Source organism: Pleurodeles waltl, chromosome 4_2 (genome assembly GCF_031143425.1).
Source record: "Pleurodeles waltl isolate 20211129_DDA chromosome 4_2, aPleWal1.hap1.20221129, whole genome shotgun sequence".
NCBI lineage: Eukaryota > Metazoa > Chordata > Amphibia > Caudata > Salamandridae > Pleurodeles > Pleurodeles waltl.
In genome coordinates this window covers 27985625-28129803 of record NC_090443.1, presented here as the reverse complement: position 1 = coordinate 28129803, position 144179 = coordinate 27985625, and the positions used below count along the sequence as shown (strand labels likewise).

General features: G+C 45.1%; 2 protein-coding genes across 4 annotated transcripts; one reads left to right on the top strand and one right to left on the bottom strand.

The window, feature by feature from the left end:
* Positions 1–36861: 36861 nt before the first annotated feature.
* Positions 36862–42242, top strand: CLPP (caseinolytic mitochondrial matrix peptidase proteolytic subunit). Its single transcript, XM_069230473.1, has 7 exons — positions 36862–36972; positions 37598–37699; positions 39522–39593; positions 39998–40094; positions 40234–40421; positions 40890–40995; positions 41680–42242. The coding sequence occupies exons 1-7, from the start codon at positions 36946–36948 to the stop codon at positions 41838–41840; spliced, it is 753 nt and encodes a 250-aa protein (XP_069086574.1). The 5' UTR covers positions 36862–36945; the 3' UTR covers positions 41841–42242.
* On the bottom strand, positions 42239–110548 carry LOC138292094 (afadin- and alpha-actinin-binding protein-like). Of its 3 annotated transcripts, none has more exons than XM_069230470.1 (10): positions 110368–110548; positions 72228–72435; positions 71853–71988; positions 61211–61680; positions 51871–52044; positions 50887–51007; positions 49772–49961; positions 49428–49540; positions 43934–44120; positions 42239–42973 (listed from the first exon to the last, which is right to left on the bottom strand). In XM_069230470.1, exons 1-10 carry the CDS (start codon positions 110430–110432, stop codon positions 42745–42747), a joined length of 1893 nt encoding a protein of 630 aa, XP_069086571.1. In that variant the 5' UTR covers positions 110433–110548; the 3' UTR covers positions 42239–42744. The 3 variants fall into 3 exon arrangements, with proteins under 3 accessions (XP_069086571.1, XP_069086572.1, XP_069086573.1); XM_069230471.1 differs by having other exon boundaries at positions 42626–42973; positions 50887–51004; XM_069230472.1 differs by lacking the exon at positions 43934–44120 and having other exon boundaries at positions 42836–42973.
* Positions 110549–144179: the final 33631 nt, after the last annotated feature.

The following is a 144179-nucleotide window of genomic DNA, read 5'->3' as shown; positions in this document are numbered from 1 at the left end:
TACTTCTTGGGGACATTATGAAAGCTTCCAAGGGAATGCATTCCGCCTATTGCTTACCATTGTCTCTGTGTTTTTTAACTCACATTCTCTTGCTTTCTGTTTGCTAGCTTTATTTGTTTTAGGCTGCTCAGCTTGAATTTGTTCCTCCCATGGAGCATAGCCTATTTACTGTACTCTTCCACGAACGCTCGCTTTCTGTAAGCAGGCCTTTAAATATTGTTCTTATCTTGTCACATTTGCTGTGCATTCAAAGACAGAGTTCAAATGGCAGGCTCTGTATTCCAGGGAGCTTGGTGTTTACTTTTGTTTCTCTTACTTCAAAGTGAGAGAATGTATATGACAATCCTGCTTAGTAGCCATGTTAGAGGAGAGGATGTAGGATGTAATGTTTTTCTAGCACACATCAAAAATGAATTGTGATGATATTTTAGGAGATATCAGAATTAGGAAAGTACAAATGACGCACTTCCTTGTAATTCTGAAGTGTGATGGAAACAATTATTTGAATACAATCAAAATGCATCAATAGATTAGGTGATGACATTTCTACACTATCATTTGTGTGCAGTAAAACTCTCTCTCTCTGCAAATGTAATGGTCATTTCAATTGAAAATGTGTTGTTTGTAATGACAGTGCACTACCATGCCATGCATACTCCACACTAAGCTACTCCACTATACAGCACTCCACTTTACAACATTCAACTTCACTCTGCCCTTCCTCTCTACAATACTCTACTCTGACATGGCACTCCACGACACAGCATGCCATGCCTCCCTACTCTACGCTACTCTATACCCCTCCACCACACACCACTTACCCCACTCTGCCTCAATCCACGCTACCCCAATCCACTCCACTCTACCTCACTCCACTTTACTAGATTCCAGCCCAGTCTACTCCACTACAATCTACCCCACTCCACTCAATATGCCCCACTGCAATCTACCACACTCCACTCAACTCTACTCAATCTACCCCACTCCATTTCAATCTAGTCTAAACCAATCTACCCTAATCCACCCACTCCAATCTAGCCCTTTCCAATGTACCCCACTCAAATCTACCCTCAATCTACCAAACTCCATTCTACCCCACTCCCATCCACACCACTACGATCCAGTCTACTCCACTCCAGTCTCCCAAATCCGATCTACGCGTGTCCACTCCACTCTAAACTACCCCACTCCTCTCCTCTCAAATCTACCCCATCCACTCAATCAATCCCAATCAATCCCACCAGACTCCAATCTAACCTGCTCTACCCCAGTCTACCACACTCCACTCAAATATACCCCCCTACTCCAATCTACCCCATCCCACTCCATACCGAGTCTACTCCAATTCACTCAAACCCATTCCAATCTACCCTACTCCATTCCAGTCTACCCCAATCCAACTCACTGCACCTTTACTCTACCACACTCTATCCAGTCCAATTAACCCCATTCCAATCTACCCCGTCCAATCCACCCACACCATTCCAATTTACACCAATCCAATCTCCACTCCAATCTATCCAACTCCATGTCAATCTACTCCACTCTACACCACTCCAATCTACTTTAGACTACCCCATTCCACTCTATCCCACTCCATCCTAATCTACCACTCTCCAATCAAATCTATTCCACTCCGATCTACCCCAATCTATCCTACCCCACTCCAGGCTACCCCACACTATTCCAGTCTACTCCACTCCAACCTACCCCAGTTCAGTCTATCCCAGTCAATTCCAATGTACCCCTCTCCAATCTCCCTCCACTACAATCTACTCCACTCTACTTCAGTCTACCCCACTCCAATCCTACACAATCTACCCTACTCCACTCCAATTCACCTTACTCAACTCTAACCCAGTGCAGTCTACCACTATCCACCCCACTCCAATCCACCCACTCTACTTTACCCAACTCCAATCAACCCAATCCAACCCACCCAATCTAACCCACCCAATCCAACCCACTCCACCCTACCCTAATCTACCCCACTCCAGCCTAAACTACTGCACCCCAGTCCACCCCAATCCATTCCACCCACTCTAGTCTGCCCCACCCTACACCACTCCACCCCAATCAACCCTACTCCAATCTAACCCAGCACAATCAACCCCAATCCAGTCTTCCTCATTCTTCCCCACTCCAATCCACCCAATCTACCCCACTCCACTACAATCTACCACACTCCACTCAAATCTATACACACCCATGCCAATCTACTCAATGCCATTCCACCCTACGCCTATCTTCCCCTCTCCCAATTTACCCCACCCTACTTCATTCCTATCTACCCTACTCTAATCTACCCCACTCCACTCTTCTCCAATCAACCCGGTCCCAGCTCCTTTCTACCCCCAATCTACCCCACTCCACTCTACCACATTCCACTCCAATATACCCCACCCCAATCTACCCCACTCCAGTCTAGCCAACTCTTTTCCCATCTACCCGCTTCACTCCACTCTCCACTTCAATCTATCCAACTCTCTCTGCCCCAGTCTACTCCAATCCAATCTCCCACAATCTACCCCACTCCAATCCACCACAGTCTACCCCACTCCAATGTGCCCCACTCTAATTCACCCAATCAATTCCACTCCAGTCTACCCCACTTCACTCTACCCCGCTCCACTCCAATTTACCCCACTCAAATCTACCCCACCCAACTGGAGCCCAGGCCAATCTTCCTCACCCTTATTTACCCACCCCAATCTATCCCACTCCACCTTAATCTACAGCTCTCCACTCGAATCTACTCCACTCTGCTCCAGTCTACCCCAATCTATCCTACCCCACTCCAATCTACCCCACTCTATCCCACTCCGCCCCAGTCTCCCTACTCCACCCCAGTCTACCCCACTACAATCTACTCCAGTCTACCCAACTCCAATCTACTCCACTCCATTCTACCCTATTCCAGTGTGCCCCACTCCAGTCTCCCTTGACTACAATCGATCCTACTCATGCCAATCTTCTCCACTCTGCTTCAGTGTAACCCACTCCAATCACCACAATTTGCCCCACTCCACAACTTCCTTACTCAACTCCACTCTACCACACTTCAGTCTACCACAATCGACCCCACTCCAATCTACCCCACTCCACCCCACTCCAATCCACCCAATCTAACCCACTCCACCCCATCTACTACACTCCTCTCTACCCCAGCCTACCCTACTCCAATCCAGTCTACCCCATTCCAATGTGCCCCACTCCAGTCTCCCGCGACTACAATATATCCCACTCATGCCAATCTACTCCACTCTATTTCAGTCTACCCCACTCCAATCCACCACAATTTGTCCCACTCAACTCTTCCTTATTCAACTCCATTCTACCCCACTCGACCCCATTCCAATCTACTCCAATCCAATCTACTCCAATCCATCCAATCTAACCCACTCCACTCTACCCCAATCTAACCCACTCAAATAAAATCTACCCCACCGGACTCTAACTTACTGCACCCCAATCCAGTGTACCCCACCCTTCTCCACTCCACCCCAATCTACCCTACTTCAATCTACCCCAGCACAATCTACCCATTCCAATCTACCTCAGCCAACCCTACGCCACTCATTCAAACCCACTCCATTCCACCAAACCTACCCCACTCCACCCCAACCTAGCACACTCCATGCAAATCTACCCTGCCCATGCCAGTCTACTCCACTCCATTCCATTCTACACCACACCAATCTACCCCACTCCACCCCACTTCATTCCAATCTACCCTACTCTAATCCACCCCACTCTTCTCCAATCAATCCTGTTCCACTCCTCTCTACCCCAGTCTACCATACTCCACTACAAACTACCCCACTCCAATCTACCACATTTCACTTTAATCTACCACATTCTTCTCCCATCTACCCCACTCCCCTCCAATCTACCACATTCCACTCCAATCTACCCCACCCCATTCTACCCCAATTCACTCTACCCCACTCTTCTCGCATCTACACCACTTCACTCCAACCTACACTTCAAACTATCCAACTTCACTCCACTTCAATCTGTCCCACTCACTCTACCCCAGTCTAAACTAATCCAATCTCTCACGGCCTACCCCACTCCAAACCACCACAGTCTACCTCTCTCCACTCCAATCAACCCCACTCCAATCCACCCAATTGATCCCACTCAACTCTGGTTTACCCCACTTCACTCTACACTAATCTACCCCACTCCTCCCCAATCTACCACACTCCAATCTACCACACTCCACTCAAATCTACCCCACTACCCTAGGCCAATCTTCCTCACCCCAATCTACCCCACTCCAGTCCAATCTATCCCCCTCTACTTCATTTCAAATACGCTACTCTAATCCACTCAATCCACCCCACCTCACTCCACTCTTCTCCAATCAACCCCGCTCCACTCAAACCAATCTACCCCAGTCCACTTCACATTAATCTACCCCACTCCAATCTACCCCATCCCTCTCTACCCAACTCCACTCCAATCTATCATCTCCGCTCCACTTCAATCTATATTACTCCCTCTACCCCATTGTACCCCATTCCAATCTACCACAACCTACCCCACTCCAATCCACCAGTCTACCCCACTCCAAACTACCACACTCCACTCAAATCTACCCCACCCCTATTTATTCCAATCTGCTCCACTCTACCCCACTCCAATGTACCCTACACCACTGTACCTCACACCACTCAAATCTACCCCACTCCAATCCAACCTACATTTGAAATGACCCTACTCTAATCCACCCAATACACCCCACCCTTCACCAAACTACCTCACTTTACTCCACTCTACCCAGTTTACCACACTCCACCTCAATCTATCCCACTCTACCCTAATCTACCCCACTCCAATCTACCCCACACCACCCCAATTTATCCAATTCCACTGCACTCCAAACTATCCCACTCCAAACTACCCCACACCAATCTACCACACACTACCCCACTGCAATCCCCCAATCTACCCCAATCCACTTCACTCCACTTTTCCCCACTCCACTCAAATCTACCCCATGCCAATCTACCCCACGCCAATGTTACCCACCCCAATCTACCCTACATCATTCTATGCCCACGCCATTTTATCCTCGCCACTCTTCCCCACTCCACGCTACCCCAGTGCAGTCTACCCTACCGTAATCCACCCAATCAACTCCACTCTATCTACCCCAGTCTACCACACTCTACCCCAATCTACCCCCACTCCACTTGACTCCAGTCTACCCCACTCCAACCCACTCCACTCTACCCCAGTCTAACACACCCAACTCCACTTCAATCTCCCCTGATGTTCTTCAGTCTACCCCACTCCACTCTACCTCGCTCCATTCCAATCTACCCCTCCACTTCACTCCAATCTACCCCATCCCAATTTACCTCACTCCACTTTAGCCAAATCCACACCACTCCAAACTAACCCACTCCAGTATACCCCACACCTCTCCACTACAGTCTTCCCCACTCCAACCTCTACCCAATCCACTCTACCCTAGTCTACCTCACTCTAATCTACCCCACGCCAATAACTTTTAGCCATGCCTAACAGCAGCCCCAATGGTGTACAGCATGGCTAAAATACATTGCCAAATAGCTCGTACATATACAAGACTTATTGGTTTTGCCAATGCTTACTTTCTTTGCAATTTGCTAGTTGTTTTGTTTGGAATTTATCATGCAAAAACAGGACTACAAATACCAGAATGCAAAGTCAAAACCTATCCAGATACACTATCCCTACATGAAATTAGGGAACTTGAAAATATTGTTTATTCTTTAACACATCTGTTAGCTACAGCGTTAGCAAGAAGAGTACAGCAGTAAATATTCTTTCACCTGCCTCCTTTCTTGGGCTATAAGTATAGCACATCCAGGTCATGCAAGCTGCAAATCCATCCTTCCCTTAGGCCCTGCAGTGGTTTATAAAAAGCAAGAATTGGCAAATCCAATAGGTTGCGCCTGTGCAGAAGCTATGGTCTTTGCCAATATGTTTTAGCCATGTTGTACACCAGCGTGGCTGCTGTTCAGCATGGCTAAAAGTTAGTGGCATAGAGGAGAGTTGCATGGAGTGTCATAGACTGGAATGGCAGAGACTGTTGTATATTGGAGTGGCATAGTGTGGTATAAACTGGAGTGGCAGAGAGGACTCATGTAGAGTGCATTGGCACGGAAAGTTGCACAGTATAGTGGCACTGAGTGCAGTGGCATTGAATTCAGCGGCATACAATGCAGCGTCGTAGAATGCAGTTGCGTAGATTACAGTGTGAATAGTAAAGTGCAGTGGCACAGAGTGAAGTGGCACAGAATAGAGTGGCCTAGAGTAGAATGGTGCATAGTGGCAAAGAGTTGAGTGATTTAGAGGGCACTGGCACAGAGTAGAGTCGAGTGGCAGAGTGCAGTGGCGTAGAGTAGGATAGAGTGGTGTAGAGTGTAGTGCCGTAGAATGCAGTGGCATAGAGTGCAATGGCTTAGAGCGGAGCAGCACAGTGTGGAATAGTGCAGAGCTGGGTGGCATAGAGTGTTGCAGAGTAGAGCATCAGAGTGCAGTGGTGTAGAGTACAGTGAAAGAGTAGAGTGCAGTTGTGCAGAGTGCACTGGCGTAGAGTGCAGTGGTTAAGAGTAGAGTGGTGTAGAATGCAGTAGCTTAGAGTGCAGTTGTGTAGAGTGGCATAGAGTAGATTGTTTCAGAGTAGAGAGAAGTGGCGTACAGTGGAGTGGTGCACTGTAGAGTGCAGTTACGTAGAGTGGCACAGAGTGTAATGGCACAGTAAAGTGGTGTAGAGTGCAGTGGCATAAAGTGCAATGGTTCAGAGTAGATTAGAGTGGCGTACAGTGGACTGGAGTGTAGTGCTGGGGCATAGAGTTGAGTGTTACAGAGTAAAGTGCATTGGCATACAGTGTATTAGCATAGAGTGGAGTGGGATAGAGTGCAGAGGTGTAGACTGGAATTGTGTAGATTAGATTGGTGTGACCTAGACTGGAGTGTTGAGAAGTGCAGTTGCAAAGAGGGCAGTGATGTAGAGTGGCAAAGAGTGCATTGGCACAGATTAAAGGGGTACACGATAGAGTGAGGAGGCATAGCATCAAGTGGCATCAAGTGCATTGGCATAGAGTGGTGCAATGGCATAGAGTGGTGTAAAGTGGAGTGGTGCAGACTAGAGGGTATTGGTGTGGAGTGGTGCATAGTAGAGTGAAGTGGCGTAGAGTGAAGTACGAGTGGTATGGTAGCGCACTGCCATTAAAGACAACACAATTTCAATTGAAATGACCATCACATTTGCACAGACATCCGGTTTTACTAATAAAACTATACAGTGCACAGATGAAAATGTGTGGAAATTGCAGCACCTAGTGTAATAATTTGTTTTGATCATATTAAAGTATTTGTTTACAGCTCACTTCAGAAATAACAAAAATGCGCTTCATTTGTGTTCCTAATTCTGATATATTCTGAAATATTTACACAATTCATTTAAATGTTGTTGTGTGCTAATAAAAACCTCTAGTCTGCCCCCAGTATCCAGCACGATTGTCACATAAATCCTCTCACTTTGAAGTCAGAGAAAGAAAAGTAAACAAGTGCCCTTGGAAGACAGCGCCTGACATTTGACATCGACCTTTGAATGCACAGCAAATGTGACAAGATAAGGAGACTTAAAGTCCTGTTTACATAAAGGGGGTTCGTGGAAGGATTCGGTAAGCGCAATTTAGGCAACAAAAAGGGACAAACTGAACCTGGAGAGCCTAACACGAATAAAGCCAGCAAATAGAAAGCCAGAAAATGTGAGTTACAAACCACAAAGTCAATGGTAATCAAAGGGTGAAATGCATTCGTAGGTCAACTTTCTGAAAGTCCCCAAGATGTCTTTAGCAAACCAGACATCTCTCCTGTCTGGCAGGCTGTGACCTAATGAATATGTATTTGATGGACACAGACCATCATGCTTGCAGGCAGAGCTGAGGCAAGAAGAAAGTGAAGTCAAATGTTGCAACCCACTGTATCTTCAGTACTTCTCGAACTTTGAGATGCTGCGTAGAGTACTTTTAAAGAAGCAATTTTATTATAAGCCTTTCAAGTGCAAAGGTGAGCAAAATGTACACATTATGTTAATGCTTACAATCGTGTCTTTTGGAAAACGAGTTAAAAAAATGTCTTGCCTCGTCGAGTTTGTACTGTCTCATTTTGGCTAACTTTATTAGTTAGCAGTAATGGGTATGGCACAGAGGCACACATCTAACGGGTTACACTCAGACATACTGCATACATGCCAACATTTCAGAATAAGAAAGTGAGAGATTTTGATAAACAAGTCGGGTGTATTTTTCCCATTGGCTTTTATAGAAGAAGAGGCAATTTCAGACAGGAGATAACAAAAATAAAAGCTATTTGTTTTTGCTTAAAAAAATCTTGAGTCTCCTGCCTGACTCGTGGCTGTTAGCGTGTATGGTACTGCTGTACCCTCAGAGTAAGAGAGGACTATCTCCACAAGAAAACATAGGGGCTCTGTAGGCCTGGAACATACGAGGGCCCAAACTGTGTGGCTGTCTTCAGCCTGAAGAGTCACTGGACTACCTGATAAATGAATGTAGCAAGCAAGTGTTTATTCACCATGACAGAAGTAGGGCATGATGAGGCAAACAATTGGGAAAAAGATGTGTAGAAAATGTGGCATACCAGCCAAGAGCTATCGACATGAGAACTGGAGAAGCAGGTTCAGGTCACGGGCTTAGGCTCAACATCATGTAATGTAATCTAGTACTCGTGTAAAATTCCTGTAATGTCTGTGAGCTAGTTACTGTCTCTTTGCACTCTGCACGGTTAAATCTAGTTATATCCAATTCCTGAATTGTTTGATTTAATCAAGATATTTCTATTTTAGATCTTCCATATATAGCTTGTCTAACCTTTTTGGTAGGGAGGTTGCATTCCCTTGGTTTCTGTTCAGGATGATGCAACCCTACTGTTAGTCCTGCTAATTCAGCCCAGGTCTTCCAACCACCTAACAGATGGAACAAGTGTCCTTTCCCTCTCCAGACACCCTTTGAAGCAGCCCAATAACAGCACTGAGGGTACATAGTGGAAAAGGAGAAAGGGGGCACTATTGGAAACAAACGGTATAGGAGTAATTTGCAGCACGTTTGTTTGAGGATATTTCTAAGTGAAGCTGAGGAGATTTTCCACCTTAAACAGTTGAATGGAGCCTGGTAAAAGCAGTTCTAGTGGGGAGGAGAAAGGCAAATATTAAGGATAGTAAGTTTTTATATGAATGCTTACCACACTGGTGTGAGTATGGGTGTAATGGACATCATGGCTGACTGTCAGACAGTACTGATACAGGATGGCACAGGCCAGCTGTGTTTTAACAGGTTATAGCAGCTCTGCATATGGCTGAACAACAAAATAATAGTAGGCTGCCAACTAAGATAGCAGCTTTAAGCTTTCTAACTCAACCTACACCCGATATGAATGCCAAACAGTAAAAAGGTCAGTAAACGTAATGGATGAACGAGGAAAAAATATTCAGGGTGAAAGATTTTGTTGTTGAAGTGAATTTAATTGAGTCTAGGGGTCATGTTTATCATTTATTTTATTCTTATTCATTCTGAGTTAATGTTGCTACAACCTTGTAAATTATTCTATTTATACATATCAATGTTTACTGCATTGTGTGTACAAAATTGGTTTAAGCTGGTACAAAAGAGGTTGTGCTATAATTTAATTTTTATTACGTGGCTAGGTTTCTTGGAGCTAGTTATTCACATATACGACTACCAGAGTAGGTCATGAATTAGTTCTATATGCATTAAGTAATGGATGTGGGGATTCAATGTAAGAGTGTATTATTCATTGTTAGAAATGACTACCTTTTGTGTGGTATTCCTCCAGATGTTTTGCCTTGACGGTCTCTGTTGGCCCTAGAACTCTGTGCACTTTACCCCTGCTAACCAGTGGTAAAGTGTTTGTGCTCCCCTTGAACACGATGGCATTTGTATGCACATAAATGGCATATTTAACTTACCAAAAGTCCCTAGTATATGGCACAAAATGTAACTGGGGCTTGTACGTTAACCCGTCTGCAGCACACATTGTGGCACCCACTGCAGTAACTCAGCAAACCCAACACTAGGCCAATTCGAGTAGGCCTTAGCGGCCATATAAGCAGAATGTATGGTACTACAAGTAAATGTTTAATGTTCCACATGCCCTGAAAGTGAAAAGTCCTTAAATCTATTTCCTCTGTGGCAAGTCTGGCTTTTTGCATAGAGAAATACTGGATTACATTATTACACCTTATAATGGTCACTTCGGTTTGGTAACTGCTAGACAAAGAAAAATATTTCAAGGACTCTTTAATAGACAAAATCCAATTTAATTTTCAAGTCAAATTTGATCTAACAATTAAGGAAAAGGTATTTTATAAAAATCACATTTTGCCTGCTGAATGTCTCCAAATCCTTTCTGTAAGTATTCCAACGGTCACCTGGCATCTGATGGCTTACCAGTAGTGAGGCCTGAATTGCTCCCCCATACAGGGTCAAATGGCCTGAGGTGTACAGAGCTGTTGCCCTGCCACAGACAGGAAGGCCTGGGGCTGTACACGGGCACTTGGTGGACTTCAAAGGAGGCCTACTCTATTACAGGCAGGTGTAGCTTACACCTGGGACAGCCCCCTTTATTGTCCTCCTAGTCAGGCTGGCACCAATCCCTGCTGAAGGGAAGCTTCCCCAGAACTATCTGAGTGCCCACAAGGACGGGTGCTAATTTCCATTGCCACACCTCGGAAACAGAGGTGCTGCAAAAGTAGGTAGGCCCACCCCCTGGGAACCTTTGCCCCATTTGGTTAGAAAGTGGCCAATAGTTGCCTCCAGCCACACTATGGTACTAGGCATTATTGTAGCATCACTAGTCCCCTCCTCAGAACCCTACTGGAGCTGAGGAAGATTCAGAAGGGGTGTGCCGTGTTGTCTGAAGAACTGAGAAGACTGGGCCTGCTTTTCTTGTAACCAGGACCCCAGAAGGGACTCCAAGGGCCATAAGGATGATCTCCTGTTAGAGCTACAGGAACACACCAACCATCAAGAGGTCTTTTTCCTTCTGACCAGTTTCAACTGGACCGGACCTGGTCCCTTCTTCTGAAGTGAGTCCTGACCACACCCCTTCCCCCTCCCCGTCCCAAGTGCTGTTCCCAGGAATGTGGACCCTTGGCTGTGTGAAAGTGTACTCCTCTCTGCCTAACCCTTAAACCTGTGACGTAGCAACTTTTTGCCTTGAGAACCAACTTGGGACTGGGACCCATCTTCCAAACCAACCTGCCAAGGTTGCATTGCTGCAGCTCGATGCTACAGCAGCAGATCCATTTTAGCAGTGCCACCATCGACCCCTCTTCAGCTACAGCCTTGCCACTTTGAGGATATCTGACTTCCAGAAAAGATTTTAAGTCAGAATGTAGAAAGCTTCACCAGCGCCATCGAGTGGGATGTGATCAATGTCAAGGGCTGTCAGGGAGAGACCCTAAACCTTTTCAGCTCTAAGCTTTTCTCACGTTTGACAACAGCTTCACCAAGAACCATCATTGAGAAGCCCATCTTTGGCCAGAGTCTGCTAAACAACTTCTGCTCTTTCAGATTTTACAAACCCAAAGGTAACTTTTTCACTGTGTCGAACCTTCTGTTTGTATCCAACCCACGCTCCATTGCAGACTGTTTTAACTTTAGTAACTTCTGGGATTCACCTTGACAAGGACTGTGATTATTACTTGAGGTTGGTACTTGCCACCATCAGTTTATAGCCCAAATTCTAATATTCATTGTATGTCAGAAGGAGATGTGTTGCTGTAAGAGTGGGACTTTGACAGTGTGCTGATTATACTATTAAAAAGAAAGTCATGAAAAAAAATCTGACTTTCACAAAGCTTCAAGTGGCCACCATTCTCTTCTAAAACAGATCACTATGCTGTTGTATAAGCAGTCAAGATTTGATAAGGTATTCTGACAGCAACCGTCTTTACGGTAAACATCACTTGCAGTGACCCCCACTAGACAAGAGAAAGGCTTGGTAGCATACTCAATGATTGGTGGCTCTGTATGTGTACGAGACCAGGCCAGGATGTTAACAGGGCCCATGGTCCTGCAATTCAAGCTTAGCATATTCAGAAAACATTGGCTCTCATTTCAACCTGGGCGGGCGGCAACCGCCGCCCACCAAATTGAAACCGCCGGGCGCCAATGCGGCCGCACTCCCGCGGGGCCTATTTGGAGATCCCCGATACCTGGTTTCCACCCGCCGGCCCAGCGGGAATCTTGGCCGGCACCATGGTCTAAATTCCACAGGAAGCACCGCCAGCCTGTTGGCAGTGCTTCCATCAAAACAGCCCTGGCGGTCAAAGGGTTGTAATGACCCCCATTATCTTTTTCTCCACCGTTAATGCTGATGCACCAATATCTGAAGCCATCAAGCATGACCTTTCATTGTATAGTATGATATGGTATGGCTTTTCGTTGTATAGTATGGCATGGTCTGTCACTGTATAGTATGGTATTCTCATGTCATTGTACAGTATGGTATGGTGTGGTCTGTCATTGTATAGTATGTACATCCTATCACTGAATAGCATTGTATGGCCCGCCATTGTATGGTATAGCATGGCCCAGCACTGTATAGTACAGTGTGGTATGGTAACAGAATGAGTGGTCTAAAGCCATAGGGATGGAAGCTGGGAATGGGTCAAGGGCACATGGATAGAAGGTAGGTGGAAGGGTGCTGCTAAAAGCAGTGGGAGGGCACAGGCACATGGACAGTGGAAGGGGACAGGTATAGGCAACACAGAGGGAGAGAGAGCAACACAAAGGAATATGTCTGCAAAACTACTAAAACAACAAAAGTCAGAAAAATGTGACACACACACACACCCACACCGTATGGTATGGCCTGTCACTGTATGGTATAGCCTGTCATTATATAGTATGTCATGTTCTGTAATCGTATAATATAATATGGCATGGTCTGTAATTGTAAAGTATAGTATAGTCTGTCATGGTCTGTCAGTATAGAATGCCCTGACATCGCATAGTATGGTATGGCCTGTCATTACATGGTATGGTATACACTGTCAATGTATGTTATGGCATTGTATAGTATAATATGGTACCGTCAGCAATTGTATAGCATTGAATGTTATGGTATGGTCTGTCATTGTATGCTACGGTAAAGGATAGCAGGGTCAAAAGCCAGAGGGTAGAATAGAGAGGGAGAGGGGGGTAAAGGCACATGGTGGAATGGGATTAAGGTAACACAGTCTGCCTGAAGGACAACTCGAACAAAAGTTAGAAAAATATAAGTGGCATAAGCATTCTGAAAATAAACTTTCTCAACTAGGGTGTAAAGCAATAACAAAGACGAAGATAAGGAGGGGGGTCAAACCACACAATGAAGGAAGGTGGGGGCAAAGGCAACAAGGAAGGAAGGAAGGAGGGTGTGAGGGTGGGTGCAAATGCAACATGTTCTACAACAGAATAAAATATATATATTATGAGCATGACATGCACAGCCACAAAATAACTTTCTCTGCCACAGTAAAGCGGGAGAGGGAGATGAGCGGAAATAATACTGCATTTGTTTGCAGGCAGTCTAAGGCACGATTCCTCCAAAAGTAAAAAAAGAGCAGCTGTCAAAGCGCTAGCAGTTGAAAGTTCAGTGGGTAGAAAACAGTACTTTGGCCATGCACCACATAGGGAAACACAGGAATAAAAACAGAAATAGGAAACTAAAACAGCATGCGCAACCAAACAAAAGCACTAAAATGACAATTAAGACAACCAATGGAAAGCAATTGGTGGACTCTCAGGCCCCTATAAGCTAACAAAATGGTTCATAGGTGTCAGTGCATGTGCTGTCTATGGCAAGGCCCTAAAATCTGGCTCTTCACACAATAGTGTAGTTGTGTGGTTCAGGTTTTGTGTGATGGTTTCCTTGTTGCCAAGAAGCTCTGGAGATAATATGCTATAGATAACAATGTCCTTAAAACTAGGGTTAAATTCCACATTTGTTTCACCCTACAAAAGCTCTTGGTTGAAAAGCCAAAGTATATGGGAAATTTTGTCTGACAGATAATGAGGGCAATCACTTGAGAAGACTACACCCCCCGCCCCACCCCCCATGCCCCACCTGCAGCGGCAGCTGCAAACCTTTCCCCAAAACACGATCATAAACTGTGTTTATGATCGTGTTTTAGGAAGAGGGGTGGGGCCAAGAGGGTGACGTGCACTGAGGGGGAGTGCTCAGCACTCCCTCTCAGAGCGCATGTGTGTTTGGCTGGCCGTCTCGGGCCGGCCAAACACACATGCACACAGGGGGAGCACCCTGGCTGGCCACTCCCAGGCAATCCTGTTGCTGCTTTGAACAGTTTCAGGAGTGGGCGCAGGGAAGGCTGGGAGCCTGTGCCTGCAGCCACGAGGAGACGGAGCAGAGCGGATGGAGCGGCGCAACGGAGGAGGTAAGTTTATTTTTATTTTTATTATTTTTTATTTTATTTAATAATCTCTCCCCCCTGCGCGCGTGCCGACCTGCCCCTTCTGTTAAGTGCGAGCTGCAACTGACTACACTTTTGTCGGAATTACTCTACAGATTACAAACAGAATAACTTAGGAGCAATGACACCCTCTACCTAACAGACTAGGTCCTTAGCAGCCTGAGCTAGCAACACTTAGAAAGTTGTCTCCAATACATGTTCTGGCCATTCTGTTATAACCTAGGATAAATCAAGCACAGATATATTACATCTACATTATAAAAGTTTAAACAGAAGCATACCACTATAGAGAAGCTAAATAATTTGTCTAGCATAGGGCAAGCAGAGGGGTCAGCAAAATTGAAGTCCCTCAGGTTTATGGGTGCCATGCAAAATGAAATACTTGCATGGGTGCCACACAAAATGTCACATGATCCTGTGTTATGGGAACGTAAACCTGCCCAGACAATCCTACTACAAAATTCTTATGCTGTCAGATATGCCAGGGAGCAGTAAAAGTAACAGCAGAATGTGAATCAAACCAGTGTCACCTAACAAATGGGCTATCCTCGATCACTCAGTGCTAGAAATGCCACATGTCACTTCCTTAGACAACTACCACCCCCTATCCTACCTGTTCGGCCTGTTCCACGTATGGCACGGCCTAAGTCCGAGAAACAAGAGACAAATGGCCCTGCGCAGCTGTTGGTCTTGAAAAAACTGTGACAAGGTCCAACAAATCTGATGACCCACAAACAAAACTAGAAGAGTTTCTACAGTTCTTTGACTCCAAACGTCAAGACGCCCACTCCCCTGATATGCAAATCCAAAGACACTTGGCAAATATTTAAAATCAATTTGGAATAAGACTTACTCTAAATCATCAGGAAAACCAACCACTCAAAACTCTTTGTGGACCCAATCCCAGGTAACATTGCCAAAGACCATGTGTTATCAATTATCTCTTCTCGGTTGCTGCATTCTAAAGCAAGATCTGAAATCACTTGCTCATCAATTGGAGCTCTGCTGAATTGATTATTCTCTCTTGCCTGATCTCTCCTAAATCTTGCTTACCCCCCCATGAAATCAATCCTACACTCTGCAGCACGCCTCATCTACAGAGCCAAAAGGAATGACCATGTCACATCTAGGCTGTCCTCTCCTTGCTGGGTGCCCACTGGAGCTACAGTTGTATGCAAGTCTGCTTGTATCACCCATTGTTACCTGGCAAACTCAACCTTTCTAGAGGTTCTAGATCATCATGAAATGCATGTATGTACTACCACCTTACTGGCGACCTTCAAAACGGAACTGAAAGCACTCCTCCTTCAAAACTATTTTAACTAAGACATTACAGCTAATTTTCTGTATTGAGAATGTTTACTCCCCTCTTGTCACAGAACTTCACTACCTCCACTTCGTACAACCTTTTCACTAGTGTATATACAACTTGTTCCTTTTTTCTGTAATGATTTACCATTTTGTAGTTATGTATATTCAGTAATATTTGGTATTTTTGAACACTCTGTAATAGCAAATATCTACTGTAAAGTGTTCTAGCACTTTTGGGTAATGTCTGGACTGGTGTACAGTGTATTGGCTTAGAGTGTTGCAGAGTATAGTGGTGTAGAGTGCAGCAGCACATAATTCAGTGGCATACAATGCAGCTGTAGAATACAGTGGGGCTGGGTAATAGATGGAAAATCTGCTCCCAGGGCCGGGAGCATTTTTCCTTCTCCTCCCCACTGGGAGCAGACTTACTGTTTGCTCTCACGTGGCAGGAGACGTCAAATCTCCCGCCAAGCGAGAGCAAACAGCTGAGTCCAGAGAATGGGCACATCAGGATATAGGAAGCAGGTCCTGCGGTCCCCAATGCCATTAATGACTCCAGGAAGGGGCCCACACGATCCCCTTCCATTCCAAAGTGTACGGGCCCTGGGACATGGGGTCCCTAAGGCCGATTGTGGCCGGGGGGGGTGTATCCTACTTTCCCCATTCTGTAAACTATCCTGGCCCTGGTGAAGTTGTGGTCCCTTGGTCGAAAATGGCCTGGGATGGGTGCCTTGAGCCCCCGCCTTAATTGATTCTGCTGGGCCCCAGGGGTGGCGGTCCCCAGGGCCATATCAGCCATGGAAGGGGAGCCACTCATGTTCCCCCCCCAATAATAATAAATTCACCCCCTGGGACCTTACTTTGGGGACTGAAATACTGTGGGTCAATAATACTGATGCAGAACTTCACATACATCTATGAAGGTTTTAACTTTAGACATGGCATTTCAGCACTTTATTTATTGAAGAAATGGGTAGAAATCTGGCTGCCCTATTTAAGTTACTTATTAACTCATATATCTACCTGCACATAAAACGCGTTGGGGATTGTATATAGCTCTTATACCTAAGGGTAGATAATGATAGTGATTAAAGGGATGGCATGTTAATGGGCGATTTGCAGCAAAACCAAAAGAACTTTGTCTAGGTTGATGAGGGAAAACATCTTTCAGCCCTAGACGTGTTTTAGGTTTTCCAATATATTATATGTTGGGCCTATTTATATATTAACGCTACCTAGCACTTTAAGATCATGAGTGCAAATGATTCCGAAGACTCTTTTTGCATATACACTTTATTGGTAAAACATCACATATTAGATAAAGATGGAAGAATTTCCCCATAGAAACTGGACTACTGGATATTTGGTATTAATTTATGTGTGGTTCCTTTAGATTTGTACCTTTTAAACCATCTGCACTTTAAATACTGTAAGCAGTGGTTCCCAACCTGTGGTCCGGGGACCCCTGGGGGTCTGCGAAGTCTCCCCATGGGGTCCGCGACTACTTTGAAAATTAAATAATATTAACAGATTAGGTCCCCAACTTTCAGTAATGACTCAGTGCGGGGTCCACAGAAGTCAAAAGGTTGGGAACCACTGCTGTAGTGCAATAGTTTTGAATAGGTACCCTTATGCAGGAACTGTTCATTAGAGCACTGTGCACTTTAATAATTGTAGTGCAGTAAATTAGGTACGAGCTTGTATGATCACAGCTTATAGTGTGAGGGGAAGCACTGCACATTAGAAGGTGATGGAAGAATCCCCCAAACACACTGAAGGCATTGTGCACTTTTGGATGAGATGTCTTTTGAATCTGAAATTATCAAATAAGTGACTCTCCTATGTTAGTATTTGTTTGTTTGAGCACTTGCACTTTGAAATATTATGGTGCAGTATGATGTACGGGCTATTTTGTTTCTGTATTGTTTACTGGAGCACTTTGCACCTTAATAATTATAGTGAAGTGTAATTGTAGTAAGTGGAGTTTGAACTGATTCACATTTTATGTTGGTGGATTTTGAATGTCAGGATGTGGAGTGTAACAAAAGTTTACTACATGTCTGAAGATTTATTATGATTATGATGAGTAAAATCTCTATAGTCAAGAACTGATAAGAGAATCATCTGTTTGTAATAATTAACTTGAGGTGGACTAGCCTCTTGGGTAATGGAAATATGTTAAAATTGGTCATTATGAGCATATTTATTGTAGATATTGGATTATAAAATGGATGCCAAAAATGCCAATATGGCTCTGCAGTCAGCATTCTAGTGGTTATTAGATGTTTGAAAGCAACAAGGGGAATGGATTCCTATACAAACGAACATTTACAATGGAAAAGGTCTTGCATTTGCTTGAGTTAGAGCTATTGGCATTGTAAATACATAACTGGACTTTTCTTGCCACATAAATTGGTCAACCCTGCTGCATAATTTGGTCCTCTCTGCCACATAATTCCAGTGGCCTTGTATATAACGAAAGCTCATCCATTTACCTTTTTCCTCTATATACGTTTTTATATTATTATTTTGACCAATCCCCCCCAACCTAGTGTGGAGACCCAGAGGTGACTTAGACAGAAAGAGCACATCGTGCGGTGAGTTATGGGCAAAAATGTTTTGTAGAAGGAATGCCCCGCAAAGCATTATGGGGCGAGTTTCTGAGTGCAGCGAATATTGCAGTATCTTGATGTAATGCTCAGAACAACCCCTACAGGGCACCACAATAAAAATAACATTTGTAAGAAACATGGTCATGTAATATATAGTCAGCCCCTAGAGAGCATAACCACATTAACATAGAATGGCAGAACATATGTAGTGCATTACACATTTTCAGGCCTAGCAGGCCTACTAGAATAATATTACAAACAAGGCCCTTAAAACACAAACTACTCCCAGCTGTAAAACAAAATTTCAAGCCATGAGAGAGCTTAAAAGACATTAAATGGTGGGAGAGTTTACTATTTTGGGGTTGCCCCCATCCTAGTGTGGAGACCTAGAGATGACCTAGACAAAAAGTGATTTGTGCTAAACGATTTGGTGGTGGTCCTTTTGTCATAGGACCGCCACAGGCTGAGCTAAGGGCAAAAATGTTTTAACAAAGAAATGCCATGCAAAGCATTATGGGATGAGTTTCCAGAGTGCAGTGAATATTGTAGTATTGGCTCTCCCGCTGTGCCGGGAGAGCTGCTTTGAGGATTTCTGTAGATTTTTTCTGTGTTAAATGCTCCAACTTGTATATTTTTTAACTGCTAAATTTGTTAAGTGGGACTCATGTAAAGCGCTGCTCAGATCGAGGTCGTGTTATATGAATCTTCACACAGTCATGTAAAGCGCTTCTCCAATCTAGTTCGTGTTATATGAACCTTCACGTCCTCATGTAAAGCGCTCCTCCGATCGAGTTTCCGCTATATGAACCTTTTGAAAAGAAAAATGTTAAATAAATTAAAAAGAACCCTCCTCTAGCTTGCAGCCTTTGTGCGCAGACACCACAAAGAAACACCGGTATGCCCAAAACAAGGAAGAGGAAGAAACAACATGTGGCCACTCAGCGTGAAGCAGCGAAGCTAAAGAAAAAAATAGTGGGCCACACTAAGTTATATGGCCGATCGTGCAATAATCCATGTAACAGGGTCAGTCGTCAAGGCGGTGACAAAGTAAAGCATTTACCTACAAACTCAAGGGAATCTTGAATGGCAGGCCAAGGAACAAATGAAAGTGATGGCCTTGAAATGGGCATGTTGCAAGCCCACAGATGTAGATTATAACATGTTGAGAGACAAAGCTTCCGCGCTGTCTTGGCTAGACCTAAAAATGAGCCACTGTGAGTGAGGAATAGGCCCATTTGAAGGCGTCTTGCCGAAACGTGTTAGCCATGTTTTTGATTTTATTGTGCCCTTGTATGTTTTTGATATTTTAATAAATATTTCAATAACGTGCCGGAAGCTGACAGCAGTGGTTTTGTCAGCCTGGGATCTGTGGCACTGGAGCCACTGGGGAGAAAAACTCTGGTCTCAAGGAGAGAAATGTCATACTTGTTTCCGGCATGGACAACAGAAGGCACACATCAGGAGAAGTGCAGTAGTGCATACAGAAACTGATGCGGAAGAGGAACTGAATTGCCACTGCCCTCCGCTGACGCAACAAACAATATACGACTTGAGATGATCAGGTAAGTGTGGATCTCAACAGGAGGCATAGGGGAGCTGTCGCTCAGAGCACTGGAGAGGGCACGGGGTGTGGTTAATCCCCACCTAATGGGCCCACTACTTCTACTGTACTGTATGCGAAATTCATACCACAAGCAACACGGTGGCTACAAAGTGGCAAGTACGAGACTTGAGATGAGCAATTAAGAGCTCAATGCTGTAATCAACTTGATGTTTTCATATTAAGCTAGGATAAAGGCACATTACTGGTGATAATATATAGGATAACACGCATTTGCAATGCAATAGGTCTTGCGTTTGCTCAAGTTAGAGCTATTAGCGTTGCAAATTCCTAACTGGACTTTTCTTACCAGATAAATTGAAAATGAAAGGAAAACAGTTGACTTAAGCAAGCCAATTCAAAGCGCCACAGCTGCCATGAGCATGAGCGCGAAGGAGAGACAAAAGGAAAAATAAGTTAACTTACAGGCAAACGTGCAATTATCCATGTAACAGGACCGCTGGCCAAGGCGGTAACAAAACTGCCCCGAGGAGGGACAAACAAAGCATTTACCAATGATAATAAAGGATTTTTTTTTTTAAAGCTGGGGGTGCCGTGGGCGTGGTTAAAACCCAACAGATAGATTACAACACATCAGAGCGCTTGCGACCTAAAAAATTGAGGACACAAAGTTTTAAATTGGATTTAGAATACACAAGTGGCTTTATGCAGGGAAAAATTAAAACTAACTAGCAACAAAGACCAGGAATAAAGACAGGAGTGTTAGACTGTTGCTCCAACACTAACAAAATGAATACAGGAGGTCAGATAGAACAAATGGAGATTGGCAGTTGAGCATACTTTTCATGATAAGATGGATGCTGACAATACAATACAAATGATTTACAATAACATTTACTTAAATAATAAAGGAGTTCTAGAAAGCAAGGAGAGTAAAATCATAGCAATGATGGGAAATGACATTGCTTTCAAAATAGTTGGAATGTGGCAAAATACAGAGGGTTACACAATATGTTATTGCCCACTTATGAGGATATGGATGAAGAATTAATTAAAGAATGGTGTACCAACACAAAGGATTGTTCGATAAAATTGATGGGCACTCTTAGAAAATATGCTAAATGCAAAATGGAAAAACAAACTATAAAAGTGGAGTTTTTAATGAGGAACTGGAGAAAAAAAAGGATACTGAGGAGATTAAAGTATTGTTACTGAAAATGAAGAAAGTCTTTAAAAAAGGTGAGGAAATAATGGAGAGGAAATCCAGAAAACTAACCAGAAACAGGTTGAATTACCAACATGGGAGGATCTGCACTTTTTCTAAAAGATTGGATAGCATGAGAATGAAGGAGGAAGTAGAAAAGCCAACATCAATGGCAGAAACTCGAACTGAAATCATTTCGAAAGCAGGATCCAGTGCTGAGGAAGGCAAGCAAACAAGTTGAGAAAAATGCAATGCAGAACAAGGAAGGGGAAGAGGAAGAGTAGGAGGGAGGGGCTGAATGAGGAAATAGTGACATTAGTGAGAAAAGAGATCACTCCAGAGGAAAGAGGTTTGGTAATCAACATCTCAGCAACACAATTAACCTCAAATCAGGAAAGGCTATTGAATCTTGGATTGACATCTTGCCCCCTTTCTATCTCCCCATTTATCCTTGCAAAAATTGAGATATATAGGTTTATCAGAAAATTTAAACTGCATAAGCACTTCAAAATGAAAACAAAGAAGTTGACTGAGGAACAAATTAAGTCAAGAAAAACACTGTACTTAACAATCGTAGACACTCCAGAACTATTAGAGATTACTGAATTGGAAAAAGAGGGATCCAGTCTATTGAAAGAGGCTGGATTGGTACTCAAAATTTAAGTAAGATGGGCTTCAATACCAACATAGCGATATCCAGTGGATATAGGTTAGAGTAAATTCTGTCCACAATTACCAGCTATTAACAAGATAGACCTGTTCCATGAGATGCTGGTGCAGGATATAATGATCTGAGGAAAAGAAAGAAATGGAGAAAAAAAGAGGAAGCTTTCCATCAAAGGATTGGAATGATGTTACTGTCTTGAAGAGATATAATTCATTAATTATAATTTCGTCTGACAAAGGGGGTTACATCGTTTTGATGGATAAAACAATGTAACTGGCTGAGACATATTGAAAATTGGATAATACAGTTAATAAATCCCAAGAAACAAATTGAAAATCGGTTCCATACATTACTGGCTAAGTGGTTCAGTATGGATCTTTTAGAATTAGAAGGACATCAATGTGTCTGTACACTCCATGCAAAAAATGGCAAGCATCCATTTTCTCTCGAAAATGCATAAAAATGCAGAGGGACCACTGGTAAGACCAATTGTGAGATCCATAGGATCACTTCTGGAGAACACATCTAGATCTTTTCCTCCATCTATATGTAACGCGTGTGCCATCATATTTGAAAGATTCCAGTGATTTCCTTAAAAAAGGTGGATGGCATACCATGGAAATGAAGCTAAATTATGGTCACACTGGCTCCTGTATCATTATACACATCAATAAATCAAGAAGATAGAATAGCTGCATGTATCTACTTTTTAAAATAAAATGATTTTATTTTGCATTTTCAAGTGAAAACAAGTAAACATTATACATCGTCCATTTCGGCCAGGATTAATAATTCTTACTTGTATGTAAACAGGAAGAGCAAGTCAAGTACACACAAACATGATCAATTCCAGAGACAACTTCCACCCCGATCATTCACATAAAGATTACATTTCAGCAGATCCTTCCTCCAGTTCAGAAGAGGACATAATGTGAATGTCAGAAGCGCTCAGTGTTTTAGACATCATCATATGGAGTCCTCCTGCCCACTGTAGTCGCCTGATGTGGGTAGTGAAGGGGCCCCAAATAGCATCAAATTTGGCCACCGTATCTCAGATGATAGCAGTCAATTTTTCCATGGCATAGATGGACCAAACCTTCCCCCACCACATGGTTAAAGAAGGAGGAAGTGGTTGCTTCCATATCTGTGCCACGCATAGTCGCACCACTAGGAGTAGGTGGGAGAGTAGGCGGACCTGAGAGGTTGTTGTAAGGAAAAGATCCATTGGTCCCTAGATCGCCCAAAAGAATAGTTCGTGGATCAAGTGGAAGATGGATGTTGGTTATGCTCTGCCCTGTGTTCTGGATTGCATCCCAAAATGTCTGAATCATTGGGCATGACGATCAGGTATGTATAAAGGTGCCCCTCTCCCCACATCCCTTCCAGCACAAGCCTGAACACCCAAACATTGTGGCCAGCCTGACAGGAGTAAGATACCAACAAGTAAATATTTTATATGCATTCTCTTTTTAGCGGATGCAAATCAAAGCTTGAGACGCTTTTGTGACTAATGGCCCTCCAGGAGTCGCCAGATATTTCTGTGGCCATTTGCCTTTCCCACTGTAAGTCACAGGCATGTTTTTTAGAGGGAGTCAACTGCAGGAGGTATCGGTAGAGTCACAAAATGCCTTTATGGTGCACGTTAGTTAGATAAAGTGACTATGGGTGTGGTGTTATGCTGGCAAGCCAAACGCACAGGGGGCCTGCCTGCCCAAAGAAGTGCCTGACTCACTTTAAAGCTGCCTCAGTGACTTAGGACAAATTTAGTAACTAAGTCATCTCGTGACCAAAAATCTCCATCATCGTAAAAGTCACTCAAAGTGGAGGCACACTCCTGAACCCAGCAGAAGAAGTTAGGGTGAGTCATGCCAGGAGTGAAGCTGGGATTATGCGTCTGGGGGTGAGTCTAAAGGGGTAAGCCGGGAATGCCTTACGCTGTCGTACCTTTCTTCAGTAAGCAAGTATTAGTGGTGTCAAAGGCAGTAGCCAGGCGGATTTTGCCTCAAATGACAACCGGAGCCACAGTAGCCCCAACAGAAGAGAGAAAAAACCTGTTACACTTGGACCTAGGGGTTCCTGTCGTGGTTCCAGTCCAGGGAGGGTGGAGTTGCGCTGCTAGAATAGAAGTAAAAACATCAGGGAAGCCTAGACCATCCTTCAAGACCAGTTTGCTCAATGTTTCGCTAGCCACTCTTGGGGACTTGCTCCCCCCAAACCCAACCCCCCCCCCAATACAAAATCTAACATTGTCACACAGATGTGTTTACAGAGCGAGAAAGGACGGGCTAGCAGAAGGGTCTGGAGGAAATGTAACAGTTGAGGCATAAAGTTCTTTTTCAAGCTATTATGTCTACCCAACCACAAGATCTCAATTGCCCCCAACAATACAAATGCAGGTGTATAAGTCATTCGTTAGGGGCAGGCAGCAAATGGATCCCTAGGTAAGTAACGGCCAATGTCTCTTTGGAATTCTCCTTCTTGGCTGTTTTGGGGATCAGCAACTCCCATGCCCCGTGACTTAATAAAATTAACTTTGAAACCTGATACCTGAGAGAAGGCGTCTAATTCTTCTATCAGTGCCGGGACCGTGGTGCTAGGGATTTTTTATGAAGCAGAGTATGTCATCAGCAATATGGCAAGCTTATGTTCAACGCCATTGTCCACCATTCCATTAATCTGATGGTTAGCCTGTACCTTCGCTACAAACAGTTCCATCATGAGGGCAAATATTGAGGGAGGATAGTAGGAATCCCTGGTGGGCGCTTTGTGTAAGCCAAATTGTTTGGGAGAAGGGGCTGTTGGGTTTGAGTTTAGCGGTAGGTTTCCGAAAATTGGTAAAGATAAATGTTTTAATTTTGGGTCCTAAGTGGAGTTTATCTAGAACTTTAGTGAGGTAGCTCCAATCCACTGTATCTAACCCCTTCTCGGTATCAAGGGAGAGAAGAGTCATAGGCTGGTGTAGCTGCTTAGTTACTTCTATAAGGGCTACCACCAGCCGTGTATTACCACTTGCCTGCCATTTGCAGATGAAGCCAGAATGTGTTGGGGTGATTATAGTTGACCATACAGGGGGTCAGCGAGCATCCAGGATGGAAGCAAACAGCTTCACATCACAGTTGAGGAGTGCAATAAGCCTAAATGAAGGGCATTGTGAGGCGGATGTACCCGGTTTCAGGAGGAGGGTAATGTGAGACTCTAATATAGTATCTCACTCCAGATGTCAAATGTGAATTAAAGACCTGTGCTAAAGGCTCTAGCAAGAGGGAGGCATAAGCTTTATAAAAAGTGGCAGTATAGACATCGGACAGGGTGCCTTACGTAAAGGGATACTACCAATTGCTTCCCTGACCTTGTCTGGGGTAATGTCTTTTTCTAAGAGGCGTAATTCATCAGATCTATCCGAGAGGAGGGGTGGGCTGTAGGTGCTCAAGTAGTCATCTTGACGCTGGCCATTGAGCTGTTGGGTCTGATAGAGTGTAGAGTAATAATTGCTAAAAAAGTCTTGGATTTCCTCTGTCTTTCGACTGAGGCAACCCTCGTCATCCACCAGTACTCTAATGTCATTAAAGGTGGGGTGGATGCATAACTTATGCACTAGGAGTCGGTTTGCCCTGTCCCATTTTTCATATGTTTGGTTGAAGTAGAGTTGCTTTTTAGCCACCGATTTCATTAGGTGGTGTTCAAGCTTGCTTCTCAGCTGACTTAGATCCCTTAGAGTCCCGTGGGAACCGCCTTCCCTGTTTTGCACCTCTGCTTGTTGTATCGGAGTCTCTAATTCTTGTTGGAGAAGTTTATTTGCCTGTTCACAGGTCATCGTATGGGAGATAAGCTGTTCTCGGAAAACTGCTTTTGCTGCATCCCATAGGGTCTCAGGCGACATCTCCCTTGTCATTTTTAGGAAAGTAAAGCTCTATGGTTTCCTTGATACGATCGCGGAGGTCTGAGTCGCCAAGCGCAACATCATTAAGAATCCATGGTCAAGGGAATGGACATTGTGGGTCCACCAAGATGAGCATCATCCACATTTGGGCAAGGTCAAAGATAGCGCTAATTATAGGAAAGTACCATATTGCCGGGCATGTTACCCCCATTTTTACATGTTTGTAAGTTTGTTTTTGCCTGTCTCACTGGGATCCTGATAGCCAGGACCCCAGTGCTCATAGTTTGTGGCCTGAATGTGTATACCTGTGTAGTGACTAACTGTGCCACTAAGGCTCTGCTAACCAGAACCTCAATGCTTATGCTCTCTCTGCCTTTAAATTTGTCACTATAGGCTAGAGACCACTTTTACCAATTTCAATTGGAACACTGGAACACCCTTATAATTCCCTAGTATATGGTACCCAGGATATTGGGGTTCCAGGAGAACCCTGTGGGCTGCAGCATTTCTTTTGCCACCCATAGGGAGCTCAGGCAAACCTTTACACAGGACTACAACTGCAGCCCGAGTGAAATAACGCACACGTTACTTCACAGCCATTTTCACTGCACTTAAGTAACTTATAAGTCACCTATATTTCTGACCTTCACTTGCTGAAGGTTAGGTGCAAAGTAACTATGTGTGAGGGCACCCTTGCACTAGCAAAGGTGCCCCCACATAGTTCAGGGCCATTTCCCCAGACTTTGTGAGTGCGGGGACACCATTACACGTGCACTACATATTGGTCAATACTTACATGTAGCTTCACAATGGTAACTCTGAATATGGCCATGTAGCAAGTCTAAGATCATGGAATTGTCCCCCCCCCCCCCCCCCCCCATGCCAAATCTAGTATTGGGGAGCCAATTCCATGCATCCCCGGGGCTCCACTATGGACCCCAGGTACAGCCAAACCAGCTCTCTGGGGTTTTCTCTGCAGCTACTACTGCTGCCACCCCACAGACAGGGTTCTGCCCTCCTGGGTTCTGGGCAGCCCAGTCCCAGGAAGGCAGAACAAAGAATTTCCTCTGAGAGAGGTTGTTACACCCTATCCCTTTGGAAATAGGTGTTAAAGGCTGGGGCGGGGGTAGCCTCTCCCAGCCTCTGGAAATGCTTTGAAGGACACAGATGGTGCCCTCCTTGCATAAGCCACTGGTTTAGGGAACCCCCAGTCCCTGCTCTGGCGCACAACTGGACAAAGGGAAGGGGACTGACCACTTCCCTGTCCATCACCACCCCAGGGGCGGTGCCCAGAGCTCCTCCAGTGTAACCAAGACCTCTGCCATCTTGAATCCAGAGGTGTGAGGGCACTCTGGAGACCTCGGAGTGGCCAGTGCCAGCAGGTGGCGTCAGAGACCCCTCCTGATAGGTGCTTACCTGACTAGGTGGCCAATCTTCCTCTGAGGGCTATTTAGGGTCTCTCCTGTGGCCTGTTCCACAGATAATGACTTGCAAGAATTCACCAGAGTTCCTCTGCACCTCTCTCTTCGACTTCTGCCAAGGATCGACCGCTGACTGCTCCAGGACACCTGCAAAACTGCAACAAAGTAGCAAGAAGACTACCAGCGACATTGTAGCGCCGAATCCTGCCGGCTTTCTTGACTGTTTCCTGGTGGTGCATGCTTTGGGGGCTGCCTGCCTTCATCCTGCACTGGAAGCCACGAAGAAATCTCCTGTGGGTTGACTGAATCTTCCCCCTGCTTCAGCAGGCACCAAACTTCAGCGTCACAGGTCCTCTGGGACCCCTCTCATCAAGACAAGCGTGGCCCCTGGAACACAAGTGGTGGACCCAAGTGACCCAGACTGTCCAGTGGCCCAACTGTCCAAATTTGGAGGAGGTAAGTCCTTGCCTCCCCTCTCTAGACAGTAATCCTGTGCACCTCATGAACTGCAGCTACTAGGGCTTCTGTGCAGATTTCCACGGAATACTTCATGCACAGCAAAGCCTAGGTCCCCAGCACTCTGTCCTGCGATGCTCAGCTCCCTGAGTTGATCTCCGGCTTCGTGGGACCCTCTTTTGCAGTGTTGAGATGACCGCCATGTTCATACTTCTTGAACCCGTGTTCGAGTACTTCTGCGGGTGCTACCTTCTCGTGCATGGGCTCTACGTTGGTGAGGGCCCTCTCTGTCCCCTCTCCCAAGTGGCAACATCCTGGTCCTTCTTTGGCCCTTGCAGCACCCTTTTTCTTCAACCGCGACTCTTGCAGCTAGCAAGGCTTGTTTGCAGTATTTTGCCAAGGAAACAACTCTGCATCCTCCAACACTCCATGGGACATCTTCTGCACGAAGGAGAGGTTCCTAGCACGTTTCGTTGTTGCAGAATCTTCAGCTTCTTCCATCCGGAGGCAGCCATGTTGCACCTTCATCTGGAGTACAGTGGGCTCTTGCCCCCCCGGACACTTTTGCGACTCTTGGACTTGGTCACCTTCCTTTGCAGGTCCTCAAGTCCAGGAATCGGTCTTCAGTGCTTTGCAGTCTGTTGTGGTCTTTGCAAAATCCTCTATCACGAGTGTGTTTCTGGAGAAATAGTAGTACTTTACTCCTACTTTCCAGGATCTTGGGGTGGGGTATCTTGGACACCCTTAGTGTTTTCTTAAACTCTCAGCGACCCTCTACACACTACGCTAGCCTAGGGGTCCATTTGTGGTTCGCATTCCACTTTTAGTATATGGTTTGTGTTGCCCCTAGGCCTATTGCATCCTATTGTATTCTACAGTGTTTGCACTACTTTCTGACTGTTTTACTTACCTAATTTTGGTTTGTGTGTATATTTTGTGTATTTTACTTACCTTCTAAGGGAGTATATCCTCTGAGATATTTTTGGCACATTGTCACTAAAATAAAGTACCTTTATTTTTAGTAACTCTGAGTATTGTCTTTCTTATGATATAGTACCTATATGATATAAGTGGTATAATAGAAGCTTTGCAGGTCTCCTAGTTCAGCCTAAGCTGCTCTGCTATAGCTACCTCTATCAGCCTAAGCTGCTGGAACACTACTAATCTACTAATAAGGGATAACTGGACCTGGCACAAGGTGTAAGTACCATCAGGTACCCACTATAAGCCAGGCCAGCCTTCTACACTAATGTCAATGTTGGTGTCAATAAGACTGGGCTGTAAAAGACCGTAAAAAATAATCAATTCTTGAATTTGTCTTATGGCCATTGGAATAGAGCGTATAGTTCCGTTCTTGGGGGGTGGTGGCTGCGCTAGGCATCTGTCAAGGTCAGATCCAGTATACCCTTAATCAGGGTTGTAGGTGGGTGAGGTTTATGCCACCAGGGATGGGAATGGTCCAGACTAGGGTCCTTGGGAACATTAAAGTCACCTGAGCACTATGTCACCTACATGGAAATGGGAGATTCTCAGGGGAGAAAAAAAAAGAATCACTGTAGAAGGTGTCTCTATCTCATAGATATTTTATAAATTAAGGTTAAGGAAAGTCAGGTACAGCCAAATCTGCCCAGTATGCCTGTCGTCCCTCATGGTCCCTTTATCTGAGGTCCAAGGTAAAGGAGAGATCTTTACGAAGTAAGAAAGCCACTCCCCAGGACTTACGTGTGTAGTAAGAGTGGAATTGTGTGGGATACCAACAGGAGTGGAGGCGTGTCAGCTCTGAGGAGATATGTCTTTTGTAGAAGTGATACATCCACCTCCTTGCGGCGTTCCCAATTTATTAATGCCCTGCGTTTGAGCGGGGTGTTGAGGCCCTGAATGATAAGAGATCCTATGTGAAGGGTGGTCATATGCGGAAGTGTGTACACATTTAAGCACCTCCAGAGTAAAACAGTGTATGCTGTGTTCCCACATTCTGATGTAGCACATTATGCACGTATTTGTCAATACAATAATAAGTCAATAAAGTACATAACTGACAGTAACAAAAGTTAAGAGGGCTGGGTGGCAAAGAGCCAACGGGCCACCAGTCCACAAACAGACAGGTATTGAATCAAGAAGGCAGAGATGAACAGAAATAGAAAAATGTGTACATATTGTACACATGTTTCTATTTTTGTTAATCTCTGCCTTCTTGATTATTCTCTGTCTTCTTGAGACCAATGTAGACAGCAATAGAGAAGTGGCGAGCTCATGATCACTCCCATTGGGGGCCCCCACCATGTATATAAACAAGATGAGGAAGAAGAATCAGTTATTGGCTAGAGAAGAAGAAAATTATTCCTCCCACTGCCCTGGATCAATACCAGAGCAATGGAAAAATCCAATCATCTCCCCACCAAGGTGATCAAAGCAGCATGTTGTCACTGAATGAAAGAGGATGCTGTTCTTTGGCAGCCTGACGTTTTTGCTTCTGCGCTTTTCTCTTGGACTGTGGTGAAGGATGGAAGTGTCAGCCACACCTCCCCCAGCCCCATTTGTTAGGGCAAGATATTGTGATTAAGAAGGCTAGTCTACATCTGGTGGGGAAGATAGGCTGAGCACATCACTGGCTTCCTAGGGCGTGTGAGCGGCAATTCTGTTATCTTGATGTGTGGAATGGAGGCGGAGAAGGATGTCCCAGTGATGTGGGATCTTGTTGCTTTGCAGATGGTGAGTAACATCTTTGAAGTCTTTATGGCGAGCTAATGTGTGGACTGAGATGTCCTGTAAAAGAGATACAGAGTCACCGTTGAAGACAGATGGTTCCTGTTGTGCAACCCTCAGAATCTGTTCTTTTTGATGAAAGTAATGTACTCGAGTCAGAGTGTCCAGGGCTAAATTATTTTGCTGTTGGAAGACAGAATACACTCTGTGAGTATGGTCTAAGAGAACCGGTGAGTCATCGGGAGTTGCAAAAGACTGGCAAAAAGGGCCTAGACATGGGACTCCAAATTAGCTGGCACAGTGGAGGCAGCCAGGCCCTGAATGCGGATATTATTGTGTCTGGAGCAGATCTCCAGATCATCTACCTTGTCCTGTAATGCCAGTTGCCCCTCTCCAATTTTTCGATGTGAGCCATCCTGTCAACATTGTTAAGAATATGATCCACCACCATCGTCTCCACAGTGGTCAGGTAAGCGTCTATCTGACGTATGCATTGATCAAGGTCAGAGATGACTATTAAAATCTTGATGAATGGAAGTGAGGTCGTTATGAAATTCTGAAAGCAAAAGCTGGATGCCCCCCTTGGTCGTGGGAGTGTGCAAGTCTAAGCCCTCACTTGGAGTTGGGGCCGAGAGTCATTCACCACCAGGCAGCTGTTATCAGGCTTGTGGAACATGTTGCAAACTGAGGAAGAATGTTAAGGCTTGGATTTATGCGCCGCCATGGTAGGGCCAACACAACAAAGTTTTTGTCCACTGGTGTCCTTCAGAAAAAGGATTCCACTGTTTTTGCAGTAGCACACCTGTAGCGCCTGGGGATAAGGCACTGAACGTGTCTAAGAAACAAGTCGCAATATACTTTGCGTCAGGCTGTTAGTTGTCCCAGTCACACTCAGTACCAGGATAAATATGTCAGCAAAGTCACAAAGAAAGCGTTTGTCCCCAGCTGTTGGTGGGTATATGAGAGTGGGGCAGAGAAACTATCCACGCCGAGGAAGTCTTGTCAGCTTACCAGAGGGCCCTCCTGGCAGTTTAGGGATGTTGTATTAGGCAATACACATGCCTCAGTGTAGAGCACACCTCCCATCTCTCGCAGTCAGTCTGGTAATGGGGGATTACCATGACCATTTATTGCCAAAGATACATTAAGTTCCAGGTGCGCAGGGCAAGGTCACTCCTCCAATCAGTTCTCTCTCCACCTCCCCCACACCCCACCCACCCCACCGGCTTCTCCTCTAGACATGCAGCCAGCTGCCTCGTTGAATAGCTTGTCTGAGACCCAGGTCTGCTCTCCTGTGCAAGCCGGGGGCTTTAGAGGAGTTAGTTACGCTTACTTCTCCCTTGAGACCGCAATGTCTGATGCTGTGCTTTCTAGGCTGCCACATGGGGGGGTGAGGGGAAGAAACCAAACAAGGAGGGCTCTTTGATGCGTATGGCACGCCTAGCCTAGACTCAATCAGACCCCCGAGCTGTTGTGTGCCCGATGCAGCCCTGGCCAGAATGCACAGAGGCGATCGGGCACTGAGAGAATCTTCTGTTGTCGGGCCCCAAATCCAGGGGCTAGGGAGCCACTGGCATCCACTACCAGCACTCACCTCTGATTAGGGCATCTTGGCCTGCACGCCGCATCGGTCCAAGGGTGGTTGCTGCTGCTTCTCTCATCAGCATTTCCCTCGCCTCCGCGAAAGAGAACGGGCTGCACTTACCACAGCGTATCCACAGGGGGGGGAATCTTGAGGGGGTGGTGCGGCCTCCAATAACAGCCCATTACATGCAGTGGTCAGTGGTCCGGCACGAGGAGCTCAGGTGAGAAGCATGTTGAGTAAACTAATGAGGAGACTATTTGCAGAATATTTCTGAACTATGGTCAAGCACAATTGGACATAATGGGGATTCAAAAAAAAAAAGAATTGTCATTTTTTAATAGATGATCAGCATTTAAAAAGCATCATACGTCTGTACTGCCATTTGTTAAATTTTGTTTTGACCAATGACTTTGTGTTTCACCACTGCGCATATTAGTTGCTCAATGTTCACCAGTAGCACATGGTATGTTTTGTTCAGTTTAGCCGCCTATGGGCTTTGACATTGCATTAGTCATTACATTCTGTATTCTGCCTATTGGCTTTGACATGGCATTAGCCATTACTTTCTGTATTCAGTTGAGCCGCCTATGGGCTTTGACATTGCATTAGTCATTACCTTCTGTATTCTGCCTATTGACTTTGACATGCTATTAGATATTCTGCCTATGGGCTTTGACATGATATCATATATTACATTTTATATTCAGCTCCGCTGCCTATTGGCTTTGACATGATATTATACATTACACTTTGTATTCAGCTCCGCTGCCTATTGGCTTTGACATGATATTATACATTGCATTTTATATTCAGCTCAGCTGCCTATGGGCTTTGATATGATATAAGACATTGCATTTTGTATTCAGCTTAGATGCCTATTGGCTTTGACATGACACTAGACATTGCATTTGATATTTAGGTTAGCTGCTATTGCCTTTAACATGACATTGCATTTGATATCTAGGTTAGCTGCCTATTGCCTTTAACGTGGAGTTAGACATTGCAGTTGAGAATCCAAGCTGTATTTTTCCAAGCTGTGTTTTTGCACCAGATGAACCAAGATGTTTTTCTCACAGTAGACTAGACTTGATAAGAGAGAGTACATGGGTGTTGTTTTTTCTTCGCTTGAGCTTGGGAACAGGAGTAGTCTTGGAGACCTGGCCAGTCTCCAAAAGGCTTGCTCAGTTTTCCAGGTCTGAGAGGAGGGGGCACACCTTTGTAACGAATGTAACAGGCTGCAGAGAGTCAGATTCGAATCTGCCGGACCTCGTGCTGGAGCTTGGCGCAGGCTGCCAGCAATCCTGTGTGGGTAGATGAATCTCTCTTTCTCGCGGCTGACAGGGGTCATCAGCTTGCAGACCTTAGAAAGATGAAGCTGTAGATAGTTCCCACACGGTGAAGTATTTGTTTTGCTTTGCATTCAATATCTTATAAATATAACCTGCTGTGTATATTGCAAACTGATATATTTTGTTTGATTAACGCGGACTTGAAAGCTACTAATTCGTCATTCATAAATATTGTGGTTGGGGAAGAATTAACAACAATAAAAGTCTTCTTTGACCTCAGAAGTGCATTTCTGTTGTGTTATGTTAGTGCTTAGAAACTAGCTAAGAGGAAAGCACTACAACGTCACAACCCAAGATTACTTTTTGGGAAAACCACATTGGTAGGCAAAATCCTAACAGAGTTTCTTTGATCCTGTTGCAAAAGATAACTGGTTAATATAGAGTGAAAAAGGTTTCAGCAAATGATTTGTAAAGCTTGCCAACATTGACAAAATCGGAAAGAATACAAAACCTTTGAGGTTTTAAAAATCACCATATATGACAAGATAACTTGTAATACCGAGTTTGTAATATGGAATATGATTGTGGAAAATTGTATGTGGGAAGTATAATGAAAAGGTTAAAAGTGAGAGTTCTTCAACACAGAAGAGCAATCAAGAATGGTGATGAGTGACCCAATGGCGAGCAATTTTTTGCAATATCATTAAGGCTTACTAAAAGGATTGAAGTACTATGGCATTAAACACATAAGAGCTCATCCCCGAGGAGGAGACAGGGAAGAAGAGCTAAGGAAACTGGAATCTAAATTGATTCTTACCTTGGGGACTGAAATATCCTAGGGCCATAAAACTGATACAGAACTTCATGTACACCAATGATTTTTTAAATTTGGACATGGCATATCAGTACTTTGTGTATTGAAGAAATTGGTACATTTGGCTGCCCAATTTAAGCTACTCATTGCCTCATTTGTTTCTGTATATAAAAACGCATTTGGGATTGTATATGGGTCTCAGATGTAAGGGGAAATGATAGTGATTAACAGGATGAAATTGTAATTGGTAATTTGCACTAAAATCCAGATGCACTTTATCCGGATTGATAAGGAAAAACATATTTTCAGCTCTAGACATCCGTTTGGGATAATGTTATAGGTTTTCCAGTATATTATAGGTTGGGCCTGTTTACGTATTGAAGGTAACTAGCACTTTAGGATCATCAGTGCAAATAATAAGACAGGCACTTTATTGTTAAAACATCACAGATGGAGGAGTCCACCATATATATTGAAGACATAGTGCACTTTAAGATGAGGAGTACAGGATATTTGGAATTAATTTAAATACAGTTATTTTAGATGTGTAACTTTTCAAGCATCTGCACTTTAAACCATCTACACTTTATATACTGTAGTTCAATAATTTTGTAAAGGTACTCCTTATGCAGGCAATTAAAATTACAGCACTATGCACTTTAATTGTAGTGCAATAAATTAGGTACAAGCTTGTATGATCATCACTTTTATTGTGAGAGGAAGTATTACACATCAGAAGATGATAGAAGAATGCCCCAAACACATTGAAGGCATTGTATTGTGCCCTTTAGGATGAGAAGTATTGTGAATTTGAAATGATCAAATAAATGACTCTCCTATGTCATTATTTTTTTTACTTACGCACTTTGAAATATTATGGTGCAATATAATATATGGGCTATTTCTTTGTCTGTATTGTTTATTGGAGCACTTTGCTCCTTAAAATAGTTTGATGTAAGTGGAGTTTGAATTGATACGTCCACACTTCATGTTGGAGAATTTTAAATGTCAGTATGTGGAGTAAAACTAATTTTACTACGTCTGAAGATTATGTTTATGAAGAGTAAATCTCTCTATGTGCAAGAGTTGATAAGAGAAAACAAATTGCAGGAGTGTATTTAAATGTGATTATAATAATAAATTTGGGTTGGAGTAGCCTCTTTGGTAATGGGCATATGCTCAAAATGTACATTATGGACATATTTATTATAGATATTGGATTATAAAAGTTTCCGAAAAATTACACTATGGCTCTTCAGTCAGCATTTTAGTGGTTATTTGTTCAAGGAAAGCAAGGAATTAAATGGTTCCCTATATAAAAAATTAGCCACTCTGAATGAGAAATAACCCAGTTGAAAGTGCCATAACGAAAAGCGTTGGCCATTTTATTTTAATGTGGCCTTGTATGTTTTTGTTATTTGAATAAATATTTCAATAACATGCCTGAAGTTGAAAGGGGTTGTTTTGTCAGCTTGGGATCCGGCCTCTGAAGCCACATGGAGAATAACTCTGGGAAGGAGAAAAAAATAATATAACAGGGGTACACACGGGTGGACGGCGTCCACCCACTATTTTCACAGAGTGGACTCTGCCCACCCGGCAAATAAGTTTGGCCCCATTGTAAAATGCTGATTTGTTTTGTGGGGTAATTTTCAGACACCTGGACACATTCAGCAGTACCTGCACATTGTGTGCTTTCGATCCGAGCAACAACATGCAGGCGGTGAGGGGGTCTTTCCAATTCAAGACTCCAGGTGGGCCCATAGCAAAGGCCAAATTTAAGGGGCCATTAGGCCTCCTTTTGTGGGAGTGCCCTTGGCAGGAAGCTATCTGGAGCTTCACACCTAGATGCAAATGCAGTGAAGGGGAAACAAAGGCATACAGCTAGTCAGCACTTTACTCGTACTTGGAGGGCATGCTTTTGAATTTAAGTCCTGTGTACAAGAGATAAACATGCACTATAAGAATGTCAGATGTGTTGGTCTGTCCCAGTATTTACACAAAATAATTTACATACTGCTATTTTTTATTTCTGTTATAGTGCTAGTCAACAAAATGCAGGGTGTCCGAGCACTTTACATCGCACATACTCATTACACTGACAATAAATCATACAAGTTTGTGCATCAATGTTCAGGATATGTTACTTAAGAGAGTGAGGGTTACAAGGTGTAGGAGTCACATATCATCCTTCATAGCTCACTGTGCTATATTAGGATTACAATCTTGGAACTGCAAGTAAGGAAAAGTATCACTGTGTTAAAAGCAATAACTCACCTATATTTATAAAATTAAAATCTGTACTCTGCATCTTACGTGGCGTGCTTTGCAAAAGACACATAAACCCTTTATGCTACATTGGGTCAAAAAAGGCACTAGACAAAACACATATGTTTCCAGCGAATAAGTTAACCACTAAAGTTATTTTACCTTTATTATTATTATTCCCTCCAATCAATTAAGCAGGACAGGTGTACTGTTCCGTTTCTCCTTGTTGGGAATTTTTGTTGTGGCAGACGTTTTACAAAATAAGGCCCATATTTATGTGAAACCACTGAAAGAAACTTACGTGACATGGGCGTGCTTTGAAGGCCAAAGAGAGATTACATCACGGGACTGAGCGCTTTGCGCTCGCCCCTAAAAACAACTGCAGCGAATTTCCGCTTTCTCCACCTGCAGGAGGTGGGATATACAAAGGCACGTGCGGACACCCTAGCCAATCCGACCTTCGGGATCATGCATAAGCACTATGATTGGCTGTCGAACGCCCCGCCCCCAGCTTCAAGCATCAAAATTGCACATTAGTAGTACCTCCCTCACCGAAGCTTTACTCAGACGTCGGATTGGTTGTTTGGGGACCCGGAAGTGTTACAATGACGGACAAATGAAAGCCCTCGAGAGTTCAGGTACCGACGACCGACATGTGGCTGAATTTACGGGCGTTTGGTGTAAGTTATGGACATGTGATCATTGTTGTCTGCATGGGCCCTAGTCCTACCGGCACAACTCCGCTGCCGAGCGGGCCCATAGCATAATACAAGTTACTCTTTAATTTATAGCTCAGTAGAGAAAGCGACCCGGGGCTATAATGTGAAATACCCCCAAAGCACTGGTGACTTCTTGTGTGTGATACACGGGGGTCATGATCTTCAAGCTTGGACACAGAGGTTATCTAGGGAACACTAGATTTGGTGCGAATTCTTTACCCCTTCATAAGTCTTCAAAAGCAAGTTATTTGTTCAGCTTAAGTATGTTTTTTGAAAGTAAAAAACGGTACATCACTGCAGTGTTCGGACTATGTGAATGTGACCATCAGTTTGACATTTTCTTGGGCGATATAAACATCGTGCTAGTCCATTCTTCAATAGATTTTTGTCCTCCATCACTTATAATTCTGTTTTCATATGGCGCACTTATTTGAGGGGGGGTGAAAAAGAACACTTTTAGCTTTTTCGTTTTTTATTTCACGGTATCTGTTTTTTTTTGATAATAAAATATTTTGTCTATCTCAGAGCCCAGTTTTGCGGTGTAATTATCTATTGCGTGATCAGCCTTTGTGCTCTTTTTTTCCAGAGGAGTGTCCAGCAAGGAAGCCTCTTGCTATCAGCATGCAGGCAGTTGCATCAGTCTCCACCATGGCACAGCCCACTCATCCCTATTGTGGTGGAACAGACGGTAAGAGAAGTTCCAGATTCGTGCTTATGAAGCGGACCGTCAACCTGTGGACACCTTTTTGGGGGAATCTGCAGGTTGATATTGGGGAGCACCATGCAGGGCTATGGACTATCCAATCCCCGCTCTGCAGCCAACAGCGATTCTTACACTGTAGAAATGTAAAATCACTTTTTCTTGAATGTATTTTGTGTTTTTTTTGTTTGTTCAGATTAGTACTTGCTTTTCCCTGCAACTTGGTAAAGCCACACCTTCTTACTTGGGGTCTAACTCTTACTGTCCTCTTCCCAGCTTACTGTGTTTCTGTAATTGAAGTAGGAGTGACCTCTTGCTGTCCACTGGCGCCCTTAGATGGATCACACCCATCTCACTTGTGAATCAGTGCCCTTAATATCAGCATTACGGGTTCACGACAGAACAGGTAGCACAAGTTAACCCCTATAGGAGCATTCTTGGAGAATAATGAATTTGACTGAGGAGAAATGACAGTTATACAAAACAGGAAAGCGGCCGCAACTAAAAAAATAAAAATGAGCAGGGGGGGGGGGAGCAAAGAAAAAGGTAGGTGCTTGTAGCTTTCAGTACAGCAGAGCATGAATAGGCCAGTGTAGTTTGTTTCTACAATATAATTGCCCCAGCACAAAGTCTTTCGGAGTATAGCAACTCAGTACCAGTGCATCAATCTCTCATCCTGCAAACACTCCAACTGCCTACACATACATCCAACACAGAATATACACAGCTACATTACAGAATGCTCACACCAAGGAGGAGTTAGTGACACCTATATAAATACAAAATAAATAAAAAAATACTACAGTGCTTCAGCCAGTTATGGAAAATCATTTGGCAATAGACCAGGGGACATTGACAAGTGGCTGTTTCTGAAGCAAATGTAGATTGCCTTTAAGTGGGAGGAACTCGGGCAGTTACCATTCATCACTGCAAAAGGCATGTACGGCTTAAGTGGGGTGGGGGGGGGGGGGTCTGGAAGAGTCACTAAAGTGCATTACGTCTAGTTCAAAAAAGAAACCATCTCAACAGGCCAACGCACCAAAAGGCACCACAACGTTGCTAGGCTGAAATCCAAAAAGAACAGAAATAAAAACATACCTGTAGACCTGCCATGACTGATGTAGCCAGGTTCTGGAACAAAATCCTCTGCATGGAAGATGCACCTCATCTGCTGCTGTTCAGGACGAAGTTGAAGGCCCTGCTCAGCAATGAGTGTCTCAACTGCCATGGATTCTATTGGCTCCTCCCCACCATACAATCTCTAGATGTACATTTAGTGGTTGCCTTTTTATGGCAACATGTGTGCAGTTTGATTGCTTGACCAACTGTTCTCTAGCCCTTAAACATTGTATCCTCCTGCACTCTGAAGTAGCACTTTCCCTATTACTACCCATTGCCATTTTTTTTTTCTTTCCCATCGCAGTGTTATTTGTGTTGCGCTAGGATTTGTAACTTTTTAATTCTTGTAAATATGTTTATTCTGTGAGAGCTGTCGAGGGGTGATGTGCCCTCAATCTCCCCGCCACCTCCCCCCCCCGATATAATTTTGTTCCACGATACTTCAAGGTGGCCGCAGTTCACCAACCTTGAATACACAGGACCCTAGAAGGATCCCCACTTGTTCCATAATATTAAGACGTTTAAGCCTCTGCAAGGGATTTCTTAGTCTTTTCTGCTTTTTCTGTGAAGCTACAACAAAAAGGACTGCTTCACCATCTCACTGTCCCCTATTAAGTTCTTGAAATCAGTAGCTGTTCTGTCAGTGTATGATAGGGGTACTGATCTTGGCTTTTTTTTCCTCCCTTTGCAGGGCCGTGGAGAACGGGCATACGACATCTACTCCCGATTGCTGAGGGAGCGGATAATATGTCTGATGGGCCCTGTAAGTGTTTTCAGTCCAGCTGCACATTATAATATTTTCTGATTAAATATACCTGGACCGTGCAGTATTATCTGAGTGAATGTGTTACCCAGGAATTAGAAATGGCAGTATGAAGATGCGTGTAAACATAAAAAAATATTTGATAACAGGGAAGGAGAACTTTGTAATTTTCTAGTACCCAGTGGGTGGGAGACCATCAATTTTATATAACAAAAAAAAAGGGGGGGGGGCTGCGTTCATGAGTGCAAGGTTCAGTGATTAAACGGATTCATTCTGTTTTGTACCACACTGCCTATCTCTGAATTCTTGATCCACCTCTTCATTCTGTTTTGTACCACCTGCCTATCTCTGAATTCTTGATCCACCGCTCTGTGTGTTTTCCTTGCTTCTTCTCCCAAATTCAGATTGATGATTCTTTGGCCAGCCTGGTGATTGCACAGCTACTCTTCCTGCAGTCTGAAAGCAACAAGAAGCCCATTCATATGTACATCAACAGCCCAGGTAAGTCCCGAGTATCACTAATAATCTTTGTGTCATTCTAGGTACTCTGCCATGCATCCGGTTGTATAGGAGGAGAGCCATTCGCTGTGTGAAGATTAAGTAATGTACCAGCTTTTTAAAATGTTTTTCCAACTTTCAGGTGGCTCTGTGACGTCGGGCTTGGCGATCTATGACACCATGCAGTACATTCTGAACCCCATCTGTACTTGGTGTGTGGGGCAGGCAGCTAGCATGGGGTCCCTGCTCCTTGCCGCTGGATCTGTGGGCATGAGACACTCACTACCAAACTCTCGCATCATGATCCACCAGCCATCTGGGGGAGTACGGGTGAGCAACCTGCATGTAAAATGGTAGAATGGCAGAAATAGCAGGGAGGGAAAGGTATCACATCTTCACAGAATGTCCCAATAGAATACATGGGTGCACATATTGCGTGAATCATGTTAGGTAAAGACTTGTGGGGAGTAATGCAGCACCTGCCATTAACAATTTAAGAATGGCAAACAATCTAAGGTTGATGAAGGCATTACACCTGCACTTGCAGCATTGCAGATACAGGTGTGAAAGTGACTGAACAGAAAACTGAAGAGCAACTAATAGTGCAAGATAAACACAATACACTAAAATACACGGGGTGCTACTGGTCAGGGTCGAATACAATGAATAGTGCTACCAGGGTTGCTTCCACAAACATTAAGCATTTACTGTACAATTACAGTTGCCGCTTTTGTGCAGGCTGTGTTCAACTGCAGCCTAAACGGTTTGAGGTTTTTCCGATTTAATCCTTTCATGCAGGGCCAAGCCACAGACATCGCCATCCAGGCGGAGGAAATCCTCAAACTCAAGAAGCAAATCAATGTAATCTATGCAAAGCACACCAAGCAGCCCCTCACAGTCATTGGTGAGTGTACTCGATTGATAAGGTAGTTTTTTTTGTTTTTCCAAATAATGACTTCCATGGGTTTCTGAATCATGAAGGGGAACTGGAGCGAGTCACAGTTGTAAATTGCTGAGGGATACCGAATGAGAACTGTTACTGGGAGTGCTTAGTGTGTTTCATGGGTTTAATTAAAGGCGGGTTTTACCTGCATTAGAACGTAGAGGTGTTAGTAAGCCCAGTGTGTTTGGTTGTCTGTAATTATGCAAGTGCTGCACACTTTAAATGTCTGATTTGTGCAGAGTCATCTCTTGTTGGCATGGAGCAGATTACTGTGATTATGAGAGCAAGTGCAGGTGAGAGATGGAGTCATGAGGAGGAGCTAAGGACGTGCTGTCAGCTTCAGTGTTTGGGGGTAGAAAAGTTTATCCATAAGTCTTTACAATAGCGGTCATCTGTTATAAAGAGCTTGTGGTGGGGATGGGCAGCTGATGTGGGAATTCTTTCGTCCCGTGGGTCTAATTTGTATTAGGGTGGCGTTGTGCTGGGTCCCCTATATTGGGATTGATGTCTGAGGATGTCTTGGTCTGGAGTAATAGTGTTTGTTGGTATGTGGCCCTTCTGAGGACCATCTGGGATAGGTTCAGGAGTGATGTGAAGCAACTCTTGATTTGCCCGCAAGACATTCATGCCACTTTTGTTCCATAGAAACAATGATGGAGCGGGACCGGTATATGAGCCCAATAGAAGCCCAGGAGTTTGGGATCCTGGACAAAGTCTTGGTACATCCTCCACATGATGGTGAGGATGAACCTGAGCTGGTGCAGAAGGAGCCATTGGTGCCAGGCGAGTCCTGCAAAGAACCGTAGGCAACCATTTGCCTGGGGGTGAAAGAAGTAAAGCCTACTGTTGATTTCATGTCTTGTGGTTTTTGCTTGAAGAGGCAACCATAAATTGGATTCCGACAAGGTTGCAAGATCTAGGAGCACCAAGTAAGCTGTTCAGTTTTGAAGCAGACTGGTAATTTCTACAACGGAGATAGGACCCTCCCTCTAGGAGGGGGGCTCCCATCACATCCCTGGGACTGTTCAAGTTGTCACTGTACTCCAGTGTTACCAACACAAAAGGATCACAAGGAGGCAGAATATAATGATGTTTGATTGTTTCTTGTATAAATAAACTGCAAAGCTTGTCAAAAGGCTGTGGCAAAAGTTCTGTATTGGAACCTGAAGTGCTTAAGAGGTTTGCAAAAATAAAACCTGCAAGTGAAATGGAAATCTTTTTATTATAAATACAAAGGGATACAGCTGGTAACATTCAGATGGGAACAGGGAATTCAGACGTGGTTACTTTATACAGAGTCGGGGTGGCACAAGTTGTCCGTCAGCGTACTCTGTTGTCATTGGACTGTCCAAATCGATTGGCCAGTGATCATGGGGAAGGTGAAGGAACACATGCTCTCACTAAAAGGCTGATCACAACAATAAAACCAAGCGAAAATGTTTCAACAGTCCCGAATATTAGAGAACCCAAAGGTCACTGCGCTGTGGAGTCTTCTGTTCCTGGAATAAAGTAAACAGTTGCCATCCGTAACCTCCCCCAAAAATATAGGTACCATCCTGCCGAGGGGAGGCAGAAGTCCTTCTGTGCGCCCTCCCTTCTCATCACCCAGTACTAGTTCCTGGCCCATTGCCAGATTGTCCCATATAAAGTTTGTGTCATTCCCAGACCCCGGCGCCAAAAGCAAGCTGAAGACGGGTGTTCATCAGAATGCTAGAAGGAGGCATCTAGGAAGCGACTGAGGAGGTTACTACAGATCTCAGAGTAGTGCTCTGTCTGGGCTGGGGGCGTGCTCCCACTCATCCTGCAGCTGGGCTCGATTTTCCGCTCTGTTTGTGCTAATGCATTGCCGTGCATCCAAGGGCTCGTCTCTTCGTGGGGAATTGCTTCGAGACTGTCCCTCTCACTGCCACTTACCAAGCTTCGATGATCACTGAGCTGGCTGCATGCAGAAAGAAGAAAATTAGAGTTACGTTTTGATTATTTTCTCCCGTGGAACTCTGTTAGCTGCCTGAAACTGAATCCTACTTGTACAGCACAACAAATGAGGGATAAGGCTTGTGAGCACAGACACCTTCCAGTGAGCGTGGAACCCTTGTAAGCATTCAAACCTAAACTTGAAGACTGACCACTGTTAAGTAAGATGGCCTGTTTACCACCAGCAGTGGTGCGTGGAGGCTCAAAGTCGGCAGAGAGCATGTACTTTAGTGTTGAAGGGTAGAGCCGAATAGACCTAGAAAAGCCCAATATCGTTGGCAGCAGATGGGAGTTGTCCATTTTACCAGAAGATGAAGTAATAGTTTAGCCATCCCTGCAAAGCCAAACAGTCAATTCTAAGTTGCTCTTCACATTGTCTGGTGTTCTTTTGCTGTAAAAGAGTTTCATTTTATCATGCAGTCTAGTCACTGCCCGGCAAGGCCACGGGGTTAAAAATAAATGTAGCATTCATTTTATTATGTGCTCAATCAGCGCATTTTGAACAGGCCACAAGAGACCTGTTCTCTCCTATACCACCCCACACACCTTGTGTTTGCAATCATTTTAGGAACTGAAACTAGTTGGCTTTGTCTTGCATCAGATATTTCCCACTAGTTAGGTTACATTTTCTCCTGACTTGAGTTCTTGGGATCGGGTTGTTCTTGAAGACACACTGGTACCCTCTTACAAGGGGCTAAAAGAATGAGTTTGAGGGTCTAATGCAAGAGATTTTCAAAATACCCACCGACTAAGTAAAGGAGTTTGATTAAAATGTATTTAAAGTATCTATTACGTGGCTATCTTAATTTGGGATCCAACTCACCTGAATTTGTTGAACACTAAACACAATCTCTGCTCATATGCCAGGAGTTCGAGGAAAGGCTTATGTACCTTATGATAACCCTATCCCAACGGTGCAGATTACCTGCTGCGTGCAGTGAGGCCCAGGACTCGGTAGAGCTCAGCTGTGCTGGGTGGGCCTGTGTCCTCCAGAGATGATCTACTTTTGGAGAGAAACACTGGCGTGGTCTCCACACTGCTGCTGCCGTCTATGTGGGAAGGAGAGAAGTTTGATGTGGGGTGCAAGATATAATCAGGAAGGGCATCCGGACCTAAAGGATATAAAAACAGAAACCTGTTTTTGATTACTGAAAACAGTCTATGTTGCTCTGCATTAAAACGTCAGAACAAGAACTCTTATTTCTTGATCTCTGGTTACCTTTGGTTCAGCGCACCCACTTAGAAACAATTGTCCCTACTCCTGAAACCTGATCAAACTCTACTATGCCTTTTACACCTATCAGGATGAGCCAAGAACAAACTGATGTGTGTGATAATAGTAGATGTTTCGGATTTGGACTGGAAACCACAGTCCTTGAACTCAAAGTGGAGTGCTCTGGGTGATGTTCCAAAGCGAGCCTGGTCTCCTCTCCACTTCTATGCATTAGTCGCCTCCCTCCAGCTTCAGGAATGTCAGCAATACACTTCAGCTGTCTGGGGAAAATACCTTAACTTCATTGTAAGCACATACAGGCTAGGAGCTTTCACAGACTTCCATTACATTGGTTCACTCGTTTGTGTAATTCATGCAGGGGACGCGCTACACAGCAAAACACACATAACATGCCTTGTGATGTTAGCACTAGGACATTAATTAGCACAACTCTACAGGAGGGGGCTGGTTGGCTTCCCCACACCCGTGATAGATAAAAAGGTTTGGTCACAACTACTGATATACAAAACAGTACGCTGTCACTACTGCTCTACATGCATACTCATGACTTGGACAGTCTGTCAAAAACAAAATGATGCTACGCTTGGTGCACTCCTGAGCCCAGGACCTCACTCATGTCAAGGGGCAAGCCTAGGCTTGCGCTCTCTCTCGATTAGTATGAAGCGGAGAACAAAGCAAAAAGAGAGAAAAAAAACAGTATACCAGATACTCACAGTCAGGCACGCAGGGAATGGAAGTATAACTATGCAGGGGATAGTCCCATCTCAGCTGAAGTCTAGCAGTCCCAGGCTTACTTGGGGGTTGGCAATTTAGAACTCAAACCATCCGATATCAATGAATGGGCATCCAGTCCTGCTTTTATAAAGACTTAGCTTTTGAATGCACATAGTACATATTTATCAGGAGTCACTTCATCTGCTACACTGGTATTTCAAGTATGTATTGCTGAGATTTTGTGGAATAACCCTAGCTCTTCCATTTGGGACAGATATTCAGCAGTAAGTTTATGCAAACTGGACCTTAGCCTTCCAGTAGGAAGTTTTAGAAGAACTGTTTATGAGGAGCTCCATTTTTTTGTCCAAGAGTCATATCTTGTTAGAAATTGAGTCTCTAGTTGGCAGTCTGTTTGCACCCTGTCCTAGTAGGGACGCTCACTCTAGTCAGGATAAGGGAGATACTGGCTCAGATTACCCCTGCGCACCCCCTTGGTAGCTTGGCACGAGCAGCCAGGCTTATCTCAGAAGCAATGTGTAAAGCATTTGCACATAACACACAGTAATACAGTGAAAACACTACAAAAGGACACCATACCAGTTTTAGAAAACTAGCCAATATTTATCTATGTAAAACAAGACCAAAACAAAAATAAATTCAACATACGGTGTTAAAGATATGAAATTTACAAGATTTACTCAAAAATACAGTTGCTTGAAATCATTAGCCCCAGGTGGAGCTATCACAGCATCGTGATCAACAAAACCAACAGTTCAGGCCAGCCACGGCATCGCGGGCCAGCTACGGTGTTTGGGAGACCCGCAAACAGTACCTTTGGAATTGCAGGGCATCGTGGTCCTCGCGGTGAGCTCTGGAGAGCAGCGTCGCTGGCACCAGTGTCTGTTCCGGAGTCTGTGCGAAGAGGGCCTGCTTCTGGGTGGTGCGAGCAGTACGACCGCACCGGGTGCTGACCTCCGGGGGGGGGGGGGGGGGGGGGGATTGGGGCTTTGTTTAGCAATAACATCCGAAACTTGTGATTTAAAAGCACCTTCTGAAAAGTTCCTTGTGCGTTTAGCCTTCAATAAACAATTAAAATTTCAAGATACCTCTTGTGATTAATGTTCCTGCTGGGAGAGAGATGGGAGTTTTGTCCAGTGGCAGCTTTGATTCAACATAAAATAGCATAGAGGGTTAATATGCCTGCTGCAATATACAGAACTATGGGGCATATTTAAGAAAAGTGGCGCTGCACCTCTTAACACCCACCCCCCCCCCCCAACGCCACCATGTGTGCGTCATATTTAAAATATGGCATACCATGGCAGTAGTTGGGGGGCTAGGGTCAAATATTTTATGCTGGTCCGGCGCTTTGCAGGATTAGCATCACAAATGTTGACGCTATACCTGCAAAGCACACAGAGGCCCACTGTAACCAATGGAAGCCTCTTTTTAATGCCTGCTCTGAGCAGGCATTAAAAGTGCCAGAACAAAATGACGCAAATAAATCTGTCAGATTTCTTAGCGCCATTTGTGTGCCCCCCTAATTCAGGCATAATGTAGCGCAAAGGGTTATAAAGTGGTGCAAAGCATGCATTGCGCCACTTTGTAAATATTGCACAGCATTTTTTGCCTTCTAATGCCACATTAGCTTAAAAAAAATTACACGAATATGTTGTTAGAATGGCGCTAGGGGCTCTTAAATATGCCCCTATGGGGCATATTTGAAAAAAGTGGTGCTGCACACAGTGCTGCACCACTTTTCTTGCGCCCCTTAGCGCTCCCCTAACGCCACCATGTGTGCCCTGTATTTAAAATACAGCGCAATATGGCGGTAGTTAGAGGACTAGCATCAGAATTTTTTGTAACCAACAGAAGTCTCCTTTTAAGGCCTGCTCTGAGCAGGCATTAAAAGTGCTGGGAAAAAATGCCGCAAAGAAATCGGTCTGATTTCTTTGCGCCATTTTTTAACACCCCCCCCCCCTTCTTAATGGGGGAATGCCACCTTTGCATACATTATGCCTAGCGCAGGCATAATGTAGCGCAAAGGGATACAAAGTGGTGCAATGCATGCATTGTGCCACTTTGTAAATATGGCACGGCATTTTTGGCCTTCTAACACCACATTAGCGTGAAAAAAAAATTACACTAATGTGGCGTTAGAATGGTGCTAGAGGCTCTTAAATATGCCCCTATGTTTTAAGTGGCTAGCCGAGTGGATTAGTAAAGCCAGCCTTTCCAAGTGCTTTAAAACATAGGAATGTATGTGAAAGAGGACCGATAAAGAGATGAGGGGCACATTTGCCGGGTGGTAGTGAATGAAACTGAGGAGTTCAGGGGTGGGGGGGTGCCGCAATAAACTGTCACACAGGGCGCCACCAGTCCCAAAGCCGTCCCTGGGTGCAGGGGTCATCAGGCCCTTGAAGTCAAGTGTTGCAGATCGAACTCCAGGCTGGTGTGGATGGTGTCGGGGCTGTGGTGCACAGCGGGACAATGCAACAGGCAGTGTCACCAGGTCACAGTGCAGGCAGCGGCGGCGTCATTGCTAAAGCACTGTCGGTAGGCCCAAGCCGGTGGTGAAGGATGGGATGGTGCTTCGTGAACCTCACGAACGGTGTCCACAGGCCATGATGCAGGCAGGGATGCCTGGTGATGACACTGGAGTCAATGGTGCTAGCGTCGGTGGACCGGGGCTGTGGTGCGGGATGGGACAGTGCTTCGTGTACCTCGTGAGGGGTGTCCACAGGCCACGGTGCAGAGAAGCAGTGCCGGTGTCATCAGGGATGCCCAGGCTGCAGTCTGAGCAGGCGATGCCAGTGTGGGGGGCACACAGGCCCTAGTGCGAGCAGCGGGTCAGTGAAGTCGTCTGATGACTGAGTCGGTGAGACCAGGGTAGCAATGTGAAGTGGGACAATGCAGCTTCGTGCTGCGTCAGCAGGTCACTGTGCAGGCCGTTGACAGCATTGCGTGGTTTTTCTACTTGAACAGCACAAAACACAGTTCCAAGTGCTGGTGGAATAGGAAACCTGTTTGATATCCCTAAGACTTCAAATAGGAGGCAAGCTCTAACTCTCTCAAGCAGGACACAGCAAAGTTCACCCTTTACACTCTTTTCAGGCAGAAGCAGCAACTGCAGGCCAGTCCAGCAAAGCAACACAGCAAAAGGACAGTACTTCTCCTCCTGGGCAGAGGTTCCACTTGATTCCAGAAAGATTCTAGAAGTCTGGGCTTTTGGGTCCTCCTATTATACCCCTTTCTGCCTTTGAAGTTGGCAAACTTCAAAGCAAAGTCTCAAGTGTTTGCAAGATCCTTCCTTGTCAGGCCAGACCCCAGACACGCCAGGGGGTTGGAGACTGTATTTTGTGATGGCAGGCACAGTCCTTTCAGATGCAAGCGACCACTCCTTCCACTCTAACTCTGATGGCTCATCAAGATATGCAGGCTACCCCTTAGCTCCCTTTGTGTCACTGTCTAGAGGAAAGGTGTAAACAGCCCAACTGTCAAACTGACCCAGACGGGAAATCCACAAACAGGCAGAGGCACAGAATGCTTTAAACAAGAAAATGCCTACTTTCTAAGTCATTTTCAAAATCCCAATCTAAAAACCAACTTCACAAAAATATGTATTTTAAAATTGTGAGTTCAGAGACTCAGTTCCTGAGACCAATGGCACAGGAACAGACAGTGAAATTTCCCTATACTCAAAATAATCGAGTATCTCCTCTTCTCCACAAACTAGTGTGTCATCCACTACAAAGCAGTGTCCTGGAAAAGCCCTGCAATTTACACGGCTGTCTTGGACATAGACCTCTATTTTAGGTACCTCTTGGGTGTCAGGAAATCAAAGAGGATTTGGGAGTAGCCACAGCCATATCCAACAGACATGCGAGGGACAACATCTACACAAGAAAGTTCCACAAACAACCCCTCTCCCCCCCAAAAAAAGAATCCATGTCCCACATGGTTGGCCCAAAGAATCCATTTTGGGTGACTAGCAGAGCAACAAAAAAACAAAAAAATTAGAAGCCAGTAGGAAACAGTCTCTGTCTGGCAAGTGACCTGGAAAAAGCCCTGCACTGCCACTAGAATATGTTGCTGAAACCACTGTTAAGGCTCAGCAGCCTGGTGAGCTGAATCTTCAGCAAGAAGGTGCACATGGTGTGCCCTTCCAAACACCAGAGCCACACTTTGGGTTGCATTCCATGTTACGTGAACCCCTTAGCGCACACTCATTGTCATGGGACCGAGACAAAAAAAAAACAACAGCAAAAATAAATCTACAGAACTTGCTATTGTGAACTCAAGGCAGGGGCACAGGCTCACCAGAGACGTGCAGGAGACCTTTTCCAGTCCAAGAGAGATAAATAGGACCCATACAGAGAGTACTTCGCACCCAGACGTTAACACCACAAACTCAGAGACGACATGGGTCCCCCGGTTACCAAAGTGTTTAAATGGTAATGCTGACACTTACTGAAAATCTCTACTGGTGCTCCTCTCTTCCATGCTGGAGTGTTTTTGTACTCCATGCGTGTTGTGCGGCCACTGTACCGTTCATGCAACTCAGTCCCCACAGTGGCCAAAAGCCTGTAAATAGCAGAAATATTCAGCAGGAGACATTGCTACACAGTAATAATGTATATCTTCGTACTGGAATTAACCCCTGTGTTTCAGAACCTGTTTGACTAGGCTCTCTGGGATCTCCATCCCACATATGCCTTTGTCCTCTCGTTGCTGTAACCTCTAGAGGGACCTTCCTCCCTCCCTCCCTCCCTCTCCCATTGAATGTCTTGTGTTACTGTAAACTCCACCCTTTACCTTTGATCTAGACTCCATTTCGGCCCTCTGTAAGCCTCAGCGGTACTGGGAGTACTCATGGTACGAGCTAGTGGTCGACGTTCATACACACATTTAGGAGTGGAGGAACCAGAAGCCTTGTGCCTCGAGAAGGAGGTAGAAGACGGCTTGATCAGTACGGTAGCATCTGGACGGGTCTGTGCCTCAAGGCCTAAGGTAGAAAGCAGAGGTAACCCACTTACTACATCAATATTTGATGTATTATTCCTCATGGTACAATTACATGGATGTAGTGGTGCGCCCCCTGAGTAACAACTTTGCAATCTCACTGCCGACAGCTACCTCAAGGCAAACAGATCTACAATATAATCTTGGGTAGCAGAATTATCGGTCATGACATCAACCTTTGACTATAGCACCATCCCTTAGCATATTCAGAGCTTTCTGACTCCAGGTAGACCGCAGAGGTGCAACTGGATTTACAGTAATCATGATAGCTTAATGTAGATCGTGGTAAACCTCAAGGCACAGACTGTTTAAGCTTCCTCTGGACACAGCTATGCTTCACTAGCCTTGTGCAGCACCGACCCTCAGGATTCTTGGATCCCATAACTGACTGCAGACAGCAAAACCTCTCCGGTTATACAAGGCTCAGTAGGCAGTGTGGTAATGCTATAGATGAAGCATTTGGTTTAGCCCTACTGCTGTATTCCCCAACACTAACTTACTGAGGTCCTCAGGCACAACATTAAAACACTACCCCATGTAAGACCTCTTGACAGGCACTCTTCTCTTCAAAGTACACCCACAGAGTACCAGCGTTACCTCTTGGCAAATGCTCTTCGGTTCCTAGACTTGGGTATAAAGTGCTATGTAAATACAACTACAGTATCTATTCATAGAACCAACCATGTAAAGATACCCTCATTCTCACAGCACTGCGAGAGCACAGTATAGACAGTATGGCACTATACAAGTCTAACGTAGGTGGGTGAAGCACAAAGGGTTGTGAGGCTGCTGGTGAGCTCCCTCTTGTGCATGCCAATGACATAAGAACAATTGTCTTTCCCAAGTGTCCCAGCCCTGTGACTACTGCTTTGGGTTAACAGTCTCTGATCCCATTACAGAACACTCACTATGCGTAGCCTGTGAGGAGCCCCTGGTCCAGGGTGGGGTGTACGCTTCTACCACCGCTGAAGTGGAGTTCAGGAAGCAGTGTTTAGCCAGCAGGCCTCGCTCCTCATCAAACTTCTTCTTCTGAAACAGATGAAAGGGAAGAGTGAGAATCGGTGAGAGGAGAAAGGGAGTAATCTGCATTGAAGAAAAAAAAAAAAAACAATTATGCGGTTCAGATGGAGGAAGGGCGAGCATGGAGGTCAGGTAGGAGTGGGGAAAGGAAACCTCGTTTGATGGATGAAGAAGGGATTGAGCAGGAGCGATAGAGAAAAGGCGAGAGGGTCACAGCATTTCTGGCTGATAGGTGCATGAAAATTATTTGCCTTTAGAATTACCTGGGGATGGTGGTGGTTGATGCAACTGGGCTACCAAAATTGGTTCAGCTTCAACCCAACTAGTAACATTTTAGTTCAGTGTTTGAGGATTGAGACTGTATGATGGGCAGTGTCAAAATCATAGGACCCCCTTTCTCCCATCCCCTCGCCCATTTCCCCACACTACACAAATCAGACGAGCCTCCTTGTCATCCTGCTCAACCTCTCGCCTCACATTGTCCAGCCAGTTCCTGTAGCCAGGCCCATACCAACCTCACTCCATTCTCCACTGCAGATCAGAGCCAGTCCCTAGCCTCCAACCACAAGCTTACGCATCAGCCTCTATCCCACAGTTCCACACCTCAGCCTCCTTGTCCCAGTCCTTTCCAGCATCTGGTGCTGCAGCCTCCTTAGACACGTGCTCACCTCATGCCATCCTCACTGTCCCAAAGTTGCTTCAGTCTCTCCGTAGAATGCCCCAGCCTTCCTAGCTCACCAATCTATCTTTTCACCCAATGCTGCACCTGCTATGCCACCTCATTCACCCACCTCATGCCCAAGCATTTTGTTAACTCCTGTCCCCAAACCCCAAGCTCCAGCTTCCTTGTAACACCTTCATGTCTGCCTCACCTCACGCCCCAGACGGATGGCGGCTTCTGTGAAGTTCCTCCTCTCCACCTGGAAGATGCGCTTCTGCTCCTCGAAGGCCGCCCGGTCCTCCTGCAAGCGGAGCTGCTCCTCCAGAAAATAAGAGCCCCGGATCGGAGTGGGGAGGTCACTGCTAAGGGAGGAGGCAAGCTGCTCCTGTAAGGGATAGTCAAAAGATACAGGGAGCAGTCAATGTACCGAAAGCACAATGTGGGGGCATTTAACGCAAGGGTGAGCTGTACTTGGAGTAATAAGAGTAATGAGATACAACATATCCAAAAAACGAAAAAGGTGTTGGTTTTCCAAGATGCATGATTTGCTCCAAGATTGCCTTTTACCCACACACATTTAGCCCCATACATACTAATTCTTACTCCCTGCTTTATTTACACTAAATCACATTTTCAGTCTATCTCGGTTTCTTGTTCGTTCTTTCTACTTTCTCAGCCCCCCCTACCAATTTGACTCCTAGTCAAAGTCTCATGCTCAATTTCTGTAATTTCCTGCCCTTTTCCCATATTTCTTTCTCCATCATCTCTCAGTAATAATTGATCTCCCTCTCTTGTTTTTCCCCTCTGTCCTGCGAATCCTGGTGGTTACAAAAAAAAACTTCTAGTGGTTATACACTTTAGTGTATGTGAGTGTGTGTGTGTGTGTGTGTGTGTGTGTGTGTTGGGCGGTGGGGGGGAAGGGTTGGGGAAAAAAATACCTGGCCCTATGTCTGTGCAGGATGTTTCATGCATCCTGGGGACCTTGAGTGGCCTGAAGGTATAAATACTGCACGCATGACTGCTCAGCGTTGCTCCTGTACTGTACATGCCGTGTCCTGTATCATTTTGTGCACTGCACCTTCCGTCCTAGTCCTTCTACAGCCACATCTGCTCCAGCTGGCACAGCACCACTAGTGCTGCACATGAGAAGCAAGCAAGACCCTGCAGATATTCTTTGCTTTCTGTCCACCTGCATATGCCAATGCTAGAGTGATAACTGAGGACCAGATCAAAGAGGAGCCCACACCCTCTAAGAAACGAGGGGGAAGGAGGGCAAGCAACACAGTCTGATCCACCCTAGAAAAATATACCAGACGGCAAGTGTAGTCTGAGAAGTGGCTCTTCCAGATGCCCATTGGGAGCAGAGGCTCTGCCCATCAGAGGAGCAAGTGTGCCCTCAGGCAGGAGGGAAGAGCAGCGGTCTGCCACCTCGCTTACTCTGATCAGCATGAGGAAGTGCAAGACACCAGGTAAAAGAGGATGTGAGCCCAGTGTGGCCAAAGCTGGTCATCACACTGTACCCCAGTGAAACAGAGTTCAGAAGTACTGAAGAAAAGCACAGAGGCAAAAAGAGTAACAAGCATTTCCAATGCAATAGGCCTTCCATTTGCTTGAGTTAGAGCTATTGGTCTTGTAAATGCATAACTGGATTTTTCTTGCTACATAAATTGGTCAACCCTTCATCATAATTCGGTCCTCTGTCACAATTCTAGTGGCCCTGCATATAACTAAAGCACTATTTAGTTTCTTCCTCTATCTGCAGCAAAAAAAAAAAAAAATTGCCATTACTTATTATATTTGTTTATATTATTATTTTGCCCCCCCCCCACCTAATGTGGGGACCCAGAGATGACCTAGACAAAAAGAGCATGTCGTAGTGACCATTTGGATGGTGGCCCCATTGTCCTAGGACCACTACACAGTGAGTTATGGGCAAAAAATGTCTTCTAAATGGAATGCCCCACACAGCATTATGAGGAGAGTTTCCGAGTGCTGCGAATATTGTATCTTGACTGTAATGTTCAAAACAGCCCCTAGGACACCACAATAAAAATAGCATTCAGAAGATACATGGCCATGTAACCATATAGTCAGCCCCTAGATGGCATAACCACATGAAAAGAGAAAGGCCCTTGAAAACACAAACTACTCCTAGCCATAAAACAAACGTTGAAGCCATGAGAGCTTAAAAGGACACTGAATGGTGGGAGAGGTTACTATTTTGGGTCTTCCCTCAACCTAGTGTGGGGACCAAGAGATGACCTAGACAGAGATCGCATTGTGCTTAACGGTTTTGTGGTTTCCCATGGTCAGAACCACCACAGGCTGAGTTATGGGCCAAAATGTTTTGTAAGAGAATTGCCCCACAAAGCATTATGGGGTGAGTTTTCTGAGTGCAGTGAATATTGTAGTATCGGCTCTCCCACTGTGCCAGGAGAGCCGCCTTGAGGATTTCTGTGTTGTTTTCTGTTTAAAATGTGCCTGTTTGTATGTTTTTCAACTGCTAAACTTGTACATAGTGGTACTCATGTAAGGCGTTCCTCCAGTCAAGTTTGCCCGATATGAAACTTCAAAACAATAAATTAATAAACAACCCCCACCCCACTCCAGCTTGCAGCCTTTGGGCACAGACACCACAGAGAAACAGTGGTATGCCCAAACAAACAACATACATGTGTGAAGCAGAGGCAAAAGAAAAAAGTAGTGAGCCATACTAAGGTACATGGCCGCTTGTGCAATAATCCATGTAACAGGGTCAGTCTCCAAAGCGGTCACAAAGCAGCCTCAAGGTAGAAAACGTAATGCATTTACCTACAAAAATCAAGGGAATTTTGAAAGGCATGCCAAGGAATGAATGGAAGTATGGAAGGGAAGGGCCGCAAGATGGGTGTGGTGAAAGCCCACAGAAGTAGGGTACAACATGTATGGAGACAGTGCATGCGCACTGCCTAGGCTCAACCTAAAAAGGCAGAAGCCCATCAGGATTGAAAATAGGCCCACAGAGAGGCACTAACCAGCACAAAAAACAAAACAAAAAAGATCATCCAAGGCTGAGGTGCCTGTACCAGTCAGAGAATTAAGGGGTGAAAGTCAGTGACCCTCTCCTCCCCACCCCCCTCCCCCACCACCACCACACCATAGGCATGACAGACTAGCAGCAAGGGGTAGCAGCTATCCAGCCAGCAGCACCATGTGCATCACACCGACAAGGAGTAGTCTCCATAAGTGTAAATGATGGCACAACCACCATCCAGTGAATTGACTGAATTCAGTCATAGCATCTCCATGAATGAAGACGCGAGTCAGCCGCCTTGACAACTACTTCAGACCCATAAAAACAGACGGATATCGCAGAAGAGGTTCTCGCTGCTACACTTTGTGGAAGAAGAAAAACTCAGAATCTCCCTGGGGAAGGAGGGTACCAGGATCACAATGCTAAACGTGCATTTCAATCCACAGCTCAACCTGGATTATGAGTGATTCAAGCTGATGCAAACTTCGTAAGCAAATAGAGAGACAATAGATCATTTTTATATGCGACTAGGAGTTGGCCAGCACCTGCACCAATGACGACCAACAGAAGGAAGTCTCAGTGCAGATCATAACAGGTATGCAGATAGTCTGTGTTAAGATGGCTAACACTAAGCCAACCAGGGATTAAATTGGAGGACATACAGTTATTTGCCAGGTCTCAAACTATCCAGCAGCCAGGCAGATGAAATGGAGGTAGCCCTGACTAATGGCACAGCAACGCAACGCTATGGGAGCGCTACACCTGTCAGTGAGGAATCAGTAGATGCAATAGGAGGAAACATGATGGGGGCAAAAAATAACCGCTTCACAAAACACACTGTTGAAACTGTGGGCTAGATGATCATGTGATAAAGAAGTGGCCAGCTTAGAGGGAAGACGTTCCCCAAATATGGAATACTAGGCCACTTTTCCAGAATGTGCAGGAGCAAAGACCAGGGAAGAAGACTCCTGGGAAGGCAACGTCTGATGTCAGTGCAAAGATAAATAGCACTGGAGGAAGAAATTAATCCAGTGGACTACCTATCGAGACATCCCCTGGCACCCTGACCAATCACAGTGGATGATGTTTGCAACTACATTCACATGGTGTCACAGATCATTGACAGAATATCGGTAACAGAAATATTGTGTGTAAGTATAGACGTAATATTCTTAACTCCACATCTATGTACTTTGAAGATATATACACTATCAAGGTACATATATGTTGAGATATATAGTAAAACATTGCTTACCTCTAGAAATTTACTCACAATACTTTTGTCACAATATTTTGTCCACACAATATTTTTCCAGATATTTTGCTTGAATACTTTTGTCACAGAATGCCTGCTTGAAGGCCATGACTCTGGATGAGATGGTGGTGGCATTGATTGAGGATTATGGAATACAGAAAGCCATTGAGGGAATGCAGCAGTATAAATGGAAAATATTCCCATGAGATTCACACAAGTGGACCCAAGCTAACAAGCAGAAGCTATTGCATTTGAGAAAAAGAGAGAAATTGAGCTCTATGAAAGATGTACTTCTCCTGACTGGTAGCAGAATTGTTGTACCCTGTGTATGACAAAAAAGGTCATGGAAGTGGCATACCAGAGTATCAAGGGGTCACCAAAACAAAAGCGTGAATTAGGGAAAAGATGTGTTCCCTGGAATGGAAAAAGGTGCAAAAGAGATGTTAAAGGCATGTCAGACCTGCCAGCTGACAAGTGGATCGAGGCCACCATCCCCAGTGATGTAGGAAGAGCTATGCAAAGCCCTTATACAAAGGTCAGTCTCCCATCCAGGAAACTGCCAAACTCTATGCGGTCTTTGGTGATTGTTGATGGGCACTCAAAATATCGCAAAATAAAATGAAAGACAGAGTGTTGAAACTTTTCATGCACTCCCCTTCAGTCACAGATCTGGGTTTAATCCATCATTATTTTGCTTGCCACGTCACCACAGTTCGGACCCAGCTAAATGCAAATCAGTCTTGACCCTGCTCCCATTGCCCGAACTGCCAAGCCAGGTCCTCTCAGGACAGGATTCAAGCACTGGGCCCAGTTTCAGGGTATCACCCTTCATCAGCCAGACTAGCTTGAATCCAGTGGCGCAACAAGCAAGGGACCCACGTATGGGCATACCCGAGCCACTTAGGGTGCATAAGGCAATATCACAAAATAAAATTATCCTTTTGTATTGCTAAAGTTGCCCTAAGGGGGAAGGGTATGCCCAGATGTGGGTCTCATGCTCACTGTGCCACTGGATTGAAGCTAGCCTGGCTGATGAAGGATGATACCCTGAAACCGGTCCCAGGATGCTGGTTTTCAGTCCAGGGAGGACCTGGGTTGGCAGTTCGGGCTAGACTGTTCCCTTGAGGAATGGGGTCAAGACTGATTTGCATAAGGCTCGGTCCAAACTGGAGTGGCATGGTGAGCAAAAGAAAGATGGATTAATCCCAGATCTGTGACTAGGGGTGAGTGTTTGCATTGTTCAGCACTCCGTCCATCATCCTTTTGTGTCACTCAAAATATCGGACAGTAAAACTTCCACACAATCAGGCCATTGCTAGAGAAGGTGTTTGTCACATTTGGCCTCCCTACAGATGCCCAAACTGATAACGGGTTGCTATTCCAAGGGACAGACGGTAGTGATTACTTGAAACATCTGGGGGTCAAACGCCAGAAAATGATGCCACAGTGGCCCCATGAACATCTCCATGTCTTGACATGGAGCTCTTCCAGCACATCCCCAATAAGGCATTCGGATTAAAGTGGATTTAGGAGCAGATCTGGAGAAGAGCTTTGATCATTCTTTGAGAATATACTGTAGCACGCCACATAGCACGATAAAGTGTGCCACTTGACCCTTATATTTAAGAGAGCTGTGCAAAACAGCATTCCTGCAGGGCCAGACACAAGCGGCTCGTTTTGGAAATTGCAGATGCACTACAGAGGCAGAAAAGGAAAAACTAAACGAGCAGAGTGAAGAGAGCTCATAACTACCACAATCAGCCAGGTGATCTAGGAAGTAGCTGTAAACGGCATCTCACTTAAAAGTTCAGGACCCCGTTTGAAAAAAGGCATATGGAATCAAGGGTACTAGGTTATCAGCACATTAAATAAGTGAAACAGTAGCTGAAAGCATCTCTTGGTTCAGGGGGATTTCACCCACAACGATGAGACATTCCCCTGGACTATATCAGGGGATACTGGTAACTGTCTCAGAGGCAAAAGGTCATCCAAGAAAGGGCAGAACCAGATAATGAGAAAAACCAGAGTAGGAGCGGCCAGCAATAATTTACAGCCAACAAAATGTCCAGAGACCCAATTTATTCTCCAGCCAACGATTACGAGACTATGTATGCCTTGTCTCACCTATGTGAGAAAGACTAGGGAAGGTGGGTAGGCTGTATCCAGAATGAAGATTGTAGGCTCTTCGACTGAAGCTCAGAGGACAAACCCCTTAGCGCCTTGAGACCCTTATGGATGAGTAGTTGCGCTTTACAAACCCCGATGTATTGTATGTAGAGAGGAACCTGGTCCCTATGTCGTGCCCAGGACTTTGCTCGCACCAATATGGCGGCCGTGGCCCAACGGTTTAAAAAAAAAAAGTTCTGTGCCCATTTTTGCACGCAATCTTGCGTCCTGGTCTGCCTGCAGCCGCCGATACTACAGTTAGCACAGCAGGAAAGGCCATGGCGTGTCTGCCAGGAAGATCCCTGCAGTACTTCTTGCTGTATTAGATAAGGCCGGCCTTCCAAGTGTTGAGACGTCCGTGGCCATGAGGATCGCTTTAGGTACAGCAGAGGAGGAGCTGGCCAATGCTACAGACATTTTAAATACCCTACAAACTAAAGAAAAACAAGAAAAGAATAAACAGTTTGGCTTGCTTGTGTCCCGAGGCTCCTACCCAGAGGCCAGAGCCTGAGCCAGACTCGAGCCTTTCGAGGCTCAGCTACATCTAAATTATTTTTTGCTCCAATTTGCCTCCCGTAAGCGAAAATTACACAAAGCATCAGAAAGAAATCACGACATGGGGGAAACCCGTAATCAGGAAGTATGCTTGTGTAAAAACTGATTGGGCCCATTGAGGACTTCTTGCAACACCATAGAACATGATCACCCACATGAAGTTTAAGCAGGACTATAGCAGTACTTGTAGCCAACACAACCACAACATTGGCCTACAACACTCGCATTGAGTGAGCGCAAGACAGTCAGTGACGCAGAATTACGACAAGCAAGAAGGAAGGCTAAAGGAATATTCCGAGCCAGTGTGTGCAAGTCACAGCAGTAGGCTCACTTCCCGAAAAATCAAGGCAAGGCAGTTAAAGAAGCATTAATAGGATTTCAGTATTTGCAAGCCCTTGCATTTCCTGCATTTGTACCATCTGCAAACCGAGAACGTTTCGAGCCAGGCCAGGCAGTGGAATCAGAACATTAATTAGGTCTCCCAGCTCCAGTCACTATCATAGCATGGGACAGAAGCTTTCGGGGCTTCCTCCCCCATGATAGGAGCACGGGGTGGGAATACAAATACAAACTGCCCGTAAGATGCAGAACACACAAATAGGTCTGTTTAATAACCATGGTTTAAGTACAATTAAAACATGCATCTAAAATGTATGATAGAAAATGAGTGAGTTAGGCACTCACTGCTGGCCGCTTCATTGATCTAAAGGTTATACGTTTGGTACCGGCAAAATTAAGTCAGTCTTCATCTTTTCATTTCAGTAAATTGAGTGCCATTAAATTGTATAATTCTAACATCTGTTTAGAGTGCTTAGGAACAGCGTAGCTCTATAAAAAAAAAAAGGTTTTAAGAGCCACCCAGAGGAGGCGCTGAGGCCAGTGTTCTCTAGTACAAATATTTTTGAGGATGCATAAAAAGTTAAGTACATTTTCTACAAGCACATGGTGACAAAAATCTCAGCAATACAATCCTGAAAGAAAAGCACCAGCCTTTGCTTGGTGAGAAACAAGGTGATTTTACTGGCCCACTTGGGTAGCAACCACGTTTTAAAGTATTTTAGGTGGCCAAATACCCCTTCCTAAATCCATCCTTTGATATTGTAACCTAATCTTAGTTAAAAGGCAGCTCAGATTAGAGGCACAACTTTGGGGGCAAAGTTCTCAATCATCCCTGCAGCCAGGAAAGGCACTCCCCCCTCAATACTAAGCCACCCATCCCCTCTTGGTAAACAGTGCAGCATATTGCCCTTCGGTTACTTACCTACAGGGAAGGATGAATCGTGTCTGTATGGTGACTACCTTACTCCATGTCATCATATGGTCCAGTCCTGAGCTTTTCAACTGCAGATCATTGCTATTGGGTGTGTTACCCGAATTAGGGCAAAGGAAGCAAACCAAGACTGCAGTTTCCAAAAATGCATTAGGTTGCAATGTGAAAAACCAGGGCTAGGATCAGTGTCCACAATGACATGGATTTCGGTGTCTACTCCAAGTCCTTGCCAGTCAGGCCCAACATGTGAGAAATCGAGATGTCTAGCCATCCAGAGTAATCGATGTATGCTTCTGGAAACTCCATCTAGCGGATGTGCAAATTTGGATAATATGACTTCTGCCCTCTTTCGTTGAACGTCAGATTATTTAGCAATGTTTAAAATGTGCAAATCTTTGAGCGTTGGAAACAAATCATACTACTAATAGTGGGGAAATACTTCAGTTATTAAAAACAAAATAAGGTCTTCTAGAGAAGGACTAAATCACTTTTTATTTAGAAAGAACTGGACAAACTGGGTAGAACAGAGCAGATTACTAGTTTCTATCCCAAAGCAACTGTCATTTTGAGATGAGACTCGAGGTGGTAGGTTTTCAACATTAGGTTTTTCAGTTTGCTATGGCAGGAACACAATTGTACTGTGCATAGTTAATTTTGAACTTTGTATCTAGGCATGCTGGACTCACTGAAAGGCTAGTTCTACAGCACATATCTTATCCTACACCACATTGCCACAAGCCCCCTCAGACTGCAGTACGCGACTGAAGCTAATGAACAGCTTGGAAAGTGAACCCTGAACTACTGATAGTGCTGCAATGCCATAAAGGTAGACAGGTGCTAAACAACAACAGTAACCAGTTGTCTTTTATAAAAATAAGGATTTCAGTTGAGTTTCCACTCAAGAATGTTTGATAACGAGTTACCAAAATTAGGAGGGAATGCTAGCGAGGTGGAATGATGAGGCTGCCAACTTTGTGATGTATGCGAGGATGGCAGAACCTACACACCTAGGACCAGCAGCAACAGTGTTATCGGGACATCTCACCTGAATATACTGTTGGAGTGCTAACAAGAAGCTGTTAAGCCAAAGGTGCATCTTCACCAATCCCACAGTGGGAGATACAGGTAGGCGAAGCACCGATTGCAATTTTGGCTTGTCAACCGTAGTAGATAAATGTGGATGGGTCTCTACTGGAGAACGGCTTAGATCGAAGGTTCCTTTGAATTCTGCAGTCACTCTCCCATACATGCTGAATACCTTTCCTGCTACCACGATGGGGATCTCCACTCACCTGTAATAGCTGTTGCTGTTGGCATATGAGCTCCCGACTAGCAGCAATTTCCTGCCTCAGGTCTTCCAGCTCTGGACTCTCCACCACCTTCCTTCGGTTCTCCTCAATCTCCTGCCTCAATGCAGCCAATTCCTGGTCCCGGCTCTCTCCCGTCTGACGGTTCTTCTCCATCTCTTGCCTCAGGTCTTCCAGCTCAAGTGTCCGTTTCTTTACAATATGGCAGCTCTCTGCAACCTCTTGCCTCAGCTCCTCCAGCTCCAGGTCACAAGTCTCAGCCAGCCTCTTGCTCTCTTCAACCTCCCACCGCAGCTCCTGAAGCTCCTGGTCCTGACTCTTGCTGGTACGCCACCGGCCACCCATCTTCAGCTTCATCTCTCGCAGCTCCTCCTTGACTTTTGCAAGTTCCTTGTCATGGTCCGTGACACTGTTCACCAGGTCCCGCTCACGCTTTTGCCCTGCTGGGCGAGAACCTGTTAAAAAAAAGACAAAGGAATAAGCTTTAATAGAAAGGAGAATACGGGTGAGCGATGCGAGAACATAAGAGAAAAGGAGTCTGGCACATGACATCTACAACTAAGACCAGAGTACAACATGAGGTATTAAAAAAGTAACTAAAAAAAAAAAAAAAAAAAAAGAAGGAGTATTAACTAACCAAATGGGCAACAGAAAAAACTGGTCTTACAAATAAAATGTGAAAGGTAGAACAGAGGACATGCGAATAGAATACCGAACAGATGACATACTAAAAATCTGAGAACTAAAGAGCACACCATTGTTAAGTACTTAATGACAGGAAGTGGAGCAAAGAACACAACATATCCTAAGTTCTATGTTTTTCCCTGTGTCATTTGTTCAAGGTTTCTCTAGCAACAAAGACCATACAAAAACAAAGGAAACTAGACATAGGGAAGTGTGAGCATCAATAGCAACATACTTCTGTAACCTTAACCTCAGTAAGAAAAGGGCCGTAAACAGGAACCAGGTGAAAAAAACAATAGAAAGTGGAGCCTAGAACAGACAGACAAGAGAAGCCTAAAGCAGGACATATAAACGAAATGGGTAACACAGAACATGCCAAATCGGTTAGAGAAGGAAGCCAGAAGAGGGGACCTTGACAGTGACGGAGTCCTGCAGCAAAAAGAGAGTGAACTACCAAGGATAAGGGAACAACATGTGCAACTGAGAGCAGTAATCAACCCAGCAAGAGAAAAAAAAAAACAAAAAAAAAAACTGACTTTAATATGCAACACAGACATGCACAGAATATTTTTTGCCAGGTCTCTGGCACCTGCGCCAGGTCTCTAAGTGCTGTATGTAAAGAGTTGTATGGCTTGAGGTATAAGGAGGTCACAGACTTGGAAAGAGACAGGGGTTGGCAGCACAGAGTATGAGTCTTTCATGCCTGTGTTTACAGGCTTTAGCACATTCATGCTGGACCCATTGGCTTTGCCAGTGATTGTTTTTGTGAAATGAGAGTGCTTACAGGTAGGCTTGGGTCCAGAGATGACTGCGCTAGAGAATGGACGCTGTAGTTAGATTGTGAGGCCCAACAACTCAAACTGATTTGGGGTTGTGTTGCAATCAAAGGGGAAAGGTTATCAGTTGGACAGCACTGTTCATATTGAAGCAGGGTCAAGGCCGATTTGCATATCGTTGGTCTTTGTCTATAGTGGCACTGCAAGCAAAAAATGCATAGTAACATGGCCCAAACTAATAACCATTGGCTGACATTAATCCAAGCATTCCACTCCTCACTGTTTTTTGCAGTGGTTTTAACTACAGTCACTAGTATTGTCCCTCGCGTTCTGACAGCTGTTTTCCCTTTTAAGGTAAAATCCGTGGTCTCTGTTGCAGTCAATACAGTTGCTGTGGTTACTGCTGTCATGGCAGTGTTTGCTAAGGTGGTCGGTGGTGTGATGTTGCTCATGTGATCTTGTGATCACGTTTTTATTGCTGCCGTGATCCCTGCTGGTCGTGCTGCTTTGTGACAGCTGCAGTGGATATCACTATGCCCCCAGCAGGTAAAGCTGTGGCGAAAGTGGTTTTTATTTTAAAACTACTTCATATGCTTTTATCTTTTGTTACAGCTATTGCTGCTGTGGTTTTGGCAGTGAAACAATGTGTTGCTGCTGTAGCCGTTGCTTTGGTAGAAGTTATTGTTGTAATTGTTTGTACAATGCTCAAGGTGGGTTGAGGCCCTGGTCTCTGCAGTGGTCACTGCCATGATGCCCCTGTAAACACTCCTATAGTCCCTACTTTTATATCAGTGGTCGCTGCTGTGGTGCCCCATATACTACTGATGTGGACGCTGTGACCCACACTGTTGGTCACTGTTTTCTCTGCTATGGTTACATCTGTGGCCATGGCTGCTGTCCCTGCTGAGGTTGCTACTGTGCGGGCAGCTGTGGCAGCTGTCCCTGCCATAGCAGCAGCTACAGTTATAACTGGGCTCATTGCTGTAATGGCAGCTGTGGTCACTGTTGTGGCAGCTGCTGTTGTGTTCCTTTCTATGGTGATAGTTGGGATTGCTATTGTGATCCCTGCTGTTACAGTTGTGGCTGCTGCTGCCCTACTTTCATGGAAGCTGGGAACTTTACTTTTGTTCCTGCTGTGGTGGAAGCGGTCACCATTGCTGTGCTTGCAATGATTGTTCTATTCTTTGCTCCTACTATAGTGATCAGGATGGTAGCAGTTGTGGCCACCACCGTGCCCTCTGTGGTCCTGCAGCAGTGAATCTGTCTTCTGTGGCTGAAGTTGCAGCTGTGTTTGTTGAATTGTTGTCCTTATTGTGAAGCCAGCTGTGCCCATTGCTGTGGTTGCTACCGTTTTACTACTGTTCTGGGAGCTGTTCCACTGCTGTGGTGGCAACCATGGTCCATGCTGTTTCCTGCTGTGGTCCCTGCTGTGGTCAGTGCTGTGGTCAGTGCTGTTGTCTGAATTCCTTGCAGCGGTTGCTGCGGTTCTGGTGGAGCTAAACCCTTCCCCTTCCCTTTTGCGAATGGATTAGCACCAATTTGAGACTGGTGCTAACTGGTATTATTTTTGTGACTGCAAAACAATCATACATTGGACTGCGACTCGCAATTAGAATGGAATGCCCCTTCCTAATTGTGACTCGTAAACCCCATTTGCGATTTGGTAAATAGATTACCGAATTGCAAAATAGGGTCTGTACATACAGAAATGTTTTTTTTTCCTGTCGCAAATGGTCCGATTCTGCGAAACAGGCCATTTGCGACAGGAAAAATTGTACGTACATCTGGCCCTATATTTTATGGGGATAGCTGAGTGGATTAGTAGAGCCAGCCTTTACAAGCACTTTAAAACGAAGTAATGTATGTGAGAGAGGAGCTATGGAAAGATGTTTCGACGCCTCGTCTGGGGGTAGGAGGCGCTATATAAATACTATTACAATACAATGTGGGGTACCTTTGCCAGGTAGTAGTGAGTGAATCTGGGGTGGTAGTCATGGGGTGGGGGCGCTAAAAAAAAAAAGTCTGTCGCACAGGGCACCACCAGCGCTAAAGCCGGCCCTATTTACAACTGTGCTTGCTGCTGTTCCCGTCACAGTGGAGGCTGCATTCACAGCAGTGGTCTCCGATTACAGCAGTTATCAAGCACGTGGTCCCTGCAACTGTTGCAGCTGCTGCGGCTCCCTTTGCTGCTCTCCCTGCTGTAGTAGGATCTGCTGCAGATGTGTCTGCTATGGTGTCGTCTGTGGTTGAGTGTTCCAACTATAACAAAACGATGAAAGGTCCATATGCATCCAAATACAAGAAAAAAAATAGCTGGAAGAGATTTTATAACTTAATGTACAGAGGCCCTGTACACACAATTATGTGCCCGTGCGGGCCAGTGCGTGCCAGCAAAACTGAAAGTAACTTATTGGCTTGAACATAAATCAAATGTTAGAATGAGAAACAGCAAAGCACAATCTATACTTGGACTCGGAGCGACACGAAAATGACTACTCGCTGTGCGAAAATACGGTTTCAACACTGAAGGCAGCAGAAACTACAATGAAGATTAGAAAGACTGAATCGAAAGGAGGGGGCAGGCAGAAGGTGGATTCCGTTTCCTGGAACAAAGGTTAGTATTCATAATGGCAAAGAATACAAAATTTTCTAGTGTAGTGTTAAGAATTTTAGATTCTATTAAGGACACGAAGGCGAGGATAACACTTCTCAATTCTTTACTACTCGAAAACAGCAGCCAATGAAAAAACAATAAACATGAGAGGCTTTGAACACTGCCTCCCATAACCACCAATAGCAGACCAACAGTCTATAAACAGGGGAGGCACCAACTGACGTCCTATTTCTTTGAAAATCAAAAAACCACACAGATCAAGTCCAACAAAAGTCTCTGGGACGAAGAACAATCCACCAAATATCCAGTTTACCAAGAACAACCAAACGACGGCTCGTCCAAAGTTCATCCTTGTTTGGCATCCGTGTCTGAAAGAAAAAATCCATTATAAGACTCGAGAATAATATGATAAAAATTTCCAGGGCAGGAAACAAAAGATTCCAATACAAATCATTGAATAATATCATTCAATTCACCTTATATACTGGGTGCGATAATCCTCGCCTCCGTGTCCTTAATAGAATCTAAGATTCTTAACGCTACACTAGAATATTTTCTATTCTATGTCCGGACCGGAGGCTCAGATTATGCTGGTTCAAAGCTGATCCACCACCAAATTAGACACATGTACTATAGGTTTATAATAAAACATTTTAAACATATAACCACTAGACCAATTGGCCGCTCTAAGAACATCCTCGAATCTGGAACCCAAAAGAAAAGCTTTTGATGCCATGGGCCCTCTGGTAGAATGGGCCCCATAAAGAGACATATCAATACCCGCCTCAGACATCACTCAACAAACTCAGCGTGCCAAAGTAGCTGCTGAAATTGGTTTGAAGTGTTTCTGGGTGGAAATAAGAGGACCCATTGGATCCACTCTGTAACCTGCAGTGCGTTCCTCATAAACCTTTAAACATTTGACTACACACAAATTAGCATTATGTGGAAATGCTGGATAATCCACAGATGAAGACATACATTTGGTACGCCTAGAAATGATAAAGGAAACCCCAGACGGAGAAAATAATACTTTGCGGACAATTGTTTCTTAGATAACAAATGATTCTCTGGCCCATTAGACAAAAAGGATACAACTTTCACATCCCAAAGTTGATAATAGTGTGGTCTAGGTGGGTTGGCCACTCTGATACCTTTCAGCAATTTACAAACCAAAGGGTGTTGCCCTGCCGGTTTATTATTAATCCAAGAATGTCCAGCAGAATTAGCCAATCTAAAATTATTTACCGACCTGTAACATAGACCAGAGTCTGCACTCAGACAGGAAATTTATAATGTCCTTGACTTCGGATCCCACGGGATCCACATCTCCTCGAATGCACCAACCCACCCACTTCTTCCATGCCAGGGAATATCGTTTGTGGGTGGAAGGAGCCCAAGCTTGTTGTATAAACGAGGAAGCTGAAGCCGAAAGGCCCTGCACTTGTGAATATCTCCCGATATTTTCCAGGCCATGAGACACAGCTGACCTGATAGAAGAAGAGGATGCAGGGAACCCACCGGATCCAGAAGGAGCTGCGGAAACACCGGGAGTTGAAGAGGAAGGGCAATAGAGTTCCAGAAGGGATGGAAACCAGGGTTGACTCTTCCAAAAGGGGGTTATGAGAACTGCAGACACTGCTTTCCGTCACAAGCACGTTGCGACTCGAGGAATCATGGCAAACGGAGGAAACACATAATTCATCTGGGATGACCAATCCTGCAGAAACACATCCGTCGCCATGGCCAGAGGATCTGGCCTCCAGCTGAAAATTTTTGATATCTGGAAATTGAGGCGAGACGCAAACAGGTCCACTTGACAAGGTCCCAATAACCCCATGACCTTCTGAAGAACAGAAGGTAGAAGTTTCCAGTCACTGGAATCCCTCAGAAAATCGAGAGTTCCAATCTGCCACTAAGTTGTCTTTGCCTGGAAGGAAGTCCGCAATCACCATAATCTTCCGATCCAGACTAAGATGCCAGAACTCCCTGACAATATTCGCCAGAAGGCGAGACCTCGTTCCCCAGATGGTTGATATACCGGACTGCGGACACATTGTCCTTTTTCAGAAGAATACAACAATTGCTCCTGAGGGGAGACAGAGATCTGATGGCAAAAGAACCCGCTAAGATTTCCAGACAATTGATGTGGAGATGCAATTCCTCTGAGGAGCACCTCCCCCCTGTCGAAAAAGGACCGCATCTCGCTCCCCAGCCCCAGCGACTGGTATCCAATTCTATCACCACCTTGGGAATGTCCCCAAAAATGGCCCTGCCGTTCCATGTCTCCATGTGAGAGAGCCACCACTGAAGTTCTTCCAGGGCTTCTAGCGAGAGTGGAACAAGGTGTTCGTACGAGAAACCCCGTTGAAGGAAATGGATCTTCAACCTCTGTAATGGAGAGGGCCCGGAAAAAACGCTTGGATCGAAGAGGCAAAAAGGCCTACAATCTGTGCTAGGGACCTCAAAGAAACCATCTGTTTCGATAACGCCATCTTCAACTCTCTCTTGATCGATTTCATTTTCTGAGGGGGAAGAAGCAACTGGGCTTGTACAGAATCTACCTGGAATCCCAGGAACTCCAAACGTTGGGATGGAATCATGCAGGATTTCTTGTGATTGATCACAAACCCCAGATCCTGAAGAAGAGAGCCCACCCATAGCAGATGGGTCAACAATAGAGATTGATCCTGAGCCATGACAATCATGTCATCTAGATAGATTATCAATTGAATGCCTCTCTCGCGAAGATGTTCCACTACTGGTTTCAAGAGTTTGGTGAACACCCACGGAGCTGAAGATAGCCCGAAAGGGAGCCTCAGGTATTCGTACCAAATGTCTCTCTACTAAAATTGGAGATATAGTGGATGGGAAGGCGCTATGGGGACTGATAAGTAAGCATCCTTCAGATCTAGACTAACCATCCAATCTCCCTTTTGAAGATCTCTCAACAGAGGGATGCCCTCCATCTTGAAGTGACGGTATACCACAAATGGGTTGAAATGCCTTAAATTGAGTGCTAGTCTCTGACCTCCTCCCTTCTTTTGCACCAAGAAAACGTTTCTGCAGAAACCCCTTGGGTGACGGAAGTTATCGCAATGGCCTTTTTTGTTAACAATTCCTGAATTTCGCCATCTATAAAAGATTTTGCTAGTTGGGAAAAAAGGATAGGATGAGGTAAGTCGTGTTGAAGAGGGACCGATACCAGCTCTATGGAATACCCCTGAACAGTATCTAGAACCCATGCGTCTGAGGAAATGGAAGCCCATTTTTTAATAAAAAATTTTAGTCTGCCTCCTAAAGGGATAGAAGGAAGAGGAAGATTTTTTTTACCTGTGGGGGTGTTATCAATGGCTCTGTATCCTCTATGTGTGCCACGATTGTTGCGGTTGCGTGCTCCTCTATATCTGGAGGGGCAGAAGCCTGCTTAGGAAGGGTCCTGGGTATAACCCCTGCATCTTGGATAAGAACCTCTGGCAGGACCTTGTTGAAATTCCTGGCCGGTCGAGCGTCCTCGAAATTGACCAGCACGTCCAAAAAGTGGATTAAACATGGTTTTAAGGGAGGATTGAGATTTATCCAGAGAGGTGAAAGTATTAACAAACTTTGCAAGGTCTTTCACAAACTTGTCCCCAAAAAGTTGCCCCTCGGCTAGAGGGCCTACTTCAGCCGAAGCCAAATCTGCCAAATGAGGGCCAATACGCAGTAAGACGGACTTTCTGCGTTCGGACGCTAATGCGCAATTCGTAGTTCCAAGGAAACAGTGCACGTTGCGTCCACCCAGCCAGCACCTCCGGATGGATTGCTGCACCAGTTTCCTGACCCTGAAGAGCCAATTTGAGGATTTTTGCAAGAGTACCAGACACATCTAGCAATTTATCTTGACAAGCCTTGAGGGCCCTGTCTATTCCTTTCTTTGGGTCCTTGTTATATTTAAGAAAATTCATCTTTGTGTTGTCAATCTCAGGAGTGAGTGCAGTTTTATGAGGTAAATCTGGTCGCGGACACTCCGATCTCAATCTGGATCGGACCTCCTTCTCAAACACTTTTCAAATATGCAAATGCATATAATCTGTAACAGCAGGGGCTGGAGCCCAATCTGATGGTTTAGGGTGAATAATATCAGATGGCTCGAAAGAAAAAGGAGAGGGGGAGAAAGAAGAGTAAAGTTTACGCTTTTTCGTGCATTTCTTAGGTGGAGCAGAATCCTGAGAGGAAGCAGAGCCCGAATCAGAGACAGTGGTAGGCAAAGTAATAGGCGTGGAAGGATCAGAAGCATAAGTGTGCTCAGAGGTAGAAGGAAAAGGTATATTGGCCAATTTGCTCTTGTGAGGCCACATTTGCTCAGTAGAAGGTACAGACGGAGATGAAGTATCCCCAGAAGGAAGAGAAGGAGAAAGGCCAGCCAGGTCATCAATATTTTTGGATAAGGGTACAAGGGCTGATGAAATTGCCTTATCTAAAAGATTTCTGTATGGAAGAGTCAATAACCTGTTCAAAACAGAGGTCAAAATAGTAATCTTCGTCTTCATAAGGACCATACATCTCCAGGCCCTGACCAGGATATTCTTCATCAGACATGGTATTGCCACTTGTCAATACGTCAAAGTTTGAAGTGCTCACAATTGCTGAAAAAAGCAAGTTTTTAAATTGTTCCAACACCAGCCAGCACAGGTCAGGGTGTCAGAAAATCCCAGAATAATGAAACTAAACTGCTAGATGTGTTGCACCAGGAGACGAGTGCCTGCACAAAAAAATCTATAGCAACTGCTATTGGAGAAAAAACGAGGCACAGCAGGATAAAGATTATATATATATCACTGCCCCTGTTGAGTCAGCCCGGGGCCGGCGTCCATAGTCCGATGAGAGAGGGAAGTTGACGCACGTCACTTCCCTCCCTCGTGAGTTGTATGCACCTGAAAAGCCCAATTGGGCTGTAGACGTGCGTCTCCTGATGAGCACAACAAAACTCGTGACCTAGAAGTCAGGCAAGCTCTGCCTGACTGTCTGGTCGTTGCCAGGCCAACAAGGCGCCCCGCGCAAAGACAAAAATAGCCGCAAGGTGGGGACGCTGAAAATAACCGCCGCGAGCGGTTAAAAGGGAGAAAATAAGCAAATAAAGCCCCAGGGGCCGCTGTAACCTAACCTGCTGCGCGCAAGCGAGGCACGCCTGGGAACACGGCAAAATAAACAAAGCCGCCGGCAAAGAAGACTGAAGCACGCGAAAAGGTACGGAAGTCAACAGAAACCGAAATTAATCACGGTTGCAACACTCACTCTATCGCGCCCATAATAGCAAAGCGCAAGGACAATGCAACCATAAAATCACAGATAGCCATGATCAATTTAGGCACAAATGGGAAGGCACTTATCCGACTGCGAAGCAGCAAAGTAAGAGGACGTCAGTTGGTGCCTCCCCTGTTTATAGACTATGTTGGTCTGCTATTGGTGGTTATGGGAGGCGGGGTTCAAAGCCTCTTTAATGTTTGTTTTTTCATTGGCTGTTTGAGTAGTAAAGAATTGAGAAGCATAATCTGAGCCTCTGGTCCGGACATAGAATACCAACTACACAAGGAGAGAAATTCCACTGTCCAAAGAGACACTTGCTTATTTGTTACGATTTAACAAATGTTATGGTTTGTGTACACCACGCTATCCGTGCATTTTAAATTCATATTATAGAAAGGTGATCTACGAGATTTGACTAAACATTGTTTTAATGCATTTAGTTGTAAGCAAAGAAAGATGTGATGTTTGTCTAAAAAGCATAATGCTAGAAATTCACTCAGCATAAACTATTGGCACAGAACTATGAAGGAACGTTTTGCGACAAACATTAAAGCACAATTAGAAAACTGATTACGAAACACCTTCGGAAGTAATTTTTTTTAAATGCTTTAAATAAATAGCAGCCATGCGCTCAGGAAGTTGTGTAGGCAAAAGCATTCTCCCAATGTAAAAACAACCTGGCGCTAAACTATTACGAAATGGATGGCCTCAAATGAAAGATTATTTATATGTGGTACAGGAGACTATAAAGACGTGTGTCTGTTGAAGATTGCTGTGAAGCCACTAATAAGACTTGAAGTTGAACTTCGGTGCCCAAACAGAAAATGCTCCTGGCACTGGAAAACACGAAAAAAAAATGGCAGGCCCATCAAGAGAGGACTCACAGGCTAATGGGACAAGAGCAATTGTGAAATGCGTGTATTAGTAAACGAAATCTTCTCTTCAATCAGAAGCTATTGAACGCCTTGACAAATTCATAAGGTTTTAATCAGCTTAGATCAACTTTGGTATCAAGGACACATCTTGGAGAAGAGTCTGGGTTCTTTAATTTTCAAACAATAGTTTTGCTGGTTCCCCAGTAGTAAACCAATGCATCTACTAATAATATCGTCCATTAATCTCAGATTGGCTCTGGACCAAAATAATAGGTACTCAAAGGACACCGTCATGCTGGGACACTCCGGCCAATAGTCTGAGAAAATCCTACACCAACTGAAGGGGTAGGGATAATAAACTGGTAATGGTAAGGCCTGGATGCACCTACCTTGTCCACGTAGCTTTTCAATGTGTCTCCTCAGTTGGCGCCACTGGCTTTTGATGTTGCTTGTTGCCTGCTCCTGCACACACTCATTCGACTTGTCTTCACCTCGAAGTTTTTGACTGCTGAAGTCCAAAGAAGCCTAGTGAGATAGAAAAGGCTCTGGTTTTTAGGAAAGTGTGAGAAGATAGGAGGAGTGCAAGTAGTTATGGTGCAAGGCATGGAGCAGGAGAACAATGTAGGAGGCATAGTGACACGGAGAAGACACAGGAAACAGGGTGCCAATAACAAGTCACAGGGTGAGAAGCGGTAGTAGGTTACAAGTCACATGAAGCCAGGAGACCTAATGTGCCCTAGCGGAGGGAAGTCTACAGAACTTACTCTTCGACTGTCTTGACTCATGCTGAGGCTGTAGCACTGGGAGTCCTGGCTGGTGGTGTGACGGGTTGGACTGAGCCGGCGGTACAGGCCCTCCACCTCAATTATCATTCGATCCCGGTCCTGCCTCAGTTCCAGGTTCTCAAGCATCAGCTCCAGCATCTGTTTCTCCAGGTCCACAAGTGTGCGCAAGATATCATCCTCTTCTTTCCTGGCAACCACAATGACAGATAAGGTAATTTAGCCTGGAAGAGAAGGAATCCAAGTACCACCAGGTGATGCTTATTCTGAGGTAGACTAGTCATGCTCAAGTTGGCCTTTTTATTCAGTCTTCCCTCCTAAGACACTTGCATTTGATTTCCCCATCTCCAAATTTCTCTTTTCAGCTGCGGTGTGACACTGCATAGCACGAGGCCCAGGAGCAAATGTACAATGACAACTATCTAAATGACTTGGTGGCAGCATGGATAGATCCAACAGACCTAATTTTAGAAGAAACTTCCTGGAACGAGCACTAGGAACATACCATTGATTAGCCCAAAGCCCTCATCCCTCATGTGGTGGATCGAGGGGAACCTGTTCTTTACTGTGGTGAACAGGGCACCAAATAACAGGATCCCTATCCCTCGCTACCATTTGACTCCCAAAATGACATGAGGCAGAGACAGACAGCAACGAGTCCGCTCAGCCTGTATATTTTACAATGAGAGTTCAAAGGATGGTGTAAATTACACCATAAATTCCTGCAAAGTGCAGCAAAAAGCATCAGTGTTCTAGCATGTGATGGCAGACAGAATTATTTCTTTTGGGTGTTTTATTTTTTTCCAGAACTCCACCTGAGCAATGTGTGTCCTTAAGTACAATTTGCATCTGCTTCACCTTGCGTGGCAGATGAGTTTCTTGGTGGATCTCAGGAATCGAAGATGTCCATTCCATTTGTAACCTGAAACACTAAATGTTTAAAAGTGATTTGAAGTTTCAAAGTTGTTAGGGGAAAACATGAACATTTGATACTTAAAGTAGTTTTAGTGATTGTATTCATAGCTTGGGTACTTCTATTCGAACATATGGAATGTACAGTGAATGAGAATACACTTTCTATCCTGGTTTACAAGTTTTCCATTAGGTTCTCTCCTTTGCACTCTTGGATCCAGTATGCCTTTAGCCTTTATGCGGTTCCAAGATAGAGGTTGATGTAAATGATGTCCTCCACCTTATCGGGTGGCCACATCCAGTTGCCACGCACGAGTGAATAAACTCAAGGGTTCCCTCCAGAAGTTTAACGCCAGTTGGACACAATGTCACCTTGGAATATAGGAAGAGGGGCATTTTACCTTGTTTGATGTAGATTAGGATGGACACTTAACCAAGATGAAGGCGTTTTGGAGTCTATTTTATTTGCAGTAGAAGAGATTGTCAGAAGGTTGCTTGCATCTTTTTTAGGGTTCAAGTAGGGAAAGAATACGCACTCCCAGTAATTATCTGAGATTTCTCCAGAGGCTAGGACAGCCAGCAAGGCCCTCTCCATTTTACCCACTAAATTCAGCTCTTAATTTGAGCTGGTTTTTCCTGGTGGGGGACCATTGGCACTCACTTTTAGAGACCGGTTCTTACTTTTCTTTACAGACTGACCTAAAAGACAGAAGAACACAAAAGTAGGAAAGGATAAATAAGAGAAAGGCACAAAAACCGGGACAGCGAAAACAGGGACAAAAAAGAACCTGTAAGATTGAAATAAAGAGACAGAGAATGTTTGGTGGTGAAAGAAAAAAAAAAATAATAATCAGGTGGTGGAATCAAGACTATGCAGCTTTGTTGTTCGGCAACCTCGACATCCGGCACCAACACCTGCAGGCTTCTGAGAAATCTTTGGGTACCGGCACTTTTTTTTTTTTTTTTTTTTTACAAATTAACACTAAAATACAACAGTAGTAATGTACTGAATATTACAGTAGCGTCTTTCTAGATCACGATCTCGCCCTATCACCTCACAGCCTTTTTCCTTCCTGTGCGTTTCTTCCTTCCGTAGAACTTTGACTAGTTACTAATATGGTGTTTCTGTGGGAGAAATGCCCAATAGGGCCATGACGGCCAGTTCATTCAACTAAAGCACAGACGTGTACTTTACTCCAGCCTTCGGAGGTAACCATGAGGAGACATGTAGCGTTTTACAACACTCCTAGATAATGACAGTTCTTTTTTTTCTAGGAGGGTGTTTTGGGAAATATTTATATGTTTATAGATTAGTCTGGAGTTCGCTTCATTTGCTAAACTGGCATCCAAGCTGGCTTCTGCCTAGTTATTATGATCTTGGTAGGCCTCTTTATTCACAGTCGACTGCGATATCCAAGGTCGTGGCTCAGGTCAATCAGAAGTGACACCAAGGCCAGTGATCAGTGATCAGTGATCACTTCTTCAGTCACCAGCGCATGCTTCTTGATGGTATAGGAAAATTCCATACAATTCCCAGACGACACATGGCCTCATGACAGCGGTTTCTGTACAGGAAGCGTTGCAAGTTAACAGATAAGATACTGTAAACCAGGTATCTACATCTGTAGCATAGCAAAATAAAAAACATATATACCCGTAATAGTGTAAAGCAGGACTGTTAAACGTAGGTCAAGGAGGCTTAGGCTCATGACAGTTTTGCCAGGCACCTACATCAGAGATTTACATACACAAACATAAAAATAGAACATTTACATAATGGTTGCCCTGAAATTCTGGCATAGATTCAGAACTTCTGCACATAGTTTAGACACTACTGAACTAAACTTAAGACCATTTAGGATTGCCTGCACCCCAGCTAAGACAACGTGGCGTCAAACATGAATCATCTGTTACATAAGAAAAAGCAAAGAAAAACATCGTCACATGGAAATCACATGGCAGACATGGGCTACTGGACCACAACTGTGCTGGTTGAAGTGGTTTGTCACTGGGGTCCGTATGCCTGTGACTCCGCAAACTGGGCTAAGTACAAACCTTTCTACACTTGTCTCTCAAGGTAATGACAGTGAGGTGCCACAGGCTTTTCAGGGAGGTAGTGTTGGGTTGGAAACTCAGAAACAAGCAGGCAATAACACATTGCCCAGCCCAGTGCCTGCTTTCAGTTAGAAAGTTCTTTAATCTCACAGAAAAACAAAATATTACACATTCCAAGAATGCCCCACATACAAGGATGCAACCTCTCCCACAAATCATGCTGAAGGTCTATGCAGTCTACAGTGTTCATCTCCCCATCCCCCACCATCATGGAAGTTCCCAATGACTATGGTAACGTGGCAAAGACATATAGGCATTAACTTTGACTAGGCAAAGGTGCCTATCACAGCACATTACCCCAGTGGATAGTTCATTGGTCAGTTAAACAGTGTTTATGTCCACAGAGTTTTTACTAGGAAAGGTTTGCACTCTAGCAGCAGGTTTCCCCTGTGTGCATATTGGGCAGTCTTAATTATTGCAAGTTCAGTTTGAGTGTTACCCGGTCAATGGAGTTGTGGAACAGTGGCTGTGGATGGTGCAGTTAGCAATCTTGGTGTCTGCAGCGAAGATTGGGGGAGGAGGGCTGCAGACAGCAGTCTTCTTTGGCCAACTATATTTAACCGCACGACAGGCCTGCTTGGCAGGCACTTGTCTTCAGCAGTTGCAGCCTCTGGGCCTGCACAAGTAGCTCCTCAGATGAGCAATCCGGATAGGCAGTGGCAATACCAGTACTTTGGAGACCGCATCGGAATGCCAAATAGCAGGATGATAGTCTAATGGCTACTTCTACATGCAGCCCATGACAGAAGCCACATTGGGGGGGATTTAGAGAACCCTTACAACTCTTTGATACAGGCTTTGCTTCCTGAAGGCAGTCCGCTACATCTGGATGTTCCACATGTCAGAAAACGATGGGCTCCTCCTCATGTGTAGTCCTTCCTGCTTTAGGGCCAGGCAGTCTCCTTACTCATCTAAGCAGGCAGACTTCTAGGTCCTGCGTAGACCCTAAGCTTCTCAACAAGTTGTACACTTCAGGTGATAGCCCCTCACCTCTGGGAGACTGTCAAGAAGACACCAGCCTTGCTTACAGAGTAGACCTTAGAGTCCTCTGCAGAGCACGCCCTTCCTAGGTCAAGAAGAACTTTGAACAAGAAAAAAGTGGGCTGCCTTGCCCTCCCCGTTTTATACTAATTTTCCAGATACAGGATGCAGATTCATTGTCTAAGGTTCTGGAAGCTGTTATGGTGTGGTCCCCTTTCAAATGGGATTTTCTAGCTGTGGCTCAGACACATCCTTTGTGCAAGGTGATGGATCTCACAGCAGGTAGCAATGATGTTGTCTACAAGATGGAGAACCCAAAACAAGGGCACCCTGAAGTGTGAGATCTGAATATATTAAAGTGAAATGAAAAGTACTAGTGTAAAGTTATGAAGGATTTTTTTGTAACGGCTGTATTGCTGACATTTAAAAATGTACATACATGTAAGTTCTACAGAAAGGTTGCTTTAATAAAATCATATAAATATTCCACAGTTGGATCAGTGATTGGGTCCATGTCAGTGGATATGATGCCATTTTTAATACCTGTAGATTGATAATTTTCTGTCTTGACCATTTGCGCGGTTAGTGTAACTTTGCTATGACTATGGTGACTCCGCTGATATCTGGGGACTATGTCCCATAAGCCTGTTGGTGAAATCTGCGTGGAGTAGCCTTTGACCAGTTCCCCCATGCGGTTCACTGAAAAGCACCTACCTCGGTGCGGTATGCGAATGGGACACGCCCAGGCAATGCCCAGGCCAAGGGTGGGCCCATCTGTGCCAGTTAGACCCGAGGAGGCTTGGCTGGGCCCCTCTCTTGGCTCTGGCCAATGAACACTTGCTTTGTGTGGTCTTATTGCCCGCGTCCGGTGCTTTCTGTTTTTTGCCACTATTTTGGAAACTGGATCTTCGCTGGAGTCTGGTCGTCTCTTCTGGGATAAAGACTCAAGGCAGATTTGTCCGTTTGGAGGTATGCTTTAAACAGCTTCATGCTTGATTTGCTAATTTACAGTAGGCACTTGCAAGTGTTTTGTGACTAAGTCCAAGCAGTACGTAAATTAACCTTCCTTTAAAAGTTTCTGGGCCGTGACTTCCTTGGTTGGGGTTTTGTTGCTGTTATCCTTAGACTAGTGTTTTTTTCTCTTTCATTTTTCTTTATATCACATTTGTTGTTACTTATTCTCTGATAGGGAAACCGAAATCGCCTGCTGGTGCTTTAAAGCAGTTGGTGGAACTCCACCTTTAATCTTCTACTTCTCCGCTTTCGGATACCCCTGAAGCCTGTTCACCTGGTTCCTTAACTGTAGGCTTGGGGGCTGAAACACTGCCCTGGTGGAGGGAAGGCAAGAGGTTTCTCTGATGGTCATGCCTATTTTCGTGGCCTCTTCTCCATTGAGGCCTAGTACTACTCCTCCCATCCCTTTGGAACCAGAAGTACTGATAGCCGCCAATAAGGACATGGGGGTGGTAGAGAAAAGACAGACAAGATGCTGGCTGTAAATCAAAGTGACCTTGGGTTAATACTATTCAATCGCCCAAGTCAAAAGCCTTACCTGCCAGGGGAAAAGGACAAGTTGGAAACCTTAATGGATTCTTTTTGCAAGACTCTGATCTCTGCTTTGGATACTAGGTTGGCTCTGATTCGAGAGCAGTTGGCTGCAGTCGAGCTGGAGTTGAATAGGAAAAATCAGTTAGTGCAATCAATGGGAGATTGCTTTTCCACCATTACCTCTACCATTCTCCCTGTGGCCGACTACCCCAAGGCCTGCTCCAATTACACTGGGAGAAGGGCAAGCCGAGAGGTCTAGTACTCAGAGTGACATTTTACTTACTACATCGTGCACAGCCACATCTATGAGCGTGCAGGCCTACCCTGGTAGGCGATTTTTGGGGAATAAGTCAGTCTCTGCAGCTCAACAGGGGGCTACTGGGACTATTGGATCTAAGGGGAGGGTGCCATTTGTCCACATGGTTCCTTGCAAGGCCCGAAGGCAGTAAATCAAGATCATACTCCTAAACATGAGGTGTTAGAACTCCAGTCTACTACAGCATAGCCAAATTTACCCACAGAAGCTACTCCCTACGTTGTTGTTTTGGGCAGTGTGCCCCCACTTAACCCGGTCTCTACAGAAAGTTTGTCAGCTGAAATACAAGGTGATTCATTGGCTGGACTCACTCTCCTCTGGAGAGGCACTTTGGAAGATGGAGTATATGGTCAGAAAGGTTAAGTTGATAGGTAAAGCAAAGAAATCTCTGGTGGGTGATTGTGTGATCATAAATTTTAACATGCCGCTGATTGCAGGTAGGATCCTTTCTCTTACTAGTCATCTTGATGCTGGACTTGCCTTCTATTATGGCTCTCCCATTCTTTTTTTTTATTGTTTGTTTTTAAATAGGCCTCTGTCAGGGGACCGTATCTCAGTGTTACACCGGTGGCATACTCAACGTCATCAAGTTTCGGTTGAGCACAGCCTCTCAGCGATCCTTGGGGAGTTGTAGTTTACTAGCAGATTTTCACCCCTGGCCAACTTGGATGGTTGTGACCGACTTGAACTGGTAGCCACTGGGATGGGGGCTACTTCAAATATGTCCAACCAGCATGTCAAGGATCTACTGGTCTCGGATGAAAAGGCGATTAAAGTCACTAGTTGGAATATTGCTGTGCTTGCGGGCAAGTTGAAGGATCCCATGGGGCAAGATTTCAAAAGAGGCTTCGGAGTGATCTGTTTACAGGAGACTTGGGCAACATCTAACTTTTTTCTTAGAGGGGTACAAGACGTTTTTCACCCCAGCAATGTAATCTTGGACTGGAAGACCAAAGGGGGAGGGTTGGGGTTATCTTTGTATCATTGGTGATTAAGGGGAAGTTTAATTTATTAACTACAGGGGTCTCTTTGCAGGAATTGGTATTTAGTTCAGTTGGACCCTCCAAGTTGATATTGTTAAATGTCTTACAATGCTATGCTTAATTTGCAATACACAAGTAATATTTAGTCTCTGGGTTCATTTTTACGAAACAAGCATGGTACTAATACATCCACTGCTGATATTATGGTGGCTGGTGATTTTAATGTCCATTTGTGTGAGGATCCCAGGGTGAGGGAAGAGCAAGAGTCCGGATGTATGCTATTTCCCAGATATCACTTAGAACATTCACACCAGGGCTTCTTATTTAATGCTTTATTGAGCGAGTTTAATTTAGTTTTTTCTTTGGATAAGATTTCTCCATCTGGGTGTGTTCTAAATCCTACTTTTATTGGGAGAGGCTGCAAGACATTTATTGATTTCATTTTTGTCTCTGCATCCCTTTTCTCATCAAGACAGATACCCATGAGCCCTTTTAGTGATCATAATCACTGTGTCCTTACACTGGTCTCCTCTGGCTCACAAACATTCGGGGGTGGGTGTAGGAGTAGTTAGCAGAATTACGTTTCGGGGTAGGAGACTGAAGTGGTCGCAGTTAAAGACTGATATTTTCTATAGGACATTGTACTCCATTGCAAGAATTAGTTTAGAATTTGTCTACAGGTCAGTAGCTCACCTCGTGAAGTTCTAGGGGCCGTTGAAGTGATTTCTAATATGGCATCTAAGGCCCCAGTGTCACAGAGTATTATTGAATAGGCCCAGATGGTTTGACAAAGGCTGTTCCCTGGTTAAAAGCAGCTCATGTATGCCTTGAGCAGTAAGCCTAGAGAACCTATCCTAGTGAAGCATAGTCACACTCCGTGCAAAAAGGAGCTGACAAGGTGTAAGAATGATTTAAGGGATGCGGCCTGGGAAGACCGGCTTGAAGTACCTTGAAAAGCAGTTCTAAATTCTGGGGACTCGTTAGTAGTCCATTTCTGCCCCTGGAAACTGCTGTGTCCTTGGGGTCCCATATCACTGAGGATGATTGGGTCTCCTCCTTTGAGGAGTCCTTTAAGACTATGTACACTAATGAAGTAGGGGATGAGGGGATGGTGACCGGGACCTCGAACTTGGTATTCTGCCTGGAGGAAGTCAAGAAGGGCATATCAGGGTTAACTAGGAGTAAGGCTTCTGGATCTGACAGCATTCCTCCAGATATGTATATCTGTGATGATTAAGTATGGGCCCCAGTTTTTGCCTCACTTGTAACCATGTTGGTTAGGAAGAGACGTCCACAGACATGGGCGTTTTCTATCATTATTCCAGTCTTCAAAATAAGGGACAGGGACAACCCGGTGTGCTGTCTGCCCATTTTACTTCTCGGCTCTGTCGCGAAGGTAGTAGGGTGAGTAATTTTGGACTGATAAAGGAAGTGGGCAGATGAAAATTATAGGCTTTCATAAGTACAGTATGGCTTCCATTCAGGGAGGTCAACTGTAGATCAGGGTTTAAACCGTTATATAGTTTTAAGCCAATATACCATCGCAGTTCAGTTCACCCTGGTTTTATGGATCTTTCCTCAGCGTTTTACCGAGTTAATTGAGGTAAATTATGTCAGGTCATGTTATCTATGGGGGTGTACCATGACATTGTCCTCTTTTTAAGGGATCTGCATATAAATACTACGGCTTCAGTACGTTATTCTAGCAATCTCAAATGTTCTAGAAGTTTTCACATCAAAAAGGGGGTTCAGCAGGGCTGTATTTTGGCACAGTTTCTTTTTAATTTGTACATCAACACGTTAGAGCAGGTCTTGATTGACACCAAAGAAGACTGCCCACAGGTGGGAGCTGAGTGATTACCAGTGCTCATATATGTGCATGATGCGGTTATCATAGCCAGAACAGCTAGGGGTCTTTAGTCCTTGTTGAACTCTTTCGCTGCCTTCATGGTGGTCCTAGATTTATCAATTATTGTTCAAAAATCTTAAGTGATGGTCGTTGGCCCCCATAAGACCAAGACATGTTCCAGTGTTTTCCGAAATACAAGTGTTTTTTTCTTATTTCGGCCTGTTATTTGATTCTTCGCAGTGTTGGCGTCCTTTTGTGCGTAGGAATTTATACAGGCAAATGCAGCTGTATTTAGTTTTGCTTCAAGACTAGGGAAAAGACCGATTAAGGCAGTCCTTAAGATCTACCAGGCAAAATGCATTTCCAAGGTAGTTTACAAGCACGAGGTCTGGGGGTTTGTTAATCAAACCGATTTTCAGACCATTGAAAACTTTAAGATATCTGTTGTGTGTTCCGCAAAGCACACCTACCTTCTCTGTGCATGAGGAACTGGATGTGGGGTACATAAAGGACACTACAGCTTTTCACCTGATCTCCTTATGGATAGATATCTGGACAAGGCCTACGGCCAAGTTGAGTAAGGAGCTCCTAAAAGGCTCTATGTCCCTTGAACACTCACTTCAGATTCCTTGGCTCAAGTAATTTAAAGGATGTTTCGCAAAGCCTAGGCAGGAGCGAGTTTAGTACTCCGAAGGAATCGTTAGGACTGACCACAAATGGGCAAAAGAAATTTTTTTCCTGCTCAGGACTAGCACCCAAGAAAAGGCTGCCCTCCTGAAACCCCAAGTAAATGCCCACCTTCTGTTGAAGTCTACTTCTTTTATGGAGCCATATCTTTTACTAGTAAAAAGTATGTATTAGCGCTTTTTGTTGACCAGATTTAGGTTTGACCTTTTTCCATTTTTTCTTAGCTTTTCCTCTGGGGAGGAACAGGGATAATTTGTTGGAGTCCTGTGGTTGTTACAATTTGTCCCTGCAGGGCACTTTGCATTTTATAATGTTTTGCAAATTTTACAAGGTTTAAAGCAAGGCATTTATTATCCCGTTGCTAAAAAGAGTTAATTTTTCTCAAGTCTGATCTGCCCTTTTGTATGTACAATTGTTGTAGGAAGAAGGTATTTTCAATGTTGTATGCTTCTTAAAAGCTGCGATGAGACTGACAAAAACGTTTGACGGATTATTTAACTGGTTATGTTTTTCTATGTACTGTATGTATTATGATTTTTATATTAATGAATTTGTGTGCGTTTTTTTGTATATGTTGACATATTTTATCTATGGCTATTTTTGCTGGTTTCTGCTTTTATGATTTTTATTCTAAGGACCAAATAAAGCTTGATTTGATTTGACTTATTTCCTATTAAAACAATTGGATATTGTTTTCTGGAGGAGGATCTGTGACCTGCGTTAAATAAAGTTTTTTTAAAATATATATTTTGTCAATTTTGGGGATTTTTTAAAATGTTCTCAGTACCAGAGGTTGGCTGTGTTTGGTCGAGTTTAATATGCCTATTTCCATTTTAATTATGGACAGCAACATGGCTAATGTATACATCTCATATTTCGAAAGTTGAAATCGGTAGCCTCTCTACATATTGCAATTTTAATGCCATTGTTAGAGTCAGATTACAGTTCATTTTAGCAGTTGTTTATCCCTTAATATCTGCAGCTTTGCTCTGTTCTTTTCTAAAAAAAAAAGAAAGAAAAAAAAAAAGAAACACAGAAATAAGCAGATTGTCTACATTGTGATTTTGTTATATTTGTAGCTTAGAAAGAACTACTGAAATAATAAAGATGATTATGTATTATTGTTGCAATGTATATAGACACTATTGGAAATGATTTAAAAATTAGTAGAAGCAAATAATCTTGAAATGCTATTGTGATAACATGTACAGAGTTGTTAAATAACAATTTTAGATATTGTAAAGAGAATCTGTTTTACGTAGATTTATTAATATTGTATACATTTGGTATTACTGAAGGGGAGAATATTACTTAGTATTATTCTGAAATGTTATTGAAGAGGTATACTTTGTCAGTCCTGCTTACCTGAATTACAATTTCGGTTACAAATGTGCAGGGTTTAAAATTTGTCTGCTTTACGTTGTATTGGTGATGCTAGCAGAGCAATATCGTTCAAATATTCTTCCAGTATCATAATTGTGTTTGGATTAATGATTGATGGTACCCGGGTGAGTTTCCAAGATAATTTCAAATAAGGACACCATCATTTTCTTTAGTTTGATTATAATTTTGTTAGAGCATGTGGCTTTCTTTATTCCATTTGGTCTGCTAAAGCAAGATGATTAAGTACTTTTACTTTTTTTTGCCTTTTATATTAAATTTTGGTAGCACAGATGTTTATGAGAGTCTGGTAAGCTGTTGTTGTCTATAGTTTTGTTTATAGTGTCCACAATGGAAAATATATCTAATGGAAGAGGTTAGTAAATGTTTTCTTTTTGACCCTTTACATTTTGTCTGTCTATTAAATGGATTGCACAGTATATAGTAGGATAACCACTGACATGTATGAATAGCTATCAGTCAGGGTTTATGGTCACTGTAGTACGATTCTAAGCTTTCAGAATGTTGTAAGAAATTACTGTATGTGTTATGCCATATTGATTTGCAATTACTAATTGTGAGCAGGGAAATGTTTGAAGGATAAATGCATTTGTTTGGCAAATTTGGTCACATTGTTTTGTGACATCTCCAAGAATGATATATGTATAATTGGGATAGACATTAATAATAATTGTAAATACATCTAAAAGTGTCTGGTGGTATTCTTGGAAGCGTGTTAAATGCAATTTATAAGCATCTGCTTTTAGAGCTGTTTGATTTATCCAAACTGTCATTTTTGATGTTCATAAATTGGTAATATAAATATTTGTGTGGAATAACGTTTATGATAGATTTTGGTAATTGTCAAATTATGTGATCATAATTTGACAATGCATCATTAGGCAAATGCCTAATAGTGTTTCCTTCTGCTAGACAAATGTCTGCACTTAGACAACATTATCAAACGCCTTGGATTTGAAAAGAGTTTGAATTACTTTAATGTTGCAGAATATAGTTTTAGTGTGTGTATTGTATGTTTTCAGTTATGGAAAATACACACACACACACAAAATGGCAGGTTTCTTTTTAATTTTCTGATTTCTTCCTCTATTTTAGGATTAATTGTGATGCAACATTCATTACAATTTTGAAGCTGTATGTTATTAATGGTATTGGCTCAGCTTAATGCAGGACAGTGTAAATTAGGTATTTTGTTAGTGTTGAGATGTATGCAAGGGGTTTGTTATCTCATGTTGTGTTCTACATATAGGTATTGCTTGTTGTAAGTGAAATTGTTTATCACGGTAATGATTTTTATTGCAGTCTAGAAATTGATTGCATTTGTGTTCAGTCATTAGAGACTAGTGTATGGTAAGTGTTGGTTGAGTCATCATGTAACTCTTAGTTGATAGATCAACAAATGTGATCCACACTATAGTGGATATATTGTTAATAGTATTAACATATACCACTATTAAGGATGCTCAATTTGCCATTGTTTACTGCAATATTACGAGTAAGATCATGGAGTAATTTTTATAACACTGTGGAAGGTATGGGGGCTGGTTCGTGGAGGGGGGTGAGGGCTAAAAAGGGAAAAAGCAACACTGGAGGGCATCTGGGTGGTTGTCAGGGGAGAAACAACAGAAAAGCATCATGGGTTAGAGGAGAGAGCAATAAGGGAGACTAGGCTTCAGCAGATGAAAAAGCACAAAAAGGTTGACTGCCTTAACAAGCAAATGTCTCATGACAGTGCCCCATAGACATTAGAACAAGAAACCAATGCCACCCACGATGATCTAACATAAGGACCTAAATGTTACAAGCAGTTAACACCTTTTGGCAGGTTTTAGGATAAAGCACCCATTTGAAAGTATGAAAGTATTATTTGCAGTGATTAATTTACCTTCACACATGGTGAAAGGGGACAACCAGTAGTAATTTATGGTGATAGGCACCATTGTGTCTGAAGATTTAGGGTTTGTCGCTTTGCAAGCAAAATATGGTTGCATCACTGCCATGTGAAAATAATTACGAAAGAGCTAGACATTTGTGTTTACATGTATTTAAGGTATACATTCATGACTTCTTTAATGAACAAATAATGTGTGGGCTGCATACACAAGTCAGCAAAATAACATTAACCAAAAAATCATGCATAAGGAAAAGCGGACAGGTGCCATTTATACATAGCATAATTGAAGTGATATGAAAAGTGTTTGTGAAAATTAAACATAAATCAATGTTAAGAAGCAGGCAGGCAAACGATAAGCATCGAGAGGTGGGGATGAAAAAAGTCCATCTGCAGATAGGCACAGGACCAGTTTGGGATGAAAGGATCAAAAGATAACGGAGTGAAAAACACAGTGAGGTGAAAAATAGTGAAGCATCACTAGCTAAATGAAAGAGCAACATATAGCTCATGGGGTGACAACAGGTTTAATGGTAACAGAAGCACAAAAGAGAAAAGCATTGCTGAGGAAGAGGGGGTTCCACAGGAGAAGCATGAAAAGGGAGAAAGCAATAAATCATGTGTACTTGCATACATTTTCCCAGGGGCCAAAATGTTTGGTCTGTGATGTGACTGAGGGTCATACTGCTGCCAGCAGGGTGGCGTTGGGGGGTACTTGCAGGAGTGGGGTTGGTAGTAAGGTGGGTGTAGGAGGAGCAAAGTATATACATCAAGTGACTGGACTGCACAATGTGAAACCTGAAAACCTGTGTTTAATTGTTTCTTAACCACTTCACCAAATTGTGTGATCCTAGGCAATTGTTTTATTTCGCTGTCCCTCCTTTTCCTTCATTATCACATATAAGATGACCTTCAAATACATGCCTTTAGGGTATGCGCTGTACAAAACCTTCTCCTGTGTTTGATTTAACAAATTATTATGTTGTTCATGTACAATAGGAACCCAGACCACCCAAAGAGTGCACATAAATGGCTTGCCTACTTCACTATTAGCATTGTTGTTAGGGTGGGGAGGATTAATGTTTCTAAATTCATGTTTGAAAATTATCACGTATAAAAAATATATATATTTCTCAATCCACTAATGTGATGTACTAAGGTGAAACGGTTCTGCAGGTTAATAAAATACTTTTTTAATTTTGAAGAAAATGTCATATTTTTCACCTTTGCTGCAAGATGTCTTTAAACATGAAGATGTTCTTAAAGTTGAGCGGTGCAGGACACCTAAATAAATTTATTTTACCTTCAAGTAACCTTTCACCCCTTAGCTGCTATGCCTTTCTCTCTCCACAACACCCCCCCCCCCATAACTTTTTGTCCACAGAATTTATCCACAAATTTGCAGCCTTTTTTATCCCAAACATCCTAGGGATTCTAAAGGTACCCAGAGTTTGTGGGTTCCCCTGGAGGAGACCAGGAAATTAGCCAAAATACAGCTAAATTTCCTTTTTCTCAGAAAAATGGGAAAAAAGGGCTGCAGAAGAAAGCAGGTGTTTTTCTCCCTGAAAAAGACATCAACCAAGGCTTTGCGGTGCTAAAATCAACATCTTCCCTGCTTTCACGAACACGTAGACTTGAATCCGAAAACCCAATTTTTCAACACAATTTTGGCATTTTACTGGGACATAACCTATTTTTACAATTTTTTTGTGTGTTTTAGCCTCCTTCCAGTTAGAGACAGAAATGGGTGTGAAACCAATGCTGGATCCCGGACAGCTAAACATTTCTGAAAAGTAGACAAAATTCTGAATTCAGCAAGGGGTCATTGTGTAGATCCTGTGGGAAAAAACAGCTGAAATAAAAAAAAATTGAAATTGAGGTTAAAAAAACCTCACAAAAAAAACAGCCATTTCTGTCCACGTTTTCTTCTATAACTTTTTCCAGCTATGGCAGATTTTTTAAAGCACTATATCGTTACGTCTGCTGGACTCTTCCGATTGCAGGGATATATAAAGCTTGTAGGTTCATCAAAAAACCAAGGTACCCAGAGCCAATAAATGAGATACACTTTGCAATGGGTTTTCATTGTATACCAGGTATACAGCAATTTATTTGCTGGAATATAAAGAGTGAAAAATAGGTATCAAGAAAGCCTTTGTATTTCCAAAATAGGAACAAGATAAGGTGTTGAGAAGCAGTGGTTATTTGCACATCTCTGAATTCCAGGGTCCCCAAACTAGCATGTAAATTACAGGGCATTTCTCTAATAGACTACTTTTTTACACAAGGTCTTACATTTTAAAGGAAAAAGTGTACAGAAAGACATGGGGCAATAACACTGGTTCTTCTATTCTGTGTTCCTCCAAGTCTCCCGATACAAAATGGTACCTCACTTGAGTGGGTAGGCCTAATGCCCGCAACAGGAAATGCAACATGGACACATCACATTTTTACATTGAAATCTGACGTGTTTTTTGGAAAGTGCCTAGCTGTGGATTTTGGCCTCTAGCTCATCCGGCACACCTCGGAAAACCTAGCAAACGTGGACATTTCTGAAAACTAGACGCCTAGGGGCATCCAGGATGGGATGACTTGAGGGGCTCTCACCAGGTTCTGTTACCCAGAATCCTTTGCAAACCTCAAAATTTGACAACAAAAAAACCAACAAAACAAAAACCCCAAAAACAAACAAAAACCCCAAAAACAAAAACCCCAAAAACAAAAACCCCAAAAACAAAAACAAAACAAAAAAAGCCATACTTTTCCCTCAGATTTCGGTGCTGCAAAGTTCTGGAATCTGAGAGGAGCCACAAACTTCCTTCTACCCAGCATTCCCCCAAATCTCCCGATAAAAATGGTACCTCACTTTTGTGGTTAGGCCTAGTGCCCGCAACAGGAAATGCCCCAAAAAACAACGTGGACGTATCAGATTTTTACATTGAAAACGGATGTGTTTTTTGGAAAGTGCCTAGCTGTGAATTTTGGTCTCTAGCTTAGCTGGTACCAAAGAAAACCTACCAAACCTATGCATTTTTTTAAAACTAGACACACCTATGGGAATCCAGGATGGGGTGACTTGTGGGGTTCTCACCAGGTTCTGTTACCCAGAATCCTTTGCAAACCTCAAAATTTGGCAAAAAAACATTTTCCTCACATTTCAGTGACAGAAAGTTCTGGAATCTGAGAGGAGCCACAAATTTCCTTCCACCTAGCATTCCCCCCCAAGTCTCCCGATAAAAATGGTACCTCACTTGTGTGGGTAGGCCTAGTGCCCGTGTCAGGAATGGATCACACAATGGTCAATGTTAGTCCTTACATGAGGGCAACTGTTGACCCTGGGGTGATCCATTCCTGACATAGGCACTAGGTACAAGCACTCAAGTGGGGTAACATTTTAGGACAGGTGGGGAAACACTGGGTGGTGGGAATTTTGTGGATCCCAGCATATTCCTGTAGTTTGTGTGACAGAAATGCAAGAAAAAAAAATAGAGTTTTTATTCAACATTTCACCTTTGCAGGGTATTCTGGTTAAGAAAACGTTGGGGAATCCACACACGTCACACCTCTGCGGACTCTCCCGGGTGTCTAGTTTCCAGAAATGTCAGGGTTTGGTAGGTTTCCCTATATGGCTGATGAGACCAGGACCAAAAACGCAGGTGCCTCCCTTTCAAAACTAGGTGGTTTTGTGATGGATAATTTTGATGTCTCCACTGTACGATTTGGGCGGTGGAATTTGGGGCTGAACTAAATTGGGGAGCTCCCAAGAGAGCACTCTCTCTGTACTTGCCGCCACATGCACCTGCTTTCTGAGTTGGGCTAATCTGCTATTGTCCTGCTGCACAGAGTGTGCTTGTGAAGGAACAGCAGGACTGTCCTCATCACCTCCCTCAGAATCAATGGAAGAAGAGTTGTCGGAAAAATCATTCCCAGAATCTGCACTATTGTCCTATGCCTCAGATGCGGTCTCAGTATCTGCTGTATCAGTCTGATCCTACGTCAGAGCCGTCCTCTATAACCCGAGTTAGGGTTTGAGCAGCAGTCATCCAACGAGACGCCATCTCTGCTACTGGCTAAACTGTTGCTTTAAAACACTAGCCTATGTAGACAGTCACAAAATTGCTGGTGGGTGTGTGTGAGATGTGTGCAACAGTAAAGGTCATTCACCTGACCTTTGCTTCTTCCCTCAATCAGCACGTTCTCTCAAGACACTCAAAAAAGCAAAAAAGGCACTCTATTACTTCACCTTGTCACATACCAATCGTCAGTCTTTAGCACCTCTGGCACCCAGTCCAACAATCATTATTGGTGCTCCCGTGACCTCCTCCTCGGATTCCCTCACTACCACCCAGCAAAAGTGCCTTTCATCTCTCCATAGCCCCCCTCGCATATACATTTCACTTGTATTATAGCACAGGTAATGGCTGGCATTATTAATCCACTGAGTTATTTACATAAAATACAGATTTGATCTTTGCAGTGGGCATATAAACCTTCTGTGCTACTTTATGGCATCAAAACTGCCACTAGACAAAAGTCAGATCCTTTTGTAGCAGAAACAATCACAAGGGTTACTTGACTTTTTTATTGCTGCCTATAAGCTACAGTTGAAACGCGTCAGTTGAAGTATGTGCATTGCTTTGAAGATGGAAGCTGCAACTGCAAGAGAACTGGTGGCGAATATATATAATATATAAATATCAATTTCCTTAGCTTCCAGAAGGAAAAACTGTACTCCAAAGATGTTGATTAATCTAATGCTGAGCTCAGTTAAATTCACAATAGTTACAAAAACGCCCGACGCATTTGTCATTCCAACCTTGCTCACAGGTGTATATATCACTTTTATATGGGAGTGTGGTTTACCTGGGGGCCGAATGCAGCCCCCAGGGAAACCACACATGCATCGACAAAAGTGATCGACTTTATATAGATATATAGATCTATATATTTTTTTTTAATAGCTGTATGGTTTCCCGTCACGCTGACGTCACAAAGGGATGGGTCTGGGGGTAGATACAGAAGCTCTTCCGTGGTTTTTTTTTTTTTAAATGCACCAGAGGATTTTTTAATCCCCTCCCTGGTGTCGGCCACTGGTCATGACCTGCAACAAAGAGGTGGTGTGGGAGTCGACCAGTGGCCAACACTCGCACCAGAGGGGTTAAGTAATTACCTACTTGTTTAGGTAACATCTTTTTAAGGTTAGTCCTGAATGCAATAAACAGCAGCCAGGGCTGCTGCTGACCAGGGGTCCGAATGGAAAGGTCAGAAGGGCAGCATGAAGCCCAAGGCTGCACTTTGAGTATCAGTACAATAGTGTGTGGGATGGCAGTTTGGTGAAGAGAAATAACAGAAACATAACTAAAGGAGAGAGCAAAATGCAGTGGTTCATCAGGTAAAAAGCAACACACAGCACTAGTGGGGGGGTTTGGTGAGGAAGAGAATCAGCAGAGAAGTATCAGGGGCTGAAGGAGAAAGCAAAATGGGGGTGTGTGGAGATTCAGTGGGGGTGAAGCACAAAAGGGAGAGAGATACACAAAGTATTGGTGGGTGGTTTAGAAGTGGCAGAAAATTAACAGGGAAGCATTATGGGCTAAAGGAGAAAGCAACAGAGGCCTCGGCAGGGTAAAAGTTCAAAAGGAGAAAGCAACATTAAGTGCAGGTGAGGGTATATTTGGTAGGGTATAAAGTAACCAGAGAATTAAGTTCTAAAAGAGCTTGGAGTGTGGGGTGTTTAGCAGGGAGAGAAGCACAAAAGGGAGAAAGCTAATCTGAGCATGGTGGGTGGTTAGGCAAGGACGAAAAATAAAAAATATCACAGGCTAAAGGGGGGGAGCAACACAGCACATGGGGTGGGGGGTTCAGCAGCGGAAAGCACACAAAAGGGAGACAGCTGGAAAACCCATGCTCTCTCATGGGGGTTGCTTACCCAAAAACACAAAAAAGTAGTTCCCTAGAAGTAAACAATGGAAGGACATGTCAGCCAATCAAGGGGGTGGTATGCAGCCTATTCTGCAGGGGAGGGACAAACACAGGATGGAACAAGATTGACAAGGAAGGCTATTGAATGGTAAGCAAAGAAATGACCGATACCAAAGCTCGCCATTTGTAAGCAATGGATGGGCACCTTTTTTGATTTTCAAGCAAGATATGAGTCTTTATAAGAATGTTCTGAAAACAGAGTTGCCTCTAGGCTTCTGGGCGAGTTCATGGTCTGAACGGATGTTCATGAAGGGGTGTGCAAGAGCTCAGCAGTCAAGCTGAAAGTTGTACTACTTCCTCAGTGTTAAGGTTTTCAAACTACATGCTCATCCAATTGTGTGTGTGAGGGGATGGCAAGTACACACAAAGGGGAGTGAAAATACAATGATGGTGAAGAAGTTGAAGTGTGAGACACGCAGCGGCAGGGTCTGTATAAAGATCTATGGGGAAAGTGTATAACAGTAAGATTGTAGATAAAAGTGATGTGAAAGGAAGAATGCGATTGTTACTCATTTATCTGATATTTGATTTTTAGGCCTCACGGTTATGGAAAGTGGTACATCTATCACCATACAATATAATATTGAATACAACCTAGTGCCAATAAGCATTGGTTAAACCTTTAAGCCCAACTTGTTTTGAGTGAATGTATTTGTTGTTGCGTGATATATTTTCAGATGCACTAACAGAGGCACCCAGCTACTAATCAGGTGGTACAGTGTATCAAGCAAAGGGTTCCAAATTCACATGTAGGCAGCACACAATTACAAAGGCCATGCCCCTATCAGAGACCCCCTTCACCCTTTCCATCATACGTAAAGCACGGCATGCATGCTTTCCCTAAACGGTACATGTCCTAACAGCAACACACCTGCAAATGCCATCAGGACATCCTTGTTCCACATGCCCCCCGATCCCTCAGGACATACCCCACACCACCCCCTCAGACATGGTTTCCCAGTCTCCAAAAACATACCGGCACTTGCCTCAATCCAATGTCACCACCAGACACATCACATGCAACCCATGCCCTGTTCCACCCACTTCAGTAACATAGCTACATACAAGACCAACCCCTGGGGGGGGGGGGGGGGGCACAAACACATGCAAGCCTCCCTAATCTGGGACTTACTTGCATGCAAGCAGTGTTTAAATTATGAAGAAGTGCCGGGGTCCAATGAATGCTTCTGCCGCTCATGGCTGGCGTGACGCAAGGTCTGGGTGCCAAGTACCAAGGTTGTGTAGCCTTGATTTCACCTGATGCTTCTTTAATCCACCACCAGACACTCCCTGTCCCTTGATCTCGCTGTTGCAGGTTCTTTTTAAACCACACTGTCTCCCTTTGTCACGGTTTTTCCATGTTTCTGTTCCTCCTCCTCCTTTTTTGTTTTTCACTCACTTGCTCTGGATCAAAGTCTGTTGAGGAAAATAAGTGGCAGTCCTCAAAAATGAGGACTTGTGGGCCCCACCTGCAACAATAGCTCAAAATCAGTATTGACTGCCCTCCTTCCACCCACATCTCTCAAGACAACATACTTCCACTCCCCTGAAATATCTTCAAGTGCCACATACTCCACATTACACCCTCTGTACCACTACTTCCCCAACAAGGGCCATCTGCACACGTCTCCTCGACTAGGACTGATCAGCTTCTCAGCAACCCTATACTCTCCTCCCTCTCACCTCTTCCTCCAAGTTCCCCCCATCACTTCTCCCAGTCACCTCTGCTCAAGAGACTTCTTCTTCCGCCTCTACTGCAGCTCTCCCTTACCCTCTCCCCCATCACCTCTCCTGAAGCCAGTGTGAATCGGACAGTGATTTCCAGTGCTCGGCACCTGCACTTCATTGTCAACACCAGCATTTATGAGTCTGCAACATGGTGGCGCTGTTTAGATTATTTAGAGATGAGTTCAACAGTTGTTTATTAATTCAGTAAACATTAAAAAGACTCATCTTGCCACCCAAACCATTCTTATAACTTAGAGGGGGGGTAAGGCTGGAAATAGTCTGAATGATCACACGTGTACGAGTGTGATGGATAGTAGGTGTGGTTGTACTGACCCTGGCAGCGGTGGCTGTGCCAGTGGGTGGCACAAGCTGCAGAGGCCTCCAGACGCTGGTCCTGGAGCGTGTTTGTCTATTTTTACAAATTAACCTCTGCCTGAAGATACATCTTTGCTCGGACCTCAGTAGCTGCAGCTGTCTGTTGTCCTCCACCTTTGTCCTGCTTCTCCTGCTGCAGCCTCAGATGTCCCTTTAAACCCCCCCCCCCCCTCACCCCCTCCCGCACCCCCTCCGGCAGACTCTCCCACCTTTACAGCCAGTCCCCTGCAGCGACTCTCCCAGTGATCTTCCACTGCACCATCCCTTCTCCCTCTCGCCTCTGCTGCTTTCTCGCCCACTCCACCTCGCATTCTAAGGCTCGCCATCTCCCCCCTTCACTTCTGATCCTGCAGCTTCCTTTCTCAACTTATCTGCAGCTTGGTGCTGGAACTAGAGGTCCGAGCGGGGCTGCAGCACCCCCAAAAAAAAAACGAAACACCCCAAAAATCCCTCAAGGAATTTCACGTGAAAAGGGCAATAAGGAGGCTCTAGAAAGGTTGCGTTTCTGGAACAGATTGTGAAATATCAGGTAATCTTTACTGACCAATTTTGGATAGTTATTTTACAATGGATATCTGTGAGACAGGTGCTCATCTTTAGGCGTGTAAACGTTCTGTTCTGATTCTCTTAATGCCAATGCAATCCTTCTGACATTATCAGAGCCACGTGCGAGAGCATGGAGTAAATCAGGTTGTATAATACTGTGTAAGATTTGAGCTACCAAAAATGATATCAGCATACTCTTGCCATGATAAATTTTTCTTATCAAGCAATGTTATTTACAAATGAAAATCTGTTAGTGCACGTCCTTGCTTTGACTGCAATTTAAGGCTATTGTGTGAACTGGCTTTGCACGCCCCAGCTATGTATGGAACAGTGGAAAGTATCTAAAAGAATTCGAGAAACATAACAAGTGCTTCAAAATATATAAGCAGTATAACAGGCACCAAATGAGGCAAGATGATTTATTATTTCTCCCTCTGAAATTACTTAAAAGGGCAAAGGCCAAAATTGATATTTATAGTGACAAACAAATTCGAATGTATTCTTGGCGTGCACTGCCACCTACCGTTCATGTTCGAGATCAGCACCCGAGAACCTAGGTTTCGTACTTTACTCGTGATACGAATTTGTGAAGACCAATTTGCTTGGTGCCTTTTCGCAGCACCAGTAAGGAAGTACAACAATGATATGCAACAAAAACCATGCTTCTTTACCACCAGCAAAACTCTGTATGTAATGCCCAGACAGTAATCTGCAAAAGAAGACTGTTACTGCATACCGTGCCTCATTTGGACTTGAAAATCCGCCAAGTTAGGAATAAAACCTAGTGGAAATGTTAGCATCGCTATTAGGCCTAAACTCAGTGTAGGAGCCATGTTCTGAATATGCCCCTCTGTGTTCCATTTACACTTGTGGTAATAGACGTTCAACATTGTTTCAGAGTACCATATTTTACAGGATTCAGTTTAACCTGCGCTATCCATCAGCGGGCGCATTGATCCATTTAACTGAGTCAACATTTAGGTACTTACTACGAGTGGCCTCTAAATTCTGAAGGGGACAATACCAGCTATTACAGACTCCCTCTGAATCATGATACGAACAGGAACACAGTGTTTTAACGTTTACACTGAGATTTCAGCATCTGCAAATAGCCGAAATCTTTTTGAAGGTACAGGGAAAAATGAGGAATTGCTAGAGAAAACCAGACTCGGAATTACCAACTCCCACGTTCATTATTAATTAAAAATTAAGCCTTAGGGTCCACCCCATAATGGGGCCGGATTATCCTCCCCTCCACAGTTACCAGTATCCTATCCCGGGTGTTAGTCACTGCAGGTTTGGGGGTAACATTCGCCCACTCGTAATGACTGCTCTTTAAGTGTCAGTTCCTCGCCATTTATACCAATGTAAATATGGCTTGAATTCTTTCTTACATGTATCAGAAATATTTTGTTTACCAAATACTACCCTTTTAGGTGCAACAATCAATAAAATAACGCTTGGTAGCACATTCACACACATCCAAATATTTGACAACTACAAGTTCCCAATTTTATTATAAATTAAAAAATTGCAAAACTACAACATTAAGCAAGCAGTATTCATTTATCATTTACATGTTGTACATTTATCACAAGGTACTTGTGACTGTTCCTTGTGTTGGTAAGTGACGGGCAAGGTTCAGTTCACCTTGTACCAGTCTCTTCTCTCGCCCCTACATTTGCAGATACCTGCCCTGTGTAGGGTGCACTGGAGGCAATTAACTAACAGGGCTTCTCATACTGGACTCAAAGTTGCAAGGCTACCACCATGCAACAGACTGGTGCCTATGGATTTGGTCAACAGATCACGCAAAGTAGATAGGACCCCTCTTCGCTGCAGTGAGCTTTTATTTCATACACTTCTGAACAACAATCATTGCTGTAAGTGGAACCAACGGGGCTAACAAAGATTTGTAAAAGAAAAGACCTGCTGGCATCAACTGATCTTCCAGTTCTAGATGTGCCTGGTAGAAACTGACCACTGGAACAATATCTTCTATACTTGCCCTGACCCGATATGTTGAGAAGCACAGCTTTATGGGGCAGAATCCAGGGGCACTATTTCTTTGCAGAAGCCTGCAAGATTATGCCTACTAGGCACAATAGAGTTTCTTTGTTTTTTCATGTTCCAATAACACTAACCTTGATGGCCATTACTTTTCTTTGAACAGCATTTGTTACAGGTATTCATTTTTCTCGTGGCTCAGTGTTTCATAATCAGACGATTTGTAAAATTAGAGAAACTCTAAGACAAATATTTCCTTTGAGAAATACACGTTACTGAAGCTGTAGAGGAATGATGAATTAATGGCACATTTAGAACATGTCAAGTTTTAAATGATTTAAGGACACTGTTCTGATCTGTCTTACGTCAAGTGTTTGGGGTTTTGATAAGTGCACTGTAGAGGAACCCAATTGTGAGAACTGAGCAGTATTACACCTTCAACAGAATAACGCAAATCATGTTCCACAATCCGGTATCAATAGCGAGTACACCTCCCCTTCCCGGTCACACATATAGCCTTACTTTTTAGGACAAGTCTACCAAACAGCACAATTGCCCGGTTGCAAAGGACCTACTGTGGGCTTATTAGGCGTTTGCAGGGGCTTGCAGCCGACCCATTGCGTATCATTTGTCTCCTTTATCATGACTCTTTGCTTGCTTTTTATATAAATCTGTTTTGAGTTTGAGTTCTAGAAATGAATAACATTTAAACAAAACAACCCCGCCGCCTTCGGGTGGCTACACTTCTCTGGCAGTCAAATACAACCGCAAAATGACAGCTTAGCATAGAGAACTTCACAGGATTTCATCCACACAACCCTTCGCTTCCATTGTTATCCTGGCTATCCCAGGCCGGCCCCTCTCCTGCCACTGCCCATTGTTCCGAATAGAACTCCCCGGATAGATCGGCCACTAGGTTCCTCACTGGGCCCCATATTTTGGTGAATTTGTTGGGCATGAATGAGCTCTATACACACCTGTTCTTCCTCCATGCACCAGTCCACGTTGTCTTCCCACCTATTTACTTCTGGGGTGTCTTGACTGCCCAACTTCTGAATAACGTCCCTTCTGGCCACCATTAAAGCTAAGTTGGCAAAGGAAGTCCATATCTGCTAAGCGCTTGTTACTCCAGGTTACGAGCATAACCACCGTGCATTGAGCTACAGCTGATCCTCTACCACCTGAGAGCCTGTGGTGAGCTCACTCCTAGGATAGGTATATCTTCAGGTATTACCACAACATACGTAAGCGTGCCCCTCTGTGAGAAGTCTTTGAGGCATCAGTCTTTTGCAGTCCTACCAATGGCGAACAATCTTTAGCATAATACGCCCTATGCAGGAGGCTTAGCTGGATGAGTGACTCCTACACTGATCGCCACCTCCCCAGAGTAGCAGCACACCTCCCCCTAGTCATAGTTTTCTAACCTTCTATGGTCCCTTTCCCACTTATCCCGCAGCTCCCTCTGAGAGGGGTGCACTATTCACCAATTGCGCTCTGTATATTTCAGGGGTTTGCATGGCGATGTGGAAGGGCCAAAAGCTCCATGTTCCAGCGCGCTTTCCACTGGTATGTCCCAGTATAGGTCTATGCAGGTCCGCAGAAGGTGCTGATCTGTACGTAGCACAGTGTATGTCAGCGTGCCCCGTAAGTCCAAAGGTCCCCCAACTTCAATATGCTCAATACGTCCATCTCCCATGCCTTCCATTCTCTGCAGGGGCTCTAGGGCTGCCACTTCCTATTATGGGGTTTCTAAAGTCACTACATTCTGCCATCTAGTTTCTTTGGCAGTCCCTTATGCCCTGATTACCATCGCCGAGTGGACCAGCACTTCAGGCAATTTCCCTTTCCCATAGATCTGCTAAACATATATCCATGGTTCCAGAGCTCATCTGTCTGTCACTAGCGAGGTTTCCACCTGTTTTGCAAAGGACCAGTCAATAAGTGTCACCAATTGTCAGCCAATATTAGAGTCGTATATTCGGCAGGGTTCAATGGGGTCGCCCTATATTAGAGCTGTATAGTTGGTAGGGCTATGCCCCCCTCAAAATGCTTTCTGGTCAGTGTCACCAGAGCTTTTCGCGGTGCACCCCAATCCTACAACAGCAGCCTGGTTTCAGCCTTGACCAACACAAAGAAATGTTCGGGGACCTCAAAGAGGGAGTGTTGGGGGGCGTAGATACACTTTGGTATGTAAACCATTTTATAGAGAGCAGCTCGGCCCCTTAGACATAGGAATCAGTCTCCAGTGGCTCACATCTCTTGTATTCCTCAAGCAATCTGCCCAGGTTCCTGTCATCAAAGAGCTGTTCTATGGTAATGTCGATTCCCAGGTATTTGAATTCTCGTTCCTTCCTATCTGACATGGCCAGTCTGGTGGTAGCCACCACCCAGCCAGGGGGTAAATGCAAGACTTATTTTAATGCAGAGTCCACAATAAGTCCTAAAGATCTCCAGTATTCTATTGGTCGATTTTTGCAGTTCCACCATGTACAACAGGACATCTCCTCCGTACACCAGGACAACAGCTCATTCACCACCCTAGTAGTGCCAAGAGAGCAAGGCATCGCAGCGGATCCAGTTGGCCACCGGCTCCATTACTATCACAAAGAGAAGAAGGGACAGGGGGCAGACCTGCCTAGTCCCTCTCCCCATTGTAAACGTTTCTGCCAAGTGACCATTGATCCGCACCTGGGCAGTGAGGCATGTGCATAGAAGCCACAGTGACGCTCGGAAGAAGGGGCCAAAGCCCAACCTTTCCAGCAATGACATCACGTAAGGCTATTTCACGGAGTCAATTGGCTTTTTGGCACCCAGTGTTGGGAATACTGCTGGCTCCCGCATTCTCCCTTCACACCCCAGACACCCGAATTATCACCCACGTTTGTGCCTGGTAGAGCTATAGGGCATGAAGCCATATTGGTCTGGTGCTACGATAGTATCAATCACTTGCATCAGGAGGTTTGCCAATACATTGGCAAGCACTTTTATTTCACCATTGAAGTGGGAGATCGGTCTGTACGATTTGCAAAGTTCAGGGGGCTTCTCAGTTCATGGATAGACTTTGGCTAGCCTGTGTGTGAACCCCTGGTAGCTCACCATCCGCGTTGGAGTCAAAACCAGGAGGGCCTCAGGCACCTTTTTGATACATTCTCCCGTAAACACTAACCTGGGCCATAGGAGGCCTGGGAGAGGGGAGAGGGGGGAGGGGGGGGGGGAGGGGTAGGGGACTGCCATGATGCCACATATAGCTCTTCCCCGTGCCATGTGCCTCCCACAGCCTCCCAGCAACCCTGGGGATCCACCCAAGTCTTTAACACAGGACATGAGAGGGATTTGCAGGCCAGTATGCAAGAGCCTTAGGAGCCTGTAGAAAAAGCTGTATGTGCCAACACTGTATATTTGCCCCTGGCCAAAAAAGCGCAGTTCTTGCTAACAGGTAGGTTTCTAGTTATAGGATAACGTCAGGGGTAGGTGGTGCCAGGTATATCAATACTACTCCCCTCTTCAGCTTGTTGCCCAGCCCATACACACTCCAGGATAGGAATGTAGGCGATCTTACTGTCTTCTTGTGTGGGCTTAAAGAAAAGGGACCGTACGATATAACAAAAAATGCAACGTTTTTTGTGTTACCTATCTGGACACAGTAAAGAAAGGTCTTAATGACCCTATACCATGGGAGAATGCACTGTAAACTAATTCAGAGGTCCTGTGCCAGTTTACTACCTTTCATCTTATTTAGTTTCAGTAGCCCTAGATGGTGTCTCCTTGGGATCGGTCTCCTTTAGTACATTTAGGTCCTTCCCGCCTCCTTATATTAGGACTTCAGAGTCATTTCTCTTTCCAGGTGCATTCTTTGATGTTCCAATAGTGGGTAAATTATAATCCCTATTTCAATGTGTAAAGACTGTCCTCAGGGACCATAGAAGTATACATGTATTTGTGGCCGTCTAACCATTACTAACAGTGTTATATTTGTGATCGCCCTCTTTTTTTTTTTTAGGTGTCTGTATTTTGGGTTAAGCCCACACATTATGGCATCTCTATGCATATATATGTATTATAGTGGCTTTTGCATTATTCATCACTATCTATATATAACGAAATCCTTTGTTATAATATAATTTCTCTGTTCATTTTTAGTGATGTTTCAGTGCATTCTTATGTTTTTTGTCTTTTTCAGATGACCAACCTCATGGCCATCTTGAATTTGAGCTCATGGAAGCTCCTTGTTCTTTGCAAGTAGCCGCGTCGTTCACTCGTAGGCTGTAATTTTTATCAGTATATTCTCTTCGATCATCAGAATCTGCCGGGACCGTTATCAACTCGTGTTTTGTTGTTTACAGCGAGAACGCTCACCAATCTGAGATGTGGCTGAGACCATGTGGAAGTCCTTTTGACTAGTAAGTAAGGATCTAGGTTTTTCTTTGTTGAGTTTACGTAGCTAGTCTTGACTTCAACCCTTTTCATCATATTGAATCACTCGTGACCCAATGGGTATCTATGTATATCTAGCCACTATACGTTAGTCGTTTGGGAGATCAGACATATGCACTAGTCATAAAACGCTTAGCTTATACGAGTCTCAAACTCATAGGGTGACAGACTGACTGTTCAGTTTCCTTTGTTCCTTTGCTTTTAGATTAGACTGCTGTGGTCCATCCAATGAATTCCTGATTTCTGGGACCTTGTGGCCCTAGAAGTAGTGAGCGCCATCTGTTGTACTATTTCTTGACTCCTATCTGAACTCTCGTCCACACTAAGGGTACTGATTAGAAGGTATTTTGGCTATATAGGCCTTCTTTCATCTGCCTTGGATTCCCTCCATAGATATGGAGTAAAGTTGCTAATTTTTACTGAGTGACTTTGGGGTTCCATTACATTTGACTCCTTCACATTGGGGCTGATCCACCAACTTAGTAATGAGCATGGTATAGAGTTATAGGGTTGCACAGCTTTTTATTGGGTGATGATTAGATAGGTCAGGCAATCCATGCTATGGGTGCACTGAATATGGTTGGGCATTCACCCTGTATCAATGTAAAGTCATGAAGCAATGTAGGTATGAGTAGGATTCTTCTTCTTTGCTGTGAGATGAGGCATATGTACATACTGGTTCTAATAGTTTCCTTTCCATTGCAGATGTTATTCCTATTCAAGGCCACCTTGCTTTCCTCCCGCCTCCTTGTTTTATTAGGTGTTCTTTATAATCCATCAGTGTGTGACCTGAAGAAGGTGAGTGGTCTTCGGATGACTAACACTGAAACGCTGTCGGCACCAGCACCTAAGCCGGGGGACACCTAAGAAATTAAGTAATCCCAGATGTCTAGTATGTCTATGTGAAAAGAAGTAGAAGTAAAATATATAAATACTGTAAAACGTGTTATGTGAGATATAATAAGGAGGCATGTTGACAATACATTCACAAGTTAATTTCTGTGTTTTACAATTGAGGTTATTGATTGTAGAATATTCCAACTGAAGGCTCTATGTATGTTTTAACTTGATGGTAGGAATGGTATGTTTTAGGTTGAGTGTCTGAATGACATGTATGTGAAGGGTGGTAGGTCTATATTAAAAACAATTCTGTCTGAAGGAAATATGTGCTTGACTAAAATTGTATATGTTTGGGCTAATTGATAAAACAAGAAAATGACAAAAATATTTTAGTATAAAAATAATTTTAAAGTGTTCTGAAATCAGTACACATGTATAATTGATGTATGTTTCTTTTGTGGCCCGTATATGTACTCCACTCTACTTTAGAGCATATTTTGGTGGTGGGCATTCTTTTTCCAGTATTTTTTTTTTGTCCCTGTCCCACTCCTTTCATTAGTAGCTTTGGGGGGAAACCCCATCCTCTCATGCATAACTTTCGCTACCAGACCTCCCTGCCTGCATTTTGTCTGGATGCCTGGTCAGGGGGCACATGCTTTTCCAAGTGCGTGGGTCATACCATCATGAACATGGAAAACCTCCCCTCTCCAGGGATAGTCCTCCTCACCCTGTTCATGTCCTCAGGGGATGCATTCTGTTCTCACGGCCCTAGTGAGTGGAGGTTACTTCTCCCGCTCCCCACTCCTGCACGTGCTAACGCCTTCTTTTGATGTCTCTTACGCGGCCAGCCAGCTCTCAAAAGCTGGGTCCTGGCATCTCCTGGGGAGCTGCTCCCATTCTGGATCAGAAGCCTCTCAGACTTCACCAGGACCCCAAAAATGCCAGGAGACCCACCAAACCCAATCCACGCTGTGTTAATCAGGATGTTCTTGCCTGGTGGGCCTTTGGTCTCAGAGCTCATGCAATGAGCATGCGTCACCATTGTGGTACAAGGTACACCTTGGTTGCTTTTTATTCAGTAGTTTTAGTTTTCCTTCTCCCAGCTTGTTTATTTTGTGTTTGTCCATCCCCTGGAGCATGACCTCTTTACCGTCTGGTTTGCTGGATTCTCTTCTCCCGCTGCTCACTTTTTGGGAACCACTTTTTCCCTTTTTCTTTGAGCACTCCATGAGGACATGTGTTTTCTAGCTCTGTGTGGTGCTGCTTCCTCATCTCCAAGAGCCCACAATACACTCTGCCCCATGTTACTTCTCCAGCCTCCCAGCTTGTCGGTAACAGCACAGCAACAGACATTTTTGCTGGGGTATGGTTAAAGAGCAGATTTTAAGCATTGTTTTAGGCCTATCTCCCACTTTCCACATACTGCATGAAATCACAGGCTTTGGCACACAAGTTTTTTTGGCACACAAGTTTTTATGGTACACTGAAAAGGGACATCTGCTGCACTCAGCTGGTGGCTGTGGAGGAATTTAGCATGACACTTCTAGAGCTCATAAAACTGCTCTATGGGCTTCTACAGGAGACCAAATGGCTGAATGATTTGGAAAGTTAATTAGCCCTTGGTAAGTGTTATGCTTAACATTCGGACAATTCTTTATTCTTTCTACAGTCTGTTCAGGGGTTCCTGGGTGAAAAGTATTTGAAAAATAAACCATGCCATTTATAAAGACTGAAAACATTAAATTCATTGTACAGTTTGAGATACCAAAGTTTTTGCTTTTCATCCAGTATTTCGATTTTTCCCCCTTTTACATTTTTTAAACCATATACACAAATATTAGCAAACCAACAGCTCATCGTTTGCGTTATGAAGGTGACACCTATTGGCTTTCCTTTTTACAGTGTTTGGTGTTCTACTTGTTGTTAGTAGTGCTTTCTCTTGCATGTAGTCCATTTCTGCAGAATGTGAGGTCTAATTCTTGTAATTAGCATTTTAGCATCTATTTTTGAAAATGTGTTTAAAAGGCAGGACTGGAACACCTACTACTCCCCCACATTTGTATTTAACAGACTCTGCTCGTTGTTCATTTGATAAACCTCCTTTTTAAAGGAACAGTTGGCTTTTTTGCAGCCTTACGTCCTCCCTCTCACCCGGCAGTTTCCATTACCTCACAGCAGCTCCGTGGCCTCCTGCAGATTCCATTCTCCCTTTCACCTCTCCCTTGCTTATTCTCCCCTCTTCACCTGCAGCCACTTCAACCCTCGCGTTCTCCACCTGCAGCTTCCTCTCATCACCTGCATTTCTCGAGGCCCTGTCCCTACGGGCACATTTTGGGCACAGTAAGAGTCCGCTAGCTCCCTCACTCGCCATGAAGGCAGGTGGGCCCGAAACCTTCACTTTAAAACCGTCTACAGTCTGTACACGCACAATACCGCTTCTCGATTGTTGTTTTACAACAGCGTCCAGGCCTGGCCACACCCACCACATACATGACCTCACTTCCCCCCTTCTCTCATTACCAACTCCAAGGTATCCAGATATCCAAAACCAAAAACTGTGACAGGCTGCAGACAGACCTAGGACTAATGCTGCCACTACCGTGGACAAAGACAACTGGAATGGCAAGGCAACCTTGGCACATCCATAAACCTATAAGAAAGACTCGGTATTACACAAAAGTCTAACATTTCGTAAATCATACACTTTGTTCCATTTCAGAGAGCTCTGACTAGCCCAAGCAAGAGATAAAAGCGGTCTCCATTTTTGCACATCAGCAGCTCATTCAGACTGACTGTATGTATTCTGGGGGTTTCAGTCCTGCATTTAAAATAGTTTTTTTTTTTTTTTAAATGACCAGAAAACGAATGAAAACAAAATAGTGCTAGTTAAGCTTCCATATACAACTGAAGGGGGGGGAAGGGGAACTCCGTTGAGCGATGCGCAGTGAATTAGCGAAGGTAATTATTTACAGTCCTTACATATGATATCAGAAAATAATCCAGGGTCCCTTTTTCGCATACTTGATTTTTGGCAACCTTGTTTAAAACTGTCAGACAAAAACAATGAAAAATAATGTCTCTTTACATAGAACTTTTTCCCCCATTACTTTTTGTATAAGATATTTTTCTGTTTTTAGTTTGACATGTTTCATCATCACACAAGCTTTATTTGGTCAAATGTAACAATCAAAGCAATACAATCACAGCTAAAATAACAATAAATGCATAATAAATACAAGATTAAGATGAGATTAATCAATTACTTATAAAAAAGAAAAAGAAAGCATGTATGCTAAGGATCCTTAGCGTACTTCCCCAATAAGTTATTTAATGGCCTATATAACAATAAGAAACTATCTCTCATTGTCATCCGATATGCATCAAACAATGGATCACGATAATCATAAAATTATTATATAAAATCAGTGTATAATTACATTTAAGAACTAGAATTACTTGAAGACTGATCATTTTGGCTTTTTAAGAGGTGTATACGTATGTGCCATGCGGCCACAAGGAACTTGCTGAGCGCACAGATTTAAAAAATGGGGGTATCTCATCATCAGTCTCAGTGCATCTTTACAATGTCTTATACCCATATTCCTACAGGCTGGGGGGATCCACTTCTGCTGAGCTATCCCATAAGCAGGACAAATAAACATGAAATGTACTAAAGTTTCCGAAGTACAGTTACAACGGGGACATAGATCAGTTGTCGATGCAGGTCGCCACATCCTAGTAAAAGACCTCAAAGGTAAGCACCCATACCTAAAGCGGACATACAAGCTTTTGCTTAATAAATCGGGGATTAAATCCAGGAATGGTTCAAAGTGAGGGTGCCACTTGAAGTCAAGAAATTGGTATGTCAGTGTGACGTACATATCAAGTACCTGTTCCTGACGTAAGACCAATAAACTGATTTCAGATGATGTTTATGAGACTTCTTTAGATTATAGGGTTAACTCCCTAAGTCCCAGAATGTGAAGCCATCTCACAATATAATTCAGCCAAGGAATAGAGAGAGTGCATTAGGTCTCTCTAAGATATCTTGTAGAGACTCCTTGTACACAGCTAATTCCGGGGGAGTCCAGATTCGTACCCAGTAAAGTAGGGGTCGTAGGGCTATTACGTCAGAAATGCGGGAAAAATCAAGGTCCAAGAACATTGGGATCAATGGGGTATTACAAGGGCATCCCAAAAGGGATCTTATAAAACTGGTTTTCCCCACAGATAATTTGCTAGCATTTGAAAAACCCCAGATCTCTGCACCATAAGATGCTGCACCCTGGGCCTTCACTAGAAAGATTTTGATAGCTGGAGAGACTGCTTTCGCAATGGTAGATTTATAAAACCGCAAAATAGCCCCAGATCTATGTGCTAAAAGTGCTGTACTCTTGTCAACCTGGGTCTCCCATTTGCATATTGTTACTTATTCTTACCCCCAGGTAATCGATAGCGCTTACCTTACTTAAGGGGGCCCCAATGAGTAAAATTGTACATCTTTTGGTGGGGCCATAGCCAAAGGTCATTAATTTGGTTTTACTGGAATTAAGTTCCAATCCATAATCTGCACAGAAAGTGCTGAATCTATCCACTAGGACCTGCAGGCACATAGGCATTTTGGAAATTAAAAGTGAAACATCAGCAAATAACAGGATCTGAATTTTTTGGTTATTCAGGGATGGAGCATCATTTTTACAGTCAGTTACACTTCCAACCACCTCATTGATAAATAAAGAAAAAAGAGTGGGAGCAAGGACACAGCCCTGACATACCCCCCTCCTAATATGTATTTGATCCGTAAGTTCCCCCTGGCTACCCCATCTCACTCTTTGGAAAGTATTCTCATGTAACCTTTGGATAAAATACACTAGGTTCCCCGGGGCACCAATTCTGTCCAGGACTTCCCATAGCTTCCCTCTAGGGACAAGGTCAAAAGCTGATCTTAAGTCCACAAAGACAACATACAATTTTTGTTTTGCTAAAATGACATATTTCCAATATAGCAAAGGAAGCCTAAAGACCTGGTCCATCGTGCTAATTTTTGGACGAAACCCAGCCTGAAGAGGGGCTAAGGCCTTAGTGTCTTGGACCCATTCCATGAGCCAGTCTAAAACTTGCTTAGCAAAGATCTTTTGCATCACCTTTTTTTAGGGTCGAGCCTGCGTCGCATGCGCTCGCGCCTGCGTATCGCTAGCGAGCGACTTTAGGTAGCAGAAAAGGGCTCGGAGCCCCGTCGACATCACGTCAGTGACTCATTGGCAAGTTGGCTTGCCTGTTACAATCCACTTCTTTTGATTAGTCGAAGGCACGCATACTTCATGCCTTTTCCATGGTTAGCCCTCCTCGAGCGCAGCGACTAAGTACGGAAAACATGCGAGGCTCGCTGTGGTTGTGGACTACTTTTTCTCTGTTTTTGGAGCGCGATCTCGCTGGGCAGAAGTCGAGCACTTAGTTAATTGCACTTTTGCCGTTCATAATTGCACTTTGTGTGAACTGTACAGCGCTGTTTTTTTCTTTTGATGCAGGAAAAATCCGGTTGGGAGTTTACAACAGCTGTAACTCTGACAAATGCGAGACCCTAGTGCATTGTAAGTGCTTGTTATATATGGGGATTATTTCCACCCCAAGCCACGTGTCTGGGATAGTGCCGCCTGCTGCTATGGTGTTCGATAGTGTATTTATATGCCACGTTTAGATAACGGGTTCAGATTTGAACAAGTCCCCCGGTATCTTATCAGGACCGGGAACTTTAGCTGGTCTCAAGGATTTAATGGCTGCTGTGGTTTTAGCCAGCGTGAAAACAATATCCTTTGCAGAGCCTTCAGAGAATCTACATTCGTCTCCCCCGTTACATACAAGGCCATGTTGTGCGGGGGCAGCCTACATCTCTGAAAAATGGGCCATCCATCTTTCTGGCTGAATGTGCATGGTGATTGTGTTGTTGCCCCCCTCTATACCTACTGGCCAACAACCTCCAGAAGGAACCATCATCTAGATTCTTGACTGCATCCAGCATCCTTTGCCAAATCTCATGTTCCCAGGATTGTTTTGCTAGTTCCAGGGACTTGGTGTACCTGAATCTGGCCTTTCTAATCTCCCCCTGTGAATGCGTTTGGAGGGCTAATTTTAGATTGGACCTTGCATGGGTACAATCCCTATAAAACCATTTCCTGGATTGAGTTTGATCTGAGGTATGCCTAGGGGAGGTATTCTTGTAAAAAATGCCCTGTAGGGTACTTGCCATTTCTGCGTGGATACTCAGAATACTTTGACATGTTTATTTTTGTTAACATAATATTTTTTATTTTTATGTCATCTTTTTCTTTCACTGTTCTTTGTACTGATGTGTCCTGCTGTGTATGTGAAAAATTGTATGTTATTTTATACTATTCAAAAACTAAAGATTGGCCCTGAAGAAGTGACTTGAATGTCATAAAAGACGTGTAGGTCATTCTCAGAGATTGAGTTGACCAGCTGAAAGGCTCTTTATCTGTTCTGGAAATAAATCGGAGATAAATCACCATTATTCGTCTCCAAAGGACACTCCTTTTGCTTAAAAAAATATTGACATATTGCTTTCATGTAGACCTCAGACCAAGGGGCTGTTTATTTGTTTGGCGTACAGAAACATCCGTCTACCAAACTTCCGACGGAGACGTCGCCACTGTGCTGGCGGCCTCCCAGCCGGCCCCATTACAACTTTCGTATTGGCTTGACTGGTAGAAACAAAAGTTTCCACCGGTCAGCCCAGTGGGAAAGGTGCAGCAGCACTGTCACTGTTTCATAATCGAGCCGGCGGGAATGCTGCCACACACAGGGGACACGAGCAGCCTCAAAATGTGCACAGCAGACAGTGTGCATTTTGAGAGTGCTAGGCAGAGAGACCCCTGCACTGCCCATGCCATGGGCAGTGCAGGGGCCGCCCCTTGGGCCCCTGCACTTGTTCTCCGCCAGCCTTTTCATGGCAGTCAGACCGCCATGAAAAGGCTGGCGGAGAACAAGATTGTAATCAGCAGGGCGGTGTTTAGCTCAGCGCCGCCCTGGTAATTACAACCAGGACCGCCAACAGCCTGTTGGGATCACTGATCCTGCTAGGGAGGGCGGTAGGTTGGTGGGTCAGCCGGTCAACCTTTTTATGTAGCGATCAGACCGCCACATCTACGGTGGTCCGATCGCCACCACGAGGCTGGAGGTCTTCAGACCACCAGCCTTGTAATAAGGGCCCAAGTCTATTGTGTCTTCTAGATTTGTGAATACTTAGGGGGAGGCTCCACACAATTCTGACGTCTGCTATGTCTGATTATTACTGCCTTTTCCCCTTTCTTGGCTTAGTTTACTGTCTCTGCATTGGTTGCACCTTATTAGTACCTGTTTAAAATCCAAATATAGGAAAAACGAAAGAAAGGTGACCGGTCAAGCTTTGCAAAGGACTTTCCACTTCCGGCAACGCTTGTTGCTGCGTTTTTAGAAACTTTTGAACAGTTTGAGCTAAAAACTTTTTTTGTTAAAATATGCAAATTATGCAGCAGATGATGGATTATGTAGCAGATGCAGAAAATCTAAAAATCATGCGAAAAATGCTGCAGCTGCGCAATATTATAACTCTAGTGGCATTAATTTAAGGCAATTCAATTCTGACATTTAACTCAAGGCACTTGTTGGGTTGAGCGTGAGAAGTCCACGTCACTGAAGAATACTGAAGGTGTGTCACCCGCTCCAGGGTGCCCTAAATATGTGGCTAACCTCGGCACATGCTAGTTGTGTGCTGAGTGAACTATGCCACCCAGAAGAATCTGTTCTCGACTCTCCTGGCACTTCGTCCCTGTGTGTCAAAGCAGTGTTTGACTATCTGTGGTTTGATCTCCCAGCATGCCCGATCGGACCCAGCCTTTGCTGCCAAGAGCACCTCGAAGGTGCCAAGTCGCTGACCTGAGGCATGTGCCGAGAAGGAAGCCTGCATCACCATTTCTCCCTAGGAAATCCCACAGTCTATCACCAACAGGGCCGGCTTTAGCGTTGGTGGCACATTGTGCGACAGTTGTTTTTTTGGTGCCCCACTACCCCCTCAGATCCCTCACTACTACCCAGCAAATGTGGCACTCATCGCTCCATAGTCCCCTTTCACATACATTCATTAGTTTTAAAGAGCTTGTAAAGGCTGGCTTTATTAATCCACTCAGATATCCACACAAAATATCATTCTGTTCTGTGCAGCAGGCACATTAACCATCTACGCTACTCTATGGAGTCAAAGCTGCTGCTAGACAAACCGCCCTCTCTCTAGCAAGACCATTATTCACAAGAGGTATCTTGACATTTTAATTGCTTCTTGAAGGCTGGACGCACAAGGAACTTTTCAGCAGACAGAGCCCACCGGAGGTCAGCACCCGGTGCGGCCGCACCGCCCTAATGCCGGCCCTGATCAGCAATCACTGGTCCTGATGGAGGAGGCCGCTGTGACTGCGGGCCATCATGGGACTGGCGCCATCAAAACCAGAGAGAGCAGCCATCTGAGGAGAGCGACCGCCGCCATCACCTCCAGGACACTGCCAGGCTGCCTGCACCCGTTTCAACCAGAGCGGGCGGCCCCATGAGTGCTGCATCTCGTCAGGCAAGCCTCCAGTTAACAGGGGCTGAGAGTGAGGCCGACCTGTGTCTCACTGCAGCCCAGAGAACAGGCGAGACACGGAATGCTAATACAGCTCTGAATAGTCTAGTAACTACAGAGGGGATGTGCTGCACCTGTACTATTCTGCACCGGAAAGACCCTAATATACCCTCCACCGCGACACCTATATGAGCCTTTCCCTGGGCACATGCAGCGAACCCTCACCCACAACACTTACCAGCAGTGAACTCACCCCTGCGGCACTTACCGGCAGCCAACCCTCCCCCACGACACATACGAGCACCGACCCCCCCCTCGTGACCCTAACCTGCACTGAACCCTCCCCCTCCCTTGACAATTACTGAACCCTCCACCGCGACCCTTGCTTGGAAAGCCATACTACCCCCACCCCAAACTCCCCTCCCCCAACACACAAACCTACACAGGGTCAGTTCTTCTGCAAGTAGTTGCAGAGGCAGTATTACTACGTGTACAAAATGACAAATAATTCGATTAAAATTTTGCTACATTATGCCGCATAATTTGCCTTTTCTTTCCGCATAATGTAGTCAACTGCCACATAATCTGGTTCTTCCAGCCACATAATTCTATTGGCACTGCATATACCTGCACAACACCCCTCCACGGTGAAGCATGCCTGCATTGCATTCTGGAATTTATAATTCTGATTTTATAATTGGAATAACAGGACTACAATTCCCAGCATGCAAAGAAAAACCTGGACTGGATGATTTACTCCTACACGAAACTGCATACCCACACAACGCACCTGTATATATAAACCTCAACAAAGTGACACATCCTTCCCCTCACAGGGGCACATGGACTCATAACGTGGGTGGACAATAATATCATGCACACCTCTTATCCTCGCACAACATGTTTTGTTGGTACTTACATGTCCAGTTTGATCACAGGCTCCTTTTGTAAAAAGGGCCTCGGTGTGCGTTGGGATTTCGACATTCCTCATACAAAAACACCTCCTCACAGCTGAAGGTCCACGAGGGAACGCACGGTCCCTGTGCCACCGCAAACACAGGAAATGAAGTTCATCAACCAATCGCAGCAAATAATGTAACTGGACATGAATCTAGCGGAAGGGCCCAGAAAAACACATATTGACCTAAATCCCATCTAATTTATGGTGAGACTGTGCTGGTGGGGTCCATTTCACTTGGTGATATATTCCATGTAACCATGCCACGTACTCTGAATGATAAATCACAAATAATAACAGAAGTGCAGCAATATGAAGCAGGAAGGGGAGCCCCGCAGAGGTGCATGCTGGGACGAATAATTTATGTAAATAATGTTGTTACCACTTGAACATGCCATCAAGGGGTTTTTAAGTCAATGCTAGTGTTTCCGCCAGCTGCACGAAGCAGCCTGGGAATCGTAACACGTTTTCTATTATGAGTTCGGGCCTACATGTACCAGAATGCTTAGCGTAGTTGGCTTAAAACTCGATACTGGCTAAAAGTAGTCCTCGTGATATAATGCTAGCTGTCTGCTATGGCTTGAATAATATCTTTGTGCTATCTACATATACAGTCTGACCCCGCCACCCCCTCTCCCATGACCTCAGACAGACACAAGCCTATTTCTAAGTGCCTTGAGCACCTCTGACGCCCGCGCGTGCGATACGTGTGCCCGTAAATCAGCCGCTTCTCGTTAACCTGCAGCAAAGATTTTTTGAACTTAAATAATAACCAGGGTCCTTGGCAAGTCCCGCTATCCCCTTAACAGTAGATAAACACATGGAAAATCCAGAGGAGACGATATAGAGAAAAGTTCAAGCATGTACGGGAGTCACGGAAATGTCTTGCCGTCTGATGCCAATTCTGATTCCCATGTGGAGTTGTTTAAAACGTGTCTCGCCTCATAATCTGCAGAAATATCAGGGATTTAGAGAAAAGAGCATGTCAGACACAGGAAGCTTCTGTCCAGAGCCTGGCCTTGCATTCGTACCAGCTGCCTCCTCCATCATTCGGATAACTTGCATTATTTATTGTCCGACAGCTGGGTGAGTGGGGTGTGTGGCTGTTGCAGAGTAGGAGAGGGGACGGATGGAAGGGCCCAAGTATTAAATACCTCACAGTGCCCCTCATCTGCTTCTACACCCACACCGTGCTCCCACAGCTGCTTCCTGCTAGTCTGTACACCGTACCGGCTGCTGCCCTCAGTGTTCTTAACATCTGCTGCTCAACAGTGCCCCTCACCTACTGCCAATCTGCAGCGCCTTGCACCGCATTGTGAACCTCGGTGCCCTCATACATGCTGAGGTAGACCAGAGCACTCAAGGTTCCAGTTCCGCTTGTGAGTAGCTCACCTAGTCCAGGTTTTTTTTTCCTTTGCATTCTGGGGTTTGTAGTTATGTAAATTCCATTATAAAATCAGAACTACTACTCGAAAAATGAAAAGAAAAACCTGGACAGTGGCGTAGCAAGTGTGCTTTGGGCCTTCCTCCCGGCTGCGGGTTGAAGAGAGAAATGCAGCAATTCCCAGGGTTCAGTGGGCACCCCAGGGCCGTAGCCAGGAATATTTGTTTTGGGGGGCATGGCCCCCAGCATTGGCAACATGAAAGGAAGTTTTGGCCTTGTGGGTAGGGTTCTAGACATTAAAATGTTTGACATTTCTGCAGTTCTAGAGACTTATTAAAGCACACAATGCATGTTCCTTTGTATTTTTAAATCGGTTCTATTAATTTCTTCTCACATTTTGCGAAACACAAGCTTGAATGTGCACATATAAATAATGCTATTTATCCACCTAAGGGTCACCAAGCTGGCCACCTAGCTTTGAGAAGTCAAGACCTATGTGATCGGGGATGTGCCATATCACCTTTCTGAAAGTTGAAGGTTCACGGCTGTGCACCACAGTAGATGATCAACTGGATGGAGGCTAATGCCACTTGAAAGAAAATAGTTACTGTCCACGGTTGCAATGATTGTGTGAATACATTTGATGACTGTGAGAGATGCTGATACAAATAAAGTGCTTTCTGATGCATCATTTGTGCCACAGTACAATACAATGAAACAGTTATCAATGAACGCTGATGTAAATTACACATTGCTAATCGTTGTCCTCCTGTATTGTGAACTTTAATAAAATATAAACAATTTAAATTGAAACATAGCAATCTGTAATATAACTAAAATATGGTATACTATTAGACTATTGAGGTTTTAATTAATGCTACAATATCATAGAGAATTGATCATCAAACTATTGTTAAGCTAAATCTATCTATATATCTATCGCACCAGACATCCTTGGAGTGGTTCCCCCAAACATTTCACTTTCAATCCTCCTGTTTTTGCTGACTTCGTTTTGCTGGCCTTTGGACTCTGCACACTTTACCATGCTAACCAGGTCTAAAGTGCTAAAGTAGTTGTGCTTCCTCCCTTAAACATGGTAGATCTGGCTTACTTCTAGATGACATATTTATTTACTTTTCAGCCACTAAGAAAAGTGGTAAAACCTGCACCCAGGGCCTTTAATTTAAATGCCACTAGTGGGCCTGCAGCACTCAATGTGCCACCCACTTAAGTAGCACTCTAACCATGTCTCAGGTCTGCAATTGCAGTATGTGTGTACACTGTGAGTTTTAATCTGCCATTTCAACCTAACAAAATAAACCTTTTTGCCAGGCCTAACCTTCCTTTTAAATATATAAAAGTTACCCCAGGGGAGGCCCTAAATAGCCGATAGAGCATGATGCAGTGTATTTACATTTGACCCTGTCACCAGGCAGGTCGCTCCCCTCATCTGCCACGCAGCCCCCTGTGGGTTGAACCTCCTTTACCGCTTTTGCCACCTGACTACTCGCTCCCTCTTTTCTGTACCCCTGCGCTTGGCTTCTGTGCCACTTCGTTTTTTCATTCTGTGCCCCTGTGTTTTGCTTTCTGTACCCCTGTGCTCTGTTGTCCCTCTCCCGCCGTCTTTTCCCGCCGTTTTTCCCCTGGTTTTTCCCTGGGTTTTTCCCTTGCTGCTGAGCCCCTGCTGCTCCGCCCCCTTCACTCCCATTGGCCGCCCGCTCCCACCTCCCAGCTGCTCCTCCCTCCCTCTGCCCTCATATGGAGGCCACGAAGCAGGCGCGTAGCGGATGCGTGCAGCGGGCGCGCCGCTGGAGCGCCGAAGGCGTGCCTAAGGCAAGCCCGTCTGCGCCCGTCCGCGCCTGGACCGCACCCAGCACCAGAACCCCTGGAACCCGCACTCCCCGCAACGCCAGACTGCACTAGGACGCAAGCCCCCTCCACGCACTCAACACCAGACGAGACCACCCCTGCTACCGGGCCACCCCGAAACGCACCCAGGAGCCTTTCACCTGCCAGAACTGCAGATTCACCAGCATCCAACCCTCCACACCACCAGCCAGAGAACCCAACCACCTCCGCTGCATCCTCCTCAACACCTGCTCCGCTCGCAAGCACGCCATCGAACTTTGGGACCTCCTAGACTCCACCGCCCCCGACGTCGCCTTCCTGACGGAGACCTGGCTGAACGCCACCTCAGCACCAGACATCGCCATAGCCATGCCACAGGGCTACAAGATCTCCTGCAGAGACCGCACCAACGGAGTGGGAGGAGGAATTGCCATCATCCACAAAGACTCCATCAAAATCTCAACGAACACCGATGACACCCTCACCATCGCCGAGCACATGCACTTCCAGATCCACACCGACCCCAACACCACCCTCAGAGGAACTCTCATCTACAGACCTCCCGGACCCCGCCCACAGTTCAGTGACACAATCGCCGACCTCATCAGCACCCACGCCCTCGCTTCCACAGACTACATCCTCCTCGGGGACCTGAACTTCCACCTCGAGAACAACAACAACGCCAACTCCACCGCCCTGATCGCCAACCTCGCCAACCTCGGACTCAAACAGCTCGTAACGACACCCACTCACGCCGCTGGACACACGCTCGACCCCATCTTCTCCGCAAGCCCCCACGTCTCCTTCAACCACACCACCGAACCACACTGGACCGACCACAGATGCGTCCACTTCACCTTCAGAAAACCCACCGCACCCAACAGCTACCACGCCGCTGCTGGGGCAAGGTCACCGAGGACCAACTGACTACCGCCCTCGCCCTGAGACCACCCACCGACCCCACCGACCCAGATACCGCCGCGACCAACCTCACACAGTGGATCAACGACTGCGCCAACACCCTCGCCCCTCTCAAGACCTTTACAACCAACCACACCAACAAGAAAGCCGCCTGGTTCACCGAGGACCTCCGGATCTCCAAGCACACCTGTCAGAAGCTGGAAAAGAAGTGGCTCCACAACCGAACACCAGACAACCACAAAGCCCTCAAGAGCGCCACCCGCAGACATCACCAACTCATCAGGACCGCCAAGAAGACCGCCTTCAAGGACCTCCTAGACAACAACGCACACAACACCAAAGAGCTCTTCAGCATCGTGAAAGAACTCTCCAACCCCAGCTCCATCACCAACGACATCCCGCCATCTCAAGACCTGTACGACTCCCTGGCCACCTTCTTCCACCGCAAGATCACCGACATACACAACAGCTTCAACCCCGACCCCCCCGCACCCACCACCGAGTCCACCACCCCTGCGACTACCACTCGCACTAGTCACCTGACCGTCTGGTCCAGCATCAGCGACGAAGACACCATCAAAACCATGAACTCCATCCACTCCGGATCCCCATCGGACCCCTGCCCTCACCACGTCTTCAACAAAGCCAGCGCAGCCATCGCGCCCCACCTCCGGAAAACAATCAACTGTTCCTTCGAGACAGCAACCTTCCCAGAAAGCTGGAAGCACGCCGAGATCAACGCCCTTCTGAAGAAGCCCAAGGCGGACCCCAAGGACCTCAAGAACTTCCGGCTCATCTCCCTGCTCCCTTTCCCGGCAAAAGTGACAGAGAAGATTGTCAACAAACAGCTGACCCGCTACCTCGAAGTCAACAACATCCAGGACCCTTCCCAATCCAGTTTTCGCAGTAACCACAGCACCGAGACCGCCCTCATCGCCGCCACTGACGACTTCCGGACCCTGATGGACAAAGGAGAAACAGCCGCCCTCATCCTCCTGGACCTATCAGCAGCCTTTGACATGGTCTGCCACCGCACCCTATCAGCACGCCTCCATGACGCCGGTATCCAAGAGAAGGCCCTGGCCTGGACCACATCCTTCCTCTCCGGCAGAACCCAGAGCGTCCGCCTCCCACCCTTCCGCTCCAAAACCACCGAGATCATCTGCGGCGTCCCACAGGGATCCTCCCTCAGCCCGACACTGTTCAATATCTACATGGCCCCCCTCGCCCATGTTGCACGACAACACAACCTCAACATCATCTCCTACGCCGACGACACCCAGCTGATCATATCCCTCACCGAAGATCCCCACACCGCCAAAGCTAACCTCCACCGAGGAATGAAGGCCGTAGCCGACTGGATGAAGGACAGCAGACTGAAGCTGAACTCAGACAAGACAGAGGTCCTCATTCTCAGACCCACCCCATCAGCCTGGGACGACTCTTGGTGGCCCACGTCACTAGGCACAGCCCCGGAACCCACAGACCACGCACGCAACCTGGGGGTCATCCTCGACTCCACTCTCTCCATGACCAGTCAAGTCAACCCAGTCTCCGCGTCCTGCTTCAACACCCTCCGTATGCTCCGCAGGATCTTCAAATGGATCCCCCTCGACACGAGAAAAACCGTTACCCAGGCCCTCATCACCAACAGACTCGACTACGGGAACGCCCTCTACTCAGGAATTACAAACAAGCTCCTGAGACGACTCCAACGCATCCAGAACGCCTCGGCCCGACTCATCCTCGATGTCCCCCGCAGCAGCCACATCACACTCCACCTGAGAGGCCTGCACTGGCTCCCCGTCAACAAAAGGATCACCTTCAAGCTCCTGATCCACGCACACAAAGCACTGCACAACACCGGACCCACCTACCTCAACAACCGACTCAGCTTCCACACCCCCACCCGAAGCCTCCGCTCAGCCAACCTCGCCCTCGCCACAGTCCCCTGCATCCGAAAAACCACTGCCGGCGGCAGATCCTTCTCCTACCTCGCCGCCAAGGCCTGGAACTCTCTCCCCACCATCCTATGACAGACCCAGGACCTGCTGGCCTTCAGAAGACTCCTCAAGACCTGGCTCTTCGACCAGTAGCACCCCCCCTCCCCAGCGCCTTGAGACCCTCGCGGGTATGTAGCGCGCTTTACAAATGCAGTGATTGATTGATTTATAAAGTTAAACATGTACTTTTAACTTTTACATCTCCCGGTAATGAAAAAGTCCTATACTTGTTTTGTACTACTGCGTAGCCTACCTTTCCCATAGGATAGCATTGGGTTCCCTTATTACATTTAATAAGTGATAACTTTCAGTTGGGAGCAGGTTGGAATGTCACGTTTGGTGTCTATGAAATTGTAATTTGTAACTGTCATTAAAGTCAGATTTTAAATCACAATCTTGAAAATGCCACTTTTTAGAAAGTTGGCATTTCCTTGTCCTAAACATTTGGAGCCTGAAGCCTGTATCCTGGGTCACATGACTAAGTGTAGTTGACAGGTGGCCTTTGTCTATTGCTCCCAGACAGTGAAACAAAGGGGAAATAGGTGTTGGCAGGCTGGGCCATCTCTGATTTGATGAGTGGGGAGGAGCTGTTACCTACCATAATCTTCTAATACTTCGAAGTGGGCACCACGTATAAATATTGGACCCTCAGACCCAAATCATGAGTACAATTCTGGACCTGTGGGAGACTTTGAAGGATTGCTACTCTGCTGACCTGCTGCCTAAGCAAAAAGGACTAGACCTGCATCTTGAACTCAGGACCTCCAGAATAACTCCATAGACTAGGTGGATGGCCTCCTGGTCAGAGTCTCAGAGACAGAAAAGGTCCCATTCACCTTGCTCTCAGCACCTGGACTCTGTCTGCTGTGAGTCCTAGCCCCCAAGCGGTACCACACCAGTCCTGGACCCTTGGAAGTGGGCCTGAAAGTGCTCTACCAGCCCAGCTGTGGTCCTGTGAGCAGAGCTGACTCAGCATGATGCACTTTCTTGCAGCTGCATCAGAGCCACTGCTGTGTGACGCACCCCTGATGCAGGACCTCCCATCGCAGGCAGCCTCTTCCGAACCACTGCTGCACGATGCATCCTCGACACAGGCCTTCTCATCACAAACCCCTCATCAACGACATCCTCAACGATGACCCAGGACTTTGTATCACAGCCCTGAAACTTCCTCAGAACTGCCACTGCACAACACATTCTCAGTGCAGGACTTTGCGTCACAAGCCCCTTGTCGACAGCATCTTCAATGATGACACAGGACTCAGAGTTGCAGCCCCGCAGCTTTCTCAGAAACACTGCAGCGCAATGCATCCTCAACGCAGGATCTCGCAATACTCCACAAACCAAGATTTAAGGTACTTTGCTCAGCTGGCCTTACTTGGCCCCTGTATCCAGCCCGCGCTCCATTGTGATCGGCCTGAACTTGTGACTTTGTCCTGGTCAAGTGCGACTAGATTTCCACACTTGGTGCTTTCTGTTTCTAGGCACTATTTTCACTTGAATCTTTCAAATTGCATATTCCGGTACTACCGATTGGATTGTGGTGGCGAGAGTGGGTCCCAATCGCTTTTATTGGTGGCAACAGATGTATGAGGGGGATTCTGGGGTGTCTGGGTGTGCTACTATCCCTGCATTTCAGTTGTGGTACCGAAGATCAAGTAACAGGCTGCAAAGCCCTGGGTGGGCTGGCACTCACAGCTGCCTCTGACTGGCACGTGTAACTATTTAGCAGCAATCTTCGTCTCGAGCATGGAAGAGATCCTGAGGGTGAAGGAAGAACAGGCCCTGGGACTGCCAGGGTGGAGGCCTCTTCCAAGGACACCCACCACCCTGCTGGGGAGACATGATAAGCAGCTGGCCTAAGGTTGGCTGTGTGGCACCCTTCTAGAAATGAATTCCATAAAACAATGGTAGAATAAAAGACTTAGAAGAAATAGAAAATTGCCTGGCAAGAGAGGTGGGGGTACACATAGGGCTACCGGACAGCAGGGAAATTGGGAATGAAGCTAGATTGCAGGGAACATTAGTGAAATGTATGAGGACTATGAAGGAAGTGTCAATGGAATGCTGGAGTAAAAAGAATTTGAAAAATGAGAAGGAAATTAGTTGGAGAGTTATGGAAATGGTAAATTGAAAAAATGCTGAGGATGAGTGTTATGTTTAGTTTTGTTGACTGCAGCTAGGTGTGGAATGTAACTGAGGGTTGGAATGTGAAATGTGGGCAATGTGAATTCCGATGCCAGGTTCCCGTTTAGTCAGTTGGTTGCTGACGCCCGTTTAGTCAGTTGGTTTCAAAAAGCCTGCTGCCTGCATCTGCCTGTGCCGCTCAAAAGAACCCAACACAAAGTCAATAAAATAAGAACAGGCAACGAGTCATAGAAAAGGAGCAGTGTGTTGTTCTTTCTAACAAAATAAGCTGAATCACAGCTGGACTACTGGTCAGTGTCCTCATGTGAAGCATTGTGTTCTAGAACATTCTATAAAAAGCTGGTTTGTGTATATGTTTTAACCATTTATACGGAACACAACTTACATCTAAATGACTATGTGCACAATACTGCAGCTAATAAGGGGCACAGAACCTAATGCAAAACCTCTCTGTGCGTTATTCCCCATTTCATAAAGCCCAGGTATTAATTTGATTCAAAAAGGCACCAGGTACTTGGCACATATATTGTTTGTGTTGTGCTGGGGTGTTTTTGCACCCTGTATTACCACTCACTTCACTTCACTTCAGATTGAGCTTGTTAGTGAGTGATACTTTCGGTAAAGTTATTTTTACTGGAAATAAACAAGAAACCAGATGGAGTTGCAAGGGCCCGCTACAATAGCAGTAAAACAAGCATTGTACATCATTTCAGTAGAGTAAATAGTTTACAGTATAAACAATATGTTGCCTAGACTTATCTCCACCCCAATCAGGTCTGCTGGGTAAGACCATCTGATGAATCCAAGGTCATGAAGGATTTAAGTTGTCCATGCCATATGTTAGCAGCGTACTCATGTCTACTGATATTCACATTTGATCACTGTGTATGGTGTTCCATTACTAATATATTAATGAAGCTCTTCTCTCAGAAAGGGACCACTTTGGTGTCTAGGCACAGGCATAAAAGTTGAATCAAAGGGGAGGCCATTAGTTGAGTCATTTACAGAAAAAGTCCCTCCTGCCAAACCTACACACAGTGCAGCAACTAACAGGCAAAATTGTGTTTAGTGGCATCCAGACCCTTCTTGCACTGTCTACCAAACTTCACTTCCTGGCAGGCCCAAATGAAATGAACAAGCAAACCTACAGTTGCCAGACCTCTATGGCAGACATTGGACAACAATGGATCAAACTTACATAGCTTCAGTTAAGTAATATATTCCCTCTGCGGGATCTTGAGTTGAATTGACTTCTGCCAGACTTTGCAAGACACTTTTTTGTGTAATAAAGTAGCAGATCTGTCAGCGAAAAATCTAAATCCAAATTCCACCTGTCCAGGGCTAAAGATCCCACAATGGAAGTAACATTCCTAATCATGCTATATAGCGATGGAACCTTTTCCTTAGATTCTGATATGACATTCAGGGTATTGAGAAATGCACTATCAGGAGGATAGCTGGAGAATCCATCAAAACTAGTTCTTAAGAAGTGTCTCAATTGGATGCACCTGTATGTGTGTGTTTCTATCAAAAATGATAACGTAAATGTCTCATCATCGAAAAACACACCCACTGTCGGTAGCTTACAGTCTTTAAAGTATTGGAGCATTGCACCTCTTGTGTCAGGGGAACTACGGCAACTTTTTCAATGACAATAAATAAAAGATGAGCTTTTTATTGTAGATCATCACCTTAACGTCTTCCCAAATCAGACTTGCTTGTAAATCTAATCCTCTGTTTTCAATTTCTCTGATGAAGAGAGATATTGTAATTTGAACCAGCCTGGTAAATGTTGCAGTTTTTGGCCCAATATTAGTGGACCACTTTGGGCACTGTATTGCCACCTGGGGGCATGATTTAGAATTTGGCTGATGGGTATGTAACCGGACGTCGCCGGACGCCGGTTCCCAAGAGATTGCGACGGCCGCAATTACATGGCCCCGAGGCACTCGAGAGGGACTCGGGCTTGTGACGTCAGTGAAAGAAAAGACGGACCCGAACGTGAAGGAGCGCGAGAGATGGAGAGAGACGCTCGGCGAACGCGACCCGAAGAGGAGGAAACCCGGACGCCGAGGACCGACAAGGAGGAACCCGTTGAAGGAGTGGAGGACCCAGAGAAGGTGGAAAAGTTCAGGGGACCTCCCGCCCCCGTCAGAGAGAAGCCGGGAGACCGCCAAAGAGCCGGCCACGTTCCCGGAGGGGCGTGGCCACCTCAGGTACGTTCGTACCGCAACTGGGGGTTTGGGTCAGGGTGGCTATTAGGAATAGGGGGGGATAAGGGAAGGAGAGGGAGGTCCTGCAGGGAAGGGGAAATCATATGAAGGAGAACCCTAAAATAAACCTAACCTCACAGAAAACCCGACAGCCAGAGGATTTCTCACAAGGAAGGAAATTCCTGAGAACACCCAGAGGGAGAACCACAAACTAAAAGACAGTTATACCCTCACCTCCCTTCACTTCTACCTATTCCCCCACCACCCTACTAACCCTATATAATTACATTTTATATATCCCACTTACCTGTTTTGTCCTTCTTTCTATTTTCTTTGGAGAGTCTGGGCCATTGATGTAGAGGAAGATCGGACCCCTTCCCAAAGCTGGACCCGGCCACACGTGGAATATCACAAGAACCCTGAAAGAGAAAAAAAAGGGAACTTTATTATTTTTTCTGGGGACTAAAAGTGGACTATCCTTGTGAACAAGAAACAAGAGATAAAAAAGTTCCATCCTAAAAACAGAGCACGAATAAATTAGTTAAACCCTTACCTTCTACACCTGTCACATTATTCCAATATCCTTTTTTTTTTTGGGATAAAGAACCCATTACAGTGGTGTCAGAAGTGGGATATTGGAACGGCGACAGGTAACTTAAGACGATGGAGGGTACGCCCACCCTATCGGATATGATGCAGCAGCTAGCCGCGGGGCAGAGGCATCTGCAAGTTGTGTGGGAAGAGCAACGGAAGGAGGCTAAAGTGGAAAGGGAGGCCCTACAAAGCGCTCTTAAAAGTCAGGCCACTATCATGGCCAACAATCAATTGGTTCATGAGACTGCAATCAAAAATCTCACGGATACTATTGCCGCCACCCGGGTGCATCGAACGTACCCAGTTCGGTCCTGCAGCGATATCAGGAAGGCGAAGACCCGGATGCCTTTTTCACCAATTTCGAGCGGGTTGCCACTTCCGCCACCTGGCCCCAGGATAGGTGGGGCCAATATATTGCTCCGTTATTAACAGGAACTCTCCAAGCGGCCTATCAGGCGGTAAACCCAGGCGGAACAACACCCTATCAAGATATTAAAAAGAGCATCCTGGAGCGGGTGGGGTTTGATACAGAACACTACCGGGTCCGGTTTAGGAAAGCCAAGTGGGGACCCTCCGAGAATCCCCGGGCCCTGTATTTCCGGATTAAGGATTTGGGTCTCAAATGGCTAGGTCCCATTGGGACTAATAGGGAAGATATCATTGAGGTTGTCCTCTTAGAACAATATCTAGACGCCCTACCCACCAACACGCGTAACTGGATCAAGCAACACCCAAGTCCAGATACTAACACCACCATTGAATTAGCCTGTGCCTTTCACCGCTCCCTCAAGTTCAAAATCCCTCCCGTACGGCCAGCACCTAACCCCATCCGGCAGAGCCTCGGACCATCCTCATCCCTAGGGCGAAAAACAACTGAGGACCCGGGAAAAATGCGAGGACTGGAAAGACCCTATATGCAACAACCACAGTGTTTTAGCTGTGGAGAGTGGGGACATATCGCCCAGGTTTGCCCCCTGAAAACGGAAAAACCAGAACCGATGGAAATAGGAGTTAATAGGGGGAGAGTCTTCTATACCGGGGGAAAGGAAACCCAATACAAGAAGAGACTTGTTATCAATGGAAGAACCACAGTGGCCCTCATCGACTCAGGTTGCAGTCAGTCCGTAATTCGAGCTGATTTACTGGAAAGCCCCCCTTTTACTTCAGGACTTACGGTATCCATATGTTGTATTCATGGAGAAACGAGAGAATACCCTCTAATCTGGACAACCCTGCCCTGGGAAGGAAAAGAAACCCCCATAAGGATGGGGGTGGTGGAACGACTAGTCGAAGAAGCTATCATAGGAACCGACTTCACTGACTTTTCGGAACTTCTTGATAGTACAAAAGACTCTGAGGACATGAGTACATGGTGGAAAAGGGCTCCTTTCTCTAGGATACCTATACCACCGCCGGTGGTTCGATACAAACCCTCCCGAAAAGAAAAAAGAGAAACCAGAAAAGTCTACGCGCAAGGAAACACGAGTCCAGATAGGGTAATTACAAAGGTCCTTACCCTTACTGATCTTCCCCCATTCCGTAGTTGTCAAAGAGAAGACCCGAGTTTGATCCACGCCTGGAAAAGTGCACGACCCCGGAAACCCCAAGACAAGAGTCCTTCTTTTACAATAATCAAAAATCTGTTATACCGTGTCACTGGCAATAACAGAGAAGAAAAGAAGCAGCTATTAGTTCCCGAACCTTATAGGCAACAAGTCCTACACCTAGCCCACAGCCAGCCGGGGGGGGTCACTATGGGAGAGAGAAAACGGAAGAGTATCTGTTGAGGAAGTTCTACTGGCCGGGGGTCTTTTCACAGATTAGGAGGTTCTGTCAGCAGTGTCCTAAATGCCAAATGATTGATCCTGGTCCAAAGAGAAGAGCTCCCTTGCAACCGCTTCCCATTATAGACATCCCTTTTTCAAGAATAGGAATGGACATTGTAGGCCCTCTACTACCTTCTTCTAGAGGCTACCGTTATATACTAGTATTGGTAGATTATGCCACCAGATACCCAGAAGCCATCCCACTCAGCAGTATTAACTCCAAGAGCGTCGCCCATGCAATGATAGGGTTCTTCTCCCGAATAGGTTTTCCCCGAGAAATCTTAACAGACCAAGGTACCCAGTTCATGTCCAACTTGATGTCACAAATATGTCAACTTCTGGGGATCAAACAGTTGCGGACGGCGGTTTATCATCCACAAACGGATGGTTTGGTGGAAAGATATAACCGCACTCTGAAAACTCTACTAAAGAAATCTATTTCAGAGACAGGTAAAGACTGGGATAGGAAACTCCCGTTAGTATTATACGCTATCAGGACCCATGAACAAGCTTCCACGGGCCATAGTCCATTTGAATTGTTGTTCGGACGACAGCCCAGGACCTTATTAGACATGGCTGCGGAGTTATGGGAGGAGGAGGATGGGGAAAAGTCCCTCTTGGAATATACCCATGAGTTAAAAACCCACCTACAAACCGTGTGGGAAAACGTAAGGGAACATATGGAGAAGGCTCAAGAAAAGCAGAAAAGATATTACGACAGGAATACTCAATTAAGGACCTTTACCATAGGAGATAAGGTGTTAGTGCTTCTCCCCAGTTCAGACAACAAGTTGCTAGCAAAGTGGCAGGGACGCTATAAAGTGATAGGGGTAGTAACACCCGTGACCTATAAGGTCCAGCTCACAGACAGTTCCAACCGGTCGCAGATCTTTCATGTCAATTTATTAAAAAGATGGGAAGAGCCACAGGGAGAACCAACCAGGGGATGTCTAGTTAACACGGTTAAGGAATTGGAGATAGGGTGGTGTCCCACTGATCGTCCTAGCAGAAACGAGGTGCCTCCCATAAATACCGAAATCTCGATTCAACAGAGTGAGCAATTAACCCAGCTCCTCCATGATCATACCCATGTGTTCTCCTCGATACCAGGCAGAACCAAGTTGGTACATCATCAAATCATAACACCACCTGGCAAGGTCGTACGGCTACGGCCGTATCGTATCCCTGAAGCTAGAAAGATTCTGGTAGAAAACGAAATAGAAAAGATGTTAGACCTGGGCATTATAGAGCCTTCCCAGAGTCCCTGGTGTTCACCGGTGGTATTAGTGCCAAAGCCAGATGGGTCTATACGTTTTTGTATTGACTTTAGACGAGTCAATTCTATATCACAGTTCGACACGTATCCCCTTCCAAGGGTGGACGAACTCTTAGAAAAATTGGGAAAAGCTAAGTACATGTCTACCCTCGACTTGACCAAAGGCTACTGGCAGATTCCTTTGGCACCAGAAGATAAAGAGAAGACGGCCTTCTCTACTCCCTCAGGACTATATCATTTTAATGTTCTCCCTTTCGGGTTACATGGGGCACCCGCCACCTTCCAGCGTCTCATTGACACCATTCTACGACCTCATACCAGATACGCTGCCGCATATCTGGATGATATCGTTATCCACAGCGAGACTTGGGAGGACCACTTGGCGCATTTAAACAAAATCTTTACAGCGTTACGAGGGGCTGGACTGACAGCCAACGCCTCCAAAAGCCGATTGGCATTTAATGATATCTCTTACCTAGGCTATCATATAGGGAAAGGTATACTTAGACCACAAATGAATAAAGTTGAAGCCATCCTACGGATAGATACACCCACAACGAAAAAAGAGGTCCGGTCATTCTTAGGCTTGGTAGGGTACTATCGAAGATTTATACCCCATTATTCCACCGTGGCCGCTCCTCTGACCGACCTCCTGAGGAAAGGCCAGCCCAAAAATATCACGAATTTAAACCCGGTCCAATCCCATAGTTACCATACCCTACAAAGATGTCTCACCACCCAACCGATTTTAAAATGTCCTGACTTCACTATCCCCTTTCACCTCCAAACGGATGCCTCAGACGTGGGTCTGGGGGCCGTGCTTTTTCAGAAAGATGAAAGCAATATTAGCCATCCCGTGGTCTTTATTAGTCGTAAACTTCTTCCCAGGGAGCAGAAATATCCCATTATAGAACGGGAATGTCTCGCCATCAAGTGGGCGATTGAAAGCCTTCAATATTACCTCCTAGGAAGATCCTTTCTATTATATACGGATCACGCTCCCCTTACCTGGCTCTCGAGGTATAAAGACACTAACAATCGCATTTTGAGATGGTTTATGGAGCTTCAACCTTCCTCCTTCCAGGTTTGCCATCTCCCTGGTGATCTTATGGGACAGGCTGACTATTTATCCCGGTTCCCGGGACCTTTGGGTCTCGAACAGCCCCATTCGAGGGAGGGGATGTGTAACCGGACGTCGCCGGACGCCGGTTCCCAAGAGATTGCGACGGCCGCAATTACATGGCCCCGAGGCACTCGAGAGGGACTCGGGCTTGTGACGTCAGACGCCTTCTGCGTCTGGATGAAAAGTGAAAGAAAAGACGGACCCGAACGTGAAGGAGCGCGAGAGACGGAGAGAGACGCTCGGCGAACGCGACCCGAAGAGGAGGAAACCCGGACGCCGAGGACCGACAAGGAGGAACCCGTTGAAGGAGTGGAGGACCCAGAGAAGGTGGAAAAGTTCAGGGGACCTCCCGCCCCCGTCAGAGAGAAGCCGGGAGACCGCCAAAGAGCTGGCCACGTTCCCGGAGGGGCGTGGCCACCCCAGGTACGTTCGTACCGCAACTGGGGGTTTGGGTCAGGGTGGCTATTAGGAATAGGGGGGGATAAGGGAAGGAGAGGGAGGTCCTGCAGGGAAGGGGAAATCATATGAAGGAGAACCCTAAAATAAACCTAACCTCACAGAAAACCCGACAGCCAGAGGATTTCTCACAAGGAAGGGAATTCCTGAGAACACCCAGAGGGAGAACCACAAACTAAAAGACAGTTATACCCTCACCTCCCTTCACTTCTACCTATTCCCCCCACCACCCTACTAACCCTATATAATTACATTTTATATATCCCACTTACCTGTTTTGTCCTTCTTTCTATTTTCTTTGGAGAGTCTGGGCCATTGATGTAGAGGAAGATCGGACCCCTTCCCAAAGCTGGACCCGGCCACACGTGGAATATCACAAGAACCCTGAAAGAGAAAAAAAAGGGAACTTTATTATTTTTTCTGGGGACTAAAAGTGGACTATCCTTGTGAACAAGAAACAAGAGATAAAAAAGTTCCATCCTAAAAACAGAGCACGAATAAATTAGTTAAACCCTTACCTTCTACACCTGTCACATTATTCCAATATCCTTTTTTTGGGGGGGATAAAGAACCCATTACAGGGTATTTACTCTGTGAGGGGGACAGTGTAAGGCCCTCAGTTGAATTAAAGGAGTACCCGCCCGCCATATTTTGAGATGTCCGCCAGCCCATCTCTTGCACTTACAGTAACCCCGGTCTTGGCAGTTTCTGTAAGTGCATTGCAAGTTTGACGGAGAGCTCTGTAAACATGATGGAGCAGCACAGCAAACTTTCAATTTTGTTTTTATTTTCAAAAAGAAAATCCCAAATCAGGATTTTCTTTTCGAAAATAAAAAACAACGAACCCTTTCACTATTGGAGTTTTCAACCCTACAAGTGAAAGTTTTGATGTATGCTGAATGTTTCTGCAAACTACCTTGTCTTCGGAAGACAAGTGAGCACAAGTTGGGCATATTTATATTATGCCTTCGAATGTTGGCTTCCCTGCCACCTCCCTTCTCACATCTCCCCTTGCTTGTCTCCGCACCTCTCTCACTTCCACTCACAACATTGTCTCTCTTCTAATCTCTCCCTATTCCATTTTTCTCTCCCTCTCTTTTCTCTTCTCTAACTCCTTTCCCAATTGCCTCTTTCTCTCTCACACACCCCTGCTTTTGTCCCTGCCCCCCTCACCCTTCTACCTCCCTTTTTCTTTCCTCTCTATCTTCACTCTCCCTCTTTTCCCTCCATTCTGGAGAGTTGGCACAACAAGAATAAACTTGTTTTGTCCAGTTTGATACCACTCATTTATGTCATTTGTTTATAAATGTAGACAAAAAAATAATGTATTTGATCAGAGAAAACAATAATTTAGAAATTACACTTTCTGTATTTCTTCATCCATAAGGAAAAAGAGTAATATAAAAAATATTGTGACTGAAAAACAGTTTTGACAGCTCCAAAAGCTAATTCAACACTTTTCACAGTGAGCTATCTGCATTTCCGGTGTTAAAAAGTGATTGATATAGTTTCTGAAGTCTTAAAAGTCTGGAAGTGAAAGCAGTCTTCGGTCTTATTTTCAATTCTTATTTTCAAAGTATACAATTTAGAAAGCACAGAATTGTTTTGGGCATAAAGGAATTGGGTGTGAAACATGTAGGCCAGACTGCCCACACTGAAAACACACTCCAGCAGATGCACATCATCGAAGGAGACAAGTGAGAGAAAGGCAGCTCACTTGCTCCCCTGTTAAAACAGCTCCTGTCAAAAGAGAAAAATTAGGAGGCGTGCCTTGGTAGCCAATGTGACAGTCACTAATTCCTGAATAATTCTGCAGTGTAAGATCCTATGTGAACTTCTGTCTACCAACGGCAGGTAGATTACCACCAGCTGATCTTGGTGTGCCCTCCCAAAATCTGTTCAGCAGCTTGAGGACCGCAACCAGACCTGCAGTGAGGAGAGGTAGCAACCATAGCAACAGTTGCCAGCTAATATTCCTGACGCCCATCACCACGGAGCGCCAATATGGGAGTACACTGCCGGCAGCGCAGACAGTCCGCTGAGACCCTGTGCAAGATGAGCGCCCACGAGAATCTGTGTCGGGTGACAGCCAAGTGGAGTGGGCATATCTGGAACCCGGACTCTCAGGCTGTTCATGCTGCAGCGGGATCCTTTTCTTCCATGTGGCAAGTGGGCAGGGGACCCGGGTGCCATCATCACTGCTACACAAATCTAATGTAGCAGGGCCGCTTGGTGGCGAGAGTGGGCCCAAAGCGCTTTTATTGGTGGCAGCAGATGTATGAGGGGGATTCTGGAATGTCTGGGTGTGCTCCTATCCCTGCATTTCAGTTGTGGCACCGAAGATCAAGTAACAGGCTGCAAAGCCCTGGGTGGGCTGGCACTCACAGCTGCCTCTGACTGGCACGTGTAACTAGCAGCAATCCTCCTCTCGAGCATGGAAGAGATCGTGAGGGTGAAAGACGAACAGGCCCTGGGACTGCCAGGGTGGAGGCCTCCTCCAAAGACACCCACCACCCTGCTGGGGGAGACATGATAAGCAGTTGTCTGTGGTGGGGTTCTGGGTCCTGTCTCCTCACCCCATGTGTGGGAGACCAGGGACTGGAAGACCCACTGATTTGCCCTTCTAACAGCAGCAAACTTTATTGGCTTTATCCCCTCTAGATATGGGACTGTCCTGCTGTTTCTTTACTCCTGGGGCCTTGAAACACCCTGGCCAGGAAGACACACATGGACCAAGCTTCCACTTGTGTTGATCCTGCAACTATTACCCACCAACCTCCGCCCCAACCCTGCTCAACGGCTGGGAGAGACACTCCTTCTTCACAGCCAAATTTTGAACTGCTGGGTCTCATAAGGCCATCAGCTGCAATCCTCTAGAGATTGGTGCCAATGCCACCAGCCCCAGAGAGGGCGCACATTGCTCCTAAACAAAGAAATATAAGTATGCTAAACCAGTGGGTGCCAGCCTCGCCATAACTGTCTCTGTGACAAATATGGAACAGGACAGATCACAGTTGGGTTTGCAGTCATCAACATACATGATTCTGCAGGCCATACAGGACTCCCTTTTGGAGCACCTTGGGTTTGGACTTATGTACCTCTCATATAGTAAAAAACGCTACAAAGCACTATGTGCCCGAGTAAAATTAGAGGGAGCTCTCTCCTTACCCTTTCAGCTGCGGAAGGGCATGAGACAGATGTGTCCACTGTCAATCCTGTTACTCGCACTGGCAGTGAAACCGCTGGCACACCTGATTGGAACAGACAACCTCATTAAGTGTTCCAAGTGGTCAGTGTCAGGCTTCACCTTTCTCCAGGAGTGAAATGGACATAACATTGTTCCCAACCTCCCTATGGACCAAACAGACTCGAAAAGAAGTCACCCTTTCCCCACCAGGATGAAGGGCTGAACCTTGACCAGGACCAGATCAGACTTCCACTGTGCAATGTCAGGTATGTTTTTTGGTTTTCTGTAAACATAAGAAATAACCTTTTGTACTCAGAATTCTCAGTTTAACATATTCCCAATGTCCCTTCTCCTTTTCTTTAGGTGCTGGTTCTTGTATGCTGAATTGTATATGCAATACTTCTTAAAGCAAATGCAAACGATTAATTCCACAGGTAATAGTCTCAGGCACAGATACTAAATACCTTTTCACATTAGCATCTACTGAAGTATTTGCTTCACACACCTCGGTAATCAAACATATATCCTTATCAAGGATCAGGGTTCAAATAATGATTCTTTTAGGCCTAACAGTCTTTCATCTCTTGGAATCATAAACATGGCGTGTCAATAGTCTACCTATACGTCAATATGCAGTCAATCATGTCTAAACAAGTTCAAATAGCAACCTTACTGAGGGTGCTTGCAATGTGTATAACAGACTGCAGCAAATAATAACAAAAGCCTTTTCTCTCTTTCATAGGAACACATCAGAAAAATAATAGTTGACTTCACCAGACTGAAGACAGGATTCCTTAAGATAAGTAGTCTCTCTTTTTTAAAAATATTGTAAATGTTACCGATCTGTCAGTGTTTCCACTTGAAATAATTCTCTGTTTGTCTGTTTTAGGATAATGGCAGCACAAAACCGATACAGAAGAAAAATTAGCCCAATGACTCGAGGGAGAAGGAAACCGCTGTGTGAGGATGCCAAGTGCTCATAGGGCGAAGTGGAAGGAGGACCACGCCTCCACACAGGTGAATATAGGAAGAAGGGGAGCTGATGACCGTCCTGGTGCAGCGCATAGCCTTAGAGGCTATGCACTCCCCCTTAAACTGCCCGCCGCATTATGTGTGCGGCACCCAACAGTACACCCCTCCAAAGCTCCCCCCACCGACTTGGGTTTATCAGGGTACCATTGATGAAAGAGGCGCAAAAGATAGGGGCGTGTACGTGATACGCAGGCTCCCACGTGCGATCCTCGGGTCCGAAGCCTTTCTAATGAATCAAGTAATAGAACCTGTGCCGCACTTGGTTGGAATCCAGAATCGCCTCTACTTCAAATTCAGGCTTGTCATCTATCATCACCACTTGGGGTTTTGCAGATGGAACAGTTCCAGGAGTAACAGGTTTCAACAACAACACATAAAAAACGGGATTCACACGTAATTACGGAGGTAAGTCCAGTTTCATGGAAACATCATTAATTTGTTTGAGAATCAGATAAGGGCCTATATATTGTGGTTGAAATTTCCATGGTTCCTGTAGGAAGTTGGCTCTGTATGTGCTATTTCAAAGTAAGGAATAGCATGCACAGAGTCCAAGGGTTCCCCTTAGAGGTAAAATAGTGGTAAAAATAGATAATACTAATGCTCTATTTTGTGGTAGTGTGGTCGAGCAGTAGGCTTATCCAAGGAGTAGTGTTAAGCATTTGTTGTACATACACATAGACAATAAATGAGGTACACACACTCAGAGACAAATCCAGCCAATAGGTTTTGTATAGAAAAATATCTTTTCTTAGTTTATTTTAAGAACCACAGGTTCAAATTCTACATGTAATATCTCATTCGAAAGGTATTGCAGGTAAGTACTTTAGGAACTTTAAATCATAAAAATTGCATGTATACTTTTCAAGTTATTGACAAATAGCTGTTTTAAAAGTGGACACTTAGTGCAATTTTCACAGTTCCTGGGGGAGGTAAGTTTTTGTTAGATTTACCAGGTAAGTAAGTCACTTACAGGGCTCAGTTCTTGGTCCAAGGTAGCCCACCGTTGGGGGTTCAGAGCAACCCCAAAGTCACCACACCAGCAGCTCAGGGCCGGTCAGGTGCAGAGTTCAAAGTGGTGCCCAAAACACATAGGCTAGAATGGAGAGAAGGGGGTGCCCCGGTTCCGGTCTGCTTGCAGGTAAGTACCCGCGTCTTCGGAGGGCAGACCAGGGGGGTTTTGTAGGGCACCGGGGGGGACACAAGCCCACACAGAAATTTCACCCTCAGCAGCGCGGGGGCGGCCGGGTTCGCAATGTTAGTCTATGAGAGATCTCGGGATCTCTTCAGCGCTGCAGGCAGGCAAGGGGGGGGTTCCTCGGGGAAACCTCCACTTGGTCAAGGGAGAGGGACTCCTGGGGGTCACTCCTCCAGTGAAAGTCCGGTCCTTCAGGTCCTGGGGGCTGCGGGTGCAGGGTCTCTCCCAGGTGTCGGGACTTAGGATTCAAAGAGTCGCGGTCAGGGGAAGCCTCGGGATTCCCTCTGCAGGCGGCGCTGTGGGGGCTCAGGGGGGACAGGTTTTGGTACTCACAGTATCAGAGTAGTCCTGGGGTCCCTCCTGAGGTGTTGGATCTCCACCAGCCGAGTCGGGGTCGCCGGGTGCAGTGTTGCAAGTCTCACGCTTCTTGCGGGGAGCTTGCAGGGTTCTTTAAAGCTGCTGGAAACAAAGTTGCAGCTTTTCTTGGAGCAGGTCCGCTGTCCTCGGGAGTTTCTTGTCTTTTCGAAGCAGGGGCAGTCCTCAGAGGATGTCGCGGTCGCTGGTCCCTTTGGAAGGCGTCGCTGGAGCAGGATCTTTGGAAGGCAGGAGACAGGCCGGTGAGTTTCTGGAGCCAAGGCAGTTGTCGTCTTCTGGTCTTCCTCTGCAGGGGTTTTCAGCTAGGCAGTCCTTCTTCTTGTAGTTGCAGGAATCTAATTTTCTAGGGTTCAGGGTAGCCCTTAAATACTAAATTTAAGGGCGTGTTTAGGTCTGGGGGGTTAGTAGCCAATGGCTACTAGCCCTGAGGGTGGGTACACCCTCTTTGTGCCTCCTCCCAAGGGGAGGGGGTCACAATCCTAACCCTATTGGGGGAATCCTCCATCTGCAAGATGGAGGATTTCTAAAAGTTAGAGTCACTTCAGCTCAGGACACCCTAGGGGCTGTCCTGACTGGCCAGTGACTCCTCCTTGTTGCTTTCTTTGTTCCCTCCAGCCTTGCCGCCAAAAGTGGGGGCCGTGGCCGGAGGGGGCGGGCAACTCCACTAAGCTGGAGTGCCCTGCTGGGCTTTGACAAAGGGGTGAGCCTTTGAGGCTCACCGCCAGGTGTCACAGCTCCTGCCTGGGGGAGGTGTTAGCATCTCCACCCAGTGCAGGCTTTGTTACTGGCCTCAGAGTGACAAAGGCACTCTCCCCATGGGGCCAGCAACATGTCTCTAGTGTGGCAGGCTGCTGGAACCAGTCAGCCTACACAGATAGTTGGTTAAGTTTCAGGGGGCACCTCTAAGGTGCCCTCTGGGGTGTATTTTACAATAAAATGTACACTGGCATCAGTGTGCATTTATTGTGCTGAGAAGTTTGATACCAAACTTCCCAGTTTTCAGTGTAGCCATTATGGTGTTGTGGAGTTCGTGTAAAACAGACTCCCAGACCATATACTCTTATGGCTACCCTGCACTTACAATGTCTAAGGTTTTGTTTAGACACTGTAGGGGCACCCTCACCTATGGTATAGTGCACCCTGCCTTAGGGCTGTAAGGCCTGCTAGAGGGGTGTCTTACCTATACTGCATAGGCAGTGAGAGGCTGGCATGGCACCCTGAGGGGAGTGCCATGTCGACTTACTCATTTTGTTCTCACTAGCACACACAGGCTTGTAAGCAGTGTGTCTGTGCTGAGTGAGGGGTCTCTAGGGTGGCATAAGACATGCTGCAGCCCTTAGAGACCTTCCTTGGCATCAGGGCCCTTGGTACTAGAAGTACCAGTTACAAGGGACTTATCTGAATGCCAGGGTGTGCCAATTGTGGATACAATGGTACATTTTAGGTGAAGGAACACTGGTGCTGGGGCCTGGTTAGCAGGGTCCCAGCACTCTTCTCAGTCAAGTCAGCATCAGTATCAGGCAAAAAGTGGGGGGTAACTGCAACAGGGAGCCATTTCTTTACACAAGCCCCCCCCAGCCCACAGGCCAGGAGACTCAGCCCAAGCTGGGAGAGTCTTCCTAGTCTGTCAGGCGAGGAAAAGTAGGAGAAATAGGCTGGTTAGTTGCAGGGCCTACTCTGCCTTACATCCTTCTGTTCAGGTCATTCCCTTTGGGGAACTGACCTACTTCCACAGTGATAGGACCTAGTCTGAATTGCCTCTTGTCTGCCTCTTCAATGTCTCCACCCATTCTTTCTATTTTGGTCTTAGAGGTATCCACCTCTGCTAACTTTATCTTGGCCAGGGTTACCCCTAGCTTACCCAGAGAGGTTACCCAGAGCTGGAGTAACCCCACCATGACCAATAGGGTCAGGGGGCCTAACTTGCTATTTGGCATGGGGTCAGACCACCATGCTAAGGATAGTGCAGCCATAAAGGCTAACACCCAGCAGAGGCCACTGACAGCTGTCAGTGCCCAGAACCACACCTTTAGCTCTTCACCTAAAAGGGAAGGGGCTAAGTTACAGGCTTCTTTGGGTTCAGGTTGCCTGTCTGCTGTATTAGAGTGGGGGGTTACCACATCTTGTAGTAAACACCCTTCTTCCACTCTTTCTTCTGTTAGCTGAGGAGCCACCCACTCAGGTTTAACAGTTGCCTGACTAGCCAGGACTTCTTGTGGGTCAGGTTGGACTTTATCAGGGCCATTTTTGGAGTTCTCCCCTACTGGAGCAGAATCTCCTTGGCTTGCTGTAACCTTGGCTAAAGGTTGTCCACCTTTCCTACTCTGTTTTCTTTTCTTCTTCTTCTGGGGCCTGCTTGCATTTACTGCAGAGGCAGGACTTCCAGAATCCTTGGGAGAGGACTGGCACTGGACCAGTTCCTCTCTTGAGCTCTGACTAACCTCTGGGTAGTCATTTCCAAGGAGACAATCAAGGGGGAGGTCTGTACTGACTACTACCCTTCTCCAGCTAAGAGTGCCACCCACTTCTATGGGCACTAAAGCCACAGGCCTCTTAGTGACCCTGTCTAGGCTAACTCTTACCCTGGCAGTCTCACCTGGGATGTACTGGTTTGAGAGCACCAGCCTGTCATGCACAATAGTGTGACTGGCACAAGTGTCTCTCAGGGCAGTGGTTGGGATCCCATTCACCAGTAGGTGGTGGAAGTGTCTACTTCCCTCTGGAATCTCCAACTCACCTGTTGGGCCCTGTTTCCAGTGGAAGGCTAGGAAGACCTCCTCATCTGAGGAGTCATCTCCCATGGCTACACTGGTTACCCCTGGAATTTTGTTCTGGGGTTTGTTTTTGGGACAAGAAGTGTCCTTGGTGTGGTGCCCAGACTGTTTACAGTTGTGGCACCATGCCTTAGTGGCATCCCAGTTCTTACCCTGGTACCCACCTTTGTTTTGGGTTGTGTCTTGGGGCCCACCCACCTGTTCTGGTTTTTGGGGGCCTACAGAGGACTCTTTTTCTTTGTTTCTAATGTCACCCACTTTCTCCTGGGGAGTTTTTGTAACCCCTTTCTTTTGGTCACCCCCAGTGGAAGTTTTGGTTACCCTAGTCTTGACCCAGTGGTCTGCCTTCTTTCCCAATTCTTGGGGAGAAATTGGACCTAGGTCTACCAGATACTGATGCAACTTTTCATTGAAGCAGTTACTTAAAATGTGTTCTTTCATAAACAAATTATAAAGCCCAACATAGTCACACACTTCATTTCCAGTTAACCAACCATCTAGTGTTTTTACTGAGTAGTCTACAAAATCAACCCAGGTCTGGCTCGAGGTTTTTTGAGCCCCCCTGAATCTAATTCTATACTCCTCAGTGGAGAATCCAAAGCCCTCAATCAGGGTACCCTTCATGAGGTCATAAGATTCTGCATCTTTTCCAGAGAGTGTGAGGAGTCTATCCCTACACTTTCCAGTGAACATTTCCCAAAGGAGAGCACCCCAGTGAGATCTGTTCACTTTTCTGGTTACACAAGCCCTCTCAAAAGCTGTGAACCATTTGGTGATGTCATCACCATCTTCATATTTTGTTACAATCCCTTTGGGGATTTTTAGGATGTCAGGAGAATCTCTGACCCTATTTAAGTTGCTGCCACCATTGATGGGACCTAGGCCCATCTCTTTTCTTTCCCTTTCTATGGCTAGGAGCTGCTTTTCCAAAGCCAATCTTTTGACCATCCTGGCTAACAGGGGGTCATCTTCACTGAGAGCATCCTCAGTGATTTCAGAAATGCTGGACCCTCCTGTGAGGGAAGCAACATTTCTGACTATCATTTTTGGAGACAGGGCTTGAGAGGCCCTGGTCTCCCTATTTAGGACTGGAAGGGGGGAATTGCCCTCCAAGTCACTAATTTCTTCCTCTGTGAAGTCATCCTCAGAGGGGTTGGCTTTTTCAAACTCTGCCAACAGCTCCTGGAGCTGAATTTTGGTAGGTCTGGAGCCAATGGTTATTTTCTTTATATTACAGAGAGACCTTAGCTCCCTCATCTTAAAATGGAGGTAAGGTGTGGTGTCGAGTTCCACCACATTCATCTCTGTATCAGACATTATTTTGCTAAAAGTTGGAAGACTTTTTAAAGAATCTAAAACTGTTTCTAGAATCTAATTTCAAACCTTTAACAAACTTTTAAACTCTAAAAGACAATGCTAAACAGGGACTTAACACACAAGGCCCTAGCAGGACTTTTAAGAATTTAGAAAAATTTCAAATTGCAAAAATGAATTTCTAATGACAATTTTGGAATTTGTCGTGTGATCAGGTATTGGCTGGGTAGTCCAGCAAATGCAAAGTCTTGTACCCCACCGCTGATCCACCAATGTAGGAAGTTGGCTCTGTATGTGCTATTTCAAAGTAAGGAATAGCATGCACAGAGTCCAAGGGTTCCCCTTAGAGGTAAAATAGTGGTAAAAATAGATAATACTAATGCTCTATTTTGTGGTAGTGTGGTCGAGCAGTAGGCTTATCCAAGGAGTAGTGTTAAGCATTTGTTGTACATACACATAGACAATAAATGAGGTACACACACTCAGAGACAAATCCAGCCAATAGGTTTTTGTATAGAAAAATATCTTTTCTTAGTTTATTTTAAGAACCACAGGTTCAAATTCTACATGTAATATCTCATTCGAAAGGTATTGCAGGTAAGTACTTTAGGAACTTTAAATCATAAAAATTGCATGTATACTTTTCAAGTTATTGACAAATAGCTGTTTTAAAAGTGGACACTTAGTGCAATTTTCACAGTTCCTGGGGGAGGTAAGTTTTTGTTAGATTTACCAGGTAAGTAAGTCACTTACAGGGCTCAGTTCTTGGTCCAAGGTAGCCCACCGTTGGGGGTTCAGAGCAACCCCAAAGTCACCACACCAGCAGCTCAGGGCCGGTCAGGTGCAGAGTTCAAAGTGGTGCCCAAAACACATAGGCTAGAATGGAGAGAAGGGGGTGCCCCGGTTCCGGTCTGCTTGCAGGTAAGTACCCGCGTCTTCGGAGGGCAGACCAGGGGGGTTTTGTAGGGCACCGGGGGGGACACAAGCCCACACAGAAATTTCACCCTCAGCAGCGCGGGGGCGGCCGGGTTCGCAATGTTAGTCTAGGAGAGATCTCGGGATCTCTTCAGCGCTGCAGGCAGGCAAGGGGGGGGTTCCTCGGGGAAACCTCCACTTGGTCAAGGGAGAGGGACTCCTGGGGGTCACTCCTCCAGTGAAAGTCCGGTCCTTCAGGTCCTGGGGGCTGCGGGTGCAGGGTCTCTCCCAGGTGTCGGGACTTAGGATTCAAAGAGTCGCGGTCAGGGGAAGCCTCGGGATTCCCTCTGCAGGCGGCGCTGTGGGGGCTCAGGGGGGACAGGTTTTGGTACTCACAGTATCAGAGTAGTCCTGGGGTCCCTCCTGAGGTGTTGGATCTCCACCAGCCGAGTCGGGGTCGCCGGGTGCAGTGTTGCAAGTCTCACGCTTCTTGCGGGGAGCTTGCAGGGTTCTTTAAAGCTGCTGGAAACAAAGTTGCAGCTTTTCTTGGAGCAGGTCCGCTGTCCTCGGGAGTTTCTTGTCTTTTCGAAGCAGGGGCAGTCCTCAGAGGATGTCGCGGTCGCTGGTCCCTTTGGAAGGCGTCGCTGGAGCAGGATCTTTGGAAGGCAGGAGACAGGCCGGTGAGTTTCTGGAGCCAAGGCAGTTGTCGTCTTCTGGTCTTCCTCTGCAGGGGTTTTCAGCCAGGCAGTCCTTCTTCTTGTAGTTGCAGGAATCTAATTTTCTAGGGTTCAGGGTAGCCCTTAAATACTAAATTTAAGGGTGTGTTTAGGTCTGGGGGGTTAGTAGCCAATGGCTACTAGCCCTGAGGGTGGGTACACCCTCTTTGTGCCTCCTCCCAAGGGGAGGGGGTCACAATCCTAACCCTATTGGGGGAATCCTCCATCTGCAACATGGAGGATTTCTAAAAGTTAGAGTCACTTCAGCTCAGGACACCCTAGGGGCTGTCCTGACTGGCCAGTGACTCCTCCTTGTTGCTTTCTTTGTTCCCTCCAGCCTTGCCGCCAAAAGTGGGGGCCGTGGCCGGAGGGGGCGGGCAACTCCACTAAGCTGGAGTGCCCTGCTGGGCTGTGACAAAGGGGTGAGCCTTTGAGGCTCACCGCCAGGTGTCACAGCTCCTGCCTGGGGGAGGTGTTAGCATCTCCACCCAGTGCAGGCTTTGTTACTGGCCTCAGAGTGACAAAGGCACTCTCCCCATGGGGCCAGCAACATGTCTCTAGTGTGGCAGGCTGCTGGAACCAGTCAGCCTACACAGATAGTTGGTTAAGTTTCTGGGGGCACCTCTAAGGTGCCCTCTGGGGTGTATTTTACAATAAAATGTACACTGGCATCAGTGTGCATTTATTGTGCTGAGAAGTTTGATACCAAACTTCCCAGTTTTCAGTGTAGCCATTATGGTGTTGTGGAGTTCGTGTAAAACAGACTCCCAGACCATATACTCTTATGGCTACCCTGCACTTACAATGTCTAAGGTTTTGTTTAGACACTGTAGGGGCACAGTGCTCATGCACTGGTACCCTCACCTATGGTATAGTGCACCCTGCCTTAGGGCTGTAAGGCCTGCTAGAGGGGTGTCTTACCTATACTGCATAGGCAGTGAGAGGCTGGCATGGCACCCTGAGGGGAGTGCCATGTCGACTTACTCATTTTGTTCTCACTAGCACACACAGGCTTGTAAGCAGTGTGTCTGTGCTGAGTGAGGGGTCTCTAGGGTGGCATAAGACATGCTGCAGCCCTTAGAGACCTTCCTTGGCATCAGGGCCCTTGGTACTAGAAGTACCAGTTACAAGGGACTTATCTGAATGCCAGGGTGTGCCAATTGTGGATACAATGGTACATTTTAGGTGAAGGAACACTGGTGCTGGGGCCTGGTTAGCAGGGTCCCAGCACACTTCTCAGTCAAGTCAGCATCAGTATCAGGCAAAAAGTGGGGGGTAACTGCAACAGGGAGCCATTTCTTTACAGTTCCTTCAACTTGAGTTGTCCTTCGGATAACCATACTTGATCTCCCACCTGATATTCAGGACTTGTTATTCGGTGTTCATTCGCATATTGTTGATATTTCAGCTTGGCTTGATTCAAATAGTCATGTGCTGTTCGTTGTATATTTCGGATCTGATCCATATAATTTTGGACAGCCGGAACATCAGTACTATATGTGGAAGGCAATAGTAGAAAACAATGGTGCAGACCATAGTTACATTGGAATGGAGTTACTTTGGTAGAGCTGTGATAATCCGCCAGGGTTGTGCATTATTGTAGGCAAACTCTGCAGGCCACAGAAATGTATCCCAGTCTGTAGTGTCACTCAATATATGGCACCTAACATATTGCTCTAGACATTGATTCACCCTTTCCTTTTGACAATCTGGTGGTAGCCAGTTGACAAATGGATATCCATCAGCAAGGCTCCATACAAGGCCCTCTAAAATTTAGAAACAAATTGAGGGCTCCGGTCTGACCCAATGATGGAAGGTAAACATACAATTGACTGCAAAAAGACATATGCAAGTGATTTAGAGGTAGGTAAAGCAAACAATGGTGTAAAATGAGCCATTTTGGAGAACATGTCGACTACAACCATCACTGTAGTATAACCAAGGTCAGTCTTGGGTAATTCCACAGTAAAGCCAAGAGAGACTGTATGCCAAAGTTACGGAGGAGTGGGTAAGGGATGTAATAACCCAGCAGGGGCTTGATGAAGATTTTTGTTCTGAGCACAAATAGTACATCTTTGCACATAAAGTTTTGTGTCCATCACCATAGTGGGCCGCCAAAAATGACATCTAACCAACTCTAGTTGCTTCTTTTCTCCTTGGTGTCATGCCATAATATGATTATGACACCAGTGTAATGCCTGTTGCTGTAAATCTGTACTGGGAACAAATAATCTATTCTGTAAGTGATGCATTTTATTTATGACTTTGTTCTCTTGCCTTTGTAGGATCTCTTGTGCTTCCTTACTATTTTGTGCAGCACAGCAACTACATCTGCCAGAAAAGATTCCTCATATATCACAGCCCCTAAAATACGGTGAGAGGGTATGATTGAAGGGCTTTCAGATTCCTATAGTTCTATTTCATGACCCAAATGTGATAATGCACCTGCTTTCCCATGCCGTCAGCCTGCTTGGAATTGAATAACAAAATTATTAACAGTGAAAAATTGGGTCCAGCGTAAGTGTCTCATGGATAAGGCTTTAGGTGATTTAAGGAGTTTGAGCTGTCTATGATCAGTAATGACAGTAACAGTGTGCAAGGCACCAATCAAATAATGACACCACTCCTCAAAAGCTTTTTTTATGGCCAATAACTCTTTATCACCAATGTAGTAATTTACTTCAGCTGGACTGAGTTTGTGGGAGTAATAGGCTACATAATTAAGTTCCCCGTCTCCCTGTTTCTCTGGGATAGAACACCCCTCAACGGTTACCTGAGAAGCATCAGCCTCTACAATAAATGGTTGTATTGTGTCAGGGTGCTGTCGGATAGGGGCCTTCATGAACAATTCCTTTAAATGCTGGAAAGTATTTTCTGCTTCCTCAGTCCAATTACATTTTACTCCTTTTTTAGCAATTGACTAACGGGGATACCAAGGTGGAAAAATGATTCATGAATCGCCTGTAGAAGTTGGCGAATCCAAAAAAGCTTTGTACTGCTTTTACGGGTTTGGGTGATTTCCAGTGTACAATAGCATCAACCTTCTGTGGGTCCATGCTAACTTCTTGTGAAGAAAGGACATAACCCAAAAAGGTGACCTTAGCAGCATGAAACTCACATTTCTCTAATTTGACAAAGAGCCTATTATCTCGTAGTTGTTGCAATACTGCTGTGACATGCTTCTAATGTTCAGTCATGGATGAGGAACATATCAGGATATCATCCAAATAGGCCACCACACAAACATCCACAAAGTCTCTCAACACCTCATTGATAAAAAAAAAAAACAGAAAGGTAGCTGGGGCGTTACATAAGCAAAACGGCATCACAAGATATTCATACAATCCGAACTGAGTATGAAATGCCATATTCCACTCATTCCCTTCTCTCACCCTTACCGGATGATAAGCCCCTCTCAGTCCTAATTTGATAAATATCTGAGTGTCTTTTACTTGCTCTATGAGACTGGTAAGGAGAGGCAAAGGATAACAGTTTTTACGGGGCCCTCATTAGGAGCTCTATCGTCAGTGCAGGTGCGCAACTCACCCCCTTTCTTCGGCAAAAAAATAAAGAAAAAGAGGATGGAGAATGAGACGGCCTGGTAAAGCCTATCTTTAACATCTCATCTAAATATTCTCTCAAATGGATGTTTTCTTTGTCAGTGAGTGCATTTATCCTACTTCATGGTATGTGAGCCTAAGGGATCAGGTCAATTTGGCTGTCAAATGTACAATGGGGAGGAAAAGTAGTGGCTTTTTGTTTGTCAAAACATCTGCTAGATCTTGGTAGCAGGAAGGAATCTGAGGATTCTCCCCATTACTAGAGAATGCTACAATCTTGTCTGGCTCTAACCAAGAGGATTCTTGAAAACAGTGTTCTCTACAATAAGAGGAAGTTAATCTTGTGACTTTTCCAATCTATGGCAGTATTATGGGTCTTTAACCATGGTATACCTAGAATAGCTTGGGATTGTGGAGCTTGTATCAGGTCAAATGTTAGCTTCTGAAAATGTTTTCCCTGAATGCTAAGCCCCAACGTAGTAGTAGTGTGTGCAATATGACCTGATTTATGGGTGGTACGATCAATAGTTTTCACTTTGTCTTCTTGCTCTTTCATTTCACAAGGAATGCCATATAATGAGGCAAGTGTGTGATCCATAAAATGTCCTGTAGCTTCTGAATCTACTAATAACTGAAAGGTAATCGACATCCCATTCCAAACAATTGAGTTGCTACATAGAAATGACGGTAGAGCTCAATAGAGGACGTTTGTGCTAAGTTCTTAAAGGCTAAACTAGTCTGTACACCAGCAACACTTGCTGCATCAGGTTCTTGGTTTTCCAGTTTCCCACCTCACCTTTCCTTTTCGGTTTCTTTGGACAATCCTGCAAAAAATGACCCTTAGCACCACAATACAGACAAAGTTTTAATGTCCTACGTCTTTGCCTTTCCTCCTCACTTAAAGGATCCTGTAGACTGCCTGTCTACATGGGTTCTGGTTCATCAGTTTTGTCTGGGTCAGGTGTTTTTTCCTTGAATACCACTAACATAGTGTCAGTCCGACCTTTGTCTTACCTACACTCAACTAAACAATGATCTAGTTTCACCACCAAGTCTATAAATTCACTACAGTTATCTGGAAGATCAACCACTTGAGCCAATAAATATTTCAACTCATCATGCAGTCCTTTATAAAACAAGGAACTTCTTTTACTCTCCGGCCACCCTGATTCTGCAGCCAGTTGGTTGAATGTAATAATATAGGTTAACAGATCTTTTTTACCCTGTCTTAAGTTCTGTGACTCTGTATCTAGTGACTGGATAAATATATGGTGTCAAAACATTTTTCAGTTCAGTCTTAAATGCAGGATAATTGTATAATAAAGGGTCATCTCTTTCTACAAAGGGAATAGACCACGTAGCAGCTGTATCCCCCAAATAGGACAGGATAAAGGCCACCTTGAATTGATCATTAGGGAAGCAAGCTGGTTTGCAAATAAAATGTAGCTGACACTGACTCATGAATGTGGGGAATTGTGAGGGATCCCCAAAAAACGGTTAGGAGGAGCTAAAGGAATAGCAGAAGGTGGGGTGACTTGAATTACTGGTATACTTGTACTGTGACTAAGTCCACCCCTCCATTCTGCAAAAAAAACTCATCAGAGGGGCCAGGTCCATGATCCACACTTGAAGTAGGGAGGGTGGGAGGGGGTTGGCAGTGGCTCCACCTTGTAAGGCATCTACTCTTTGTGCTAGTCACTTGGGTGGTCATTACGACCCTGGCGGTCTGGGTAATGTAGCGTCCGTACCGCCAACAGGCTGGCGGTACGGAGGCCCTTATTACGACCGCGGCGGTAGCGCCGCGGTCGCACCGCCGGGGCCGGCAGTTTCCCGCCGTTTTAGCCCCAGCGGTGATAATCCGCCAGGGCAGCGCTGCAAGCAGCGCTTCCCTGGGGATTATGACATCCCTACCGCCAGCCTGTTTCTGGCGGTTTGCACCACCAGGAAGAGGCTGGCGGTAAGGGGTGTCCTGGGGCCCCTGGGGGCCCCTGCACGGCCCATGCCACTGGCATGGGCTGTGCAGGGGCCCCCTAACAGGGCCCCGGCCTGCTTTTCACTGTCTGCATAGCAGACAGTGAAAAGCGCGCGCACGGCCGCAACACCGCCGGCTCCTATGTTGCGGCCTCATCCCCGCTGGGCCGGCGGGCGCAAACTTGGTTTGCGCCCGCCTGCCCAGCGGGGATGTCGTGATGGGGGCCGCGGGAGTGCGACAGCATTGGCGGCCGCACGGCGGTTACCGCCGCCTGCCAATGCCGTAATGACCCCCTTGGTCTCTTTTTGCAAATTACCAATCATATGGGCTAAATCAGACAGTGTAATCTCTTGTGTCTCCATTTCACTCAGGTGAACATTTTACAGGGTCTGTCATACTGTCAGGCTTTTACCTTTATGCAGGAGTGAAATGGACATGATGTGGTTCCCAACCTCCCTATGGACCAAACGGACTCGAAAAAAAGAAGTCACGCCTGCCCCACCAGGATGAAGGGACAAACCTTGACTGGGACCAGGCCAGAGTTCCACTGTGCGATGTCAGGTATCTTTTTTAGGTTTTCTGTAAGCGTAAGAAACAACCTTTAGTACTCAGAATACTCAGTTTAACATCTTCCCAAATGTAAGTCATTAACGCTTGAATTACCTAATTTCCCTTCTCGCTTTCTTTAGGTGCTGGTTCCTGTATGCTGAATTGTAAATGCAATACTTCTAAAAGCAAATGCAAATGATTTATTCCACAGGTAATAGTCTCATGCATAGATAGTAAATAACTTTTCACATTAGCATCTACTCGAGTATTTGCTTTACATACCTAGGTAATCAAACATATATCCTTATCAAGGTTCAAATAATGTTTCTTTAATATGTAATAGTCTTTCCTCTCCTGAAATCTTAAACACAGCGTGTCATTAGTCTACCTGT

What these genes read in the sequence shown, in the direction of transcription:
- CLPP (XM_069230473.1), top strand. Translation starts at nt 36,946, where the DNA reads ATGTGGCTGAATTTACGGGCGTTTGGT. An exon ending in TGAATTTACGGGCGTTTGGT is followed by an intron (nt 36,973 to 37,597) that starts GTAAGTTATGGA and finishes CTTTTTTTCCAG; the next exon opens with AGGAGTGTCCAGCAAGGAAG. An exon ending in CTATTGTGGTGGAACAGACG is followed by an intron (nt 37,700 to 39,521) that starts GTAAGAGAAGTT and finishes CTCCCTTTGCAG; the next exon opens with GGCCGTGGAGAACGGGCATA.
- LOC138292094 (XM_069230470.1), bottom strand. Translation starts at nt 110,432, where the DNA reads ATGTCGAAATCCCAACGCACACCGAGGCCCTTTTTACAAAAGGAGCCT. An exon ending in AACAGCAACAGCTATTACAG is followed by an intron (nt 52,045 to 61,210) that starts GTGAGTGGAGAT and finishes TATCCCTTACAG; the next exon opens with GAGCAGCTTGCCTCCTCCCT. An exon ending in GGCCTCACTGCACGCAGCAG is followed by an intron (nt 42,974 to 43,933) that starts GTAATCTGCACC and finishes TTCTGCATGCAG; the next exon opens with CCAGCTCAGTGATCATCGAA.